Source organism: Xyrauchen texanus, chromosome 36 (genome assembly GCF_025860055.1).
Source record: "Xyrauchen texanus isolate HMW12.3.18 chromosome 36, RBS_HiC_50CHRs, whole genome shotgun sequence".
NCBI lineage: Eukaryota > Metazoa > Chordata > Actinopteri > Cypriniformes > Catostomidae > Xyrauchen > Xyrauchen texanus.
Genome location: NC_068311.1, coordinates 34,365,640 through 34,504,644, shown reverse-complemented (window position 1 = coordinate 34,504,644; position 139,005 = coordinate 34,365,640). Strand labels below are relative to the sequence as shown.

Genomic DNA, 139,005 nt, shown 5'->3' with positions numbered 1-139,005 from the left:
ATTTAAATCATTTTTAAATCTCCAATCATGAATTCCATTGCTAGATGCTCAGAAGAGGATATTTTAGGAAACAAAACTGCAATATCTGAGGGTTGTCCCCCCTAAAATATCATTAAAATATGTGTATTGTAAATAATATAATGATATATTCTTAAAATAATTGTTTAAGAAATAAAATAATACAAATGCAAAAGGGGCAACAACAAAAAAAAACGTTTTAAACATTTTGAGTCCCCCCTCCTTTGCCTCACAGTGCTTTGGTCCACTGCCTCCGCCCCTTTTACCTCACCACCGACACATACACACACATTTCGGTGGCGGGTGAGAAGAACAAAGTTTTTGAGTAGTTGTGGAACTCCAGTAAGTCAATGTTATTTTATTCACTTTAAACATCGGATGAAGTGATTATTTTCTCTTTAATATAGATGATGCTGAGTCATTAATAAATCATGTCAAAAAACAAATATATGATTGTGTACTTGTGTACCAATGTACTTTTGTCACTGATGCAGTCTGCTATGTTAGCGATTATAACATTTAAAGTTTCCCTTGTTTAATACAGTCTATACGTTTATCTAGCTTGTTTAATACAGTAGTATATCCCCACTCACACACACACCCATAGAGCGTACGCATACACTACGTGATGTAACGTTAGTCTTGTAGATTAGACTAGGCTAGTATAAATAATAAATTAATTATAATACCAATTCAAGCTTTAAACACTTATTTATTTAGCATTTACACCTACTCTGTTACAATATGTCCACCCTGTTACTGTGCAAAACAGTAACAGGGTGGACAGTAACAGGAGGGACATTTTATGCTAAAGTTAGCCATAAGATGACCACAACCTTTAAACAAGAGGTCCGTCCAGCTAGAGAAGACAGTGTGGGATTTCATAGAAAAACACCTGGGATGCTGGTTTGTTCAGTAGTTTACTTTTGCTATTACTGTTATCTGTAAACATATGAACTTCAAAAAAGTGTGAATTTTAAGTTATCTAAAAAATGTTTAAGTTTGAATGTTGATGTGGACATGTGTCTTTCTTCATCAGGGGGTGCCAGGGTAAATGAGTTGATGACATTTATTGTTGTTCAGTGGTGTGATGTCCACCCTGTTACCCCTCTGTCCACCCTGTTACCTCTGTGTTGGTTTAAGTTAATAAAATAAGTTCAACAAATGTTATGCATATTTTTGTGGTTAATTTTAGGGAATGAAATGGCAAAATGAAATTATTTAAAAATGGGGCAAAATTCCATTGAAATTTCTTTTTATTCTAAAAGAAATGTGTTAAAATTACCACTGTGCCTTAAAATACAACAACTTTTTTCAAGATAATGCTTGTTAATGAATACTAAGTTAAAATACATTTGCAGGGTAAAGTGAGGGACATGTTAGCTCTTAGAAAATGTAAATATTACAATAATTGTGAATTCAAAACATTTATTAATTGAGATGAGAATGTCCGGTAACAGGGTGGACATTTGGCCTTTGCATGTGTGAAGAATTTGGTCAAAATTATTAAAGAGTCATATCCTGAGCTGGACCAATATATTTTTCTTGTAGTGTAACAAGCCATTCTTCAGATAAAATTATTAAATCATGGAAATTTTTACTTTTTTGATAGAAATTTACCAAGCTGAATAGTAGGAATGACCCATGTGTTTTGTTGATTAGAGTACTTGATGGGCAGAAAATAAAATAACTGAGGGTGTTGGGGGGGCCCGAACCAATCGCGGGGCCCTATACAAATGTTTAGTTTGTTTATTGGGTCGGGCCGGCCCTGGATACCAGGAAAAATACATTTGGTACTTTTGTTTAGTGCCTGTCCTGTCATGGAAGTTTGATTTAAATTACAGCTATTTTTTATTATTAATATAGAGCAGTGACTATAGCATAATATTTGTTACAAAATCATTTTATTTCTTTTATATGGGGACACTTCGTCTATACTGATCTCAATATACAGTTGTGTGAGGGTATATGTCTAAGAGTGTACTCATGCCTTCATTTGCTAGGCATGGTAAATGTTTTTATGTATGTTTTAATTATAACTGTGAAGCAACAACGTTGCTATTAAATGTGACATATAAATAAATAAAAGTTGAAGTTAAGTTCAAATTCCATTGTATTTTGGTGGCTTGATTGTGTAAACAACTTATTTACAAAAACAAATTAATGGTTTTGAAGAATTTTTGGGTCAATTTAGTCAGCTTTTTCATTAAACCAGAAAGAAACTTTGAGAAGAAGGATAATGGAACGGTCTACATGCTACACTAATAACAGTGGTAAGGCTTTCCTCGGTGTACACGTATCCTTGCAAGTACAGTTTTGCCTGTATTATTGGTGTCCCCTTCAAAAATTGCTCTTGAGAATTGTTATGTTTATTGTCCCAAACATTTTGATGAAATTTTTTCCCCTGCTGTCACTAGAGGTGTCGCCTAGCAACCCAATTCTGAAACAATCTGCAATGCTAGCATTTGTGCCAGAGGTGTACAATTATCAAAAGGGAGTATAATTTACCATGTTTTGAACACCTGCTACTCTGCTTACGTTTGTTAAACACATTTTAATATCATGGAATGTAGGAATAACTAAATGTTATTTAATACAAGTGAATGTTTATCACTTATTTTTTTATATCTTCCTCGGTGCCGACATGATTGTATGACGTCACACACACCTGCATCTTGGTGAAATCGTGATTAAAATTTCCGCACGACTTTCCATGTTGGAATTGCACTTTTCCCAGTAGGAAGTTGGAAAATCTGACTTTCTGAGTTGAATGGAATGCAGCATTAGCCCAGACCTCTGTAGACATGTAAGTGTTATTTATATGAAATAGACCTAAACTAAACTATAATGGAACTATAGTTTAGTTCCATTATCCGAGGAAGCTGGGCGCCGCCTTTGTTTCTTTTTTTTTCTTTTTTATCGGGGCTCTTTTATAGATCTTGAAGGGATTTTGCAAGGGATTTTGCAAGCCGCTGGCACCCCTCATGATATAATATTGGGAGGAGAAGATGGTTGGTGCTGAAATGTATCCCTGTTGCAAACTCCTGAATTCCAACATATATTAAAGGCTGAAATCAATGTTTATATGGAGACCAACTGGTCCTCAGTATCCTCTGTGGGCATGGCTTGGGAGGCACTTAAGGCAGTTCTTAGGGGTCGAATCAGTATGGCTCATTCATCAAAAAATCCAAAGCATGAGAACTCATGGAGTTGGAAGAGGATATTAAAAATGCTGAGCCAGAGCTGAAGCGCCGAATGGCACCTGATGGCCTCAGAGAATTGGCCTGACTGAAATACAGATATAATACTATTTTGTTGTGGAAGGTAGAGTTTTGGCTATTCAGGGCAAGACATTCATACTTTGAGCTGGAGGAAAAAGCAGGGAATCGTTTGGCTAGATATATAAATCAGAGAGAGTCTTTTTCTACCATTCTCTCAGTGAAATCTGCTGGTGGGAAAATATTTACCACAAGACTGATTCTTAATAAGGACAAAGATGCAAGTGAGTGTAAGAGTTTCTGTCCAATTTCCCTGATCCAGCTAGACATAAAAATATTTCAAGCAATTTGATAGCACAGACAGCCTTCATTTGGAATGGTAAGAGTCCCATATTACATAGGCTGATTGACAAAGGTGGGCTAGGGCTACCCAAGATTTGGCTCATTGGTCACGTCCACCAGAGAGCCCCTCCCTGGTTCTGTTTTGAACAGGACGCTCTTACCCATATTTTGCCATTGCAAAGCCTTTCTATCAAACTAATCAGAGAAGTTAAATTATACTGTGAGAGATCAACCAGGTTTGATTCCACCCTCCACTCAACGATCACTCTCACCGGATTACTAATCACACACACCTGTTCACAATTAACAAACTCACCAACTTGCACTATAAAGCACTCACCGAAACCCCAGTTCAACGTCAAGCCTCCAACAGGAACAAACCCTCACCATGATCTTCTGAACCTCTGAAACTTCCCGATTGCTGACAAGTAACGTTGAAACTTACCTGAATGCTTCTAACTTCTGTGTCCACATTCTGTTGTCTCCAGGACTCCTGTTACATTTCCTATCGCCAGTGCCCTTGTATCCCTCTGATCTGCCAGTGAGTCTTCTGATCCCGTTTCCAAGTATCTGCTTCTTAAAAGAGAGGATTTGCATCACTGTCCTGTGATTACTTGATTCCCACATTCCCGAAGTGGTTGTGCTTACCTGTTGCCTGTCCGGCATCAAGTGATCTTCACCGTGTCTGCACTTGAACTGCCAAATTACTCACCCTCACTCTTGCCACCTAAAATAAAGCTGTGTTTGGATTCACTTACCTCTGCCTCTGTGTGTATATCCTGACATATACCCTGTTATCTCACATTTGCACTTGGTATGGAGTGTTTAATTCTGACATTTATTTAAATGTTGCATCGAGCATATGGCAGAATCCAAAATTATGTATTAATAAGTCCCCTTTCTGCTTGTCAGAGTGGATTGTGAGGGGGGTTACTACACTCTGTGACCTATATGAGAGTGGAGTGTTGAGATCTTTTGAAAATTTGGTTCAACATTTTGGGATTCCCCGCGACCCTGTACACAGGATAAGCGGTTGACGATGGATGGATGGATGGATGGATTTTGGGATTCCCAGATCTCAGTACAGTGCAGGTGGTGCAGCTGTAAATACCTATAAAACTATTTTGGGGAGTTGTATACACCGCACTAAAGCAGCAGATTCTCTGGAAGCAGTGATTACTATGTTTGGAAAAGGCCATGAGTCATCAGTGTATTACTCCCTGCTAATTCAGAGTCTGGGGGATGGACCTTCAATCTTGCTCTAGAGATTATGGGAGGAAGATCTAAACTTGGTATTGGTGAAGGGAGTGTGGGCTAGGATTCTAAAAAACAAAAGTCTACATCTAGAGATACAAGGGTGCACCATATGCAATTTAAGATTAGATTGGACCCCCTCTAGATTGCATTGGCTTGGTCTTAAAGACACGCCCACCTGCTGGCGTTGTCAATCAGAAGATGGGGACACAGCTCATGATTTTTGGTGGTGTGTTAAGATACAAGAATTCTGGTTGAGGGTCCAGAGTTTTATGGGTGACATATCAGGTACTCATCTCATTTTGCCCCATACTCTCTATTTTAGGTGATGGGGCATTCATTGATGTTGGGGATAAGTACATGAAGAATTGGATCCTGGATAGTGTTATGATAGGCAGACAGATTATCTTGGAAGTTAATAGGATGGAAGTTGGCTGGAGTGCCCCCGTTTCGTGAGTGGACTAGGAGATGGGGAGGATTGCAGCATTGAAAGAGTTGTCATATAGAAGTAACATTAGGTAACTAGAAGTAAAACTAGGTAACATGGATTTGTTCATCAGGAGGTGGGGTGGCTATTTGGCCTTTTTTGAGTGCTCTCGGGGAGTGGCAGTGGAGGGAGACTTTTATGTTTTAAAATATTTTCTGCTGTTTTATTGTCTATTTGTGTCTTTGCCAGTTGGCTTTTGAACACTGGAGTGCTTGTTTATGCCAGGTAGGTGTGGGGTGGTAAATTTGTTTTTTTGGGGGGGGGTTATGATTCCACGTGGATTGATTTAGCTTTTTCATTGTATTATTTCGATTTGATTTGCGGCATAGAATCAATAAAAAATTGTTAATAACAAAAAACAATGCAATGTTATGTCTAAGACATCCAGAGAAATATATGCAGTCCAGCAGAAAAAGCATGATCAACATATTGCCAAAATATGTTTTAAGATGTGAAATATTTTACATCAGCACAAAGGTGAGTGCCCAGCTGCATAAGAGTGCCACCTGCATTTTGATCTGTATTTTGTAATAGCAGGTTATAGACTTTTTTTTACTTTTCACTTGCTGTCATCTAGTGGAATGAACTAACATTTTAAGCAGCATAGAGCAAACAGGGCATGAACCACAGGCTTTCAAAGACATGATAAAATAAAAATCATAAGATTGTAAACATATACAATATTATTTATAATTTATTGGAATCTGGGGATTTTTCTGCTAAATTCGATAATTTTTTTGCAATTAGTCCAATGTATGTGTGTAAGGTCAGCTTTTCAATTTGGGTGTGAAAATACAGGTGGCAACCAAAATATGCATCAGAGCTGAAGGAGTTAATATTAAAATATATTTATATTTTAGCATCAACTTGATACTGGTACTTTCGACATCTCTACAAGATGATAAATACCTTTTGGGTCCTTTCTAAAAACATTTGGGGCTTAAGCCCCAGCAGCTGCCCGAGTTACCAACTTTGGCTTATAGTCAATGTATTAGTAAGTTTCTTTAATCTATTAATGTATTATTATTATATTTGCATTATTAGAGGGTTATTTAAACTTTAAACAAACATCTGTGTCTTATGTGAATTGTAAATAACTTAAAGGTGCAGTGTGTGATTTCTTCAACACTAGCTGCACTAAATGAAAATGCAAAAATAAGGACTTGTTAAAAACTTGATTTCAAACAAGTTTGCTAAACACTCCCCATCTTTCATTTTTGGGACAAACAGTTAGTCCCACCCCAAACTTACAACACTGGTTGATCTAGAACAGGGGTCTCAAACTCAGATTGGCTTGGGGCCACTACTGGTATTGTCATCTAATAGGAGGGCCACTTCAACGTTCAAGTACTACAAGAAAACTCAATACTTATGAAAATTTACTTTTTTATTTCCATTACTAACATATTTTCGTCATACTTAACAAAAAAAATGCAAACAGCAGTTTCTATACATTTCTACATACATTAGTTTTTAACAGTTAGTACAAATCTTTTTCATAGATGTCTCCGCAGTTGGCCGCCTTGGTTTGGAGCTCATCATTTCTTTTGCAGTTTTTGTTTGTTTGTTCTGTTTTTAGTAATTCATTTCCCATCAGTTTTACCAGAGACAAGCTGCTGAATAATCAGCAGCACACTCCAGAAAGTATTTTACCGGATTTTGATTACTCGGACGTTCTGTTGGTCATTTTAGTAGGCAGCAGCTAGTGAGAATAGGGAAATTCACCTCCAACCATGTACAATCAACACTGGCACCACACAGGGATGTGTACTCTTCCCACTACACAAAGGACTGCAATGCCAAGGACCCCTCTGTTAAGCTCCTGAAGTTTGCAGATGACACATCGTCATCTTGGATGAGGCTAATGACCGTAGAGTCTGTATACAAAAGGGAGGTTGAAGAGCTGGGTGTCTGGTGCAGTCAAAACAACCTGGAGCTGAACATGCTAAAAACAGTGGAGATAATAGTGGACTTTAGATGTCAGGAATTGTGAAAAAATTAGTTTGAATGTAATTGGCTAAGGTGTATGTAAAGTTCTGACTTCAACTGTATGTATGTATATATGGTTGCATTTTCTTTGCACTGGAGGCTTCTGTCACCATAATAATTTCCTTGTGTGTGTAAGCATACTTGGCAATAAAGTTAATTCTGATTCAGATTTTTTTTATATAACTTATTGAATCTTGCACTGAACTAAGAAATACAATCCCTGAATACATTTGTACTTTGTTCTATTTCTTGCCAGACACCTGGCAGCGCTTCTGCTCACACAGCTGAGCCACATTTGCCCTTATGGAGGTCACAGTTGAAACCCTGAGTACAGCTTCAAGATGGGCATCACTAAGCCTGGACTTGTACTTGCATTTATTAAAGTTCATAGTCAAGAACATTTCTCACACAGAGATGTGCTTCCAAAATGACACATTACCCGACTGAATCCTTTGGACTGCTCTGGGATGGATGGAGGTAATTGTCTAGTCATGTCTGCTTTTCCCTGTGCCTATCTGAATTTAGTTTTTAGTTCACTATTGCACAGCAAGTCAATAAGTTCCATTTGCTACTCACTTGGGACACTTTCACATCAGCTGAGAAGGGGTCTGCAAACAGCTGGAAAGTGTCACAGTGTGCCTTGAAGTCAGCAAAATGCTGATCAAATTCCTGCAGTAGGTTTTCAAAGGGAGAGTCACCACTGAATGCTGTGCCCTCTTTCACAAGAGATCTGCGTGCTGTGAAATGACTGAGGTTTTCTGCAGAAAGCCTAGTTTTCCACAGTCTTAGTTTTGTGGAAAAGTCTTTCACACTTTCATGAGCTGCGGTGATGAGCTGACCAGGGTCCTGGAGCTTCAGGTTAAGGATGGTCAGCTCCTGTGTTATGTCTAATAGGATTGCAAGGTCCATGACCCATTTTGGATCATCAAATTCAGGAACATCAATTCTGCCATCTTCCATGAATCTCTTCACCTCTGCTCTTAACTCAAAAATATATCTTCAGGACATTTCCCCTGCTGATCCAGCACAACAAATCACCATATGTTGACTCAATTTCTTCTAAAAAAGGCCCGGAACTGGTGGTGCTGTAAACTCCTGGACCTGATGCAATTGATTCAGTAGTTTACATGTTAATGCAATCTTGTTTTGAAGCAGTAAACGTATTTGGCTTGCTGTCCATATACTGGAGGGCTTGGAGCTCGAGACTCGACTCGAGTCCTGATTACGTCTGTGAAAAGTTGGATGTCTTCAGGGAATGAGAGGCAGTCCTCATAGAAAAAGGTAAGCCTGTTCCATTGATTTAGGAATTTTAACCAGAGCTGGAGGTCGGCGCGACAATATTGGTTTAGGGTTATTGTGACGTTTAGCGCAACAATGGATGAAGTGAGGGAGAGGAGGTGCAAGATAAAGGGTTGGCCTTGGGGAATGATGCGCATAGTGAAATTGAGATGCCCGAGGAGGGAGAGGAGCATGCGTTTAGAGCAGCTTTGTTTAGGTAGGAGGTGGGACATAATTATGATTATCCTGTTGATTTTTTTTTTCTTTTGGCAGGGAGACTTGGAAGACATCTGTATTGAGAATAATTCATAGGAATTGGATATATGAGGAGAGGCCAGCTGTTTTCTCCTGGGAAATTTTAATTCCTAAATCTGTGAAAAGTTTCTGGACAGTATGGAGGTGGGCAGTGTGGGTAGCATCAGGGGGCGAGATGAAGAGGAAATCATCTAGTAGATGAATGAGGTGGGGAATGGATTGGTTATTTAACAAGATCCAGCAGATGGCTTCAGACAGGAAGTCAAATATCTTAGGGCTGCTTTTGCAGCCGAAAGTTAGGTGAACAGCAAAATAATATTTCTCATGCCAGCGAACTCCAAAGAGATGCCAGAAATCAGGGTGGATAGGCATTGTTTTAAACAATGATGTGATATCAACTTTGCCAACATTTTTTTCATTTGGATAGCTTGGTCGATGTTGTGGTAGTACAGATAGAATTCTTCGAGAGGAATTAGTTTGTTAATACTTGGGTATTGGGATTCTTGCGGGGCAGAAAGTTCGATGTTGATGTGTTTTTTGCTTGAGAATTTTGTAGGTGCTATCCCGATAGGGCTGATGTGGAAGGTTTTGAAAGGGGGGGCTTCGAAGGGGCCGATCATGAAACCTGACTTTAGTTCTTTATTGATTAGATTGTCTACCACTTCGGGTTCAACCAGCGCAGATTGCAATTTATTGCAAATAATGCTAGTAGAGGGCAAGCTTTCTAGCCCAGGTTTGAAGCCACATTTGAGGCCATTAGGCAGAGTAGTGCAGAAAGGTCTATGTCTGCACCTGATAAAATCTGTGTCTGGAGATTATTGGACACTTGTGGAGGCTCTGTGGCTATGGCATTTGGGGGAATAGCTGTACGGAGGTTGAAAGTAGGAGGGCAGGCTAGTTGAGGCCAATCGGGAAGGAGTGGGGGCAGAGCTGGCGCTGAAGGTAGAGGCATCCTCATGTCGGGGCGGCTCCGAGAGCAGGATAGAATGAGGGGCAGGGGATGAAAAAGGTAAACATTGGGCTTCTAGCATATATCATTAGCGGAGATGGCCTTTCGCTCGATTCCACTTCAGCAGCCCAGGGATAAGACGGATGGAAAGAGCTAGGGAAGGCTGGTTGAGGAGATTGATTTGGGGCCTCTGAGATCGGGGATACGACGAGCAGTGGTGGCGGGAAGGCTACTGTGTCAGGGTTCCCGGTGGTTGGGTGAGCAGTAAACAGGGAATGAAATGAGAGAGAAAGGAGAGATGGTGGCTTGCTAGGCTTTTGGCCTGGCGCAGACATGGCGCTGGCTGAAGGCCTTTTACAGGATGGTAGTTTGGTGAGGGAGACGGGGTTTGTTCCTGGAATTCCAGAGGGTTGAAAGCAGTCGGGGTGTTTATGAGTTGAAGCAGTGCATTTAAATGAACAGGTAGAAGGAATAGCTTGGGCTTTAGCGATTCCTGGGGTTTTTGAGGTAGAGGGAATGTCCTGTTGGGTAGAGACATACAAGTCATGGAGTTGGATTTTACTTAGCCTGTGTGAAAAGTGAAATTTGGAAGAGGCTAATGTGTGTACAGTCCATTCATAGTCCATTTTGAAACATCCGGTATAGTTGAGAGGGTAGCAGGAGGTGAAGATCTGGGTGATTTCTGCATCTTGGCATGCAGGTTGCTGAGGGAGAAGCATCCAGATTGGTGACGGTGTTGGACGGAGGAGTGTCTATGCCAGGTTCGGATGGCTGTGATGGAGTGTGGAGGGGGAGTTGAGGAATTCCTCGTCGGAAGGAAAGAGCTCCAGTTCAGACATCTTGCTAACTTGAGGGTGGGGCCAAATGTCAGGAGAATTGTCACAATAAGCAGGTAAGCTGTAGCTTATATCTGTCCTGGGGCCACTCCTATTTACTATTTATTTTAATGGGGTAATTTGTCAGAATGTGAAAAAGCCATTTAATTTATTTTTCAGTAGTTTGTACTTGTATAGAAGAGGTAAGCTTATTTGGCTTGCTCTCCATATACTGGAGGACTTGGAGCTCGAGACTCGACTCGAGTCCTGATTACCTCCCTGTACTTTACATATTTAGATAAATGATGAGTCTAGAGGACAGGAGGAGATGGGGTGGAGGAGGGATGTCAGGAGAGTTGTCACAAGAAGCAGGTTGTTATGAATACCCTGTCTTGTTTCACTGTTGCCCTTTTGTTTACCATTGTTGTCACTTTTGCATTTCTTAGTTTTCACTTTAGTCCCTTATGTAACTCCATAGTCTCTTTGTTAGCGTTCGTGTTTCCTCTGTTCATTGTTTTCACCTGTCCTCATTAGTTTGCCTTTTACTTCTGTTAATCACCTTGTTATCTTGTTTGAGTTCTGTTTGTTCATTGGTCCCTTTTTCCCTTGTTTATGTATTTATACCCTGTGTCTTTGTTCAGTCTTCGTCTATCGTTGTTTGGTGTTAACCCGGTGTGTGTTTCCTCCTCGAGTCCCCTGTTTTGCTCACGTCGTGTGTAGTTTACTATTTTATGTTTATTTCCCCATCGTGGGTTGTTCCTTTGTGTTTTCCTGTTTTGGTTCGCTCAATAAAGTTCAAGCTGCATTTGGATCCGCATTTCCTCGTCTGCCTCGTTACTCAAGCATAACAGAACGATAGAACACCCATGGATCCAGCAGTCCAAAGAGCGAACTACGAACTGCTCTGCCTGAAGCAAGGGGACCGACCGATAGAAGACCACATCCACGACTTTCTTGTCCTGGCAAACGTTTCAGACTTCCCTAATTCCTCCCTTGTGGTCTTCTTCCGAGGCAATCTGAGTGACGGGCTGAAGGAGCGGTTGCCACCGCCAACGCGCGACTGGACGCTCCGCACGTTCGTAGAGGAGACCCTACAGGCCTGCGGTTCTCCTCTAACAGTGGACGTCATCGAGGAGAACCCCGTAGCGCCCCCCACAGTATTGACCCTCCATTCGCCCGTGGTTCGTCCTTTCACGCCTGTCAGCGAGCCAGCGCGGCCTCTTCGTCTGCCCGGAGGAGGAGGAGAGACAGGCTTCCGCCTCCCGGCCCACGCCTGCCCCGGTCTGCGAGCCAGAGCCCACGCCTGCCCCGGTCTGCGAGCCAGAGCCCACGCCTGCCCCGGTGAGCGAGCCAGCGGCCACGCATGTCACAGTGAGCGAGCCAGCGGCCACGCATGTCACAGTGAGCGAACCAGCACCTACGGCCTCTACCGTCAGCAAGCCTGAGCCCTCGTCAACCACGGTCAGCGAGCCTGAGCTCTTGCCAGCCACGGTCAGCAAACCTGAAGCCACGCTGACCAGGAACAACATCCCAGCTTCGCCAGTCGCATCAGCCCGGAGGAAGAGGAGAAAGGGAGAGGTCTCTGCACTCCAGCCTCCGCCTGCCACAGCCCCATGCTCTGAACCCCCCTTGGCTCTGCCCTCAGCGCCCAGCGAACCCAAGCCGGCGCTTACCACGGTAACCCAGCCAGAGCCCGTAGCCTCAGACGTCAGTGAGCCAGTGCCAATAGCCTCAAACGTCAGTGAGCCAGTGCTTGTAGCCTCGGACATCAGTGAGCCAGCGCCTGTAGCCTCAAACGTCAGTGAGCCAGCGCCTGTAGCCTCGACCGTCCCTGAGCCAGCGCCTGTAGCCTCGACCGTCCCTGAGCCAGCGCCTGTAGCCTCGACCGTCCCTGAGCCAGCGCCTGCGGCCTCGACCGTCCAAGAGCCAGTGCCAGTAGCCGTGACCGTCCAAGAGCCAGTGCCAGTAGCCGTGACCGTCCAAGAGCCAGTGCCAGTAGCCGTGACCATCCAAGAGCCAGTGCCAGTAGCCGTGACCGTCCAAGAGCCAGTACCAGAAGCCTCGATCGTCCAAGAGCCAGTGCCAGTAACCGTGACCTTCCAAGAGCCAGCGCCAGTGGTCGTGCCCATCCTAGAGTCAGCACCTCCCGAGCCTTCCAGGGCTCCCCCTCTCGAGCCTACCAGGGCTCCGCCTCTCAAGTCTCTCGAGTCTTCCAGGGCTCCTACTCCCGAGCTTTCCAGAGCTCCGCCATCCGAGTTTCCCGAGCTTTCCAGAGCTCCGCCATCCGAGTTTCCCGAGCTTTCCAGAGCTCCGCCCTCCGAGCTTCCCAGAGCTACACCTCTCAAGCCTCTCGAGCCTTCTAGGGCTCCGCCTTCCAAGTTTCCCGAGCTTTCCAGAGCTCCGCCATCCGAGTTTCCCGAGCTTTCCAGAGCTCCGCCATCCGAGCTTCCCAGAGCTCCACCTCTCAAGCCCCTCGAGCCTTCTAGGGCTCCGCCTCCCAAGCCCCTCGAGCCTACCAGGGCTCCGCCCCTCAAGCCCCTCGAGCCTTCCAGGGCTCCGCCTCTCAAGCCTCCCAAGCTTTCCAGAGCTCCGCCCTCCGATCCTACCAAGGCTCCGCCCCTCAAGCCCCTCGAGCCTTCCAGGGCTCCGTCTCTCAAGTCTTCCAGGGCTCCGTCTCTCAAGCCTCCCAAGCTTTCCAGAACTCCGCCCTCTGAGCCTCCCCGAGCTCCGCCTCTCAAGCCTCTCGAGTCTGCCAGGGCTCCGCCTCTCGAGCCTGCCAGGGCTCCGCCCCTCAAGCCTCTCGAGCCTGCCAGGGCTCCGCCTCTCGAGCCTCCCACGGCTCCGTCTCTCAAGCCTCTCGAGCCTTCCAGGGCTTCGCCTTCCAGGCCTCTCGAGCCACCCAGGGCTCCGCCTCTCGAGCCTTCCAGGGCTCCGTCCCCAGAGCCTCTTGAGTCTCCTACGGCTCCGCCCCCAGGGCCTCCTACGGCTCCGTCTCCCGATCCACTCAAGCCTTCGACAGCTCTGCCCCCAGAGCCTCTCGAGCCTCCTGCAGCTCCGCCTCTCGAGCCTCCTGCAGCTCCGCCCCCGGGGCCTCCTGCAGCTCCGCCTCCAGAGCCTCCTATGTCTCCGCCTCTCGATCCACTCAAGCCTTCGACGGCACCGCCCGCCGAGCCTCCCGAGCCTCCAACGGCTCCGCCGATCGAGCCACTCAAGCCTTCGACGGCTCCGCCCTCAGAGCCCCCCGAGCCTCCTATGGCTCCACCTCCCGAGCTTCCTCCGGCCCCGCCTCTCGAGCCACTCAAGCCTTCGACGGCTTCACCCTCAGAGCCTCCTACGTCTCTGCCCCCAGAGCCTCCAGAGTCTTCCTGGTCTCTGCTCCTAAAGCCTCCCACGGTGCCGCCTACCTCGGCTCCGCCTCCTGAGCCTCTTTCAGCTCCACCTCCTGAACCTCCTTCAATTCCACCTCCGGAGCCTCCCGAGCCTCTCCCGGCTCCGCCTCCGAAGCCTCCATTGGCTCCGTCTTCAGAGCCTTCTACACCATCGCCTCCCGCCTCCTGACCTGCCCAAGGCCTTACCGCCTGAGTCTGCCACGGCCCTGCCTAAGCCTCCTTTGGCACCGCCTCCCAAGTCTTCTACGGCTCCGCCTCCGAAGTCCTCCTTGGCTCCACCTCACACGGTTCTGCCAGCCTCTGTCCTGTGGCCTCTTCCCAGACCTCCTGACCCAGTCCCAGTCCCGTGGCCTCTTCCCAGGCCCCCTGACCCAGTCCCTGTCCGGTGGCCTCCACCCAGGCCTCCTGACCCTGTTCCCGTCCTGAGGCCTCCCCCCAGGCCTCCTGACCCAGTCCCTGTCCAGTGGCCTCCTCCCAGGTCCCCCAAACCTATCCTTGCCCTGTGGCCAGCTCCCAGGCCTCCTGCACCTACCCTTGCCCGGTGGCCAGCTCCCAGACCATCGAAACCTGTCCCTGCCCGGTCGATACCACCCCGGCCTCCTAAACCTGTCCCTTTGTGCCCCCATGGACTGCCTAATTGTCCCTTGTGCCCCCGTGGACTGTCTCATCTCCCTTTGTTCCCCCCGTGGACTGTCTCATTTCCCCTCGTGGCCCCCCCGGACTTCCTGCCTGCCCTCTGTGCCCCTTGGACTGCCTCCTTGTTCTTGTGCCCCTCCTGGTCTGCCTGTCTGCCCCCGGTGCCATCATTTTGTTCTCTGTGGGTTTTTTGTCTTTTGTCTTTGTCTTCTAGGATCGTCTGGAAGCCGGTCCTTTGAGGGGGGGCTCTGTTATGAATACCCTGTCTTGTTTCACTGTTGCCCTTTTGTTTACCATTGTTGTCACTTTTGCATTTCTTAGTTTTCACTTTAGTCCCTTATGTAACTCCATAGTCTCTTTGTTAGCGTTCGTGTTTCCTCTGTTCATTGTTTTCACCTGTCCTCATTAGTTTGCCTTTTACTTCTGTTAATCACCTTGTTATCTTGTTTGAGTTCTGTTTGTTCATTGGTCCCTTTTTCCCTTGTTTATGTATTTATACCCTGTGTCTTTGTTCAGTCTTCGTCTATCGTTGTTTGGTGTTAACCCGGTGTGTGTTTCCTCCTCGAGTCCCCTGTTTTGCTCACGTCGTGTGTAGTTTACTATTTTATGTTTATTTCCCCATCGTGGGTTGTTCCTTTGTGTTTTCCTGTTTTGGTTCGCTCAATAAAGTTCAAGCTGCGTTTGGATCCGCATTTCCTCGTCTGCCTCGTTACTCAAGCATAACACAGGTAAGCAGTGGCTTATATACTCCTCGCGGGCCGTGATTTGTCAGATTAAAATTAACATGCTCCTCTCGAACCTCTGTTAATTAACATTTATAAGCACTTCAACTAAATATATACAGTAAAGTAGACCTACTTATAAAAGAACGTAATAAAAAACTATTAATAAACAGCAAAAAGATAAAGGGTAAAATATATAGCCAACACTGTAATTAATTGTATAAAATTACAACAATTTCAATTTATGTATCTTAACCCGTTCTCATTCCAAGTCATAATAATAGTACAGATGGCACTACTTAAAAAAATCGTATGAGTTGCCTCGTTTATAAGATTACAACTTTTACTCTCATTGAGAAAAATGTACATACCAACATACACATGTTATTACGATTAGTCCTAAATTTAACCCCAACCCAATATAAACCGCTGTGATTGGTCGAGAGGATCAGTAGCAGTGACTGTTGGGTAATAGTCCACTGTGGAGGCCACACTGATGAGGGCTCAGCCGGAGGGTGCATTGAGGGTGCAAAGGTGATGCTCACGTCAAGCCCCAGAGCACTAAATTGTCAAATGGGACACCCTACATTTATTGCCCAGGTTAAAAGTTTTCTTTTGATTATATGGTTTGTTACAGGAATTAACTTTCAAAAATAAACCTATCCTGAGAAATATACGCTGGAGTAAAAAGTGTGACTTCAGCAAGCCCCTTCTCCACTTAATGTAGTAAAAATGCTTACATTAATATCTAAGATGAATATATATATATATATGTATTTATTGTATAAGCTATATAAAAAACAGTAGTGGTAATATTAGTTAGTGAACATTCCCTTTTAAGCTTTACTGCTTTCCTATAACTGACTTTTTCTCTCACTATTCCTTTTATTCTGATTGTTGATTAGCCAACCAATCAGCTACTTGGCTAAACATAAAAGGTATTTTCATTGAACTTCAACCGTGGCCCTGAGGTCATCATCTCTGTAGATTAATTGAATTTTCTGTGATGTTTGCTGTAAGCTGTGTGTTTGTGGCCTGAATCAGAGTTCGTCCTCCAGCAGAGCTGACTGGAATACAGGCTTGTTTTTACAAGATTGTTATTTTCCTGCATCTTTCGTGAGCACCAGCGGACACTGCTAATCTCAGTCTGTGCGGGCATACACTCTTCAGCCACTGCCTAAACTACTTAAACCTGAACAAGACTTGATTTAAGAATATTGCATTTGGAGAACCATTGACGTATATCTCATATCATGTTTCATAGTAATTCATACCATCTTGGTGGGATGTTTTTCTGCATAATGTGTAAATTGTGTGCATTATGTTGTGTATGTAATAGTTTGTTGCTACATTGTTGGTAGTAAGCATGTACCCAAGATTTTAAATTATTACTAGACTTGTTGACTTGCTTTCTTGCAACAAGATGATGACTATTCGTACTAATTCGTACAACTTTTAGAACAACCAATTATATACAATTACCATGTCTCCTTTTAAACACTGATATTTCCTTTCTTCCTTTGTCTGCAAAAAAACAAAACATATTGTACAATTAAAAACATGGCCAGGCCATCCACGTTATGGATGGGGTTAGGTATAAGGTTGGCGGTTAATATTAAGAAAAATCTCACTGGAAGTTTCTCTAAACCTAATGAATGGACATTCAAAATCTGAAAATGTTGTTTCAAAACAGGGCTGCATTTCCCAAAAGCATAGCAAACTTAGGTTGATCATCGAGACCATTGGTGCCACTATCTGATGGCGGGACTAGCTGACTGTTTGAACAACAGCAGACGGAGGAAGTATTCGAAAAGCTGTTTTGAAAAGATTTTTGCAATTCCATTCGGTGGCGCTTGTGTCGCAGAAATTACATACATACATAACTGAAATCTAAATGTTACGTTTGCAAGGCTTAACAAGCCTACATTGACAACATCAACAAATATGTGTAATATGTATTGACCGAACGGGCCATTGGCAGTTCCTTCAACTGGCCGAAACTCTTTACATACCCTAATATATACACTGTATATGTAAAATGGACATATTCATGCCAAAAAGCAGTTACCAAAGCAGTGAGTAGTTAGCAGCCTTAATTTTACAGATCAGAGCTGCTAGCAAAAAGGCTGGAAGTCTGATCTCAAGCTTTCAAAAGAGCTTAGAGTGAGCAAATAACCAGATTTAATTCTCGATCCAGCTCTACCACCCTGGTACTCTTTGGACAAGGGCTTTAACCTCACGATTCTCCAGGGGGCTTTCTTTATCCCCTAAGTTCTTTAAAAGAACCCGAAGCATTCTTTAAAATGTAACTAGATTAAAAAACAGACATTGTGACTCGGAAAGACATTCCCTGGGATCATTCTAAATTCCTAATGTTACCTTACTCTCACAGTGGCTTCCATGACACCAGAAGTTGGCAAGTCAATCTTTTTGAGAGGAGTATTAAAGACAAAACCTTGACGTGACCTAAACACATTGATATTGAAATTAGAAAACTGCATTCAGATCAGCTGTAATTGCTGACATGTTATTTTTTAACCTTGTAGTTTTGTTAGAAGTGCGTAGTCCTGTACAGACACATACATGTCACTCTCTCTTACTCAATCGCTCACTTAATCAATCACATTTGAGAAAGTGCTGTGCTTTTACTGTTGACTTTGTTTTCAGTGTGAGTTTGTGGACAAAGTCTGAGAGACGAAAGACCGAAGGGATATAGATGGATAGAAACTAGCATTAGTGACACAGTCTGTTGTTGCGAGACATGTTAACACATCAGTTGTGTATAACAGGGTGCAACAATAAGGATTGTTTCCCCCTGCTGGCCCAGTTGAACTATTGTTTCAATTTTACTATTTTTATTATTTTCACTAACCCCACCACAAATAATTATAAATTTTGTCTTTAACAGCATATTTTGAGGTGTCAGGAAAAATGTATAAACTATTGCAGGAACAGTGCATGATATGATGCAAAATGATTGTACTGCGCAAAAGTTTTAGGCACTTGTGATAAATGTTCTGTTTCAAAAATAATGACATAAATAGTTTTCATTTATCACTTAATTTCATACAAAGTGAACATTGAAAAGCTAAATCAATATTCAGTGTGACCACCTTTGCCTTTAAACAGCACCAATTCTCCTAGGTACACCTGGACACAATTGTTCTGGGTTGTTGGCAGATCGGATGTTCAAGCTTCTTGGAGAATTTGTCACAGATCTTTCTATCTGTTTCAATTGCTTCTGTCTCTTTATGTAATCTCAGACTGACTCGATGTTCTGCGGGGGGCTTTGTGGGGGCAATGCCATCTCTTGCAGAGTGCCCTGCTCTTCTATTCTAATCTTTCCTATTTGCTAAATTAATATTTGGGAGTCTAAAATGTATATTTCCTATTGACGCACTAAAGCCAAAGATATAACTAACCATCTTAAGACAAATGTTTTTGTGATACATCTTAAGTGCCTAAAACTTTTGCACAGTACTGTACATCTGACTGGTTTATAACCCATTTTCAACTCAGTCAACCAATGCAGTGACACTTTATATGAATGTTTCCTTTGTTAAGGGCTTATAAATGGGTTTATTAATGACTAATAAGTAATTTAAATATACATTATAAATAATTTATATTCATTACAAACTGTAATAAATGCTTAATTAATACACTTATTCATATTCGTATTAATCAAAAACATAAAATGCCCTAAATTTATGATTTAATAATCTATATTTGCTGCATTGTGACATAAAGTGAGATTAAAAGGGTAATTATATCATTTTACTGCAGTCTGTAATGTCTTCACTTTATGAACATTTTCAAATGTTGAATGAGTGTTATAAAGCATTTATAACATGAGGACAAAATGGCTCACTAATAGGCAAGTACTGAATGCAAGTAAGCCTTTGTAAACTGCATATTAATGATTTCCAATGTATTTATAAATGAGTTATTAGTCATAATAATTTTAGGTATGCTGGAGCAGACCCAGTGACTTTTCTGTATGCCAGCATCAGAGCCTTGAAATTAATTAATGAACAGTGTTGTTAAAATTTTTCCTAAACTTTACCATAAAATCATGATTTAAATAGGCCATGATTTTAATAGAAAATCTCTGTTGTCTACCATTGAGAAATACAAAATGTGGTTTGTAATGCATAAATATGGAATGAGTGAACAAATTTGTTCACAGAAGTTCCCTATCAATTCAGTCAGAATGCTGTGCCATAGCTAACGCAATGCTGTTATCCCCGCAGGCATTGCCGAACTTTGAAACTTTTTCAAATCTTGCCAGTTTTAATTGGCAGATAGCACTTTGTGCTCCGCCTCCCTTGTGCACGTAGCAGGTGTATATAACATCTCTTCAGAATGTTCTCCTTCAGGGTGCCGATAACCTCTCACATACTCTGCATACTCTCACGAACTCAAGCTTACTTCCACATTACACATCCAGGCATTTAAGTGTGATGAAAATATACAAAATCATACGAAATAGGCAACACGTAAAATATTCACAGAGAGGTCTAGATTTAACTTGATTTAAATACTTCAGATTATGAATTACAAGAAGTACACAGCATTTGAGTTGTTCCTCAGGCTTTTATTCGGTTTTGTGGTAAATCTCTGTAACTGATTTCCAATGAAATGATTGACATCGTATCTGACTTGAGGTAGACCAGGTCTTACCTGTTTGGCAAGTTTAGTGTGGCAGTTCAATGAGCTCCTAGTTCTTTCTTTCTAGTTAACCTTAACCTAACCCTCCCCTATTACACTCTCTGTCTCCCCAAACAAAGTCCTCTTATTCTCTTAATTTTTGCATTTTTCCCCTACTCATTCTTTTGAGACTCAGTTTGATACTTTCTGCCTCCTTTTTCTCCCCATCTCTCTCTCTCTCTCTCTCTCTCTCTCTGTATCTATATGCTGTGTGAGCTCGATTCCTTGGTTTCTTTTGAAAAGCGAGGACACAATGGGGTCTTTCTCAGATGGGTTCAGTCTCCATTAAAGACCCTGGGAACACTGTACGGTCCCCTAAACCTCCTCTTAAAGGGCCAGTGAGCTCTACGTCCCCAGCAACCTGAAAGCACAACAACAGTCCCTGTGCTTTCGTGGGAAAAGAGGGAATCAATTATTCATGAAGGGTGCGTGAATCCCGCCTCCCACCCATCTTGCATTCTCTCTCCCGTCACCCAAACCAACTTCACTCATGTTTATCTGTCCTCAGTCCTGTATGAACTTGCTGGGCTATCTCACCCGCAGACATGGCCATGAGAACGACATAACCAAGAAAATACGAGTAATGAGAATATGCTTTTGTGTTTGTGTTTCATTTCCTTTGTGTGTTTAAGTGTTTCAATTTGTTTACCTTTTTTTAAGTTTCTACCAAGAATTAGTTTGTATTTGTTCTTGTGACAAACATATCAAGTAAAACAAACAGGGTTAGAGCTTTCATGAGTATTTGTATACTTTTGAGTTTAAATTTGTTTATCTGAGCAAAGATTTTCACATGGAGAGATTGCAAAACCTATTTGAGATTGAAGTGACTTAGGTGAATTACCTTTAATTGTTACAAAGTCGATTTTAAACCATTATAAATACATTTGTTGAGAATACGCTCATTCGTAAAATTGTGCCAATTTTTTACGGTTTTCCAGCTAATGTGTGTAACATTTTCAGTATTTCAATACTTTCTCCTATCCCATCTCAATATGCATAGACAACTATAAGTAAGCCATTCTTAAGAACATTTTCTCGAATTCTGTAAACACTGTGTCTCTGTGGCCATATAAAAATGCCTCTCTGTTTTAAGCGACTCATTGTTAGCCAACTATGGTCGCAAGTTCCATCGTTACCAACGTAGGTCAAAGATTTGGTTTTTCCTGAAACCGTAGTTCCAACGAACAAAGTTGGCTGATTGGAACAGCTCTTTACCTGTAGTTAGTTGAGTCATTTTTATTTGTATAGCGCTTTTCACAATGCACATCGTTTCAAAGCAGCTTTACAGAAATCATGCTGTAATATCTGTAATGTAAATGTTAGAAGCATAGTTTCTTGTTTGTTTGCTGTGTGGGCATCATTTCACTTCGCTGAGGCTTCTACATCTTTTATTCCATATATACCTATCATTCTGTCAAGACTTAGACCACATTTACATTCATTTAAGAAATTATTTATTCTGTGGTTTTGCTGAAAGTGGCCTTCTGAAACATCAAGTAAACACAAATGCAGCCGTTTAAAGTTTAAGGGTTTTAAGGCTGTTAAGAGAAAGCTCTTTATCACATTTATGTGTTACAGCATAACTGCCGTTAATACGTTTTTGAAGAGTTCGCATTTGCATATGCTCAAGTGTGTCAGGGGAACAACGAAATCGAATATATGGGCAGTGGTGGCTCAGTGGTTGAGGCTCAGGGTTACTGACCAGAAGGTTGAGAGTTCAAGCCCCAGCACCACCAAGATGCCACTGTTGGGCCCTTGAGCAAGGCACTTAACTCCAGGTTGCTCCGGGGGGATTGTACCTGTAATAAGTGCACTGTAAGTTGCTTTGGATAAAAGCATCTGCCAAATGCATAAATGTAAATGTAAATGAATATAGAGGGAAACATCTGTTGCATTACAAAGCGCCCGCCGCATTTCTTCAGCAGCTTTCTCGTATTAAACGGCTTTCTGGTGTACATGTAAATTAGCTATTATAATTTTATATTTGCGAAAGTTACTTCTCCACCCCCTGAGTAAAATCTTTGACGACAGCTCAAACAACGTGGTTTGAACGATGGATGTACAACATAAATACTATTGTTTCTGGAAAGAGTCTAGGTAGTTAATTTCTATAACGATGCATCGTACTATGATGGTTACGCAGTGAGTTACAACGTTGTACGGGAAACGCACCCCAGCCCGACACAACAACATTGACTCAACCAATGGCATGCGTTGAGGGCGGGACTATGTGTTTGTTTGATCAACAGCAGACAGGGTATAATAAGAATTTTTTAAAAATTTTTGTCATTCTTTCTGGTGACGCTAGTGCCGCAGAAATTACCAATATAGTCTTGTGACAGTTCACAATAATTCATGCGAGATGGCAAAATCGTAAGATAAAATGTATGACTTTTAGGCCAATCACACTTATCAAAGTTCTAATTTGTCTTTGGTGGTACAAAAAAGAAATTAAAATGATTATCCTATTAAATGATTATAAGTATTAAAATCATGGTAAGGGGTTCGACTTTATGGTTAGGTTTAGGTTTGGGGTTTGGGTTAGGGGTTATGTTACGCTTGGTGTGGAAGCAGGACAAGACAGACGAGAGGTGCGGATCCAAACGCGGTTTTATTGTACAAAAATAAACATAAACAGATAGGCACAAATGAAAACATCCACGGGGGGACAAAACCGAAACCAAAACACGAACACCACGGAACTAGGGAAACACGGAAAACGGGCACGGAGCAAACATAGAAACATAAACATGCATCGGGAAGAGTAGGCGACATGAACATGAAACGTCAACGAACGACAAAGGGAAGGGGAGAAAGCGGGGTTTAAATAAACAGACAAGGTAATGACAAAATAACAGACAGGTGCGGACAATAACACAGTGATCAGGGCTGGGAGTGTGATCCGGGAATTGTGGGAAGTGCAGTTTCACACACGGACAGTGAGACTCAGGACGGACAATAGGGAAAACGTGACATGGAACGGGATCGGTGACGGGTGAGACAGAGAGCACAGGGCAGACAACAAGGGATCGTAACATTAGCCCCCCCTCAAAAGGACCGGATTCCAGACGGTCCTAAAGAACGAAATAGTAACAAAAATGACAAAACAACAACAAAAATTTTCACAGAGAGAGGGGCTAGAGCAGGGGGAGAACCGACAGACAAAAGGGGGCACAAGGGACACAGAGACAGTCCAAGGAGGCACAAGGGGCAATTAGGCAGTCCACGGAGGCACCAGGGGCAATTAGGCAGTCCACGGAGGCATAAGGGGCAGACAGGTAGACCAGGGAGGCCGAGAGGGCAGGCGGGCAGTCTATGGGGGTGTGAGACGGAGACCGGGTCAGGTGGCCTGGGAGGCGTCAACCGGGCAGGGACAGGTTTAGGTGGTCTGGGAGGCGGCCACAATTTGGGGACAGGTTTAGGTGGCCTGGGAGCTGGCCACAAGGCAAGGGCCGGTTCTGGGGGCCTGGGAGGTGGCCACAGGACTGAGGCCGGTTTAGATGACCCGGGAGCTGGCCATAGGGGACCTGGGAGGTGGCCACAGGACAGAGGCCGGTTTAGGTGGTCTAGGAGGTGGCCGTAGGACAGGAGGAGGAGTGGCCACTGGGGGAGCCAAGGAGGACTTCTGAGGAGGAGCAGTCGAAGACTTGGGTGGCGACGCCGAAGGAGGCGTAGGCAGGGCCGCAGAAGACCCTGGGAGCGGAGCAGAGGCAGGCAGAGCCGTGAGGTACACTGTGGGCGGAGCAGAGGCAGGCGGAGCCGTGGCGGACTCTGAGGGCGGAGCAGAGGCAGGCAGAGCCGCGGCAGACTCAGGTGGTAAGGCCTTGGGTGGGTCAGGAGGCGGAACCGTGGTGGGCTCTGGAGACGGAGGTGGCTCAAGAGACGGAGCCGTGGTAGGCGGAGCCAAGGAGGACTTCGGAGGTGGAGCTGTAGAAGGCTGGGGAGGCGTCGCCGAGGGAGGTGATGGCATAGAAGGCTCAGAAGGCGGACCTGAGGGAGCCACTGGAGGCGGAGTCGAGGGAGGCTCAGGAGGTGGATCTGTGGGAGGCCCAGGAGGCAGAGTAGAGGGGGACTCAGGAGGCAGAGCCAAGGGAGGCAGAACCATGGAAAGCCCTCAGGCCTCAGGAGGCGGAGCCGTGGGAGGCTCAGGAGACGGAGCCGAGGGAGATGGCGCCGTAGGAGGTTTCAGAGGCGGAGACCTGGAAGGCTCTGAAGGCTTAGCAGTGGCTCGGGAGGCTCCGGGGGCGGAGCCGTAGGAGGCTTGGGAGGCGGAGCCGTGGGAGGCTCGGGAGTCTCTGGGAGAAGAGCCGTAGGAGGCTCGGGAGGCGGAGCCGTGGAAGGCTCGGGAGGCTCCGGGGGCGGAGCCGTAGGAGGCTCGGGAGTCTCTGGGAGAGCCGTAGGAGGCTCTGGGGGCGGAGCCCTGGGTGGCTCGAGAGACTTGAGAGGCGGAGCACTGGGTGGCTCGAGAGGCTCGAGAGGCGGAGCACTGGGTGGCTCGAGAGGCTCGAGAGGCGGAGCCCTGGAAGGCTCGAGAGACTTGAGAGGCGGAGCCCAGGGAGGCTCGGGAGGCAGAGCCCTTGAAGGCTCGAGAGACTTGAGAGGCGGAGCCCTGGGAGGCTCAAGAGGTGGAGCCCTGGAAGGCTCGAGAAGCCCGTCTTCTCTTCCTCCTCTGGGCAGACGAAGAGGAATGCGCTGGCTCGTGGGGGGCGACTGGCGTGGGGATGGGCTTGCTGACAGGTGGGGCTGGTGCGACAGGAAGCGCCATGGACGACTGGGGAGTCACCAATGTGGGAGGAGAGGTGGGATCCTCCTCAGCGACACCCATGGTGTACGGCGAGCCGCAGACCAGTAAGGTCGCCTCCAGGAAGTCGCGGAGAGTCCAACCGTGCATCGCCGGCGGCAAACGCTCCCTGAAAGCGAACTGTGTAGGGTGTCCCTGAAGAATACCACCTGGGCAGAGTCCGGGAAGTCCGAGATCTTCGCCAGCGTGAGGAAGTCCTGGATGTGGAACGGGATCGGTGACGGGTGAGACGGAAAACACGAAGCAGACAACAAGGAAACGTGACATAAACGTGACTAGTGAGACAGAGAGCACAGGGCAGACAACAAGGGATCGTAACAGGTTAAACTTAGGGAAGACTGTAATAATATCGTTCGTGGCTTCATTTTTCTTTTTCTATGGCAGTAAAATTTGGACGCTTTTATATAAGGCAACTTGAACGATTTCGCCATCTTGTACTATTCTTGTACCCCCCAAAATGACACATTTTAGCTTTAAACAGACATATTAGATTGTACTGATTCTTTTGGTATAAAAATTGTTTACATTTCTTTTTTTAAAGGCAACTTCAAACTACTATATTGTTTTATTTAATGGCATTCTAATGTACAGAGTTTTACACATACACAGTCAAACGTCTGGACATATTTGACAGGATTTATGTTTCTAATAATCTTAAAAATCTAAACCTTTAAAAAGTCTTAATCTTCAGTGCTTGAAAACTTTTTTTTTTTTGTAGACAAATATACATTTTTCCTACATAGGAAGTTTATTTATATATCTATTAAAAAATTAAATAATTGATGTATGAAATAAATGAATAAATACATGTATCTTTTATCTACAGGATGAAATACATTTGCAGCGTAGTGTACTAGACAAATATAAAATATTTGAGTCACTACATAGTTCCCATACATCCATTTGTGTTATTTATAAGTTTTCATGACATGACTACTATTAATAAATAATGAGTATGTCTTTTCAAGCTTTTGTCTAGTAGGAATATGTTTGATTCTTTTGACAGGGAAGCTGTCCTAACAAACTTTATTTTTAAAAACGACTATTTCAGTAAGAATGAAACTAAGCATTTGTTGGGCGTATTCCTTGGCCTGTATCTATGGTTACTTTTAATGTGTCTGAAGTTTTCAGAAGTCCTTCTCGTCTTCATGTAGTGGTGAAGGCGGTCGTTGTGTGTTGGAGTGATGAGAGGGAGGGCGCACAGGAGAGACTGAAGAAGGGGGAGGAGAGAGTGAGACAGAATGGACAAAAGTTGAGTGGAGGAATGTGAGTTCTCTGAAGGGGGAGTGAAGGCGTCCTGATGGGAGAAGAGTTTTGGAGGCAAAGGGAAATTCAGAAATAAAAATAACAACATTCGGGTTGGAAAATTCTGGTGCGCGTTTTGGGTTTTGCTTCAAGCGTTTTGAGATTTTTTTTTTTTTGAAGGATTACTAAAAGTTTATCGAGGTTAAAAAGCAAGAAAACAAGAGAAACAACAAAAAAAGAAGAAAGAAAGAAAACAAGAATAAATTGCTTACTTTTTCACATTGGATCTTGGGGACACCTAGACAGCTGACATTTTAAAACTTTTACTCTTTGGATTTTCTGGATTTTATTTTTTTTTTTTCCTTGTCGGATTTCTATTTGTTCTTCTATTTTTTCTTCTCTTGAAGATTACTAAGAAAGCCGACTTCTTCCAAGAAGAAACGCTCATCTGTGGAAAGTTCTAGCGCAGTCAGAGCTCTTCACTGGAGCGATGAGATGATGAGATCTGATTCACGGAACCGGAGCGGACCGAAACCCGACAAAACAATGATCGGATCAAACCTATTCACTCTGATGCTCATGACACTGATGCGCTTCTGCACTGCGGAACATGTATCAGGTACGAGATTATGAATTATGAAACTCGACAGACAGGTCATTTGCATATATTCCGAAAGGCATTGAATGTTTGAAATGGATCTTCCAGACTCCAGTGGTCACGACAGATCGTTCACCCTGGTCGAGTTGGAGATAAAACAAAAAAGTATTTGGGCACTTGTTTCCCACATTTAATAACTTCCCCAAATATAATTATTGTTCAAAGTCCATATGTAATGTGATGATACACCTGCGGTTATTCCCCTGCCTAGGACCTCTGTGTGAAGTGAACTGATTTCAAACATCTACTAAAAATCACCTTGACATCTGTTGATAAAAAGTCACTGCATTAGGAAAGTCCTTGAATCGTTTGTCTGTTCATTATATTTTGTAGTTCCTACAATATGATGCAATGAAATGTAGGCCTATACATTTTAAGTGTCCAAATAATTTTGGGAGCCTTTGTACATTGAGTACAGCTCCCTTTAAGTCCGTAATAAACAGAATACTGACAACATGTGTGGTTCACACACACACACACACACACACACACACACACACACACACACACACACACACACACACACACTAAACTAATGTCGGTCCTGTCTGTAGACAACTGAACATTCTTTGATTTATTATTTTTTTTAATATATAAAGGGGGTGTGATACCCTCAAGGGGGCCTTTTTTGAAACTCTAGTGAAAAACATAACTTCTTTTGCGTACATAATTGCACAATAAGGACCTATTAAATACATTTATAGATGTTGCTCCTTAAGTCAAAAAGGTACTTTTATGTACCCAAAACGAAGGTATCAGACCAGTACCTGTGTAGAAAGAAGTAGATTGAATACTTTACATTAAAGCTTACATTGATAAGGGTTTATAAAAGGGATAATTAAAGACTAATAACTCATTTACAAATGCTTTATAAATCATTGATATGCGGTTATAACAACATGCATAAAAAGGTTACATGCATAAATGCAATACCTGCCAAATAGTGAGCCATTTTACCCTATATGTTATAAATGCTTAATAACACTTATTCTACATTACTAACCTACGAAAATGTAACTTAATGTAAAGTGGACACATGTGAAGCATTTCCTAAAGGGATAGTTCACCCAAAAATTACAAATCAGTCATTGTTTACTCACCCCTGTGTTGTTATAACCCTAAATGACTTCTGAAATCGAATGTATTATTTAGTGAAAATGTCCACTGAACGTTGATCTCCTGTTCGCGTTCATGATAGGGCACGAGAGCAGCAGTTCACGCAGCTTCCTCACAACATTGGGGAGTTCAAGTGAAAACTCATTTTATTTATCTAAAAGCAGGTCCTCCACAGCGATATAACAGAACACTACACAGCTGTGCACAAAACAGAGAACAGAACTTATTAAACATGTCTGAAGAGTTTGTAGTTGAAGAATTGATGCATTTCTATGCCCAGCCTTATTTTACTCAGAAATCAAACAGAAACATAGAGGCTACAGCCAGCCACAGACACACTGTGTCTTAACTTGATGGCAAACAACAAGTGATAAAAGGTATATTTTTTTTAATGGTAATTAGCGTTTTTGCTATGTGGTTGTTAAGGGGTTCTGGGTGTTTTAAATTCCATTCCGCAAAATGTCCCGGAATATGAACATTTTCTTTATGCGTTAACCAATATGAGCACTTGTTTATATGCACACTTTAAACAGGCTCCCCTAAACTGCACTCTCATATGAATCATTAGAACGTCTGATTAATTTTAGTGAATCGGTTCATTGGGATGATTCTGGTGTATGAAGCTCTCATAAACCGTCCTCTCCTATGAAGCATTAAGGATTCTGATTCATTTTAGTGAATCATTTTAATTTCAATACATTTATTTACATAACAGTGTATACTGTATGTTCAAATGGTGTTTAATGCTAATAGTTAGATATTTATTATTATCATTTTTTTTTATCCCCGCTTCTCCCAATTTGGCTCGTTGTGCATGACACCGTGGAGACTCGCAGCATGTGGAGACTCATACTACTCTCCGTGATCCACGTACAACTTACCACACGCCCCATTGAGAGCAAGAACCACTAATTGTGACCACAAGGAGGTTACCCCATGTGACTCTATCCTCCCTAGCAACTGGGCCAATTTGGTTGCTTAGGAGACCTGGCTGGAGTCACTCAACACACCCTGGATTCGAACTCGTTGAGCTACCCAGCCCCCCAATATTTAGATATTTAAAAGAAAAATAAGGCTTCAGTGTTGTCAGGCCCAAAAGTTAAAAGCTTGAAGTAGATAGCTAATTCATTTATTTATTTTAAAGAAATGGTAGCTTAAAAAAATTGCTCTGGGACAAAAAAAAGTAACTATATGATTGATGTTATTGTTTAAATGAATTATATGCTGTTTTGGGGTTTTTCCATATGAAACAAGGAGTAAAATGCAGCAGTTGGCCAAAGTGGCAACCCTATTGTAAAGTAAACGTTACATAATAATGTATAATATTTAATAATAAGACACATATGTTCAATTATGCAAAGAGCAATCTGTGATAGCGGCCACTATTTATTGCATATATAAATGTATATATTGCTGAGTAAGCCCCTCAAATAACAGTAATTCAATATATGATTAAATAATTAGAAATGTTTATATTTAAATTATTATAAACTACATATTTATATTTAACGTAGTTTGAAACTTAAAAACACACGTCTTGAGATCCCTGCGTTTGTCATTGCCCTACATTAAGCTGTGTTTAAATGCAAGAATGTGTTTGTTCTCTTTATAAGCTGCGCGCTGCCTATAGCTGGAGTTTTGATTACTGCCCCCTGGAGAAAACAGGTGGTAATTCAAGATTGAATTACCGGGGACATGATGTTTTATAACATATTTGTTTGTTATTCTGTTATTTTCATTTACATAAACGTTTGAGTTATGCATAAGATGTCTGGTTAAATTAGTTTAACCAGACAACAGTTTGCAAGTGACTCTTACTTGTGCTGTCAAGTAAGCAAAGCATCATATTGCTGATGTTTGTCTGATATGAGATGCGATGTGAGACTGTCTGATATTTGGACCCTTTGGTGTATCTGCTTATCTGACTCTCACATCTCTCATCACATTTGCTAAACAGACTGTGCAGCCAAAACATGCAGTGTGTCTGTGTGTATGAGTATGTGTTGTGAGGGGACGAGTGTGGGGGCTGATGGAGGGATAGAAAGAGAATGCATGAGATTTTAAGTCAGGGGCCCTGCTGAATCAGACATAGGAAATGATGGATTGAGTTTGGGGCAAAGGGATGTATTTGAAAGAATGGAGAGCTAGAGGAGACTGAGATGGGCGGAGAAGAGAAATCATAAAGGAAAAAAGAATCAGTTTTGTGTTAGACTGTGGTGATAACCCCAGTAATGGAGAAGGATGTTTGGGCAGCCTTTTCTAAGTTTGAGCAATTGTCTTTGACATACAACGTGAGGTTTTTATCACTGAGAGAAAGACTAAGAAGGGAGAGGAAGTGCAACTAGAAAAAGCAGAAGAAGGATGACCATTATTGAAGTTTATTTCTCTGTGCCTTTAAAGTCCAAATGAAATCAAAATTGAACCCATTAACTTCTAAGACGTCATAAAATGGCTTGACAAGCACAGTGTTCTTTCCTGTTTCTTTTGATGTATTTTCTAATGAATCAGCATGCTGGGGAAGGGCATACTCTATTGAAGGGCTCATCGTTTAAAACGTCTTTAAAAATAATCGGATTATTTCATCAACATGTATCTAATGATCCCTCTGTCTCTGAAGCAACTTTCCTTTTTAGCTGACATCATCAAACCACTTATCATATAGACCACCTTTCACCATCCAATCAAATCCTGACAATTCGTTTTTTCCTTTTTGAATAACATGTTTCACTTGGAAATGTCACATTATGGAAGTAAAATGGTTGCAAACAGTGTTTCATGTTTCATGTAATCACTCATATTCAATAGGAAGCTACACACAAAGACATTTCATGTTCAACCGATCCTTCAGAGTTGACTGCCTATTTGCAAGCCATCATAAAAGGAGAGATGGTTAAAGGAATCAGTGAAGCTAAAAGCTGTAATAGTCATAGAAAGAAGAAACTACCCATGACAGGAGGATTTAGTGGGCCTCGTTTTAAACATCAACCTGGGACTCGTACGTCTGCTGAATGTGTGCGCGTTCTCCTAAACTGTCTCCAAAAGATTGACCGTGTCCACATGTTCACCTCATTCCCATTTGGATGCAGTCCAGGGGTGCGTTTCCCAAACGCAGCCAACTATGGTGGCAGATTTCCATCGTTTCCAACAAAGTTCAACAATTTGGTGTTTCCCGAAACCTTCCAATTAAGTTCCAATGAACATTCGCATTAATGACCACTCAACCAATGTGGTTCGAACGATGGATGTGCAACATAGTTACTACTGTTTCAGGAAACAGCCGTGAACAGCTAGTTACTTACTACAACAATGCAGTGTACTATGGTGGTTACGCTGTGAGTTACGTCTTTGAACAGGAATCAAATCAAATCACTTTATTGTCACACTACTGTGTACACAAGTGCAACAGTAGGTGAAATTCTTGTGTGCAGTTCCGAATAACATAGCAGTACCAATTACAATAAACAAGATATTTACACAACACAATTTACATAACAAATGTACACATACTTATACAACACAATATACAATGTACAGTAAACAATACACACAATATAGAATACACATACAATAAAAATAAAAAATAATGGTAAGGGTATATAAAGTATATATACAGTAGTTGAATTGGGGAGAATATATTTGACAGTCCAGTGGAGTCCAGTTCATTCCAAACTTCCTCAGCCGTCTCAGGAAGAAGAGGCGCTGGTGAGCCTTCTTCACAACGGCCTCAGTGTGAACGGACCATGTGAGTTCCTCAGTAATGTGGACACCGAGGAACTTGAAACTGCTGACTCTCTCCACCGGTGCTCCATTAATGGTGATGGGGCTGTGTTCTTTATCTTTCCTCCTGAAGTCCACCACAAGATCCTTGGTCTTACTGACGTTGAGGGATAGGTTGTGCTCCTGACACCAGTGTGTCAGAGTGTGCACCTCCTCTCTGTAGGCTGTTTCATCATTGTCAGTGATCAGACCTACCACCGTCGTATCGTCAGCAAACTTAATGATGGCATTGGAGCTATGTGGCATTGGAGCTATGTGTTGCCACACAGTCATGTGTGTATAGGGAATACAGGAGTGGGCTGAGCACACAGCCCTGCGGGGCTCCAGTGTTGAGGGTCAGTGATGAGGAGGTGTTGCTGCCCATTCTAACCACCTGATGTCTGCCTGACAGGAAATCCAGGATCCAGCTGCACAGCCAGCTGTTTAAGCGCAGAGCCCGGAGTTTCTCATCAAGTTTGGAGGGCATTATGGTGTTGAATGCTGAGCTGTAGTCTACAAACAGCATTCTCACATATGTGTTCCTTTTTTCCAGGTGGGAGAGAGCAGTGCGTATTGTAGATGCAATGGCATCATCAGTGGAGCGGTTGTTGTGGTAGGCAAACTGCAATGGGTCCAAAGAGGTGGGCAGATCAGAGCAGATGTAATCTCTGATTAACCTCTCAAAGCATTTGCTGATGATGGGGGTCAGAGCAACAGGATGCCAGTCATTTAAGCAAGTGATTTTGGCTTGCTTCGGTACAGGAACAATGGTTGATGTTTTAAAGCTTGTGGGGACTACAGACAGGGAGAGGTACAGGTTGAAAATGTCCGTAAAAACACCAGCCAGTTGGTTGGTGCACGATCTGATGACGCGGCTCGGAATTCTGTCTGGACCCGGGGCTTTACGGATGTTCACCCGTCGGAAGGAACGGGTTACATCCGCAACAGAGACGGAGAGTGAACCATCCTCTGTAGCGTCGGCCGCGAATACTCTCTCCACGAGGGTGGTGTTATTGTCCTCAAAACGAGCATAAAATGTATTAAGCTCATCCGGGAGAGAGGCAGCAGTGTTTTTATTCTGTTTATAGTCCGTGATGATGTTAATTCCCTGCCACATACTTCTAGAGTCTGAACTTGTTGAACTGCCCTTCAATTTTGTGCCTATAATGGCGTTTGGCTGCTCTGATAGAGTTACGGAGGGCATAACTGGTTTGTTTACGCTCCTCCGCGTTCCCGGAATTAAAAGCGGATGTCCGTGCACTAAGTGCCACGCGAACATCGTCGTTAACCCATGGTTTCTGGTTGGGGTAGATCCGTATTGTTTTGGTTGGCACAATGTTCTCTACGCACTTCCCGATCTTGTTTACTCAAACATCCCAGGCGCGTACCGGGCGGAGCCCCCGCCCCCACCTCGGCTACTCAGACCTCAGACATCTCTGTTATGTTAATTCCAGCATACAGACCGCTCGTCAGACGCACAAAACCGCTTCAGAAGCAGGTGAAAACCTGGCCAGCAGGAGCCATCTCTGCTCTTCAGGACTGTTTTGAGTGTACTGACTGGCACATGTTCAGGGAGGCTGCAACATATGGCGATTCTACCAACTTGGAGGAATACACAGCATCAGTGACCAGCTACATCAGCAAGTGCATTGATGATGTCACTTTCTCCAAGACCATCACCACACGCTCCAACCAGAAGCCGTGGATGACTGCGGAGATGCGCACGCTGCTGAGGTCCCGAGACTCCGCCTTCAGAGCAGGCGATAAGTCAGCCCTAAGAACAGCTAGGGCCAAACTGTCACGGGCAATCAGAGAGGCAAAGCGCGCACACACCCAGAGAATCCACAGTCACTTCCAGGACAGCGGTGACACGCGGCGCATGTGGCAGGGCATCCAGGCCATCACCAACTACAGGACAACATCAGTTGCCTGTGACAAAGATGCCTCCCTTCCAGATGCGCTGAACGACTTCTACGCTCGGTTTGAAGTGCAGAACGACGTGATGGCGAGGAAGTCCACCCCTCCTCCCAACGACCAGGTGCTCTGTCTTACCACGGCAGATGTGAGGAAAACTCTACGTAGAGTCAACCCACGGAAGGCTGCTGGACCAGACAACATTCCTGGCAGAGTGCTCAGAGGATGTGCAGACCAGCTAGCAGATGTTCTTACCGACATCTTCAACATCTCTCTGAGCAGCGCCGTCGTTCCAACGTGCTTCAAGGCCACCACCATCATCCCCATGCCAAAGAAGTCTTCAGTGTCCTGCCTCAACGACTACCGTCCCGTCGCACTTACACCCATCATCATGAAGTGCTTCGAGAGGCTCGTCATGAGGCAGATTAAGACCCAGCTGCCCCCCTCACTAGACCCACTGGAGTTTGCGTATCATTCAAACCGTTCAACGGACGATGCCATCACCACAACCCTCCATCTGGCCCTCACCCACCTAGACAATAAGGACTCATACGTTCGAATGCTGTTCATAGATTTCAGCTCAGCATTCAACACAATCATTCCCCAGCACCTGATTGGAAAGCTGAACCTGCTGGGCCTGGACACTTCCCTCTGCAACTGGATCCTGGAGTTCCTGACTGGGAGACCTCAGTCAGTCCGGATCGGGAACAGCATCTCCACCACCACCACACTGAGCACTGGGGCCCCCCCAGGGCTGTGTGCTCAGTCCACTGCTGTTCACTCTGCTGACTCACGACTGTGCAGCAATGCACAGCTCGAATCACATCATCAAGTTCGCCGATGACACGACCGTGGTGGGTCTCATCAGCAAGAACAACGAGTCAGCATACAGAGAGGAGGTGCAGTGGCTGACGAACTGGTGTAGAGCCAACAATCTGTCCCTGAATGTCGACAAAACAAAAGAGATGGTTGTTGACTTTAGGAGAGCACAAGGTGAACACACTCCGCTGAACATCGACGGCTCCTCTGTGGAGATCGTCAAAAGCACCAAATTCCTTGGTGTTCACTTGGCGGAGAACCTCACCTGGTCCCTCAACACCAGCTCTATCACCAAGAAAGCCCAGCAGCGTCTCTAATTTCTTCGAAGGCTGAGGAAAGCACATCTCCCACCCCCCATCCTCACTACATTCTATAGAGGGACTATTGAGAGCATCCTGAGCAGCTGCATCACTGCCTGGTTTGGGACTTGCACCGTTTCGGACCGCAAAGCCCTGCAGAGGATAGTGAGGACAGCTGAGAAGATCATTGGGGTCTCTCTTCCCTCCATCAAAGACATTTACAAAAAACACTGTATCTGCAAAGCAACCAGCATTGTGGATGACCCCACACACCCCTCACACAAACTCTTTACCCTCCTCCCGTCTGGCAAGAGGTACCGAAGCATTCGGGCCCTCACGGCCAGACTGTGTAACAGCTTCTTCCCCAAGCCATCAGACTCCTCAATACTCAGAGACTGGTTTGACACACACGTGTCCTGAGTTGCACTTTAATTACTGTCACTTTATAACTGTCTGCTACCTCAATAAGTGCTATGTGCATAGAACATTATCTCATAGTATGTTATGTTTACATTTTTAGAAACTGTCATCTTTTTGCACTACTGAGTACTGGTCGGCGCTGCACTGTCTATTGTCCTGTTCATTGTCAGTAATTTGTTGTACTGTCCTGTACTTTTTGCACATGTTTGCACGTGCACTTTATATAGGTATATGTAAGTTTTTTTTATATAGGTATTTTATTTCGTTGTGTTGTCTCATGTGGTCCTATGTTGGTCCTTTGTAGTTTTTATGTAGCACCATGGTCCTGGAGGAACGTTGTCTCATTTTGCTGTGTACTGTACTAACTGTATATGGTTGAAACGACAATAAAAACCACTTGACACTTGACACACTTGACACATAGGAAAGGAAAGCGGATAGTCACAGTGTACCGTTAGATTACTATTGTAGGATGAGAATTTAAGAGATTTAATGCCCATTGCAATGAATACTAAACCCATCTTTATACAGTAAAGGTGGCACAGAAGCTGCATCTGATGTGGCAATTAGCTGTATTCTCACAGAGCAGGAATAAATGCATGTACACAGAAGATGCAAATGCATAAATAATGTTATGAGATAAATATTTTAAATGTAAAATTATGAACAAAAAAATATGAAATGAATGAAAATATGAATGAATACTCAACCTATGGGAGTAATTCTTTCAATTAGTCAACCTCCCAAGTTATACTTTGGCAAACATTTAATGTTACTTGAATTGGTGATATTTTAGTGCATTTCTGTCTTTATACTGTGGAAGGCTTTGATTGGAAAATGTTAATAAAGGATTATATTTTATAATTTTGCATTTTTCATTTCATGCATTTGGACAAGTATAGATGGTGTGAACTTTCAGCATTTTTTTTAAAATCTCGATTAATCGTGATTAACTAAAAAAAGAAGAAGTGATTAATCGTGATTAAAAATGGTAATCGACTGACAGCCCTACTTTACAGTAAAAAAAATGGTGGTAGCCAGAAATTCACCATAAAAAAATGGGTGATACAGTGATATTTCAGGCATTATGGGATGTTATTTTGGTGCATGTATACTGTATAGTTCAATACTAAAAGTGTAGTGCTTCCAGGAGCAATGGGCAATAAATATATAGTGCACAGTGTCACCTAAACAAAAACAAAACAACATCAGGGTAACATACATGACATTAAAATAAAGCAATAAAGAAAAAATCAACTAAACAACATAAAATGTAACATGAAACACCCCAAAATCAAAAATATTAAAAATAAGAAGAAACATAACTATTCCAATTAAATATAATCAAATGTGATATTTGGGAATGACAAATTATTGTTTTTCACTGCAATTTTAACTATACACTACCATAAATTACATTACCGTACATGTATTAATGTCAACTATAAGGTAAACCATACTTTTTAATTTACCCTTTACTCTTTTTTTTCTTTTCTTTTTACAGTATTGTAAAATTATATGAATTGTCTTGTTAAATAAACCAAACATTTCACCAAGCGATTACTCGCAGATTTTGAATGTGCTGAAATTTTACTCTAATATATACTTTTTTGTCTATCAAAATTCATTTTTTCCATCTTAGAAAAGAAAACAATATGTAACAATATAATGCTTTATTAATATTTTTCAAACAAATCCTTCCTCAGTATAAGGATAGAAATGCACTAAAATATCACCAATTCAAGTAACATGAAACATTTCCCAAAGTGTGAGTTTGATTAACTGAAAGAACTAGCCCCCACATAGGTTGCATATTCATTGCAATGGGCATTAAATCTCTTAAACTCTCATCCTCCACAATATTAATCTGCCGGTAGACTGTGGCTATCTGCCTTGTTACAGCAATCATGAAGCTGCGTCCATGACTTGTGTCAGAGCATCAACACCAGTATCAAGTGCCACTTTGAACTCACATGAAAAGCGCTTGCAGACAAAAATGTCTCATTCTGCGTTTTGGTGATAGTTTAGATTGGCATGCTTCTGTGGAAATTAAAATGCACCTTACTTAGGCTGAAAAATATGTAACCTTTGTCACAAGTCCCATCTTGGCTTGTGATGAACAGCAAATAGTGTGAAGAGTTCCTTTCTCCATCATTTGTTCACTGACATGTCTGTTGCGTGTGTGTGTGGCGTGTGTGTCAGTGTAATGACTCCGGGCGGACACATCACAAAGGTTCCGCCCTTCACTCCAGTGTTTATGCTGTATTAACGGTAAATTTGTTAATCGTGATTAAGAAAAATGTATGTGTTAAAATGTTTAAATTAATTGCATGCATTAATGCATTAATTATGACAGCTCTATTAACAACCAATTAACTGTTTTTTTTACGGTAGCATTTTTCCATTTTTGCCATTAAACTGACAAATATTTTTACTGTGTATCACAAATAAATTATTTAATGAAAGTATTTTTAAAGCGCTTTAACAAAAATAAACTGCACATTTCTGTTTTTCTGGAACACTGGCCCCATAGACTTCCATTGTAAGTTAATTATTGTATTATTAATTATTTATTTTTTTTATTGACCGGTTAAGTGCTTTTGGAAAAGATGTGTTTTTAGCTGTTTTTTGAAGATCGAGAGTGAGTCAGCTTCCCGAATTGAGTTGGGAAAGTCATTCCACCACCGTGGTATGATGAAACTGAAAGTCCGGAAAAGTGTTTTGGTGCCTTTCTGTTTTGGTACGACAAGGCAACGTTCCTTAGCCGACCGCAGGCTTCTGGTGGGAACGTAGCTCTGCATAAATGTTTTTAGGTATGCTGGAGCAGACCCAGTGACTGTTTTGTATGCCAGCATCAGGGCCTTGAAATTAGTACGTGCATGATCCGGCAGCCAGTGGAGAGAGACAAAGAGTGGTGTAACATGTGCTCTCTTAGGTTCATTAAAGACCAGACGTGCTGCTGCATTCTGGATCATTTGGAGAGGTCTAATAGCACATGCAGGAAGGTCTGCAATGAGAGCGTTACAGTAATCCAGTCTAGTTATGACAAGGGACTGAACGAGCAGAAAGTTCTTATCTTCCTGATATTGTAGTGTAAATCTACATGATCTTGCAGTCTTTGAAATGTGGTCTGTGAAATTTAGCTCATCATCAATGGTTACCCCTAGATTTCTGACCGTTTTTGAAGGTGAAACTGTAGTTGGACCCAGCTGCACGGTGAAGTTGTGTTCAACAGCAGGGTTGGCTGGAAAGACAAGGAGTTCGGTCTTGGCTGGGTTGAGTTGAAGGTGGTGTTCCTTCATACATATAAAATGACACAAATGACAATAAAATGCAAAGTAATCTCTTCAGTAATCAAAATACCTTTTGAATGTAACTGTATTCTAATTACCAATTATTTAAACTGTAACTGTAGTGGAATACAGTTACTTATATTTTGTATTTGAAATACGTAATCCATTACATGTATTCTGTTACTCCCCAACCCTGTCCGCCTCTGAAATGATTATTAAGTCCTCTTAATTTTCAGCCCCTCGCCTCCAACCACAATCTATTTTACTTTGAAACTTGCCACATTACGGAAGTAATATGGTTGTGAATGCTGTTTAATGTTAACTTGGAATAATGGTGTGTTTGAGACTTTTCCCAAAGTCTGCCTTGTTACTCATTCTTGGAAAAGTCAGCCCACGACGAGGGATGTTGAGTATTTGTAAATGTTTTAGATACAATTGTTCACACTTGGTGAAGAAATCTTCATAGGGTCAGAGGTTAGGGGTCAGGGCCGTGTCTCACTGCTTTGAGAAAATCTTGAGTTATTAAACAGGAAGTAATCTGGAATGAATCCAAAGCTAAACTACACAAATGTTCTCTAATACTGGATTACACGCCTCTGGTATCTCAATGGCCATAGCAGCAGAGCTTGTTATCAGGTCCATGCCAACACAGGAGTGTCAAACATTTCAATTCTTCAGACAGATGGAAATGTGTTGAGCCAATTTAAAGTGATTCACCAAGCTAATGTTTGACAGAGAGCAGATTTGCAGGCCTGCAGTCTTATTCACATCCTAAAAATTCATGCCAAGAAGGGCTGGTGGTTTTTATGAAAGCCTCCCTAAAAATATCATATCATAAAGTTTCTCCACCCTACTGGCTTTGTGAAGGATGGTTGTCTGATCATTTCGAATTATGTTTAGGGATGGGAATCATAAGGAATTTAACCATTCGGGTTCCTTGATGTTTCCATCAATGATTCTTTTAGTACTTTTGAGGAAGAAATGTTTGAAATAAGAAATGCAATTGCATTTAAAATAGTGAATGGCTCTTATTGACCAGTTCTTTTGAATCTTTCAAGGTAAATATCACTTGTGAGCTGAATATTTTCATTGGCTGTAATTTTGCCAAATTAAGCATAAAGTGTGAAAATATAATTTAATCGTGTGTATTTAGGATGCATAACATTTTAGCTATGAAATGAGTTTTTGCAAGAAAGGAGTCTACCATTGTATTTAAAAAAACGTAAAAAAAAATATCATGTCCATCAGCATCAGTTCCACCACATAATTCTATTAAACACAATACAGATAGAGGTAAACTTACCGATTAATCGGTGCCGATAGTTGCTTTTTTTAACTATCGGTTAGCGGCAAAAATATATGCCAATCGTTGCCGATATTTTTTTTATTTTTTTTTAAATGTATCCCTCAATGTTCCTCTGATAATTCCGTTTAAATTGAAGAGAGGGTATGCAAAGAAAACATTTACTATATGGAAACTTCCCTCGTCAGCACATACATTGCGTCTCAAACTTCATATATTGTGAATAATAATAATATATAGGCTATAAAAGGCTTAATTTGGTAAATATTAAATATAAAGAGCAATAGAATGGAGCCAAGTCACTGTCATTTCAAAATAAGAGTCCCCGGTGTGTTTCAGGCTTGTTTAGTGTTAAAAGTCCCAAACCCAATCTTTATTTTTTTCTTCGGCCACTATTTCTGTGAAAATGTTGTCACAATCTATGAATCAATTTTAAAAACTGTTATCCGATTAGTCTTTTTCACCATCTTAGTTAATGGTATGGTCTAAATCCACCATTGGTCGACATGTTAATACAGAATTTGAGGTGTACTGGGAAAATGACACTATTGACATGTTCAAGCACTACTGAACATTGTTAGTAGACAAATTAAATACAAATATTGAGAGTTTGAAAAACGTAATAACAAGATTTTACTTTCTAGAAAGCCACAGCTCTAAAAGAGCTCAAAGTTGAAGAAACACTAATGTATGGAAACTGATGTGATGGACTTCACTGTAGAGCTAATGGCTTTTCCATGATGTTTCTGTGCCGTGCAGGGCTGCACTTTGTGGAGAGCCCTGAGAACGTAACTTCCTCTCTGGGTAAGCCGGTTGTGGTGCAGTGCATTCTGCGGGGGGACGGGGTGGACCAGGAGCCCCTGGACGTACACTGGCTGAGGGAGGGACAGCTGCTGGACTTAGCTGACACTAACCAGATGCAGGTGCCCGTGGATGAGGACAGCTGGCTGGTGACCAGCAAACTCAAGTAAGATTATTATCTTTCTTTGACTTGTGTGTCTGTCCTTGTCTGTCATCAGCCACTTTCATCAGCCATGTTGAATTTATGTTGTCACAAAGAGCACAGTGAGAACAGTCATGTACATGACAATTAGTCCAAATAAACCAGCCATTGATGTTTATATGTAATCAAAATCTCTCTGAGGCAAGTCACTTAGCGATAAACAAAAACTGTTTGGTACAAAATTGAGGCAATAGGGAATACCCACAATGCCTTTTGCTTGAATTATTTAATTATGTTTCCTTGGTCAAAGGGGCATATAAATAGTTGTTCTTAACAATTCAAATATGTTTTCGCTCTTTTGTAGTATTATCCATGTTGTTTTGTTGCCAATAGCTGATTTGTGATGTCCCCATTAAGGTGATCTGTGTCCCTTTGGTCGAGTTAGACCCTGTTAACATTTTCTCAGATCGTACATGTGTCTATGCATTTCTGTGAAGACAATGTTTATTTATTGATTGACCTAGAATAAGTTATAATCTTCATTATTTAAGCTTTGCCATTATGTGACCTAAATTTGAGACCATACAATTGAAATGATTAAGTTGAAACAACAACATTTTAATAGCAAATCTGAGTTAAGTTTACTTTAATCTCGTTACCTTAAATAGTAAAGTTCCTTCTATATGAACACCAAGTAAGGTGAACTTAATTACATGAGTTTTGGATACGCCATTACTCAATTCAATTTTGAATTGAGTAAGTCAACTTATTAAGGTTTTCAGTGAATATAGGGCCTTAAAATAAAGATACAAAAAAAGTTTTTTCTGGACCAAAATCTAAAAGGACATTAAGATATTGTATCTTTAATTCTTCTGGAGTTACAGGCGCTCCAACTTTGACAAACAACACAAATTATTACTATTATTATTTATTTTGGACTCACACCGTTGTCATAAAATGCAAGAAGGGTTCTAAAGTCAACTGATTTTAGTAATTGAACTACATATATCTGTATATCATATAAATTAAATAAAAAAGTAATTTAGTTAATTATTTGAAGTTAATTTAAGTTAGATGTTATTCTGCTTTACTCATTGTTACTTCCAAAAATATCACATAATACATGTTAACATATAACTTGTAACACATTACCCTCAACATGGATTATACACCTATGAGCCAAAACATCAAGACAACTCACAGGTGATGTGAATAATGTTGATAATCTTCTAAAAATGTCAAGGTCTGTGTAGATTAGATAGTAAGCGAACAATCAGTTCTCGTAGTCAACATATTCAATGCAGGAGAAATGGGCAGGAGTTAAGACCTGAGCGACTTTGACAAGGGCCAAAGCATCTCTGAAATGACAAGGCTTGTGGGGTGCTCCCGGTCACCAGTGGTGAGTACCTACTGACAGTGGTCTGAGGAGGGACAAACCACGGCAACAACTTGTTAGGCACCCAAGGCTCATCAATGCATGAGGGCAACAAAGGCTATCTATCTGTCTAGTCCGAACCAACAGTAGGTCTACTGTGGCACAGAACATTTTAATGATGGTTATGGATGTAATGTGTCACAACACACAGTGCATCACACCCTGCTGTGTATGGGGCTGAGTAGCTGCAGACTGGTCAGAGTGCCCATGATAACCCCTGTCCACCATCGAATGTGCCTAAAATGGGCACGTGAGCGTCGGAACTGGGTCTTGGAGAAGTGGAAGAAGGTCACCAGGTATGATGAGTCCTGTTTTCTTTGACATCACATGGACGGCCTGTACATGTCCACTGTTTATCTGGGGAAGTGTTGGCACCAGGATGCACTGTGGGAAGATGACAAGCCGGTGGAGGGAGTGTGATGCTCTGGGCAATGTTCTGCTGGGAAACCCTGGGTCTGGCCATTCATTTGGACATCAATTTGACACGTTCCACCTACCTAAACATTGTTGCAGACCAGGTACACCCCTTCATGACAATGGTACTCACTGATGCAGTGGCCTCTTTCTGCAAGATAATGCACCCTGCCACACTGTGCATATTGTTCGGAATGGTTTGAGGAACATGATGAAGAGTTCAAGGTGTTGACTTGGCATCCAAATTCCCTAGATCTCAATCCGATTTGTGGGATGTGCTGGACCAACAAGTCTGACCCATGATGAATCCACCTCACAAATTTACAGGACTTGATGGATCTGCTGCTAATGTCTTGGTGCCAGATACCACAGGACACCTTCAGGGGTCTTGTAGACTCCATGCCTTGGCAGTTCTGCGCTGGTTGGTGGCAGGTAGAGGACCAACAGCATATTAGGAAGCTGGTCATAATGTTTTGGCTCATCAGTGTATTAAAATACCAACATTCTAACATAAAAATGGTAACAAATGAAATGAGAAATTATCTTTAGTTTTTGCTAAAGTAATATAGGACCTCACCTAACTACCTCAACCAATAGAGCATAGTGCTAACAACACAAAGGTTATGGGTTCAGGTACGTGCCAAAATATGTAAATGTATCTATAATTACACATGAATAATTTCCCTGACTCTTTTTACAGGATTGAGGAGGTAAAGCTCTCAGATATGGGCGCCTATCAATGTGTGGTTTACTCTGATTTAGAGGAGACTTTATCCATTGAAGGACACATACAGCTGGAAGGTATGTTTCATGTTTAGTGTGTCTTTATAGATTGACCATCATTCAGTTCAACTTCACATAGGATTAATGATGGGAATAAATGCATAAAAGTGTTAAAATTAGAATCAAACAGATTTATCTCTCACCTCATCAGAATGGTCATCACACTGGTTTGAGTTAAAAACAGCAGACCGCACTGTTATGGAAACTCCACTGCAGTACAGTAATGATACACTCATAGACTCTGTCTGTTCCCACTCCTCCAGGTCTCCCTCATTTCTCAGTGGAGCCGCATCATATGTCAGTGGTGGCTAATGTTGGGCTCCATTTGAGTTGTGTGGCTCACGGTCCTCCTGATCCGGTTCGGGTCATCTGGCTGCAGGACGGGGCTCAACTCAATAATCTAGATGACCCAATATCCCTCTCACCCTCAACACTCAACATCTCAGGTACTAACCTTAACTATACACAGCTCTGCACGGTTACAACTCACAACACTTGCCAATACTAGTGGTGTTTGATGAGGAACGCAAAGTTCTTCTTCGTTCTATGCTCAGAGCTAGAAAGGTTGAAACAGTCGAGCAACGGTGTCATATTTGCAAACAAAGACATCGGCAACGTCGCTGGGGGAGGAATTTTGAGGAGCATCTCAATATGAGACACACAAGACTACATGGAAAACACAAACTAATGTGACATTAAAATGTGTTATTGACTGTATGCCTTATTCTATAAATAGAGTTCACATGAGAGCAGTAAGAGATGCTGTTTTAACCACTCGATGCCAAGTGGGCCAGGTGGAAAAAATCTCCGGGGGCATGCGGGCCAAGCCAGAACATTTTGTTAACGAAAAGCTTCTATCAGATATTTTGTTATTGTAGGCCTATAATATTTGTTCACTACATTAATTCAACAAAGAGAAAAACATTCCAGCATTTTTGGATATTCCAGATCCAAAAATCAACCAAAAAGTGCTTTCAAATCGGTCCATAGCTAAGGAAGTAAATCAGATTTATACAAAAAATGGTATTGAACAATAAAGTGAAGTTTGTTATAGATGCAACGACGATTCAAACTCAAACGTTTTCTCCACCAGATTAATGAATAGAACTTTTCTGTTTCTCTGGACTCACACTTATTAGTTGTCCTTGATTTGAGCCATTTACTCTTTCTATTTTGTCAAAATTACGGATAAGTATTATTTGTAGCACAACCTCTGAAAGGATCTATAAATGCGGCGCTCCTGCATGGGACACTGTAAAAACATTGAGACCTGCAACTTCTGTCTAGAATATGTTTACATAGGTGAACAATTGAAACAGCACGATAAGACACAAAACACGTTTAGTGTGAACAGCCCCTAAGATAAATGACAAGCTAATGCGGGCCACTAAAAATTTCAAATGGGCCGCATTTGGCCCACGGGCTGGCATAGATAATGTGTAATTTGTCAGTTTACATTCTGCGTTCATGGTGCTAATGCGCTAACATGCTATATGCTACCAAAATATGCTTTGGTTACCCTCAGTTATTGTGTTTTGTAATGACACTGATACTACTGCAAAGTTTCCTGAAAGATCGCACTGGCTAGCTGTTTCGAACCACCTCAACAAACTCAAAAACACCTTTTTGGAAAGATTTTTGTTTGAAATTACATCACACCTGTTCGTTCTACGATTTCGCTAGAAGTATATTAGCGAATTTAGGGTTAGTTATTTAAAAACTCTAACCTTTAACTTCAGTGTGTAACTTTGTCCCACATGGTTTGTGTTACAGACAGGAATTATACCTCAAATCATTCAGCTTTTTGAGGAAGAGTGTGATATTATTTCTCTAAGCAATCATGCTTATAATTTCCACCTGGTGGATGGTACAAATTGTAACATATTTGAGCAAATCACCTAGCAACACCCCAACAACCTCACATACTGTAACACCCAAGAAAGATATTTATATTAGGGTTGTTGATTTAATGCGTCAAGTTAGTGTGATAAAAAAAAATTAGGGTAAAAAAGAAAAGTCATGTTAATCATGTCCCAGGACCGTAATAAGAACATATGAGCAATTCAAACTTGGAGTACCACATGCTTTCTCCAGGGGGCAGTAAGTGAAACTCGCTGTATAGGCAACACGCAGCTCAAGCAGACAAAGAACAAACGACATTCACGAGAGCAGACAGCACAAGATGAGAACATGTTCTTGTGCTCAAACACAGCTTGATGGAGCGCAAATCTGAAGGCAGGGATCTCAAGACGTATTTTTCTAAGTTTCAAAATTAGTTTCATTGACACAGCGACCTGATTGACAACGTTTTTAATATTATGTTATAATCTAGCTGAGGAAATGCATGTGAGTGACGAGCGTCCCTGCGCCAGAGTGTGCATCAGCCGGGTCAAGATTCAGTCTCTTCCCCGGTCAATTCACGCAACTCATGACTGCACAGAGAAATGCCAGTTTCAGAGTTTATTTTCATAACCCGCTTCCTTATTATTTGAACTTTAATAGAGGGTGCTTTAAAGATATAACACCGGGGTGTTTTATTGCGAAACAGAATGTGGCACAATAATCACTTCATCTCGATTGTCTTGTTTTCATAATCGTGTAAGCCAAAATCGTAATTTAAAATAAAATTAGATTAATCGCCCATCCCTATGTGATGCATGTACACACTATTGGACACTGTTAAAAAATATACATATTGAGTATAAACATTTGTTTTTAATGTGACTGCTTTCTAGAAATTAATGAAACACTCATATACTATGTACAGTAGAGTAACTTTTATTTCGACAAACTTAAAATAGCATCAATTAAGAATGTCATTGCATTAGATAACAAAATATAAGTGACAGAACCTTACTGTTAATTACAGTAATTTCATTGCAGAGGAAAGTGCTTTATCATGCAGTGACCTTCATTCAATGTTTAATTAGATGTCAGAAATGCTTTGAGTTGAGCATGACTTTACACTGATAGAGGAACACAGTGTGCTTGATGTTTGTGGTGAATCTGTGCTGATGATTTTAGGGAAGAAAACAGAGATGAAACTGAAATGTGGCTTGATTTGAACTCTCTCTCTCTCTCTCTCTCTCTCTCTCTCTTACACTCACTCACTCTCTCTCTCTCTCACACACACACACACACACACACAAAGTCTCTGTCCATCAGAATGTGATCTGGTGACCTCTGATTTTGAACTGCTGTGGTCTTTCAACAATGGAGGCATGTGTTCCACTATAACTTACTTTTCACTGAAAGTGTGAAGAATGCGGGAGTGTGTGTGTATTGTTGTGCGAGACAGAGGTGACAAGACGTACCCATTTTCCGGGGACAGTCCTGGTTTCTGACGGTATGTCCTCGATTGGAGCTGTCCCCAGAAATATTCCCGTTTTTACAGCATGTTCAAAACAGTCCGCAAATTGAAAATACATGGCAACAAGGTTAATCGTGTGCTGTTTATTTTGACCAACAGAGGGAGCTGCTCGCTATAGCAGCTTTAATTCATTCGTCTTCCTTTACTGATTACTCGTTCGTGCCAGTTTTGCCAGAGAGCATCTTCATCGTTATCAGCTTCGAGGTGAGGCACTAGCTATGTTATAAACTAGTTACATCGTTATGTATTATATAAAATGAATGCATTTAAAATAAGACTAAGACATTAATAACATGGAAAAATAAAAGAAATGTAGAATAAAGGATCTGCAAAGAACAACAATAAATGTAAGTCAGCACATTACAGCATAGATTACATTGTGCCTTGCTGGGAAACAAGTGACTGAAAAGAAGTATCATAATGCATAATAGTTGATCAAAGATACAATTAAGAAAAACAGGTCCATAGGATATTTCATATGAGATTACTGATAGAAACAGTTGGGTGAAATAGTGTAATAATATGAGGCATCTAAGAGGGGCAATCCCCCTTTCAGAAATGAATTTCAGGCCCTGATGTTGTCCATAGTGTAAGTGTTTCATATGATTTCAGTTGTAGTTCTGAGGGAAACAGTAGTCAGCTCCAAGTGAGCTCATTTCTTTTTGAAGAAAGTTAGCATTTTGTCGGTCCCCATGAGGAAAACAACTTATAAATCATATTAAATTATGTTTTTTGAAAATGTAAAAATGCAGAAAGTTTTCTGTGAGGATTAGGTTTAGGGGTAGGGTTAGTGGATAGAATATATAGTTTGTACAAAAGTCAGTGGTGGCTAATAATTAAAGTCCCCATAAAACATGGAAACACGTGTGTGTGTGCATGCTCGTGTGTGTGTGTGCATGCATGTGTGTGTGTGTGTTGTTAAATGTTTACCCAAAAGCAGAAGTAGTTCTTTTCAAATCAGCTCTTTTTAAAACTCCACATTTGATTCTCTAAATTCACGTGCATTCTTATTAGGCTGTTAAAAACCACTAACACGTTCTGTTATGGAAGGGTTCATTACGAGTTAAGTTTCATTTGTCCAAAACGCACTGTTTTGAAAGTAGCAACAAGATATTGACCCTGACTGCCACCCCTGGAATCGCAAGTTTGAATCAAGGGTGTGCTGAGTGACTCCAGTCAGGTCTCCTAAGCAACCAAATTGGCCCGGTTGCTAGGGAGGGTAGAGTCTCATTGGGGTAACCTCCTGGTGGTCGTGATTAGTGGTTCTTGCTCTCAATGGGGCGTGTGGTGAGTTGTGTGTGTATCGCAGAGAGTAGCATCAGCCTCCACATGCTGCGAGTCTCCGCGGTGTCATGCACAACGAGTCACGTGATAAGATGCGCGGATTGATGGTTTCAGAAGCTGAGGAGACTTGTCCTTCACCACCCGGATTGAGGAGAGTAACTATGCCACCACGAGGACCTACTACGAAGTGGGAATTAGGCATTCCAAATTGGAAGAAAATTGGGATCAAATGAAAAAAAAAAAAAAACAGTAGATGAGGAAATAATTTTAGCTGCGAGTTTCTTTTTACCTTCACTCTCCCAGAGGATTAAGTGCAACATTAAAAAGAGGCTTCTTGACTATACGTTTTTTGCCGGCTTCACACGCGCTCAACATCTGCCCACGCCGCCTTTGTCCATTTATTTTCGCTGTGCAAAGGTAAATGTGACTGTGCCTTCAAAGTGCAGAAGATGTTCCTCGTTCTTCGTTCAGGGGTAAAAAGAAGTTCTAAACAGTATGTTTGCGAACATTCAGACACCCGCAACACCGCTGTGGGAGGCATTTAAATATGATGATGCTACATGTAAACCTAAACTAATGTGACATTAAAATGTTTTATCAGACTCTCTTTCTATGAGTAGAATTGACCTGACGTCAGTAAAAGAAGCTGTTTTAACCACTCGATGATGATTTAAATGTATATTTATACACTATAAAATGTTTAATTGTCTTGTTTACATTCTGAATTCTTGATGCTAATGTGCTAACATGCTACATGCAGCCATAATATGCACAGATTACACTCTGTTATTGTAATTTATGATGACACTGATACTACTGCAAAGATGGGTGTGAGTGTTAATATTCAGCAAACAGACAAAAGAATGATGAGGCATATCTTACTTTGGACAGATGTGTGAATGGATTTCGCTGCAGATGGCACATGAGTAAATGGGCACTTGAGAGTATTTGAGTAGATTTTGATTCCTTTTGTAGATGAATTAAATCAAAATAAAACGCATGTCACGTTCTTGGACGCCTGTTTGTTTAAGTTGAATACTGACTGAAAAACGTGAACAAAGTAGTAGGTGGAGCTTCAGGTCACACCTAGCGATGGCGTGGTCCAATGGTATAAAGAAGATTTTTAGCAGCCGGTTAGACGTTTTCCTAAAAGTTCGCCCAGGCGAGCTGTTACAAACCACCAAAACGAACACAAAAACACCTTATTTAGTTTGAAGTATATCTGGGCATTTACTGTAACTATTGTTTTTCTATGGTGATCAACACAAATACTGTTGGTGGACATTAGCTATAATGAATCCCAAAATATCCTTTCAACACAACCCAAACCTCAAAAACAGACGCTTGCTGTTTTCGTTAAATTTTCTGACGTTTTTCTGATGTTTTTTCTCTCCTCGGCAGGTTTGAATAAAACCAGCTCTTTCTCCTGTGAGGCTCACAATCGTAAAGGTGTGGCGTCGTCTGGGACAGGTGTTGTGACAGGTAAGTGCCACATCCTGAGGAGAGACTTGTGTGTAATTTCGCGTCTTGTCTTCCTTTCTTTAGGTAGTGTGTGGACACAAACTTTCACCCCAAAAGGAAAATTCGGTCATTATTTACGGACTCATTTCAAACCCGTATGATATTCTTTCATCCGTAAAACACAAATGGAGATATTTTGAAGAATTTTTGAGCCGCTGTCTTCATACAGTGAAAGCGTACGGTGACCAGAGGCCTCGAGTGCTATCCTAAAGTCATACAATAGCTGTGTTTGACCAACAAACCAAAATAATTTCACTATTCACTGAAAATCATCTTCTCCACCAAAGTTTTCAAATCTCATTTTGCGTATGGATTTTGCGTATTTAAACTAGAAAAGTAGTGATTGCCAACAAGTGACATTTGGTGTCACTGCTGCTAAGCCGAACACATCTCGATGTGCCAAGTTTGAAAATGTAATGCATGAATGAGATTTGAGTGCTGCGGCGGAAGGCGAGATTTTCAGTTAAGGATAACTTTTAGTGCACAAGTCATATGGACTACATTTATGATGCTTTCAATGTGCTTTTTGGAGCTTGGAAGGAAATGGTTACCAGTATTTGGTAGTTACCTTAAAGTAGCGATGTTACCAACTTTTTAGTAGCGTGACAATAGTTCAGCTCTTTTCTCATTAATGCAGCTTTTCCAGTAATGAGCTGCATTTTCAAGCAAGTAGCGGTGTAGCATTACAAAACTCTACATTTGTCACATTATACTGCGAATGCAGCAATTAGTGGTGGTGATTATGATTCATTTGAGTGACTCGATTCTTTAGATTCCGTTCACCAAAAAGATTTGTTCATATTCGTTCATTGATTCGTCCCTATAGTATTTTTTTTTTTTTTTTTGCTGATGCAATTAACATGGATAATGTAGAATCCATAGTAACCATGGTTAAACTGTGGTTACTCTAGTAAAACAATGGTTCATTTTCGTAAGGGAATGTCACACTTCTTATTGAATCCAGTCAGGACTGACTGCAGAATGAAATAATATCATACTGTTGTGATATATACACTCACCTAAAGGATTATTAGGAACACCATACTAATACTGTGTTTGACCCCTTTCACCTTCAGAACTGCCTTAATTCTACGTGGCATTGATTCAACAAGGTGCTGAAAGCATTCTTTAGAAATGTTGGCCCATATTGATAGGATAGCATCTTGCAGTTGATGGAGATTTGTGGGATGCACATCCAGGGCACGAAGCTCCCATTCCACCACATCCCAAAGATGCTCTATTGGGTTGAGATCTGGTGACTGTGGGGGCCATTTTAGTACAGTGAACTCATTGTCATGTTCAAGAAACCAATTTGAAATGATTCGAGCTTTGTGACATGGTGCATTATCCTGCTGGAAGGAGCCATCAGAGGATGGGTACATGGTGGCCATAAAGGGATGGACATGGTCAGAAACAATGCTCAGGTAGGCCGTGGCATTTAAACGATGCCCAATTGGCACTAAGGGGCCTAAAGTTTGCCACGAAAACATCCCCCACACCATTACACCACCACCACCAGCCTGCACGGTGGTAACAAGGCATGATGGATCCATGTTCTCATTCTGTTTACGCCAAATTCTGACTCTACCATCTGAATGTCTTAACAGAAATCGAGACTCATCAGACCAGGCAACATTTTTCCAGTCTTCAACTGTCCAATTTTGGTGAGCTCTTGCAAATTGTAGCCTCTTTTTCCTATTTGTAGTGGAGATGAGTGGTACCCGGTGGGGTCTTCTGCTGTTGTAGCCCATCCGCCTCAAGGTTGTGCGTGTTGTGGCTTCACAAATGCTTTGCTGCATACCTCGGTTGTAACAAGTGGTTATTTCAGGCAAAGTTGCTCTTCTATCAGCTTGAATCAGTCGGCCCATTCTCCTCTGACCTCTAGCATCAACAAGGCATTTTCAGCCCACAGGACTGCCGCATACTGGATGTTTTTCCTTTTCACACCATTCTTTGTAAACCCTAGAAATGGTTGTGTGTGAAAATCCCAGTAACTGAGCAGATTGTGAAATACTCAGACCGGCCCGTCTGGCACCAACAACCATGCCACGCTCAAAATTGCTTAAATCACCTTTCTTTACCATTCTGACATTCAGTTTGGAGTTCAGGAGATTGTCTTGACCAGGACCACACCCCTAAATGCATTGAAGCAACTGCCATGTGATTGGTTGATTAGATAATTGCATTAATGAGAAATTGAACAGCTGTTCCTAATAATCCTTTAGGTGAGTGTATATATATATATAGTATATTTGTTATTAAAATAGTTGTACTGTAGCGAACTACTTCTTTAAGAGAGAAGCTTGACTATTTAACTTATGATTAACTGTGTACTTTATGATTATTTTGTATCTTGGGAATCTACAGTTTCAAAGCAGCCTTCCCAAAATTGATAGTTATTAGTACATGATTTCATTGTATGGTAAAGAGAAGTATTTTCTTCCAAATTTCTTCTTCAAAAATAATTGTATTGTGTTCAATGGAAGAAAGTCTTTGGAGTAACAGTAGTAGAGAGTGAGAAAATAACGCTCTCATTTTGGGGAGAACTATACCATAAATATGTTTAATGAACTATTTTTGTCTGTCCAGTCCTCCCCGCTGAGCCCCATGACATTAAAGCTGAAGACATCACGAATTCAAGCATCCATCTGTCCTGGCAGACAGGCTTTGGAGGAATCTATTCCATCAACCACTGCACTGTTGAGGTACCTTCCAAAATAATCTTTCAATACATTCACAAGAGTATCTGTTAGTTTCAAATGGTTTCATCGTTTGGAGATCCATCACTTAACTTTGCAACACCAGTGACACATTTACTTTGTCCCCCAAATTTGAGTCAGAACACTTTTACCGGCATACAAGTGGCGTTTAATCATTCTGTCGAGTATCACATTTCACACTTCGAGAGAGGCCCCGTAGGCCTCACATTTGAGGCCCCGTTTCCCCCATGATCTGGGACCCTGATAAGATGTGAGCCTGTGTGTGTGTGTGTGTGTGTGTGTGTGTGTGTGTGTGTGTGTGTATATGTCACACACTTGCCTGTGCACCACCCCAAATAGTCTGTTTCTAATAAAAACAGCTCTCGTGCCCGAGCTCTCACCCCTCCTCTGGTTCCTCAAACTCTAGAGAAGGGAAAATACAGATCCAAATAACCCAGAAACACACATGCCTGGAGGAACAAAGAGAGAACTAGAAAATATGAACAGAACTGAAAGATGGGAGATGGGAGGCACAAGAACCAATGAAATGACAAAAAGATTATGAAATGTTTGACCATATTACACCCATTAAAGGGGTCATGAATTGGAAAATCAAACTTACCATGTGTAAAGTGAACAATGGAAAGGAGGCGAGAACTGGCTTGGCAATATAAATAATATTTTAATATAAAACTAAACAAAAAGACACAAACACACACATTGGACGGACAGCTGCCCGTTAAAGTTCTCTATCTGTCACACCACCGTCCGCAGTCAGCCTTTATCCCTCTCGGAGGCTTGATTAGACTGATATGGTACCGGGTGTGTAGAATCACGACCCGGTCCTGCCCTCCGCCCTGTCACACCATGATATCTTGCCATATAAGAGTAGCACTATAAAAACATACAGTAAATTTCAGAACCAAAAAAAGGCTTTATTGAAACCAAGGTGCCAAAACGACTTGTTCTCTACTTCCTCCTCACGTCATAGTGAGGTTTTACATCAGCACAGGCCAGTGTTTGTGGAGGGGTTAATTTGGGATCAGACTTCCTCCGGTTGTCATTTTTGTTACCTTCCGAAGTTTTCAAACAACCCCACACTTGCGTAATGGCGAGGGTGATTACGCTTATTCCACATGCAAAGATGTTACCCAATCACAACAGAGGACGTTCACACTGAGGTCTTCAAGAACACACGCCCCAAAATATAGAGCATTTGAAACAGAAGCACAAAAACGGGATAGAAAATGAACAATTATTCCTAAATTAACTTAAAAAAGAAAATCACACTAACATTATAAGTGGACCGCAAGGAACATTATAAATAAAATAAAAAATCAATTCATGACACGGGAAGCAATAGATGATGAAAACCCTGTCATTATTTACTTACCTTAATGTTGTTTCCAACCTACTTTTATGACTTTCTTCCTTCCGTGAAATAAACAAAGATGAGCAGAAATGTATTTAAGTCATTATTGACTATCAAATCATTTATGAAATGTATTAAATCAAATATGGTGGCTACATTGATAACTACGTCATTGGTTCTCATTAGCTGCTATCGGGCCAGTGTGAGTCAGGGCTATTAACTGGCCAAGACTGTCTGAGCTCGAGCCCCAGGACCAAAATCAATCTGCGTTCCCACCATCAGGCCAATGGCCCACGCAGCGTTGCCCTAAAACCCACCCTTAACTCTGCCCTGGTGCCAACGTCCCACACTCCGCCTATTTCACAAGCTAAATGGAAGCTCAAACTGAGGTATTATTTTATTTAGTTATCTAGAATATCAAGTTTATATCAAATGGAAACATTAACTAGCTAGCAATATAGGTTAGTGTTGATAATTCACTCTCTGTAACTGCCATAGTCTCTCCACTAACAGCACACCATGATTCATCATCGTGAACCATGGAAAGTTCTTTCTTTGGGCACCACTTTGTCCATTGTGCGTTTTAACGGATTTGTACTGTACCAGCAATTTTTCCCGAACCAGCACAACGGTTCACTAGATAAACAGCTTAGCAATTTCAGCGAAACTCTGCATTTTACATTGACATTGGCTCAATCCCCAATTAGCCTTTTTGGCCCCAGGGCAATTGGTGGGCCAAAGGCCACTGACTGTTGGCCCCAAGGAGGCACGATAAAGCCCCGGAAGTGACATTGAGAGTACAACTGGCCCTGGCATACACTAGCATGCCCTCATTTGGACCGATTGTGGAAACGTGGCTATTGAATCATGTAACCAAACGCCATGATGTCATGTCTGAAGAGCCAAAGATGTTCAATATTGTGCAGTGTCGAATCGATGACATTTACTGTGGTTCAATGGTGGGGTTTGTTCTTTTTTTTGGAGCTTTACAAACCAGAGTTTTGTTTTTTTTTTGCCAAAAAAATTATGTTTCATTACACGTATAGATGCAGTTCCGAGGTTAAACTCTGGGGTGCTAAAAGAGAGTTATCCCCTTAAAGGAATAGTTCACCCAAATATTTAAAAACTTTACATCTGCTTTTTCTAAATAATTAGTCATTTTTTACCTGTCTGTGAGCTTGCATGGCTGAATAATCTAATGTTATATCTTAGATGTCCAGAACAAAATATGCCATCCAGCAGAAAAACATGCTAAACAAATCATCAGAAAAGTACGTTTTGACTTTTGATGATAAAATGTTTTATATCATTACAATGGGGAGGATCCCAACTTTCTAAGACACCAAGATTGAGCTTTTATTCCACTCAGAGGCCGAAATATTCGATGAAATAACGAGGGTGGTACTTGAACTGAAAATTAGACTGAATGTCAATGGACGAGCACATCTTTAAGAAGTTAAAATGCATTAGAGCACCCCTACATTTCAGAGCTGTATATTGTGATGGAATGTGATGGAGAGAAAAAAAATTCTAGTGCTTTCTGCCAAATAGTGGGATGAAATTAGACTTTTCAAAGTGAGGCAGTGAACAGAACCAGAATTACATGTTTACAAAGTTAGGACAACAATATACAGTCAGGTTCATAAATATTGGGACATCGACACAATTCTAATCTTTTTGGCTCTATACACCACCACAATGGATTTGAAATGAAACGAACAAGATGTGCTTTAACTGCAGACTTTCAGCTTTAATTTGAGGGTATTTACATCCAAATCAGGTGAACAGTGTAGGAATTACAACAGTTTGTATATGTGCCTCCCACTTTTTAAGGGACCACTGAGCTACCCAAGCCCCCACCTTCATGCTACTTGTCCACTTTTAAATGTCCCTACATCCTTGAATTGAAGTATGTAAATAGAGACATCTGTTACATCAAATCAAAAATACTTCATGGCATTGAAAGTAATGGTCTGAGGTCTTAAAGGGAAGACCGGAATAAAACAGGTTGATAAACTGACCCACCATAGTGGAATTCGGTGGTTGTGAGTCAGTAAGCAGCTGCAGACTTCAGTTAACTCTGTTTATTGACTTGACTCTGAATCACTGCATGGTGACTCACAAATGACTCCTCACTTCAGAGCAAAGCCCTTTACTATAATCAGAAAGAACCGCTTCTTCATTGAGCTATGAGTGTTATGACACACATACCGCAGTGCTGACCCATTCAGAAATTCATTCTTTCATTCAGTTATCACTCCATCACACTGTTTTTCAATAAACAGTCACATTATGCAGCATTAACTGAGCATTGATATTGCAATGCTTTTTACTCCACTGACAGTTAGGTTTGGGGTTGAGATAATAAATATGCATTCCTCTTCATTGTATTCCCTTTCAGCCCCAAATATGACATTCATTGGCAGTTTTTGTGATCCTCAGCCTCTATGTACTTTCTTAGTTTAACTTTAGTTATATTTCTGGCATGCACCTGTATGCAAGCACTTTTGCAGTTGACATTATTGTGTATATATAATCATTTACAGTCATGCCAATAAAGCTTGGTTCAGACAGAGAGAGATCAGCACCTCTTCCAAACTTCATACTCTCATTTCTAAACAGCCGAGAACCATTCAAAGCTGTACAACTTTGTGAAGTTTTCTGCTGGCGTTTGATGTTTTTGGCTGTTTATTGTGCGTCTTTGCATCGACAGCATGTTCCTCCTGCTGAGTTCTGTGTGCGTAAGCTGCTTTCGTGCGTCTTGCTGTGCTGAGAGCGTGTCTCCAGGTGGACATGAATGCTAATGACTTTGTAAAACACAAATACAGTGTGTGAGGTTAAGAGTGTGCCAACACATGCTGCATTACTGCGTTAAAGCACACACTTATTTTAAACCGATCTAATCACTTATTTTTGTTTCATCTACAACACTTGTGCAGAAATCTGTGGAAAGCAGAAGTGGAAGAGATTGCTTCTTTGTCCTAAATAGAAAGTAAAACTACTAACATTTCTCCAGTTATTTGTGACCTGTGTGTGTGTGTGTGTGTGTGTGTGTGTGTGTGTGTGTGTGTGTGTGTGTGTGTGTGTGTGTGTGTGTGTGTGTGTGTGTGTCGGTAGGTTTAAGTTGTTTACAAGGACATTTCTTCAGGTTACAAACTGGTAATTGCAAGGGTATTATGCTATAAATGTGGCTTGAGGACATTTGTACTGTCCCCATAATTCAAAATGCTTAAAACATACTAAACAATGTTTTATTTTAATTGTAAAAATTATGAAAGTTTTTGTGAGGATTAACTTTAAGGTTAGGAGATAAAATCTATAGTTCATACAGTATAAAAATCATTATGTCTATGGAGAGTCCTCATAAGGATAGATGCACTGTGTGTGTGTGTGTGTGTGGGTTAGGGTTAGTGTGTGTTCAAACACTACTTCAGTTTGTTGTCTGATGTTGCAGGATGTCCATTCAGTACAGAAAATGTGTAGAGTGAGATTTAGACTATATCGTTTAAGTGTAAATCATGTTTTGTGAAGCTGCTACTTCATATTTTCATGCAATAATTGGATGTGAAATTGTTCTTCCAACTTATGTTTGTGCACATTTTTCACCTAACCACAGCCACAACTATTTGCAAGCTTGAATTCCATTGTTTACTTGCAAATCACTGCAAGGAAACAAGTCTGGGTAACAATTTAAATTGTCCAATTAATCACAATCTTTATTTATTTGACCTGATATTGAGTCTTAAAATCTCAAGATCTTTTAAATTTACTTTAAAGTTGAATTAAACCAAGAGCTTGTAAAGTGGATTCAAATTGGGAAATCTAAAAATACTAAAAATACAGTTAACAAGTTGCATTAATTAACAAAACATTATGACCACCTGCCTAATATGCTGTCGGTTCTCCGTGTGCCGCCAAAACGGCTCCATACCACCGAGACATGGACTCTACAAGACCCCTGAAAGTGTCCTGTGGTATCTGGCTCCCAAGACATTAGCAGCAGATCCTTCAACTGTAGCGAGGTGAACCTGCCTTGGATCGGAATTGTTGGTCCAGCACATCCCACAGATGATCAGTCAGATTGAGATCTGGGGAATTTGGAGGACAAAGAAACACCTTGAACTATTCGTCATGTTCCTCAAACCATTCCCAAACAATGTGTGCAGTGTGGCAGGAGCGTTATCCTGCTGAAAAAGGCCACTGCCATCAGGGAATACCATTGCCATGAAGGGGTGTACCTGGTCTGCAACAATGTTTAGGTAGGTGGAACGTGTCAAATTGATGTCCACATGAATGGCCAGACCCAGGGTTTCCCAGCAGAACATTGCCCAGAGCATCACACTCCCTCCACTGGCTTGTCGTCTTCCCACAGTGCATCTTGATGCCAACACTTGTCCAGGTAATTGTCGCACATGTACACGGCCGTCTACGGAATGTAAAAGAAAATGGGACTCAACGGACCAGGCGACCTTCTTCCACTGCTCCTAGGTCCAGTTCTGACGCTCACCTGCCCATTGTAGGTGCTTTTAACGGTGGACAGGAGTCATCATGGGCACTCTGACCGGTCTGCAGCTACACAGCCCCATATGCAGAAGTGTGTTGTGACACATTCCTCCCGTAACCATCTTGAACATTTTCTGTGACTTGTGCCACAGTAGACCTTCTGTTGGTTCGGACCAGACGGGATAGCCTTCGTTGCCATAGCACATTGATGAGCCTTGGACACCCAACACCCTGTCGCCGGTTTGTGGTTTGTCCCTCCTCGGATCACTGTCGGTAGGTACTCACCACTGCTGACCGGGAGCACCCCACAAACCTTGCCGTTTCGGAGATGCTCTGACCCAGTCATCTGGCCATAATAACATGGCCCTTGTCAAAGTCGCTCAGGTCTTAACTCCTGCCCATTTCTCATGCATTGAATATGTTGACTACGAGAACTGATTGTTCGCTTACTATCTAATCCAGTGGATCCAAACCCTATTCCTGGAGGCCCCCCAAAACTGCACATTTTATATATCTCCCTTTTCTTGCACACCCATTTCAGGTCTTTGAGTCTCCACTAATGAGCAGATGAGTTGAATCAGGTGTGTTTGATTAGGGAGATATCCAAAACGTATAGTGATGGGGGGCCTCCGGGAACAGGGTTGGTAACCACTGATCAAATCTACCCAGACCTTGACATGTGGCCTTGTTAGGAGATGTTCTTTCGTTATTCGCTGCACTTGTGAGTGGTCATAATGTTTTGGCTCATTACTGTATTTACACTAGCAAAAGTCTTTCTAGTGAAAAATGTGCCAAAGTGTTTATTGTTAATGTTTATTTTTTACACATACAGATCTATTCTATGTTGACACCCTTTACTTGCAGAACACTTCTCACAAGTTTGTTAATATGTTTGGTAGTGGTTAGGCAATAAAACAATTGTGCAAATAGTGTATATATATGCAAAACTGTCAACTCAAATTTATTTGTGGGAAATATGGAGTAACGCGTTCAAAACACATAAATTAAACTTATGTAAATCATTAAAATACAGAAAATGTTACAAAACCTTACACTTACAACTTGATTTACAACTTATTTTCCATTATTTTGTACTCACTTCCAAATATATATATATAATTATTTTTTGCATAAAGAAAATGAAGCCTACATTTTTGCATTATTTTCAGTTCACTTAAGCACATTTTACCCCCAATTCTAATTTTGAGAGAATCACCTTTTTAGGCCAATATATATGAATACAAAAGACAGTGGAATGCTACATATGATCTAAGTGTTATGTTATTATGATCATCTTTTAGGTTAAACCTTCTGGCGAAGACTCCGTCGTGAATGCTGATCACATGATCAACAACCAGAATGTTAATGGACCAATCACCAGCCGCCTGGTCTCAGACCTGGAACCTTTCAGCCAATACGATTTTAGAGTGGCCTGCGAGAACAGCCAGGGTGTCTCTGATTGGACGGCATGGGTAACCATTAGTACCAATGAAGGCGGTAAGAACTTCTCCACTGAACAGAAGCACAAAACTGTATGAAAGTGATAACCACTGAAAGGTTTATCTTGAATTCACAAATATTGTCTGTGCTGTGGTTAGAATAGAATAAAATAAAACAGACCAGAATCTTTAATAGCACAAGGTTGTAGGTACAGCTATATAGGACAACGTAAATGTTCAAAAATGAAACTTATGTCTAAATAATATCCTGGCCACTTTTTTTTCCATATAATGAATGTGGGTGAGTGGCAAGGTTATTCTTCTGTAAATTCACCCTTTTTGTTCTATGGAAGAAAGTCAACTTTCTTGAGGGTGAGGGTGAGTAAATCTCGACAGAGTTTTCATTTTTGGTGTAACTATTCCTTAAAATGAAATTTAACTGAGAACCCTTTAACCTCTTCAACTCTGCATACCTCTGCGGATGGGGCGAAGTTTATGTTTATAATTTAAAAGCTCCTGTATATGTCTTAGAATCAGAATTTTTCACAGAACTCCATCCCGTTTCCATTTAAAAACTCAGCATTGCAAATGAGCGCCACCCTGTCGTAACGCTATAAAAAAAACTAAGTGAATTATGATCTCTGTAAGACAACAAAGACAAACATCTCATGTCTGCTCCGATCACTGCTTCGGTGAGTCCCAAGTAGCCACCAAATCTATATCTGCTCTTACCTTAGGTTGTTTTCTTCGAAATGAGCAATTTTCTACTTGTCTGTGAGTTTGCTTGGGTAAATAATCAAATGTTATTTCTCAGATGTCTTGAACAAAATATGCAGTTCAGTAGAAATCTCATGATAAACATATAATTGGCAAAATATGTTTGCAACTACTGATGATGGAATATTATGCATCAAATTACAAAGAGGATGATCTCTGCTTTCCAATGATATCTAGATTTAGATTCTAGTCCACTCAGAGGCCGAAATTTTCAACAAAAGAGTGGGAAAAGTGCATGGGATCACAAAACAGACTGAGAACCCCATTTTAAGAGTTTTATATCTTAAGTGCAGTACTATGTGATAAACCACATGTGCAAAGTCAAAGTTTTTTTTCTTTTCGTGCAAGTATGCAATAAGTCTGAGGGGCCTAGTTAGCTCAGCAAGTAAAGACGCTGACTACCACATGTGGAGTCGCAAGTTCTAAGAGTGACTCCAATCAGGCTTCCTAAGCAACCAATTGGCCTGGTTACTAGGGTGGATAGAGTCACATTGGGTTAACCTCGTCATGGTGGTCTCGCTCTGCCACAGAGAATAGCGTGAAGCCTCCACACGTGCTATGTTACCGCAGTATGCACTCAAGCCAGGTGATAATATGAGCGGATTGACAGTCTCTGACACTGAGGCACCTGAGATTCGTCCTCCACCACCAGGATTGAGGCAAGTCACTATGCCACCACGAGGACTTAGAGCACATTGGTTATTGGACATTCCAAATTAGGAAGAAAGTATGCAATAAGTCTAGGTGCAAGTGGGTTGTCGAAATCCAAAGTGTGCTTGCAAAGTGCTGAGGGGTTTAATGTTTTATGTTTAAGTTTTGTACAGCATCCTTGAGCTTGAAGTCACTATACAAAATGAATTTATTATTATTATTATTGATCTACTGATGCACAAATCATGGCTAGCATTAAAAGTGGTCCATAGCTCTTTGATATCATCTGCTGGTGGAATCCTCAAACCTCATTTTGATGCCGATATTAGATGTGCTTTCCAAAAATGTTCTCGAAATCTCCAATTTCTCAGGAAAATTGCACAAAAAACCTCAACATTAACATGCAATGCACCCACAGATTGCACAAACATTCCCACACACAGCCACTTGCACTGGAATGACAATTGCACTTAGAATTAGCGCTCTCATAAAAATGGATAAGAAATAGCACACGTCGTTGTGCTAAGTGCTACGCCTTGCACAGTCATGAAAATACATCCCTGAATGTCTATGGATGACCACATGGCCAGTGCTAATCTGCGTTCGAGCGCTACCTGCATTTCAGAGCTGTATATTGGGATGAAAGTTGAAAGAGGAAGGCCCTTTTTTTCCTAACACTTGCTTTAATTTAGTGGAATAAACTAACACTTTTGCAGGGACATAGAGCAAACAGAGCCTTGTATCACAGGCTTTTAAAGAGAGGGCAAAAAGTATGTGCATCATAAAATTGTAAACATATACAATGTTATATATCTTTTTATGTTATTATTTGGGAGGTTTTCTGTGAAATGAAACCAATACTTTGCAATTAGTCCACTGTATGTGTGTAAGGTAAGCTTTTACATTTGGGAGTGAATAATGCAGGCTGTAAGAGCTGCTAAAGAGCAAACTCAAAGCAAATGTTTTATATTCTTGCAATCTAGTCTATTTCTCCATTCCTTTCCCTCCTACTGTCTCTATCCGGAGTTCTGCTCCAAGATGTTTGTTTATAAGAGACATTTCGTAATGCCAGTTTATGGAAAGTACCAAACACCCACATGCCCACCTCTCACTCTCTCTTTCTCCAAACACTGCTTCATCGATGAGCTGGCATGGAAAAACTTACTACAGCTCAAGTATAGTTCTGCTTTAAAGACGCTTTGTGCTGATGTGTAGTGGAGAGGGAACTCAGCCAGACCAAGACCTTCTACAGATCTTACTCGCATACCAAACCCTAAAGAAGAACTTAAATGCTTCTGCTGGCACACTAAAACACACAGAGAACAATGTAGTTTATCAACAGGACTTCAGGATAAAATGTACACTGACATTCACACTTCTTCAGTCATGCCTTTCCCGTTCTGGTCTTTCTGTCCTGGTACTTTCCATCTTAAACAGTGTTCAGTGTTTATCACTGCAGCTCTTTTGACCCCAGACTACACTGTAACTGTTATAGAGTAATATCATCTGTGTATGGATCATCACCTCCTTGTGTTACTTGTGCAAGAAAAAAAAATATATACATATATATCATATATCTATATCATTGTGTTTATTATTAGGTCTGGGTGCATTACATTTTTAATACATTTTACAGAATGTCACTTCATGTCACATATCGCCATTGCATTATGGCAATCGCAGATTGAGAAAAGAGAGAGAGATGAGAAACTGTCTCTTTCTCTCTAGTTCTCTTGTTTTCTGTGTCATATTTTCCAGGAGTGTGGTTTAGTCTTGCTGGACAGTGACAGAGTTTTTGGCCGTGCTGGTATGTTTGTAGGTGTGGTGTTTGGTTGGAGTGTCACTAGTGTATTAAGTGTGTTAAATGTATTAGGCCAGGGGAGAATCCTGACTCTAAACTCTTTTAGCACTCCCTTGTACTTCAGCACATTTTTATTCACTCTATTCTGGCTTTCTTACATACTTTCTTATGTATAATGTTTATGCAGTGCAAAGGCAGAAAATGTGTCAACTGCTATATTGTTTATACAGCAGTAGATGTATTTGCATGGCTATCAATGGGCTGTACTGTCGTACAGTATGCTCATTCAAGGAAAAAACAAAATTCAGATTGGGATGTGTTCCAAACAAGTCAAAGAAGAACTTATAAAGGGGTGTTGTTAGGCATGTGAAACAGAGTTTAAGTGTGTCACCACTTTTGATATTGAATTTAACTGATGTGCAATCACAGTTGTGGTTCGACTTCGAGTGTGGCTCATCCTAGGGGAATTTAGAGTCAGAAACTTGGTTCTTTAAATTCCTGACTTTTTTTTTTCATTTATTTTGAATAATCTCATGTTCCGAATGAACAAAGAAAACAACAGAGTGTAATGGTTAAAACACTTTGAATTCTTTGTTGAATATCTCTGGTGGAAGACAAGGTCATGTGCCTTTACGCAGCAAAATTCCCAGAGCGTCTTTTCCGCCCAAAGAATTTCGACAAGCAAAGATAAATGTGACCGTGACTTAACTATTTCCTTTGGTAATAAATAAACACATTCAATGCCTCCAAGTATTTATTGATGATTTTGAATCAATTATTAAAGTTATGTTATGCATTTGTGCCAAACAGCCCCATGCCAGCTTGTGGGGTAGGTTGGTGAAAGGGGGCGCCAAAGCGAGTTGTGGAGCGAGTTGTTTTCAGGGTGTAATACGGTGAACAGGAATGCATATTTTATAAACTGTAGCCCCCCAACCACACCCAAACCTAACCATCAGTGGAGTGAGAATGTAAAGTTAGAGTAGAATAAAGCTATCTCCAAATCACGCTCGTAACTGATTATGCAAATGCGATTACTTTTCAGTTACAATTAGGGCTGTGTATCGAGTTTGATACATTTTTGGCACAGAACGAATTGCCTCTAAAAATCGAGTATCGAAAATGTCTTGTCCTTCGGTACCAAATTTCGATACCTAAGGGTTTAATCTCGTCAACGTCAGTGATGATGCTCATGCTGTAGCATGCTAGATGTGCCCAAATCTAAAAGTACCGGTGATTGGCTGTGTTTAGGCATGAAGGAAAAACACTAGTTTACGCCGGTTACACCCAGAGACCCGGCTCACACGTGAGGCTGTAGTGTGTTTGCGTCTCAACCCCATAGATGTGAAAGAGGTGGAAAATATCAAAAGTGTGGCTACATTTCACCAGGCTCGATGCCAACAGTGTGTGATGCAATATTTGCGACAAGATAATTGCTGCCAAGACCGGCAACACGACAAATCTGATGAAGCACTTGATAGTGCATGGAATAAACTTAAGAGCTGAAAGTTTCTCCGTCTTCAACTGCAAGAAGACCGAGCTGGTGCAGTCATTCTCTCAGCGTCCTGCCACAGAGCTTCATTTAACATGCCCACCACACGAGTCCTCCTCCAACGTGCCCACCATACGAGTCCTCCTTCAACATGCCCACCACATGAGGTCCTCCTCTAAAACTACTGATGAATGCAGCGGCACTATGACTGGGACACCGACAGGTAAGGTTAACTTTTAGCAAACAAACCAACAAACAAAATCGGTTAACTTGTAGTGGTACATGCTTGTGTACATGTTAAATTAACGTTTCTGTGTGCGGTGACATAGTCCTATAAACTGGGACGTTAGATGTTGTTTGGATGTATGGATATAGATAGCTAGCTAAATCGATGCTAAAAATACTTTTAAGCTTGACCGAAACTGATCAAGTTTAATGTACATTAATCTAGTTATCTTGTTAAACCGTGCTTATCCTTAAGGTTGGCTGAATTAACAGTTTAGCTTTCTTGTTTTTTTTACCTCTTCACATTAATGTTATAGCCTCTGCCCCTGCCGACCCTGGCATGAGGAGACCAGAAGGCTCAGGAGATGAGTCTTTTAGTCAGTAAAAATAGTCAACAAACTGAAAAAATAAAAGCAAATTTTTTTTGAGGTAATGTGTAATGTTTGTAATCTTGTTAAAACGGATTTCATAAAATTGGTATTGATTTAGGATCCGGGTGTCGGTATCGATATCGACATTTTTTGAAGGATACCCAGCCCTGGTTACATTTACATTTATGCATTTGGCAGACACTTTTATCCAAAGCGACTTACAGTGCACTTATTACAGGCACAATCCCCCCGGAGCAACCTGGAGTTAAGTGCCTTGCTCAAGGACACAATGGTGGTCGCTGTGGGGTTAGAACCAACGACCTTCTGATTAACAGCCCTGTGCTTTAGCCACTGCTCAGATCTAGCTACACTCAGTTGTTTCTCCAAAACAACAATGATGTTAACTGAAGAGCAAAATAAGACATTTGCTTAATGGAATATTCCGGGTTCAATACAAGTTAAGCTCAGTAGACAGCCTTTGCGACATAATATTGATTACAATAATTACAATAATTTCCACTCGGCCGTCCTGTTCTATAAAAAAAGCAAAATCGAAGGCACAGTGAGGCACTTATAATGGAAGTGAATGGGGCCATGTGTTGAACGTTCAAACACTCACTATTTTTTCAAAAGAATAGCCAAAAGATGTAAACACTATATGTGTTAACTTGATTTTAGTTTGAGAAAATTGCTTAATAACTGTCAATTTTACATGAGGATGTAATAATGTCAACAAACACTCAAATCTTAAAATGACTGGAAAAATGACAATTTCAACAACTTTACTGCTCAGATAATTGTGTTTTAACAGAATTATTAATGGAAGTGCTTTTATAAAAGTATAAGCTTCACATTTCTGCCTTTAAACCTCCAAACATTGTCCCCATTCACTTCCACTTTAAGTGCCTCCTGGTAAACTCCAATTTAGATTTTGCTTTTAAAGAGAAGGATGAACGAGTTGAAATTATTTTTGCTTTAATCAACATTATGCAACACATTGTATTGAACCTGGAATATTCCTTTGAGTCTCGCTTATGAAGTTGCACTGTAAAAAGTGTTAACCTGCGATTGTTATCTAATGGAGTTATTTCAACCTGATCTAGCCCTTAAAAATTCATTTGAATGTTGTCGCTGCAACCGATGTATTCTGGTTGTTTTGGTCCTTTGACTTGAATAAAACCAGTTTATATGTAACCACATGAAGAATATTTTTAGGCTAACTTTTTTTAGTGTGCGCTCAGATTTGCCAAGATGTCATTAAAAGTCAGAGATCTCAATAGGAACTCAAACATTTCTTATAGCATTCTCCCAAGACTAAATGATCTGAGCTGTCCACATGAATTGCTCCCTACTATTTTAATTTCTCATCTAAGAAAAAGTCAATACTTTCATTCCTTGATATCCTTTACATGACAGCATCGTCTGCGCAATGCAATTCCTCTTGATATCTCTCCATGGACTAATCCTACAAATTCTGTTCAAGAATGCTTTTCCGGCATTCCCAAACATGCTATGCTTGTTGTTTCTCTCCCTGCCCCCTTTCATGCAGCGCCCCCGTCTTCCCTGCCCTGACCCCAGATGACCTTTGATTTGTCCTTGCCAGAAAAAGATGAAATACAGGCATGCTCTTACTGTGGGAAAAGTGAATGAGGCAGAGAACGACAAATATATGTGTGATGGATAGAACAGGAAAAAAGAGGAGGGGGCTTGTGAAAAAGGAGAAAAAACATGATCTTTGCTAGTTTCCCAGAGTCCCACATTGCCCAAGGGATGAGAGAAAATACCAAAGCTGCTGCTGGTATCGCAATGAAATTGGTTTGGCATTTTCTTTTTGAATGGATTAAAACAGTTTGAACAATTTACATAATCATAATCACATATCTACTTTGACTCTCCGACCACACCACTATCCTGTAAACACAGCCCACCTCCAGCATACACACTGCAAAAAAGTTTTTTTTTTTTTTTTTTGAGTTTTTGGTCTCATTTTCTATAAAAAAAATATCTAAACATACTTAAAACAAGAAAACATGACTTGAGAAGCAGAATGGCATCAGATTAAGTCTTGTTTTCAGAGAAAACCCTATTGGCAAATAGTTTATCATTTTGTTTATAAGCATAATTGTTATTATTGTTATTAGAACTTTATTAATCCCCATGGGGCAGTTAATATAGGGGTAAATATTACTAAATGTTGTTGGTTTTATCTGAAAACAAGACAAAATATTGTGCTTTTCTTTTTCTTTAATGCAGTGCAAAACTAATAAGAAGCGAAATGAATAAACATAGTGTACATTTATGCTAAAAGACTTTTGAAACTAGCAAAATATGTCATAACTAAAACAATTATGGATCTTCAAACTAGACAAAAATGCTTAAAGGAAGACATGTTTAATTTTTTCAGAAGCATGGAAAATTAAGCAATTTATTGCAGCTTTGTAATCACTTGAAACAATTCTCACATCAAATAAATCGTTTTTCAAATGAGCTCAAAATAGGGCTGGGATAAACTATTATTTTTTAAACGATTAATCTAGCGATTATTTTTTCGGTGCATCGATTAATCTAACGATTCATTTTTCCAGTCCGATTCGATTATCTCCCCATTAATTGACTAATAGCAATTTATACATGTTGATTTACATATCTCAATGAAAAAAAAAATTAATTCCTTAACATATGTTTATTGCTCTTAAAATTCCAAAATAAAAGACTATACAAGTGCAAAGTAATGCATTCTTAGTCAGAGGTAGCATTCAATAAAACCTTGAAGCCTTGAAAACACATAGGCCTAGCTTACTGAAAACGTGCATCTTGTAATTCTTCTTTCAGATTAAAATAACAACAACTTGATGTCTAGCATTCAATAAAAAAATTAAAAGGTCACCCAAAATACTTGTTTAGAGCAATTGAAAGAATACAGTAATCAATGTAAACTTGAGGGCTTTAAGCTAATACAGAAGTGCTTTTCCAACAATAAATAAATAAAAATGAACAGCGACAGTGTGAGCCAGCAGCCTGTCATGGCGTCCTTCCTGAACCAACAGAATTGAACATTTATGTTGAAAACACATAGTTCTAGCTTACTGAAAAAAGTGCATCTTTTAATTCTTCATTCACATAAAAATAACAACAACATATAGTAGTAATACACTCTGCCACTCACCTTTTTCTTAAACTCAAAAATAAAATTCAAGTAAAAGTGTACAAGAGCAAAATAATGCATTCTGATGTCTAGCATTCAATAAAAAAATAAAAAGGTCACCCAGCCACCCTTTCTTAGAGCTATTGAAAGAATACAGTAACTATTGTAAACTTGGAGGCTTCAAGCTAATACAGAAAGTGCTTTTCCAACAAAAAATTAATAATGAAAATAAATATTCAGAATTCAACATTTATGTTGAACATACTGAAAAAAAGCATCTTCATTCATTTTCCCTTTGCTTGATTAAAAACAGGCTAATTATTTATAAAGTCATTTACAAATCCATTATAAAGCATTAATAAGCAGTTATAACATGCAAAAAGAGCAACTTATATCTGCCAAATAATGAGCCATTTTACCTTACATGTTAGAAATGCTTAAAAACACTTATTAAACATTAGTAACCTAGGAAAATGTACCTTAATGTAAAGTAGACATTCTGCAAGAAACATTCAGCCATGGTGACAAGAGGTTGGGGAAAGAAATACATATTCTATTAATATACTGGTAACATTACAGCAATGTTCCCTTTGTTAAGGGTTTATAAAGAAGGATGTTAATGACTACTAAGTAATTTACAAATGAATTATAAATATTGATATGCTGTTATAAGGAACATGCATAAAAAGGGTGTGTCGTGCAATACCCGTGAAACAGTGAGCCATTGTGACTTGTAATAAATGCTTAATAACATTTATTAACATCAGTAACCTTTAAAAATGTACTTTATTGTAAAGTGGACACATGAAGAATTTATTAAGCAGTTGCCAACTTGTTATAAATGCTTAATAACAATTATTCAACATTAACTACCTATGAAAATGTGCTATATTGTAAAGTGGACACATGAAGCATTTATTAAGCATTTACCAACTTGTTATAAATGCTTAATAACACTTATTCAACATTAGTAACCTATGAAAATGCGCTATATTGTAAAGTGGACACATGAAGCATTTATTAAGCATTTGCAAACTTGTTATAAATGCTTAATAACACTTATTCAACATTAACCTATGAAAATATGCTATATTGTAAAGTGGACACATATGAAGCATTTATTAAGCATTTGCCAACTTGTTATAAATGCTTAATAACACTTATTCAACATTAGTAACCTATGAAAATTTACTTTTAATTTAAAGTGGACACATATTGAATAATTTATTAAGAGGTTGCCATCATTTGAAACATGTACATTAAGTTCAGTATGGTTTAATGTTCATAAGGCTTTATTATATGATATATGATGTGAATGAGCAAGGAAACCATAAAAGTGTTATTGTAGAGGACTTTAGGAAACTGGGACTAGGTACATTATTCTTTTGACATCAACGTGACAAGGAAAGTGACAACACAAGTGAGATAAGACATTACAGTAATTAATACTTCAGCAAAAGGGCATAATCCCACCTTTTAATGTCATCATAATAGTCTATTTTTTGCTGCATTGTGACATAAATAATGACCTAAAGCATTTTATATTTTTTATTTAAAGTATGAATATGTGTTTATTAAGTATTTATAACACATGAGAATGCTCACTATTTAGCAAGTATTGAATGAAGGTTGCCCTTTTTATGCATGTTACAGTAAATGCATATAAATGATTAATAAAACATTTGTAAATGACTTATTAGACATTAATGAAAACAAAGGGAAAATTAATGTAAAGAGTTTCCATAATAAGATATGGACATTTTGCTTCTCAGGTAAATTGCCTTGATGATATTAAACGTTTATAGATTTTTACTGAAAAACAATTGATTGTTAGCAGTGACACATCAGTCAAAGCAAACCTTTGTAACAGTGCATTTTACACCGCTTGCGACCGCATACAGTAAACAACATAATTAGCAACTAATTGCTTTAAGACTGAGGTTCAGGCCTTGTAAAGCAGCACATTAAAAGAATCGCTCGGCTCATTTTACAGTTAAACAGTTTAAAATGCTGACTGAGGTTAATAGTTGTTTTACCCTCGAGTAGCATGACTCCTCCTTGCCTCGGCAACATGCAACAGAACGGCAGTGTTTAGGTTGTTACGAATGCACCACTGTGTGTTTTTGACTAATATGTGCGAGCTGTACTTGTGTTGGAATTGGAGGAACTCTGAGGCTGTTTTTCCGTACTGTCTAATGCATTTCCGTGCTGTCTATTATTCAGACAAACACAATAAACACACGGACATAATGGAGTTCTGCAAAAGGAATGTATTGGGATTTTGAACTAAAAACATTTTTGAACACAGTTCCCAATAGGAGTTTAATGATTCTCAATATGATAAATTCCATCAGAAGGAATTAAACTCCTCTATCTACCATTGTGTTTTCCTGTCACTGTCCAATAGCATGGCATTATGCCAATGCAAGTACAATTCTCAAAAATATTACACAATATCCGAGAGAGTTCAAAAGCAGGGTTCCAGAAGTAAATAACCCATTACTTTACTTCACAGAGAGATAGATTAAGATTGATAGATGCTAGCGTATATAACTTTCAAAACAGACATAGCAAATGGTCTGAGGGAGTCAAGCGATCATAAATGCTTCTGTAGAACCCACAATTTGGTGTGATTTGAACTTCATTTTTAAAAAGTGGTGTTTAATAGCCAGTCTTAGCTGAAGACCTACCCATAATCCTGAAGTTAGATCCACCAATCAGAGAAGTCAACCCTTTAAACTTAATGGACTTGCCAGCGAGTCCAAATGGGGGTGCTATATCACGAAAAAGAATTACGCTTAAAACGTTAACGTTTCCATATAGATAAGTCAGGCATATGAGAAATCTTTTAAAAGATTAGAATCTGAACTTTTAAGAGACAGCCATCACTTCTGTATTTATGTTACTTAAAATAGCAAAATAAGGCCTCAAAACATTTGCATTGAAAACAAGTGTGTATGGGGTAGAAATATTTATATGAAAATTCCTTCATATAGCACATAAATAGACAAATCATATATCAAATGAAAGCTCTCATTCTCAGAAATAATCCCAAAGTGAAATATGATTTCTGTAAGTCTTCAAATACAAATGTCTCTTTTATGCTCATATAACTGCTGATGTAAGCCACAAATAGCTAAAAACTTTATATCTGCTTTTACCTTACAAAGTTCTCGAAAAAATGTGCCATAGTTTACTTGTCGTGAGCTTGCTTGTCTGAATAATCAAACGTTATATCTTAGATATCTACAATAAATTATGCCATCCAGAAGGAAAATCATGTTAAACAAATAATCAGAATATATTTTTTCTACTATTGATAATGGAAAGTTTACAAAGGGGAGGATCTCAGCTTTCTAATGACACTAAGATTGTGCTTCTAGTCCACTCAGAGGCCGAGATATTCTGTGAAACAATAAGGGTGGTGCTTAAACAGAAAATTAGACCGAATGTCTATGGACACGCACATCTGTGAGGGCTAAACTGTGTTAGAGCGCCACCTACATTTCAGATCTGGATATTGTGATGGAATGAGATGGAGAATTCTTTTTTTTTTTTCTAGTGTTTTCTGCCACCTAGTGGAATAAAATTAGACTTTTCAAAGTGAGGTAGAGTGAACAGAGCCAAAATTACATGTATACAAATTTAGGATTTTTTTTATTTTTTATAATTTTTATTAATTTTTTCAAAAATGTTTTTGTGTATCATAAGATTATAAATGAATACAGTATTATTTTTGAATAATTGGAGTCTTTTTATTTTTCCTTTGGGCTGTTCTCTGAAAAATTAGACCAATTTTTTACAATTAGTCCAGAGTATGTGTGAATGGGGAGCTTTTACATTTCAATGTGAAAAATGTCAGACGGCAGCCCAAAAATCCACCGGAGTATAGAACAATTCCAAATTAAATAATAACGTTTCCTTACTCTCAAACTACTTAGATAATTGTATATATCTGAATATTTTGAAGTAAATTAAAAGATATTAATTTTATACTTAATTTAACTAATAACAGTTTCATTGTTTCATATGCTGAAGTTGTTGTTCATTCACATTAAAATAAAATTCTATTTTTATGTATTTTTGCTTTGAATCAAATGTTGCAGTGTGATACATCTCAGAGACGTTTGGGAAAATGAATGGGAAAAACAAGAATCAAATGGGCGGTCACTGTTGCACTCTAATATCTACTCTGAGAATCAAAATCAGGCAATTTCAGTTAATCTAGTGGGATTTTACTTGACTCTAATTTGATCCCGTTAGGTTTCCAAATTTGTACATAAATTAAAATAGGAATCTTGTACACATTACATTAGGATATTAAGCCCTGGGATTCCAAAATGTTTCACTAACATTCAAATGAAAAGCACAAACGTGCTTTGATTTCTTTTGTGGCATCATTCTCCTGTTTTTAGTCTCGACGACTTTTATTTTTCTGTTTTTCCTGTGTCCTCTTGTTTTTCTGATCTCTTATTGGAACATTATTGAATGAGGGAAAGAATACAAAGAACCAAAGTGAGGTGGCAGAGGAAGGCTGGGAGTTTTTAGCGAAATGGTATTTTCACAGCCAACAGCCAGAGACACATATGGAAATAATCAGATGTGAAACGCCTCTTGATAACATCACCAGCCATGCCATGTTCCTTTACGTCTCAAACTCAACTGTGTATTTGCCAGATGAAATTAGACACAATAAGTCTTGTATCGCACTTGCGATGGAAAATGGAAGAAAGTTTGTTTCATTCTCTAGTTTGAGAGAATAATTTTCTGGGACGTTGGCAAACACACAGACTCTCTCACGCAGCTATTTCCAGACCATAACTTCAACCGTTTCCAAAGTGTGTTGTTATTTCTGCTGCCCTGGATTGGAAACAGAGACGGCGGGAGAGAAACGCGTTTAAGACAAAGAGAGAAAGAAACTGAAAAAAGACACTCTACAGCACGTCTGACATAGGGCAACAGTGAAGTTCAGAATAGCATATTACCATACTCATTCTATTTCTGCAGTATGTGTACTTTGCACAGTATACCCAGATGGCATGCTACATTTGCACATTTGAGGAGTGGACAAAAGAGAACATCCCATAATGAAATGTGCTGAACTTGACCTCCCATTTCCAGTGTGACCAACAATATCAACTGCACATTTTAAACAGCTTTTTCATTACTTAATGGGACTGTGATAAAACATGTTTTACACTAAATGGATATGACATACATGTGAACTGTAGGCTAATGATAGGCTCATACGCAATAATATCCAAATAAACAATTTATTGGATTCCAAAGCCACTTTTTGTTTAGTCTTTTTTTAATGCTTTACTTATGTGCTAAAATAATGTAATACATTTTAATTATCTGTATTATTATTATTTTATAATATATATATATATATATATATATATATATATATATATACAATTTTAATATAACTATATTTATTTAATCATTATATACTGAATTATTGTGATTTGAGGGTCATTCTCAGCAAATATTTAGTATGTATGCTTTTCATTTGATTAATTAATTATATACCATGTCATTAATTTTCTTAAAAATCTTAATCGATTGACATCCCTTGTGTTTTGCATTGTTTTCATAAAATAGGTGGTTCTCTTACGAGAGGTTCTCTCGTATTGCGTAAGCTAGCTTACGCTACGGGAAAGATTAATCTTTTCTGAGATATTGAAGCCAAAAAATGATCCTTAATTTTTGTATCCATTGTCAACGCAGTGCGGCAGCTGCAGACCTTGAGCGGGCTAGCTAGCGAGCTCATAGGTTGCTCTGCGGCAACTGCTGCAGCCTATAGACGAGCTTGGGCAAACTCGCATCCAGTGAGAGGCGTCCGCGCGCTCACTGCATCAAAGCCTGCCAAAATGGGCGTGACTAGAGTGCATATAAGCGTAGTTCGTAGGCTGGAACCCTGATTTTCATCTCTTCAGCGAAGCTCTTCGCATCTCTGAACTGGAAGCCGCGTCGCCGTTCGAGGGGCATCAAGCAAGCGTGGACAGCGCTCGAAGAAGCCGGCCGTCTTCGCCACCTTCAGCCGTTCTGCGAGCTACGCCATCCGGCGACGTATCCTTTTTAAAGCAAGCTAGTTCTTACGAACTTCACAAAAGAGTACGAGCGTCTTTTTAAAGATGCCTTGCTCCACTTGCGCCTCATGCTGCGCCCCTCTCAGCACCGGAGACTGCCACGTCATCTGCGCTCTCTGCCTGGGACTGGGGCATGCAGAGCTCGCCCTCGCTGAAGGCGGATGCGATCTCTGCGAGGAGCTTCCGATGTCGACCCTGCGGGCTCGACTCGAAGCGCTGAGGACCGAAGCCACCGCGCCGCCTTCCATTCAGCCGCGCAGAAAAAAGCGCCGCTCTCAAAGGCTGCCGGAACCAGTGGTAGAAGCGATTGCCTCGCCGGAGCCCCTCCCTCGAGCATCGCCTTCACCCTCCCCGCCCACCCTGGATGCGCAGTTGCCGCCGAGCGGCTACTCTGCTGCCATCTCGGACGAAGAAGCGGAGGATAAGGGCTGTTCCATCATGGCTTCAGACAGCGAGGAGTGGTCAGGCTCACACGCCTCCTCCTCGGCCCAGGAATCCAGCAGGACCCGCGCCGGAGTCGAAGGGGAACTAACGCGCCTCCTCACACAGGCCGTCGACCGCCTCGGGCTCGAGTGGTCACCGCCCCCTGAGCAGGCTCCCAACAGACTCCACGCCGCACCTTTGCCTGCCCTCCGCGAGATGGCGGTCTAAACTGGTGCTCCCGTCTAAGGCCTGCAGAACTACTTCCGCCTGTGTTGGCCGCGCCTATATCGCCGCCGGCCAAGCCGCATCTGCTCTGCATTCCATGGCCGTCTTACAGACAGTGGCTGTTTCAGATCTGACTAGCCGACATGGGAGAAGCTGAACGCACTACGCGCCGCTCTCTCTGTCCGGTCTCTTCGGTTCCGCGGTGAGTGGCATTGTTGACAGTTTCTCGAAGCCCAAGCTATGAATCTCTTTCTGCCTCGTCACGCTAGCTCCTCTGCAGGCCGCCCACGTGACCAGCCTCCTGCACGAGCCTCTTCACAGCGCCCAGCTCAACAAGCCAGACTTCTCAGCGTCGACAGGGCGGCCGCCCTCGATCGCGCTCAGACAGCCGCCGCAGACCGCCGCCCCCCTGCGGGCCTCGGCCTAAGATTGTACTGAAACCTGAGCAACCGAAGTCCTCCTAGCGTTGTTGAGAAAACGACGGCTCAGTCCCGCCACGGCCGGACCACCGTCAAAGCTTCGCCCCCTGTCAGTCCCCTTCTCTCAGGCTACTGCAGTGGTGGATTCAGCAGCCAACAAGCCGGTGATACTACCCGTTTGCCTGCACTCAAACGCCGTTTTCACGGCGACCCAAAGAAATCTTGTAAAGAGTAAACATGCCTTGTGTAGAAAATGTGCCCACAATCCAGTGCTCACCCCTACACACAAGAATAACACATCCCGTGTCCCTATCAGAGCACAGTCACATAAGCGGTTACGACCCGCTCGAGTGTTATAGTTAATAAACGCGCCCATGAGCCCGTGCGCGCGCCCCTCCTCTGCCCGCTCTGTCACACGGCCAGCTGTATGTAAGTCCCGTACGCCCCCTGTCAGTCCCCTTCTCTCAGGCTACTGCAGTGGTGGATTCAGCAGCCAACAAGCCGGTGATATTACCCGCTTGCCTGCACTCAAACACCGTTTCCACGGCGACCCAAAATAAAGCCTTATGTGTAGAAAATGTGCCCACAATCCAGTGTTCACCCCTACACACAAGCATTACACGTCCCGTGTCCCTATCAGAGCATACTCACATAAAGCGGTTACGACCCGCTCGAGTGTTAGGGTTAATAAGCGCGCCCATTCTCTGGCCGCTCTGTCACACGACCAGCCTTATGTGTAGAAAATGTGCCCACAATCCAGTGTTCACCTCTACACACAAGCATTACACGTTCCGTGTCCCCATCAGAGCACACTCAAAAGCGGTTACGAACCACTCGAGTGTTAGAGTCAATAAATGCGCTCACGAATACGTGCGCGCGCCCATTCTCTGCCCGCTCTGTCACACGGCCAGCAAACGCTTCTCTGTATGTAAGTCCCGTGCCCGTGGCTATGACTGCGCATCACTTAACAGACGTGACTCTTTCCCCATTCACCTCAATCGGGAAGTCACTCACAGAACAGCCTGTCCATGCTGTCTGCGAGCAGTCCAGCATAAGCACAGTAAGCGCGCTCACACATTCTGTTCAGCGTGCTGTGTGCGGCAATCAGAGCGATTTGGCCATTCACCCTCTAACATTACGCTTCAAAGCGTGGGAAGATATTCCAGGGATATCCGAATGGGTGTTAAGCACAATAAAACAGGGCTATTTGCTACAGTTCGATCGCGTCCTCCTTGCTTCAGAGCGCGGCTCGAAACTACTTTGAACACGGAAGCAGCGTGCATGCTTCGTTCAGAAATAGCAAACCTTCTGTGCAAAAGGGCCATAGAGAGAGTGCCGCCTCCCCTGAGCGAGTCGGGGTTTTACAGCCGTTATTTTCTTGTCCCCAAGAAAGACGACGGCCTCAGACCAATATTAGATCTCAGGGTTTTGAACAAAGCGCTTGCAAAAAGACCGTTCAAAATGCTTACAACCAGCAAACTCCTCGCGCATGTGCGCCAGGGGGACTGGTTTATTTCTCTCGATCTGAAAAATGCATACTTTCAGATTCAGATAAATCCCCGTCACAGGCCATTCTTGAGATTCGCCTTCGACGGCCAGGTTTATCAATACACCGTCCTTCCGTTCGGCCTGTCCTTAGCACCCCGTACTTTCACGAAGTGCATGGACGCGGCGCTCGCACCCCTGCGGAGTCAGGGTTTGCGAATTCTGAACTATTTGGACGATTGGCTGATTTTGGCACAATCACATACGGAGCTTCTGTCTCACAGGACAGTTCTCCTCAGTCATCTGAACAGTTTGGGCCTTGCAGTCAATTGGACCAAGAGCTCACTACAGCCCAGTCAGGCAATTTCCTTCCTTGGAATAGAACTAGACTCAGTGGCAATGACGGCTCGCTTATCTACACAGCGCGCGCGCCGTGTGCAGCGACTAGCCGCGTCATTTCAGATGAACAGCCTCACACCTCTGAAGAAATTTCAGAGAGTGCTAGGCTACATGGCCTCAGCCGCAGTACTTCAGCTGGGTTTACTGCACATGCGCCCGCTTCAGCATTGACTAAACACCCGCGCGTCTCGCCGGGCTTGGGCCACAGGCCGCCAGCCCATCAAGGTGACTCAGACCTGTATTTCAGCTCTGCAGCCCTGGATAGTGGCCGAATGGTATCAGCGGGGAGTGACAATGGGAGCTGTATCTCGCCGAAAAGTCATCTCGACAGACACGTTCAACACGGGTTGGGGCGCGGTCTGCGAGGGCTCTCCGGTTTTCGGCTATGGTCAGTTCAGGAAAAGCTCCTTCACATAAATTGTCTGGAAATGATAGCGGTCGAGTACGCGCTCATGCGCTTTCTCCCGGTCATTCAGGGTCACCACGTCCTGGTCCGTTCGGACAACAGATCTGTGGTATCCTACCTAAACCGTCAGGGCGGTGTCAGATCCAGGAACCTCTTCCATCTGACGAAACGCATACTGAGTTGGTCCCAGTGCCACCGGCGCTCGCTGAGGGCGACGCACGTGCCAGGCCACCTGAACGACGGCCCGGACAGACTGTCCAGAGACAATATTCCCCCAGGGGAATGGTCCCTGCACGCTCAAACAGTCCAGACGTTATGGCACCTATTCGGCAGAGCAGAGATAGACCTCTTTGCGTCCAAAGAGAACTCTCACTGCCCAATATTTTTTCGAAAAGCGAGGACGCGCTGGCCCAGGACTGGCCCAGACGCCCGCTTTACGCCTTCCCTCCCTTCTCGCTATTGCCACAGGTAATGCAGAGGATCAGGGAAACGTGTCACTCGGTGCTCCTCATAGCCCCGCGTTGGGAGAATCAGACATGGTTCCCGGAGCTTACGCAGCTGTCACTGACAGCGCCGTGGCCCATCCCAGTGAGAGCAGATCTCCTCTCTCAAGCTCGCGGCACAATCTGGCATCCCCACCCAGAGCGCTGGGCGCTGCATGCGTGGGTGATCAACGACTACCCATCGCTCTGCCAGAAGGAGTAATAAACACCATCATACATGCTAGAGCCCCTTCCACGAGAAGACTCTATGCGTCAAAATGGTCTGTGTTCTCAAAATGGTGCACCGACAGAGACCTGGACCCGCGGACATGTGGGGTGTCGTCGCTGCTCGTATTTCTACAAGAGCTGCTGGATAAGGGCAGATCCCCATCCACGCTCAAAGTGTATGTGGCGGCCGTTGCGGCGTTCGCTGAACCCCTGCACGGCCAGTCATGGGGTAAAAACGAGCTGGTCATCCGCTTCCTCAGGGGAGCTAGAAGGATGAACCCCCCGTGCCCCCCATCGGTTCCTATCTGGGATCTTTCTATAGTTCTCGAAACTATGAAAGCCTCCCCCTTTCGAACCACTTCAATCCATGGATTTGAAATACCTTTCACTCAAAACCATTTTTCTGACTGCCCTGTCATCAGTCAAACGTGTGGGAGACCTGTCTGTCAGCGCTGCGTGTCTTGAGTTTGGACCAAGTGACTCCAAGGTCATTTTAAAGCCTAGACACGGCTATGTTCCCAAGGTGATCGGTACTCCTTTCAGAGCACAGGTCATTTCCCTATCGGCGCTGCCAGCACCCGATAGCGAACGCGACGCCAAACTCCTTTGCCCGGTCAGAGCACTGAGATTGTATACTGCACGCTCCGCCGCTTTCAGACGCTCTGAGCAGCTTTTCATTTCGTTCAGAGGGCGCACCAAAGGTCTCGCCGCCTCGAAACAGACACTATCTAGATGGATAGTGGACGCTATTGCTGCTGCATACGCGTCAAGAGACCTGCCATGCCCGTAGGGCATTAGGGCTCACTCCACTAGAAGCATGGCATCCTCGTGGGCATGGTCCAGCGGGATTTCCATTCACGACATATGTGTGGCAGCGGGATGGACTTCCCCCTCCACCTTTGTCAGATTTTACAATATGGAAGTGCCCGCTCTGCAGGCAAAACTACTAGCGGTTTAATACGCTACAGCTCCCCTGGTGAGCTGCACTGATGGGACACATTCCACACAGACCGGCACCGGCGCTCTGTCGTTCCCTTCCCACTATGTGCTTATGTATTACACAATCAATGACCCGCATTCTTGCCGGCCAAATATTATTTCCCCACTCATAAGGGCTCCCCCGGGTCCCCCCTTAATTCCCTGGGGCTCATACAGTGGATGCTTGGCGCGCACTTCGTTGACAATGGGTTCCCGTAGCGTAAGCTAGCTTACGCAATACGAGAGAACCTCTCGTAAGAGAACGTATCGGTTACCTAACGTAACCTCGGTTCTCTCTAGATGAGGGAACGAGTATTGCGTAGCCGGCCGTGCTTTTCGCTTCAGTCAATGAAAACCAGGGTTCCAGCCTACGAACTACGCTTATATGCACTCTAGTCACGCCCATTTTGGCGGGCTTTGATGCAGTGAGCGCGTGGACGCCTCTCATTGGATGCGAGTTCGCCCAAGCTCGTCTATAGGCTGCAGCAGTTGCCGCAGAGCAACCTATGAGCTCGCTAGCTAGCCCGCTCAAGGTCTGCAGCTGCCGCACTGCGTTGACAATGGATACAAAAATTAAAGATAATTTTTTGGCTTCAATATCTCAGAAAAGATGAATCTTTCCCGTAGCGTAAGCTAGCTTACGCAATACTCGTTCCCTCATCTAGAGAGAACCGAGGTTACGTTAGGTAACCGATACGTTTATTATGTTTTGAATATTTCATGTTTTTGAGTTTATAAATGAATATAAAGTATGAAAAAATACTAAGAAATACATAAAATAGACCTTTGGTTCTCTGGAGGAGGAGGGTTTCAGAGAAATAAAATAATTGTAGCACGCTGCAGTAAAACCAGCTTATCTGCAACCAACTGAGGAAATTCAAATTTTAGAAAAGAGAAATTAAGCAAGTTCATTGGCTAACCGGAGACATGTTCATAAAACCTATCTGCTTTTAATTTTTTATGCTCACATGAACCCACTTATTTCACACTTGAAACAACTTTTTCACACCCACATGATTTACACTGTAAATGAATGAATAAATTAATGTCAAAACAGGGGTCTCAGACTTATACTACCCAGGGGTCACTAGTCAGGTGGTGTTCTCCATTGGGGGTCAGTTAAACAACTGTAACAAATATAAGAGTTGTAATTATATGTATATAGTTACTGGTGCAGTTATGCAGTTTGAATACAACTTGGCACATAATTATACCTAAAAATAGTTTTGGCAGATGTGAGCACAGGTGTTTTTTGACATCAACTAGGCTGCAAATATGCATTTACATTTGTGTTCTAGGCCTGTAATAAGGCATGTGAAAAAAAGATCACTTCAAACAAATGAGAGGGCCAAATTTGGCCAATGGGCTGTTAGTTTAAGGCCTCTGGTATAGATACCATTTTTTTCTTCGTTTTCATCCCTGAGGAAGTGAATTCCTGTCCATAAACATAAAAAAACACTGTTTCAAAAGTATAGCCAAAACATGATTTTTGGATGCATCACAATTATGTTTCATGCTAATCGACATTATGCCACAAATGCTGTCGATGGAGCACTACTTGTGTTGAACCTGGAACATTTATTTAAGAATGAAGCTTTATGTTGATGTTTTACAGTGAGAATGTGGATGTTGGTTGGTTTGTTGGTAAAAAAGTAGCTTTAACCATGTCACACACAGTCCGAATGTTAATGCGTGTTGTTTTATTTGTGTTTTAGTTCCGGATTCATCACCAGAGAATGTCACTGCTGTGGTGAACGGGACAGAAGTTCTGCTGAGATGGTCGGAACCTTCTGGAAAGATAAATGGGCAGCTGCAGGGATACATGATGGAGTACTGTGCTCCTCATATGCAACAGGTTAACATACAACACACACTCATACTTAGCCCAGTCTCTGTGATTTACATGTGATGTCAGTTCCAGACATTTATCGAGTCAGCATTGCTCATGCTCTTTGTGGAGCTTTGAGTTGAGCTGTGACTGCTGTGATTAGCACCTAACAGGCTTTGACATGGTTGCAATGTAGGAGTCATTCACCTCATCCTGTGAATCACTGAACGTGGTCATACCGTGGTATTCTTTGAAGTACTTTGGAATACCATTTTTACCATTTCATTATTAACAATAGCTTATAAACTTTTAAAGACAGACCTACTGTGAGCTCTGGAGTTGTTAATCAATGGTATATGCTGCTTTTGAAGACATCATTCCATTTTATTTCAATATTTATTGTTTATTAAAACCGTGATTAATAATGGAATTCTAAAGAGAAAGATCCACCAATCAGAGAATCGCAGCCAGTAAAGCGTACCAAAAGAGCTCTGCAGTGACAGCCTATTTCCAAGACACACTATGATGACGCAATCGAGACCATCTCACTACACTCTCAAACTACTTGCATATTTGAAAATATCAGAGCATTTTGCAATGTAGTTTTTATTAGGACTGTTGATTTAACATGTTTACTCAGTGTGATTAAGTATATTAAAAATACTGTGTTAAAAAATTAACTTGAGTAATCATGTCCCCAGACTGAAATAAGGAAGATTCCGGAGTAATTTAAGTTTGTAGTACCACTTATATTCTCCAGGGGGCAGTAAGCGAAACTCCAGCTCTATAGGCAACACACAGCTTGTTCAGAGAACAAACCAACCCTTTAGCAGACAGAACAATACTTCCATGGTACAATCACAGTATTGTTTTATAAAGGAAGTCAAGTGTGTTCCTTACAGTTTGTTTAGGATTTATCTGTGCATGTTATTCCAAAGAAACTTTCCAAAAACTTTACACTACTTTTTTTACTGACCAGTTCACTTTCGTCTGTTTCTGTAGGTTGTGGTGGACATGGGTTTGGACACAGAACTGTTTCTCAATCTGTCTGCCCCCCAATCCAATGTGTCCTTCAGAGTGTGTGCGTACACTGGTGCGGGACAGGGGCCCTGGACACCCCTCCAAACCATCACACTTACATCTTCAGGTGAGACAACAGGCAGCCAATAAACATGTAGATGATGCGTAATGTGTCTCTGGAGGTTACAATTTTTGGTTAAAATATATATGAATGTATAAGTGAATACCTGTTATTGTTATTGGAGATTATTTATTTTAAGTTTCACCACTTCGAATCTGAAGCGCAAATATCACATGCCATTGTGGCACGCATTATAACAATAATAGATTTGGCAAAATGCAGCTTGAAAGAGTTTTAGATGGAACTCGTCACATTGCAGGACAAAAATATTAAATGTCAACTACCCAAACACATACGTATATTATATATTGTTAATGGTCTTTTCTCTCAATATTTTGCAGAAATGCTGCTTCCCTCTAGAGGTGAGTCTGTCTCTCTCTCTCTCTCTCTCACACACACACACACACACACACACACACACACACACACACACACACACACACACACAAAGAAAAGTTATTATATTTTATATTATTATATTATACATCATATTATTATTTTATATTATATATTAGATTATATTTTGGATTATAATATATATTATTAATTTATATTATTATATTATGTTGTTTATTATTGTTTTATATTATATTTTATATTATAATATTATGTATTATTATTTTATATGATATTATTATATTATATTTTATATTATATTTTATATTATTATATTATGTATTATTATATTATATATTATATGCTATATCATATATTAATATATTATATAATTATTTTATTGCTTATTATTATTTTATATTATGTATTATTATTTTATAAGATATTATATTTTATATTGTTATATTATATTTTATATTATATTATTATTTTATATGATATTATTATATTATATATTATGTATTATGTATTATTTTATATTATATTATATTTTATATTATTATATTATTTATGTATTATTATTTTATATGATATTATTATATTTTCTATTATGTATTATTATTTTATATTATATTATATTTAAAATTATTATATTATATTATGGTTCCTGTTGTCTTTTGTTTTTGTGCTTTTATGTTGGAATTCTTGTTTAGTTTCCTGTGTTAGTTTTGTAGTCCTTGTAGTTTTATTCCTTGATTGATTCTCCCTGATTGTTTCCCCTGTTTTTTTGCATGTTTTGTCATTGCTCTGTGCTAGGTTATCTGTATTTTTCTTTTCCTTTTATTCTGAGTTAGCTTGTCTATTTTTCAGTTTAATAAATCTGCGTGTAGATCCTCATTCCTTGCCTGCCACGTCACACCTGTAGCGCAACACCAAGATCATGGGTTTGATTCCCATTGAACACACAAACTGATTTAAAAAAAAAAAAATAATTGTCTGCCAAATGCATAAATGTATTATATTATATTTAATTCGATTATAATTTTTAATTGAATTAATTACATGGTGTGCTGATGAATTAATCAATTAGTTGCAATTAATCACATAAATAAATATAGATTCTCCTGACAAACAATAATCAAAATTTTCAATGAATCAATTATAAGTTATGAGCCAATACGTATTTGGTAGTTCAATGCACATTGAATGAGATTTCAGGTTGTACTATCCTTGTAGGGACATTTGTTTGCAAAGATAGTAAAACCTGAGCCACACTAGATGTGGAAGTGGTCTTTTCCTTGTAATTCCCAAAGTTATTCCCCTTTTGAAATGTTGGTTTCTTCTGTCTGCTATTGCACATCTCAGAAAAGAGGAGGAACAGGCCAAAATAAGGAAAGCGAGCAAAGGAAATTGGTGACAGGCAGAATCTATGAGGAGGTTTGTTGTGTGGGAGTCATGTGGAAAGAGAAATCGAAAGAGTCATTAACTAGAAGCAGCATGCCCTGTCATAAACCTTGCACTGAGGTCATTTTTAAGGGCTAATCCAACCATTGACCAGCTGTACAATACACACATCCACCCCCAGACACACAAACTCTGTATCCTTTTATCTTTTTGAATCTCATGGCTAATGCGTCTAGTGTTCATAGTTTATTCTGTGATCTTGTCTACAGATTTAAGCCCCAAGCGAGAGCATTCCTTCCTCCACTCACTCCATCCATGTGTCAATCGCATATTAGCTCTGTTTCAAAACCTAGTGATCTACCTTGCCGTCCACTGCCTACATAGTCAGCTGAGGCTATTTAAACAAATGTTCCTGGTTTAATATTTGTGGCACAATGCTGATTACCACAAGGCACCTTTAATGGAAGTGAATAGGGTAAGACCATAAACACTAAATTACAAATCGTTTCAAAAGTGTAGCCACAAGATGTAAACATTCTACTTGTTCACATGATTTTAGTGTGATAAATCACTTTTTGTGGTAATAAACATTATGCTACAAATGCTGTTAATTTAGCATAACTTGTATTGAATGTACTGAATGTTCCTTTAATTTTATACAAAAGAAAACAAGGCTGTGAGGAGTGAATGGCCCTCAAGAAGCATAAAATACATGGCACACACAAACTAAGAATATTTATTGTCCACATTACGATTTTTACGGCATCTTGGATGATTTTTTTCACTGAGCTCATTGCAGTCTATTCTAACATTGGGCCTCATTCATGAAACTTTAGTAGAAATATGAGTATATTTGTACTCAAATGTAAAAGGTATCATGTCGTTGGTGGCCTGGATAGCTCAGCGAGTAAAGATGCTGACTATCACACCTGGAGTCGTGAGTTTGAATCCAGGGCATGCTGAGTGACTCCAGCCAGGTCTCCTAAGCAACCAAATTGTCCCGGTTGCTAGGGAGGGTAGGGTCACATGGGGCAACCTCCTAATGGTTGCTATAATGTGGTTCTCGCTCTCTGTGGGGTGCATGGCGAGTTGTGCATGGATGCCGTAGAGAATAGCGTGAAGCCTCCACACGTGCTATATCTCCGCGGTAACGCCCTCAACACGCCACGTGATAAAATGCGTGGATTGACGGTATCAGACAAGGAGGCAACTGAGATTCGTCCTCCGCCACCCAGATTGAGGCGAGTCACTACGCCACCTTGAGGACTCAGTGCACGTTGGGAATTAGGCATTCCAAATTGGGGAGGAATTCATGTCATTTTGCCTGAAAGTACACAACACGTTCGGATGTCTTATGCAAGATTTACACATGTCAAGAGCAGGTGTACATTTTGTTCCACCTAACATTTTGAAAATACACAATTTTTAATGAATCCAAGAATTTACATCAGAACGGCTTTATGAACGATTTACATAAAAATTAATTCTGCTCTTATTTCTTGAATAAGGCCCAATGAGCACATCAGGAGCTCATTTATGATACCTAAAAATTAAGAAGCATGCTTAGGAACATATCAATACTTTCACACCTTTGCTCCTTTTAATCCAGTTTTAAATGTACTCTCTGTCTGTGTGTAAAGGTCTGTCGAGTCATCCAGCATTCTCATGGCACTGGTGGTATGTGGTGATGGCCATCGCTTTTGCCATCGCTCTCGCGGTGCTCTTGGCAGTGTACGTGACTAGGCTAAGGCGGAAGGAGACGCGCTTCGGGTAGGTAGTGATGATAAGGTGGGCTCTGTCCTTCTCCATTCTACGGCCACAAACATTTCTCCCATTATTGAATGATTCTGACACTGTGGATGTCAGCTTATACTGCAGACATCAACGAATTAGTTGACAAAAAAATTACAGGAAACAGATTAATTTTAAGTGCAGTCATGAAAATCTACATCCCAGATAACACATGTAAATCTCTGAGATGTCAGTTTTAGATCTTTTCATCTGGAAAGCATCACAATCAAATGCACATCTTCTTAACATCTTAAAAAGATCCGATTTTCAAACATTCCAAATCATAAACGTTTCAAAGACATCTGCTGTGTATTTTTTTGGCATCCGCAGGGAAACGTCTTGGACGTGTTCCAGATGAGTAAACAACCTACTAAATATGTCTTTCAGATGTAAACACACACAACAAATAGACGTTTCGGTGATATATGTGTGCTATCAGGGATGGCACAAGCTGATAGGTCATTTAAACATGTAATTTGTTAACCAATCATCTCATTTACTTCATGGCCCGTACTGATATGTCCTTTGACATGTAATCTGTAAAGCCAATCAACTACTCTCTATTTGTCTAGCATTTAAATTGCAGTTCCACTGCAGCACGCTACAAGAGTTTTCTCACTAAAACCCTCCTCCTCCCCAGCACCACAGGTCTAGATATGTGTCAGCTTTAGTTTATCACAGCCCTGCAAACAATGACTGGCTACTTGCTAATGCTAGTTAGAGGCAGGTGGTATTATGGAAGGGGCATTTTTATTCCAGAGAGCATTTTATTGGACAAAACATTTGTTTACAGCCCTGAGCAGGAGATGATGTCATTGTAACCATCAATGGTCAGTTTTTTTATGGAAGAGAAAGACTATACATTTTAAATGTGTATATGTGTTTAAAGTTTAGATTGTTTAGTTGATTTTTAAGAGCACACTAGCAAATAGGGGTGTTTCTTCATCTTCTGCCACTTTTTATAGCACTCTGGACTTCAAGAAAGGAAGGTTACAAATTTTTCACACTCTCCGATAAAAATACTCACAAGGGATATTTACGTAGGTTTTTTCATACATCACTTCTCATATCTCAGCTCACTTTTGATGATTTGGCTAACAAGCCCACTAACTTTTGAAAAACTCTACTAGGGCAAAATTGTTTGGTATGTTGGGAATTGTTTTGTTTTTTTTATTCTTTTTTTTTTAGTTGCCAAAATGTATTATTTCATTGACATTTTTCACACAATAAATAATAAAACAGTTTAGGTTTATGTCACTGTTTGTTAAGATAATCATAGTTATAAACATGGAGTTATTTATATTTTTGTAATAGATTTTCATAGTTTAATATTGAAAATCTGGTTCTGGGACGAGGTTAAAACAGGAAAATCTATACATAAATGCATTTCAAAAGTAGCAAAAATAAATGATGTAGACTTTGTAAAATGTTTCCAATTACATTTTAATGTGACCTTCATATTAGAAATATTAAAATCTGTTTATTTAATAAAAATCAACTGCTGGGAAATGAAAGTGAACAAATGTTGATTTTTTTGGGGGGAGATTTATAATTTTGTAGTAAAATATAACATTTTGCTTTGGAGTATGGAGAAATATGTGTTAAATTGATATATTAAGTAATTTAGAAGTTTATTTTAGCTTGACAATAAATTAGAGGTCCCTATTAACAAAGGTGTTGGGAAATGCCGATAACCGATTAATCGGCCGATAGTTTTTTAAAGCGCTTAATAGAATGTAAAAAAAATCTTATTCTTTCCGTACTTTGACGTGCACAGACAGAGTGCAAAATTACTAAAATCCCAGATTCAGTTTACTATTCAACCACAATCCCAATAATAACCAGCAACCAATCAGATTTGGTTTTGCAGGACTTTTAAGTTAAACAAGGCTGAAGGATTTATTTTGATATCTGCAACTATCAGCATAGACTTTTACAGATAACCGATTAATCGGTAAAACCGCTATATCGGTCTATCTCTACAAGATATTACTGAAACATACACTGTATTACTTCAGTCTGACAAATATGTATGTATCATGTATATTTGTGTTTTTACAGCGAGGCGTTTGAGCCCATGATGGAGAGTGGTGAACTTGTTGTTCGATATCGAGCTCGCCGAACGTACAGTCGACGCACAACTGAAGCCACATGTGAGTTCAGCAACATACTAAACCGACACCTTTCATACACGTTTGTGCATTTCACTGTACCTAGATCAGTCACACCTGACCAAGAACCAATCAATGCAACTTTGATCTGATAAGGGCTCTTACTGCCACATAACTCAACATGTGATGATATGAAGTCATTTTATATGCAGTTGAAAGCATTTAAGAGTGTATTTTATAACAAATGATCTGCCAACACCTATTCTGAGTACTCTTGAGTGGTTTTCACTGTTGTGTAGCAGAGTTTGAGGGAAATGAGCATGCAATTATACCCTGGCATCACATTTCACCCCTAAAGTAGCTGCTCTAGGTCTGACGGGACAGTACACGCTGACGTGTCTTAACATGTAGGAAAAAACTAAATCAGAGAGAGAGAGAGAGAGAGAGAGAGAGAGAGAGAAATACCAAGGAACAGTGTAGAACAGATGAAGAATTGGGTGTTGATTTGAAACCTGCCACACAAACATGTCCTGTGAAACCTGCTGGAGGAGATCATTATGATCTCCATGTAAATTAGCTATGACATCCATTTATTTAATCTCTGCACAAATTATTTACTCCACCCCCTGCGTAACGTCATTAACTACAGCTCGATATTGTTGAACTAATGTGGTGCGACATACACTCACTGTCCACTTTATTAGGTTCACTTGTACACACCTACTTATTCATGCAATCATCTAATCAGCCAATCGTGTGGCAGCAGTATAACGCTTTCCCGGTCCGACGTGCCGCACTCGACCCACGGTGTGTTTCAGAGGTTTATGTTTTTGAAAGATAAAACTCCAAAAAAAAAAAAAGTAAACATAATACATATATTTGGAAAGCTGAGATACTCGTGATTCGAACGATGTAAACCTTTTTAAGATACAATCACAACAGCAGGTACAATCTATATCTTTGTCAGACCACCAACATATAAACAACCAAAAACAAAATTTAGGCAACTCACCTATGAAGCCTCATAGTAGTCCACTGAGCCATAACTTCCCGACAAAAACGGTGTTGTTTCATTGTCAAATGTCCAAACGATCAAATCAAGTAAAATGTTTAGTCCAAATCACAGTATTACATCAATAAATATCCACAGACTCTTGTTGCATCATTTCAAAGCACCTGGCAGCTGTGCCTAATCTTTCACATATTATCGGTAATAACTTCAGTTCAGATGTAAACATTTCCTATATCCGGTATCAAAATGGAAGCACGCACTCTGACCTTTCGATTGACACCTCATTTGACCCAATAGGAGCTTCCATGTCCTATCCAAAGCCTTCAATACCCAACCACAGTCTGTGTCGAATGTAAGGGCATACCCACATTCCTTTGTTTACTGATCAAACCAATTACATCGAAGAGTGGAAATGACTGACGCATCGTATAGCCAATGAAATTCTGAAAACAGTGATATGCGGCTTTAGTTGAACCATTAGAGCATGGTTCTCTTATGCGTGTGCGTAAGCAGCCTCGAGTTTACGACAGTTTTACGCCTCACGCATAAAGCCATTGGAGAACTGTTTTGGAACTGTTTACACATTTGGCGATTTAAATATGGTGAAACGGACGCTGAAAAACAGGATTTTCACCCCAGGATGTGATATAAGAAGGCATTCATTGTCAAAATTCTGAGTTTGGAGATGAAATTTCTGAAAACAATACGGATGATTTGGAGGCAGAGGAAATATGGAGAGATGAGACATGGCTCTGGACAAGTAAGTGTTTTCTTGTGTTTTATAACATATATTACTGTATATTCCGCATAAATAAGCTTTAGTTTGAATAATGAACACATTTTGTAATTACCCTTTGTCGTGTGTTTCCTCAGTGAGTGTTTGAACCGTTTGTGCGTGTTTTTTGTATTTGTATGTGCGTGTGTGAGGTTTTAGTTCATTGTTTGTTTCAGATCTATTGACATGCTATATAGATGTTTTGTATATTTACTGTAAATTATATATAAATGGACGCTGAATATATATATATATATATATATATATATATATATATATATACAGTGAGGAAAATAAGTATTTGAACACCCTGCTATTTTGCAAGTTCTCCCACTTAGAAATCATGGAGGGGTCTGAAATTGTCATCGTAGGTGCATGTCCACTGTGAGAGACATAATCTAAAAAAAAATCCAGAAATCACAATGTATGATTTTTTAACTATTTATTTGTATGATACAGCTGCAAATAAGTATTTGAACACCTGAGAAAATCAATGTTAATATTTGGTACAGTAGCCTTTGTTTGCAATTAAACGTTTCCTGTAGTTTTTCACCAGGTTTGCACACACTGCAAGAGGGATTTTGGCCCACTCCTCCACACAGATCTTCTCTAGATCAGTCAGGTTTCTGGGCTGTCGCTGAGAAACACGGAGTTTGAGCTTCCTCCAAAGATTCTCTATTGGGTTTAGGTCTGGAGACTGGCTAGGCCACGCCAGAACCTTGGTATGCTTCTTACAGAGCCACTCCTTGGTTATCCTGGCTGTGTGCTTCGGGTCATTGTCATGTTGGAAGACCCAGCCTCGACCCATCTTCAATGCTCTAACTGAGGGATGGAGATTGTTCCCCAAAATCTCGCAATACATGGCCCCGGTCATCCTCTCCTTAATACAGTGCAGTCGCCCTGTCCCATGTGCAGAAAAACACCCCCAAAGCATGATGCTACCACCCCCATGCTTCACAGTAGGGATGGTGTTCTTGGGATGGTACTCATCATTCTTCTTCCTCCAAACACGGTTAGTGGAATTATGACCAAAAAGTTATATTTTGGTCTCATCTGACCACATGACTTTCTCCCATGACTCCTCTGGATCATCCAAATGGTCATTGGCAAACTTAAGACGGGCCTTGACATGTGCTGGTTTAAGCAGGGGAAACTTCCGTGCCATGCATGATTTCAAACCATGACGTCTTAGTGTATTACCAACAGTAACCTTGGAAACGGTGGTCCCAGCTCTTTTCAGGTCATTGACCAGCTCCTCCCGTGTAGTTCTGGGCTGATTTCTCACCTTTCTTAGGATCAATGAGACCCCACGAGGTGAGATCTTGCATGGAGCCCCAGTCCGAGGGAGATTGACAGTCATGTTTAGCTTCTTCCATTTTCTAATGATTGCTCCAACAGTGGACCTTTTTTCACCAAGCTGCTTGGCAATTTCCCGTAGCACTTTCCAGCCTTGTGGAGGTGTACAATTTTGTCTCTAGTGTCTTTGGACAGCTCTTTGGTCTTGGCCATGTTAGTAGTTGGATTCTTACTGATTGTATGGGGTGGACAGGTGTCTTTATGCACCTAACAACCTCAAACAGGTGCATCTAATTTAGGATAATAAATGGAGTGGAGGTGGACATTTTAAAGGCAGACTAACAGGTCTTTGAGGGTCAGAATTCTAGCTGATAGACAGGTGTTCAAATACTTATTTGCAGCTGTATCATACAAATAAATAGTTAAAAAATCATACATTGTGATTTCTGGATTTTTTTTTTTAGATTATGTCTCTCACAGTGGACATGCACCTACGATGACAATTTCAGACCCCTCCATGATTTCCAAGTGGGAGAACTTGCAAAATAGCAGGGTGTTCAAATACTTATTTTCCTCACTGTATATATATATATAAATAAATAAATATAAGTTGAAAATAAGAATATATGTTGTGTTTGAGAGTCTATTTGTTACAATGCGGGGAGGTGGGGGAGGTGTAGGCCCATATATTTGTTACAATGCTGAATTGATGGGGGGAGGTGTAGGCCCATCTCTTTGTTCCATAGTACATTGGCAAAGTATACAGTATTTACAGTAAATATACATACAATAATGCATATTTACACACTCGAAAAGAAAAACTATATATATATATATATATATATATATATATATATATAATACAGAAAAGATGGAAAAGTTGTGTCTAGCTTTGTAAATTACATTTATTTATTCTCCCCACTCAGCAAGCGGCCACATAAAGTGGAGCAGCAGGACAGCACCTCATCAAGAGAGGAGGGCTTTCAGAGAGACCCTTGCTGAGGAGCTGGCAGAGTTGGGGTCTCACTCCACAGCCAGACCCGTATCTCCTGCTCCACGAAGAGCAGATCACAGGCTGTTGCACATCACCAAATCTTGCACCGCTGGTCGTCTGAAGTGCAGGCAGTGTCATGCAAAGACACCAGTGAAGTACTCTTCCTGTGTTCTGCCTTTGTGCTTTGTACCCAAATGTGACTGCTACAATGACTGGCATGTTGCTAGAAACATGTACAATTTTATAATGGTTTGTAAATACTTTGTGTAAAAATTCATGTAAATAGTTTGTTGTGTATTTTTTATATAAACAAATTGTCCACCATAGCACTAGTTTTGACTCTTTTATATGCACAACATTTCGTTTCAAGAAGGGAAAAGGCACTCTAATGTGTTTATGCATCAGTTACTCTGTGTCAGCAAAACTAATAGTGGATCTGGATATGGAATATGATAGCTCTAAGTGTCATCTTTCATTAGAGCCCAAAATTATGACTGTACGTTGAAGCGTTCAAAAGTAGGAGCCTTTTTGTCCTAGGTTACCAAAGGGTCCTTTTGGAGTATCCAAAAGGCACTTTTGTAAAACGCCTGGGTGTACCCTTAGAAAAACATGTGTAAAATATTCATTTTTTATGGTATTGTTCTAAAATTTGAACTTGGACTAGGTAAGGCTTCATGCTGTGATCCCATTGTGTTCTCAAGCTAATAGCTACAAGTTATAGTCATCTGCAGGCATCTGTATGCAAAAAAAATTTCAGGCGGAAAAAAAAAACTTCTATTTCATTGTGTTCAAACTTCTATTACTCAGAATCAGTAGCACTTACAGTAATTCTGACTGCTGGGGAAAAACTGAGTGTCCCCTTTCAAATGTGACCAAAACCATGCATGTACTCCAAACGGTTCAAGAACAGCTTTAAATTTACTTTGGGTATGCCTTGATTAGGCGTTTTAGGCTAATTTTACAGGATTGGGAAGAGGATAATGTATAAAGTCATACAGATATGGGTCAGGAGCTTCAGATAATGTTCACATCAACTATCAGAATGGGGAAAGATGTGATCTCAGTGATTTGGACTGTGGCATGATTGTTGGTGTCAGACGGGCTGGTTTGAGTATTTCTGGGATTTTCACAAACAACAGTCTCTAGAATTTACTCTGAATGGTGCCAAAAACAAAAAACATCCAGTGAGGGGCAGTTTTGTGGACAGAAAGCCTTGTTGATGAGAGAGGTCAAGAGAGAATGGCCAGACTGGTTTGAACTGACAGAAAGTCTACGGTAACTCAGATAACCGCTCTGTACAATTGTGGTGAGAAGAATGTAATCTGAGAATGCACAACATGTCAAAAATTGAGGTGGATGGGCTACAACAGCAGAAGACCATGTTGGGTTCCACTTCTGTCAGCCAAGATATCTCAAAAGTCACTGATATCATATTTTTTTCTCCATTCTGATGGTTGATGTGAACCGTAACTGAAGCTTCTGGCCCATATCTGCATGATTTTATGCACTTTACTGCTGCCACGTGATTGGCTGATAATCGCATGAATATGTAGGTGTTCCAAAGTGGTTGTTGAGTGTAGTTACTAGGGTTTTAGTATACAGCGGTGACTAGTTAATTTCTTGATGCATCATTGTACGGCAAATGCATTCCTGGTTGGGACAAATGCACATCGGCACCCAGAACCCAATATGTTGATGACCTGCTGGTGTTTTCAACAGTGGCGGCTTAAACAGAGGCTACAATCACACATAAACGGTTTCATTTTGAAAGCGCCGTTCCGGTGTGGTTTTAAGGGGTAAACTCATTTCAATCAAGGCATTTTCAAACAAAAAGGTAATGGAAATGATTTCATGGAAAATGAGAGATATTATTGTTGGCACTGATGTCAGTAAGACATATTCAATGCTAAACATGTATTTCCAAATATTGACTATAACTCACATGCTTATCTGACTGTTGTCATGAGCTGAATTGCTGAAACAAAAGCTCAGTGTTACTCTAGAGATGAAATACTGTATTAAAGGTTTCCATTTGATCCAGAACAGCATGACATCATGTGTTGTTAGATTGTGATAAAGGAAGGAAATGATAATATTCATATGAATGTGAGCTTGTTTTGAGCACTTGTAAAGGGTTTAGGTCATGATCTGGACAAATTCCATAAAATTCTCTTTTTTCTTTTTTCTTTACTCTCTCTCGGTACATTTGGAGTGCAGAAAGCATTTGTGACATTTTTGGCTTCTCAATAACATATAAAGTTCAGCTTGCATTCAGTGTTGACAGATCTCAGCCCTAACTCTGATTCAGACAGGCTGTTTTGGTTTGCAGTGTGTAACTTGATGATTAAATTAGGAGACACTGAGGAACTAGGTGAATCTCACCAAACCTGTCAAGATCATTGAAGAAAAAAAAAAAACATTGCACTGGAAAAAATCTACTAATAAGGGTATCTTTGTCTTGTTTTCCAGTAAAATTATCGAATCATCCTTATTTTAAAACTAAAATATACTTGATATGCTATTTCCTAAAGCCTGTGTGTCATTAACATAAACATTTTGCAGAGAATCCTGTTGTCTTCAGTGTAATAGATGTCTGATACCACCTGGTGGACGTTTCCAGGCATTTCTTATTGGAAAAATATGTTTTACAAATTTTCCAAAAACATCCACTTTTGTATTACATGCACACGCTTTTTTTTATGTGAAATCTGCTAATTTTATAAAGGAAAAGTGACAGTAATGATTTATATTATTACTGATATTTTAAAATGAGAATTTGCTGAAAATAAGCAACTTGTGCTTGGTTAAAATTGTGTATATTATTTTATTGAAAATTCCCTTTGAAATACATATAAAAAAACTGTTTAATGTAAAATAAAATTGAATTTTCTGACAATTCTTTCAAATGTACTAACACATTAATTCAGTGCGATTAATTTGACAAAAAATAACGTGTAAAAAAAATTTACTCAATTAATTGCACCATAATAAGGAAGATTCCTGAGAAATGCAAGCTTGTAGTACCACCTGTTTACTCCAGAGGGCAGTAAGTGAAATTTCAGCTGTATGAGCAACACACAGTTCGATTGCCAGCCCTAATATATATATACATATTACAGTAATAGAGAGAATGTAGGCTTTCTTTCTCCTTATACTTTTTTTTCCTCTTTTCATTTGATTTTGGGGTGAAATGGGACCTGGACATGTTTTCGTGAGATTCACCCAACCAGTGGACATCAATACAAAAGCCGAGTTCCCTTCCGAGGGAACTCGCACTGCGTCGTTGAAAACGACTCTTTGGGGAACGCTCCTTAGCGTGCGCCTCTGAAGTATGAATGAAACTATTCCAATCTTGATTGGTGTTGCGTCATGACGTAACATGTGACGGCATAACCGGATGCATAAAAGTGAAGCCGGCACACATACACATTAGCTTTCGCTCTTCAGCAAGCGCTCTATGTATATTGTTTGTCTTATTTGGTGTTGTTTGTCCTATTTAAACGAATTATGGCCACCGAGCAGTTCAAGAAGTGCGTGCACCCCTGCCCTCGTTTTATTACGGGTAGGGACACGCACGATTTGTGTGTGAACTGTTTGGGAGCGCAGCACGCACAGGCAGCTCTCGAGGGATCTGCCTGTGTAAGTTGTGAAGCACTACCCATGAGAGTGCTGCGCTCCCGGTTGGCGTGCTTTGATGAGCACGGTCAGGCTCGCGTTCCCCACGGTTCTGGTCCCGCGTCTGTTGAGGCAGCCGGCGATTGAGATCGTGGGGTTCGCAGCGGATCTTGCAGATGAGAATGAGACTGCTGCGGCACATTCTCATTCTTCATTTGAGGATCCCGAGCCTACTGTGAGTGGTGCAGAAGCCCGCGTCGCGCTTCTTCTGCCCACGATCAGGTCCCAATGCTCGAGCTCTCTGCTTCCGAGGAAGTGGAAATGCTCAGCATTGATGCGGATCGACCGTGAGCAGCCAAGCACGCCGGTTTTCGGCCAGGCTTTTGAGGAGCTGATTCAGGTTGTGACGCGTGCTGTGGCCAGACTTAACATTAGCTGGCCACAAAATGAGCAGGGAACGCACGTCGGAAGCAAATTAGACGAGCGTTTCCTGCAGCACGCGTCACAACCCCAGCGCCGGGTTTGCCGTTTTCCCCGATCTCCACAAAGAGATCTCGAGATCGTGGGATAAACCACATTCGTCCCGTGTCTCCACCCCCAGTGTGGTCGATTACAGCGATGTTTTAGGGGCACGGGATATGGGCTATGGGAAGATGCCTGGTGTGGAGGAGGCTTTAGCCGGTTACCTCTCTCCTGAGTCGGCATCTTCCCTTAAAACCTCGGCGCTGCCTAGTAAGCCCTGCAGAGATACATCTGCATTAATAAGCAGGGCTTACATGGCGGCAGGTCGGGCTGGTTCGTGCCTGCACTCAATGGCGATTTTGCAGGCGTACCAGGCTGATCTCCTGAAAGATTTAGACGAGGGGAGGGCCAACTCCGAAGATATCGCGGAGTTAGCGAGAGCCGCAGATCTGTCTCTCCGGGCAACTAAAGAGACGGCCCACGCTATTGGCCGCTCTATGGCAGCTATGGTGACCACGGAGAGGCATCTGTGGCTAAATTTATCGGGAATAAAAGAAAAAGACAGAGCTTTTTTGCTTGATGCCCCGCTCTCGCCCTCTGGCCTGTTCGGCGACGCCGTTACATCGGTCGTCGACAGGTTTCAGGAGGCGAGGAAACAATCTGCGGCGTTCAAGCAGTTTCTCCCCGTAAATCCAAGTCTAAGTCAAGTAGGGTGGGGCAAACACATCAGCCCCAGCCTTCAGTCAGCTCCTCGCACCGCGCAGAGCAAAAGGAGAGCGTTTCCTCTAGAGCCCCTCCTCCAGGAGCTTGGCAACAGAGGAAACGCTCCCAGCTGAAGCCCTCCAGCTAGGGGGCCGACCTGAGGGACGTCCTTAAGGCTAGGAGGGTTTCGGGAAGAGGTCCTAACCGGGTGTTAGAACCTCGGAGGGCTGCCCCCGCTGCAGAGCAACCGAGGTGGTTCTCGCAGCGGAGTCCTCAGGAAATCGGTGTTGGTTTCCGCCATCTCTGACGCTCGGGCCACACCAATCTCCAGCTAAAGCACACCGTGCCGTTCGCGTCAAAAAATAAAAAACACACATCAATTGTGGTCACAAGCACTCTATCGACCAAATCCTGCCGGTATCCCGCTTCAGGAAGTCGAGAACAGTGCTCGAAAAACACCGAGACCAGCCTCGAGAGGCTGGTTCCCTTAGTAGATTTTGTAGAGGCATGGAATCATCTTCCCAACATATCTGCATGGGTCCTGCATATAATAAATTCAGGGTACAGACTGCAGTTCGGGCACCGCCCCCAAATTCTCTGGGGTGGTGCAGACTACAGTGGTTCCGAGCAGGCTCAGGTGATGGAACAAGAAGTGCAATCTCTGCTGCTGAAGGAGGCCATAGAACGTGTTCATCATTCAGACAGGGAGTCCGGTCTTTACAGCCGGTACTTTATAGTTCCAAAAAGGATGGGGGTTGAGGCCGATTTTAGATCTCAGAGTTTTGAACCGGTCTCTGAGGAGGTTCAGGTTCAAAATGCTTACTATTCCTGTCATCGTGAGTCAGATCAGATCCGAGGACTGGTTTGTCACGATAGATCTAAAAGACGCCTATTTTCATGTATCCATCCTTCCATGTCACAGGAGGTTCCTGAGGTTCGCTTCGGGGCGAAGCTTACCAATATCGGGTTCTTCCATTCGGCCTAGCACTATCTCCCCGCACATTCACCAAATGTATGGATGCAGCTCTTGCTCCACTGAGACTTCAGGGCATCCGTATACTGAATTATATCGACGACTGGCTCATTCTGGCCCAGTCTCGAGAAATGGCGGTTCGGCATCGAGATGTCGTTCTTGGCCACATTCGAAGTTTGGGGTTGAGACTCAACACAAAAAGAGTGTGTTACAACCATCCCAGTGCACAAAGTTTCTGGGCGTTGTGTGGAACTCTGTTACGATGCAGGCACGCATGTCTCCTGCACGTATCGAGTCCCTTATGGCGATGGTGTCCGGGTTAAAGCTAGGCCAGGCCATCACTGTAAAGCAATTTCAAAGACTGCTGGGCCTCATAGCAGCGGCATCCAACATTGTACCGTTGGGCCTTCTACACATGAGGCCCCTCCAGTGGTGGCTGAAAGCCAAGGGGTTTTCCCCCAGCGGGAATCCATTTCGTATAATCAGAGTAACGCGCAGGTGCCTTCGTTCTCTGCTAATATGGAAGAAACCTTGGTTCCTGTCCCAAGGGCCAGTGTTGGGAGCGTCATGTCGCCGGAAAACCGTTTCGACAGACGCCTCCCTCACTGGCTGGGGCGCGGTCATGGACGGCCGCTTTGCCAGGGGTCTGTGGCAGGACCATCATCATTCTTGGCACATAAACTGTCTAGAGATGTTGGCTGTGTTCAGGGCTCTGAGGAGCTTCCTTCCAGACATCAAGGGTTACCATGTCCTAGTACGTTCGGACAATACATCAGTGGTAGCTTATCTGAACCGACAAGTAGGACTCAGATCGCGCCCTCTGTGCAGACTGGCGCATCAGATAATTCTTTGGTCCCAAGGGAAAATACTGTCTATCAGAGCAATGTATATTCCGGGGGTTCAGAATCAGGGAGCAGACATCCTGTCGAGGCAGGGGCTGAGGCCCGGGGAATGGAGACTTCATCCAGAGGTGGTGAAGTTGATATGGGACAAATATGGACCATCAGAAGTGGATCTGTTCGCGTCTCGAGAGACATCCCACTGTCCACTTTGGTTCTCCCTCTCACATCCAGCCCCACTGGGGTTGGACGCCATGGTACAGGCTTGGCCGAGGCTTCGCCTGTACGCATTTCCCCGATCGCTCTGCTCCCGGGAGTCCTGGAAAGGGTCCGCCAAGAGGGCATCAGTCTACTTCTGGTTGCCCCCATGTGGCCGGCCCGAGTATGGTTCTCAGACATGATTTCACTCCTATAGCTCCGCCATGGCAGATTCCTCTGAGGAGGGATCTGTTGTCTCAGGCGGGGGCACAGTCTTCCACCCTCGTCCAGAGCTGTGGAAACTGTGGGTCTGGCCCCTGAGGGGGTTCAGTACCTAAATGCTGGTCTATCAGCGGGGTGGTTGAAACCATACTTAGCTCTAGGGCTCCGTCTACTAGGAGATTATATGGCCTCAAGTGGAATGTGTTCTCCACTTGGTGTAGAGAACATGAAGTAGATCCAGTTAACTGCCCGGTGGCTTCAGTTCTGGAGTTTCTTCAAGATCGTTTCTCTGCTGGTCTCTCCCTTCCACACTCAAGGTGTACGTGGCTGCCATTTCGGCGTTCCATGCACCACTGAGTGATGGGCCTCTGGGGAGGCACCAGCTGGTCATTCGTTTTCTCCGTGGTACATGGAGGATGAGACCGACAACCAGGTCCAGGGTTCCTGCCTGGGACCTGGCGGTGGTTCTCGAAGGGTTATCCCTGGCCCCTTCGAACCCCTTCAGTCGGCTTCGCCCAAGGACCTGACGTTCAAGATGGCTTTTCTCTTAGCTATTACCTCTCTAAAGAGGGTGGGTGATCTTCAAGCCCTGGCAGTGACGCCAGCTTGCTTGGAGTTTGCCCCTGGCGGAGTTAAAGCCATTTTACACCCGAGACCTGGCTATGTGCCTAAGGTGCCGTCTAACACGGCACGGTCTCACGGTCCTGCAGGCTTTTCATCCTCCACCTCATGTGTCGGCAGAAGAAGAGAGGCTCCATTTGCTCTGCCCTGTCAGAGCTTTGAGCTGTTACCTCGAGAGGTCCTCTTCTTGGAGGAGGTCGGACCAACTGTTAGTGTGTTTTGGGTCACCTAAGAAGGGGCTCCCTGCCTCGAAACAAACCATTAGTAATTGGATTGTTCAGGCTATTATCTCGGCCTACAAGGTGCGTAATTTGCCTTCACCTTTGGCCGTGAGGGCTCATTCAACTAGAGGCATGGCGTCCTCTAGGGCTCTCTTATCGGGAGTACCCCTCCAGGAGATCTGTGAGGCAGCCGGTTGGGCTACCCCGCACACTTTCATCAGGTTTTACAGTCTGCACCTCCCTAGTACGCCTGGCGACGCGTGTGCTCTCGTCCTAGCTGAGTGCCTGAGTTCAGTTTCACCCTAGGGCAGGCCTTTTTTCGGTGCGTGGCCTAGTGGGCATTCGTTCCCCAAAGAGTCGTTTTCAACGACGCAGTGCGAAGTTCCCTCGGAAGGGAACGTCTCGGGTTATGACTATAACCCTTGTTCCCTGAGAAGGAACGAGACACTGCATCGTCCTGCCACGCCCCTCAAGGCCTGAGAGCGGCTTGCTTCATCGCTAGGCTAATGTGTATGTGTGCCGGCGTCACTTTTATGCATCCGGTTATGCCGTCACATGTTACGTCATGACGCAACACCAATCAAGATTGGAATAGTTTCATTCATACTTCAGAGGCGCACGCTAAGGAGCGTTCCCCAAAGAGTCGTTTTCAACGACGCAGTGTCTCGTTCCCTTCTCAGGGAACAAGGGTTATAGTCATAACCCGAGACGTTTCTCTCTAAAGAATATTGTTTTTTGATGATGATGATAATGAAACTTTAAGCTTTGAAAACTGATGCTAATGTCTCGTATGGCTTGTTCTTTTCTCAGTAAACTCTCTGGGGATCAGCGACGAGCTCAAACAAAAGTTACAGGACGTGATGGTGGACAGACACAAACTAACGCTGGGAAAAACACTGGGAGAAGGTGAGACTTACATAACTGCTGTTGAGATCTGCATCTTGTTTCAATTCGCAGTCAGATTGTAAATGTGTGTGTGTGTGTGTGTGTGTGTGTGTGTGTGTGTGTGTGTAGGTGAGTTTGGCTCTGTTATGGAGGGTTTGCTAACTCAAGAGGACTCTGTGCTCAAAGTGGCTGTGAAGACCATGAAAAGTAAGTTTAAAGCAAGAGCATAATCTCTAAAAACATGTGCAATCATTTTCATTGTGCTAACTTCATTCCGTTACTGTTTTGTCATCAGTTGCTATCTGCACTCGCACTGAAATGGAAGATTTTCTGCGAGAGGCGGCCTGCATGAAAGAGTTTGACCATCAGAACGTCATGAGGCTTCTGGGTAAGAATGAAACACGGAAGAGTCGGTCAATGCCTCTGTTACTTTTTCAGTAAATTAGGAAATCAGACCCTGAATACTCCACTTGAGGAGGCTTTCCTGTTGTTAGTAAATTAGACTAGTGAGATATTTTAGGAAATGCACGCTTACCAAACGGGTTTCATGTACAGTTAGCCATGAAGTCATTTATCGAAAAATAAAACATTAACACTGATCAAGATCTCAACCCGAAGCAGCGGACTGTACATTATGGCTATTTAATGAATAAATATTTTGTATAAATGGACATGAAATATTGATTTGAGTGAAAATGATTTCATCGCACAGCTATGGATGAGTGCAACAGTGGCCGTTCTGTCAAATAAAAAAGTGTTTGACAATCACATAAAAGACAAAGGGACAAGACTGTGTACTTAACGACTCTATTTTCACGTCTTATCCTATCTTATATATTTTCGTGAGAGCGCTCATTCTAAGCGCAGTGGGTGGGAGTGCTTGCGCTATCTCTGGGTGTATGAGCGCAAACTGTGGGTATATTGTATGTTAATTAAGTGGTGCAAAGCACAGTTTGCTATTTTCCTGAGAAGTATGGTCAATGCGGTAAGATCCCTGATAACCCCATCTGTTTTCGGCACAAAGTATAAACTCAGATCCTACATATGCTGTTTGGGGATTCCACCAGCAGGTGGTAATAAAGTTCATGTCCAAACTCAAAAAACACGGTGGAACACTGTTAATTCTAGCCATGGTTTTGTGTCAGTAGATCAATATGATTCATTATATTTACATTATCTTTAATTTAACGGAGCCTGCATTAATCAGTCATATAATGAGCGTGTCTTTGTCATAGAAGTATGCCTTCGACATTCAACATTAATGCAGTTAATGCGTAACAGAACGTACAGTCCATTTACACAACCAACTGCCTATGAGTGTTAGCAAAGCTTGAAAGGGAATTGAATATATAATAGGACACAAACGGCAGACTCGTTTGTGTCATTCACAGTGTGTCGTGGGAGTGGCCGGTCACTGCAGAGCTCTTTTGCTGCGGTTTGATGTGATTTCTCTGATTGGTGGATTTTCCCCTTCAGGATCCTGGGTAGTGTAGTTCTTAAGTCACAAATTCTGCTTTTGAACACTATTTGAAAAAAGGAAGCTTAAATAACATCGTCTGAAGGCCCCCCAAACGTCCACTGGTCATTTTTTTGTTGCTCATGATTTACTAAAAGTCATAGAAGTATGCCAAAAATTTTGCAAATGCCTTTATGCAGTTTTAAGATATGAGCAATTAAACATAGTGGCCCCTTTTTTTGGGGCCACCCTATAATTCTCGAACCACATTATTATTAATTTTCCTTTAGCCTTGGTTACATCAGCAACAGAGAAAAGTAATTTCAAAGGCAGTTATTATATTATAGTAATTAACTAAATGACTAATTACTGTTTGTGTGTTAGGTGTGTGTCTGCAGACAGTGGAAAGTGAAGGTTATCCATCTCCTGTTGTTATTTTGCCCTACATGAAGCATGGAGACCTGCACAGCTACCTGCTGTACTCCAGACTGGGCGACTCACCTGTGGTCAGTTCAACACACAGACACACACACATACACACTCACACACACCCTGCTCTGTCACTTACTGCTTATATAACACTTTCATTTAGAATTAACTATTCATTTAAATGGATAAAACAACAACAACAACAACAAATAAATATTCTGTATTTTATGCCCATTAAGTCACACTAAACAGTGCCACATACATATGTGGTAGTTTATGCTATCTGGCGCTAATGCAACTCTCTGAAAGCACTTTTATCTCACTCTCTTTCTCTCTCTCACACACACACACATGCACACACACAAATTTCTCAATACACACACACACACACAAAACACACTCTGACATCCAAATCAACACACCCAAACAATTTTAGCTGCATCATTTATTCAGTTGTCCTGAAATGCTCTATAATACAGCAAACAGAAAATAGGGGAAAAGGATGTATTTGCTCCATAGGCTAAACATGAGAAAAATGGCGCCATCTGGTGGAAAATATAAAAAATTATAATTTTGAAGCCAGGGCTCCGGAATGAAAGCATATCATTGAATTCAAGATTTTACGCTTTAATGGCACTGGGATCAAATATTACAGTTTAATGGGTTTCAATGGGGACATTTTTGTCCTGAAGGTCCCGAGTCTAACTATCTTGTGTACACAGTGTATTATAGATATATTATAGGAACTGATGATGAAATATCAAAATTTATGCCGTTGGCATGATTGAAAACAAAACAAAAATGTCCTGAAGGTCGCACAAGGGTTAATTACTCATGAATGCCAAACATAGTGATGGAAACCAAGGCCAATCTTTCTGATGCAATCACAGTGAGGGATTTTCTGGTCAACCACTCTCTCAAGAAGTTTGTTTTGAGGCTAGAATGCTCATGGTTAAAGTTGTGAAACTCCAGTGTAATCATAAATTAAGTTTCTCACAAGAGCAGACATCAGGCAAATGTTCAGAAAACACAAAACACTCCCACAGGAACATTTAGTACCGCAAAAATGTTCATACAGCCCACTGGTCTGCAGTGTTTGTTATTGTCAATGGACATGTGTGTATGGTCAGAGCAGAATCTAGGAGAAGGACTCTGGCACCACCTAACTGTCACAAGAAGAATACAAAAAAAGGACATCTAACATCAAATGTTACATTAGATTTGATGATACATCAACCTGATACTGCTTTTTAAATGTCCATAATGTCTTTGTCTCTTTTGTGTAGTTCCTGCCCTCTCAGATGCTGGTGAAGTTCATGGCAGATATTGCTAGAGGTATGGAGTATCTGAGCAACAAAAACTTCATTCATAGGGACCTGGCGGCTCGAAACTGCATGTGAGTATAAACATACATAACAACTCATGCCTACTCACACATGTTTGAAGTTGAGAACTCATCCTATTTTACTTCCGTTATGAAATCAGAAATTCATCAAAAATAGACAGGACTTTATTTTATCCATCGGAAACTGATTGAATGGTAAAAACGTGGCCTCTATATGACAGGTGGTTTGTATGTTGTTTACAAGCTTATAAACCCCTAGTTGAATTTTTGAAGATCACTTTGCATATATTTGAGATAACTGTAGTATTTGGGTTCCTGTAGCTCAGCTGGTAGCGATTGGCAAGATCATGGGTTCGGGGGCCTGGGTAGCTCAGAGAGGACTGATGCTGACTACCAATCCTGGAGTCGCGAGTTCAAATCCAGGGTGTGCTGAGTGACTCCAGCCTGGTCTCCTGGTAGAGTCACATGGGGTAACCTCCTCGTGGTCGTAATTAGTAGGTCTCGCTCTCAATGGGGCGTGTGGTGAGTTGTGTGTGGATCGCGGAGAGTAGCATGAGCCTCCACAGGCTGTGAGTCTCCGCGGTGTCATGCACAACGAGTCACGTGATAAGATGCGTGGATTGAAGGTCTCAGAAGCAGAGGCAACTGAGAATTGTCCTCCGCCACACAGATTGAGATGAGTCACCATGTATGTATCTTGTTGTAGATTCACAAGAACAGTCTCGTTAGTGTTATTCAATCAGAAATCAGACTACACCAGTCGTGCTGTGTTTTTCACGCTGTCGATTCGAAAGAACCAACACATTAGAGTCATTCTTTCGGGAATCAGACTCTACTGCTCATGCTATATGTTTTCGATTAACTAATAAGTATAGGCTCAAAAGAGTCATTTGTTCTTGTATTGGACTATTCTGGTGGCAAGTATGTTTTGCACTGTAGATCCAAAAGAACCGGCTCTTTCGAGTATTCATTTTGGAATGAATACTCAAATCACTGGTCACCGTCGGTCCAATTCACACAACATTTAGCATGTATCATCTAGAGACCCTCATGGCAAAAAGTTCTAAATCAAACGTTTAGAAGAAATAAGTGAATGAGTGAACTTTGGCTGTTTCCCAAATCACTTATCATGCTATATCTTCTGAACTGTTTGACGAGTCAAAATTCTTTTGATTACTTTTTGTCATGAGGGTCTCTAGATGATATATAAATATTTTGTGAATTTGAACAAATTTTTTTTTACTATTTTAGAAAGACGGAAATTAAATATTAGATTTATATTTTGTTTCACTTAACTCAGGGATGACACTTTGCTACAATATAATGTAGTTAGTGTACAGCTTGTATAACAGTGTAAATTTGCTGTCCCCTCAAAATAACTCAACACACAGCCATTAATGTCTAAAAATATTCAGATTTTAACCCATACATTTGCAAAAATATTGGCAGGGGTGTTTGAGACTATCCTGCCAAATTTTGTGTCTCAACTATCGATAATAGTGTAGTACTCTGTAGCTACAGTATCTCACAAAAGTGAGTACACCTCTCACATTTTTGTAAATATTTGATTATATCTTTTCATGTGACAACACTGAAGAAATGACACTTTGCTACAATGTAATGTAGTTAGTGTACAGCTTGTATAACAGTGTAAATTTGCTGTCCCCTCAAAATAACTCAACACACAGCCATTAATGTCTAAACCTCTGGCAACAAAAGTGAGTACACCCCTAAGTGAAAATGTCCAAATTGGTCCCAATTAGCCATTTTCCCTCCCCGGTGTCATGTGTCTCGTTAGTGTTATAAGGTCTCAGGTGTGAATGGGGAACAGGTATGTTAAATTTGGTGTCATTGCTCTCACACTCCCTCAAACTGGTCACTGGAAGTTCAACATGGCACCTCATGGCAAAGAACTCTCTGAGGATCTGAAAAGAAGAATTGTTGCTCTACATAAAGATGGCCTAGGCTATAAGAAGATTGCCAAGACCCTGACACTGATCTGCAGTTTAACAGGACAGGTTCCACTCAGAACAGGCCTCGCCATGGTCAACCAAAGAAGTTGAGTGCACGTGCTCAGCGTCATATCCAGAGGTTTTCTTTTGGAAATAGAAGGGTCGCAGGCTAACCTGATGACGTTACAAATCAACATCTTACATACACTGATTGATGCTGGCATTTACAATCTTTTTAAATCAGATATGTGTTTTGTGATTGTTTTTGGTGTTGTCATTGTGCCAGTTGGTTTTGTGTTCTGGGTTTTCTTTTCTTTTCAGTACAATCAAGGTACATATTCAAATAAGGCCACAACACTTCATCAAATGTCATTTAGCTTTATTTCATATAACATTTCCACAATCATCCTGCCTGCTGCTCATTTTCTGGTTCACATGCTGTATAGCCAAACAGTTCTTCTTCTTCTTCTTTCTTTTAATGGCGGTTGGCAAACAACTTTTAAGTGTGCATTACCGCCACCTTCTGATATGGAGTGTGGATCACAATAGCCTTTCCTCACTACCCTTAAAATAAATATATAAATACCTACATACATCCATAATAAAACCAATAAATAACTTCATAAATATCTAATAACATTATTAATATTCATACATTTTCATCATTAATAAATACAATTTTCTAAGGAAACTAAACTCATATCCTTCTACTAAGCCCCGTATTACTCAAAAACACAAATATCGCTCTATACCCTACATGCCCTGAATTCATTTGTAATAGTTCCTTCATTTCAAATCTATTTTTTTCTTTTCTAAACCAGTCTTTCAGCCTCATCCTTTCCTCCTTATACTTATGACAATTAATAATTACATGTTCTACTGTTTCGTTAATATTACAGACCTCACACATCCCAGTCTCATGCTTCCCTATTAATTTAAGCGTACTATTCAATCCAGTATGCCCAAATCTCATTCTTGAAATAATGTCCTCTTCCCTTTTATTCCTACTATTTTCTCTCATACCTCCTACCCTCTTCTGGATACTGTAGTACATTCTTGCTTTTGTTTCTATATCCCACTCCACTTGCCACTTCTTTCTCATTTCTTCTTTGATTATGCTTTTAACTTCCGCCTTACTATAACTTATTTCCATATCTATCTCTGTTTTTTTTGTTGCATTATTGGCATATTTGTCTGCCATTTCATTTCCTTCTACTCCTATATGGGCTGGAATCCAGATGAATTTTACTACTACTCCTACTCTATTAATTCTATAAACAGCTTGGGCTATTTCCAACAAAATATCCTGTCTTACTTCTGATTTCATGTTCTTAATACTGGTTAACGCACTACTTGAATCTGACCCTATTAACACTTCCCTTGACCTACTATTTTCAACCCACTCAAGGGCTAAGAGAATGGCCAGCATTTCTCCTGTATGCACTGACATTTTATCATTTACTCTCTTATTTAACATAACATTCACTTCTGGTATAATGAACGCAGCTCCTACTCTATTAACTTCTGTTTTTGATGCATCTGTATATATCTTAACAAACATAGAATACTTCTCTATGTATCTACTAACCTGACTCCTATCAATACTATTCTCTTTTTTCCACTCTAAAAGGTGCAAATCTACCTCTAACTCCCCTAATATCCAAGATGGAACATTAGATAATGGCACAGTTGGCCTTACCGTCATATCTCCTATCCCCATCTCATCGACTGCATACCTTATTATCCATCCAAAGCTCTTAATCTGTCGTCTTTCCCTTTCTTGACATGGTTGTAACACCTTCTGAGTCAGGTGTCTTTCCTTATGCCCTTTTAAATTTGCCCAGTAAGTTAATGCTATCTGATTTCTTCTAATCTCCAATGGCATCTCATTCATTTCTACTTGTAATGCCGCTACTGGGGTTGTTTTAAAAGCACCACAACAGAGTCTCAACGCCTGACTTTGAATAACATCCAACTTTTTTAGTAAAGTTCTTGAAGCAGACTGGTAAACTGTACATCCATAATCAATAACTGCCCTAATTAATCCAATATAAACTATTTTCAATGAGGTCCTATTTGCTCCCCACTCTCTACCTCTCAGACATCTTATTACATTCAATATTCTTTTACATTTTTCAACAACTTTCTCAATATGTATTTTCCAGTTAAGTTTTTTGTCAAACCATATCCCGAGATATTTAAAACATTCCACTCTCTCTAGATTTTTGTCATAAAGTTTAAGTTGAATCTGTTCTTGATTTTTCCTTTGAGAAAAACAGATTACTTTGGTCTTTGCCACTGAAAACCTAAAACCCCATTCCATTCCCCAACTCTCTACCTTCCCAATTGCCTCTTGCATCTTCCTCACTATATATTCTATATTTCTTCCCTTTTCCACATAACACTGTCATCTGCAAATAAAGCAACACTTATAGATCTATCAACTCTACTAAACACTTCATTTATCATAATTAAAAACAAAACTGGACTAACTATACTCCCTTGAGGAGTTCCATTTTCCACTAAATACTTTGTACTCAATTCTGTCCCTACTCTTATTGCGATCCACCTATCAGTTAAAAAGTTTTTGATCCAACTATACATTCTCCCTCTTATTCCCAATTTATAAATCTTAATCATAAGTCCTTGTTTCCACAACATATCGTACGCCTTCTCAACATCAAAAAATACAGATAATCAAATCAAATCACTTTATTGTCACACTACCATATACACAAGTGCAACAGTAGGTGAAATTCTTGTGTGCAGTTCCGAGCAACATAGCAGTCATGACAGTGACGAGACATATACCAATTACAGTAAACAACATACTTACACAACACAATTTACAAATCAAATGTACACATAATTACACAACACGATAATTATATACAATACACACAATATAGAGTTAATATACTTTATTAATTTGAGCTTTTCTAATTTCACTTTCTAAACATATAGCCGGATCTATTGTGCTTCATCCCTTTCTAAACCCACTCTGGTAATCCTTTATCAATTCCTTTGTCTCCAAATAATACTTTAATCTTTCATTTATCATTTTTTCCATAATTTTCCCTACATGTGACGTTAAAGCAATCAGTCTATAACTTTCTGCCAAACTCGGATCCTTACCTGGTTTACATATAGGGACAATAATTGATTCTTTCCACTTTTTTGGCAAACATCCCACTTCCCATACCTTATTATATAACTTTAATAACATTTCTTTACTCTCATCATTTAAATTTTTTATCATAAAATAACTTATTTGATCATTCCCTGGCGTTGTTTTTCCCGATTTTCTTAAGACATTATTCAACTCACCCATTGTAAACATCACATTTATGGTACTTTCATTATCCCCACCATCCTGTATTACTTCAACACTATCTCTTATTGTTTTCTCCCTCTGCGTCTTTTCCTCATTACTCAAATTACTATTACTATGTATTTTAACAAATGTCCTTGCCAGCAACTCTGCTTTACCTTTGCTCTCTATTATTACTTTCTCTCCTTCTTTCATTATAGGATAACCATACTCTTTTTTTATTTCCTGACATTCGCCAAACAGTTCTCTTCTTCTTCTTCAATTTTTTAAATGGCGGTTGACAACTATTTGTTGCATTACCGCCACCGCTGGAGTGGAGTGTATAACAGGAGTTATCTATTTTCTATAAAATTAAATTCTTTTCAAAAGGCCTGTATTCTTTAAAAACAAAAACAAAAAATGCAAAATCTTTCCATCCTTTCTTTGTAAAATATTCCTGTATTCAAATACACTTTCATTGGCTTCTACTTAAGCAATAAACCTCTGCCTATCTTGATAATATTTTTGACAATGAATTAATACATGCTCTACTGTTTCATGGCTACACCTGATACAATACCCACAGTTTCCATCAACATGCTTTTTCATTAGAAATAAGGTACTATTAAGTCTGGTATGCCCAATTCTCAACCTGGACAATACCACTTCCTCATGTCTAGTTCTGATCGAAACTGCAAACTTTTTAACTTTAGGCTGTATACTAAAAGATGTCTCCCACCGGGTTCATTATCCCAATAGACTTGCCATTTTTCATAAGATTTTGTTTTAATAATACTCTTAACCTCTGCTTTGCTGTATTTTATGTCCACATCAATGTTGACTTTTCCTGCTGCTTTCTTGGCATATATATCAGCCAGCTCATTCCCCTCCACCCCTATATGGGCTGGAACCCATAAGAAGGAAAATTTTAAACCCGCCTTTTGCAATCCACTCGCTAACTGTAAAATATCCAGAAGAATGTCTTTCCTAGACCCTGAGTGGGAATTCTGGAGACTTAAAAGAGCAGAACTAGAGTCAGATGCTATAACTACTTTTCTATTACCCCCATTACTTTCTACCCATAACAGGGCAAACCATAAAGCTACAAGCTCTGCCGTATATACAGCCAAATCATCATTTAGCCTTTTACCTACAGCCAACCCCAATTCAGGCACCACATGCATCACTCCCACCCTCTTATCAGTTCTTTTCGAAGCATCTGTAAATATGATCATATCCTGCCTGTAATGTTCTGCTATATATCTACTAACTCTCCATTTGTCCACTTCATTCTCCTGCTTTTCTTCAAGTAGCCCTAGATCCACTTTTAGTTCCTCAAAAGTCCAAGGGGGAACTGTAGAGTATGGTACTGTAGTACAGATATTAAGTTCACTTAACCCCATATTCTCAACTTTTTGTTTGATATACCACCCAAAGCTTTTAACTCCCTCATTCAGTCGCTCTTGACAGTTTCTTAATACTGGCTGTGCAATGTGATCATCATTATGTCCCATAAGATTAGCCCAGTACACTAGAGCAAGCTGATCTCTTCTCAAATACAATGGCATCTCCCCCACCTCCACTTGGATGGTTGCCACTGGAGAGGTTTTGACTGCTCCACTACATATTCTCAAGACTTGGTTTTGCATTACATCAAGTTTATATAATAATGACTTGGAGGCTGACCCATATGCTACACACCCATAATCAAACACTGATCTCATTAGCCCAGTGTAAATTGTTCTCAATGCTGACCCAGATGCACCCCACTCAACCCCACACAAGCATCTCATAACATTTAGAATTTTCTTACACTTATCCACCATCTTCTGTATATGAAATACCCATGTCAACTTCCTATCAAACCATACTCCCAAATACTTAAATACCTCAACTCTTTCCATCTCTCTACCTGACAGGTAACCAAACAGTTCTCCTGGTTTGATCCAGTTTTAAAGCATTGGCCACACCCATCCAATTGGGCTATACCATTAATTATTATTTTCAGAGGGGGAACTTTTATAACAGCAGGTTTTGTGTTTGTTTTGCTGTTTATTTCCCTTCTGTTATCAATTGTTGTGTGGACTAGTTGCATATTGGGTGGCCTGATATTCTAGGCCCCATTTTGTTTGCTTATACATGAAATTGATGTTTATTTTTCCCCCACATTAGTTCATTCTAAGGGAGGAGCTACATCCTATAAAAAGGGTACTGATAGAGCTCAGGTTTTTTTTTTTTTTTTTTTCTTTTCTTTTCGTTTCTTTTTTGAGAAGAGGTTAATGGAACAGTGTTGTGGACATGGGCCATTTGTTGGTTTAGCCATTTTTGCACATTGATGCAATTTTCTTTTGTGTAGCTATTGTTTATACTTATGTAAATATTTTCACTGTTAATACTTTTGCACCGTAATAAACACTTCTTGGGATCCACCAGCACATCATTTTTACTCTGACCGTTAGACCCCTTAACAAGACGTATGAGTACTGCCAGCATTGCTTCAGAGGTTGAAGGGGTGGGGGGTCAGCCTGTCAGTGCTCAGACCATACGCAGCACACTGCATCAAATTGGTCTGCATGGCTGTCGTCCCAGAAGGAAGCCTCTTCTAAAGATGATGCACAAGAAAGCCCGAAAACAGTTTGCTGAAGACAAGCAGACTAAGGACATGGATTACTGGAACCATGTCCTGTGGTCTGATGAGACCAAGATAAACTTATTTGGTTCAGATGGTGTCAAGCGTGTGTGGCGGCAACCAGGTGAGGAGTACAAAGACAAGTGTGTCTTGCCTACAGTCAAGCATGGTGGTGGGAGTGTCATGGTCTGGGGCTGCATGAGTGCTGCCGGCACTGGGGAGCTACAGTTCATTGAGGGAACCATGAATGCCAGCATGTACTGTGACATACTGAAGCAGAGCATGATCCCCTCCCTTTGGAGACGGGCCGCAGGGCAGTATTCCAGCACGATAACAACCCCAAACACACCTCCAAGAGGACCACCTGACCTACTAAAGAAGCTGAGGGTGAAGGGGATGGACTGGCCAAGCATGTCTCCAGATCTAAACCCTATTGAGCATCTGTGGGGCATCCTCAAACGGAAGGTGAAGGAGCACAAGGTCTCTAACATCCACCAGCTCCGTGATGTCATGGAGAAGTGGAAGAGGACTCCAGTGGCCACCTGTGAAGCTCTGGTGAACTCCATGCCCAAGAGGGTTAAAGCAGTGCTGGAAAATAATGGTGGCCACACAAAATATTGACACTTTGGTCTAATTTGGACATTTTCACTTAGGGGTGTACTCACTTTTGTTGCTAGAGGTTTAGACATTAATGGCTGTGTGTTGAGTTATTTTGAGGGGACAGCAAATTTACACTGTTATACAAGCTGTACACTAACTACATTACATTGTAGCAAAGTGTCATTTCTTCAGTGTTGTCACATGAAAAGATATAATCAAATATTTACAAAAATGTGAGGGGTGTACTCACTTTTGTGAGATACTGTACATTTAATGCATTCCATAGAATTCCTCATATTTCCATCAAAATCAGTACAGAATTGTGGAAATGTATACAGATTGCATCTGGTCCTTAGATGTCTGATGAATGTTGTTTTTACAGTTCTCAATAGATTTTGGTTGTGCTCTAAAAAGGCACATTGTGATTTATTTTTTTTCTGCTTACAAGGTTAAACGAGAACATGAACGTGTGTGTGGCTGACTTTGGCCTGTCGAAGAAGATCTATAATGGAGATTATTACAGACAGGGCCGCATCTCTAAGATGCCTGTAAAGTGGATCGCAATTGAGAGCCTGGCAGACAGAGTGTACACCACCAAGAGTGATGTGGTAAGACGTCTCAGCATATTTTCATAAGGGCTCCCTTAAAGACTTAAGATTCAATTCCAGAAAATGAACAATATAAAGTGGCCTAAAGAACTACTGATTTGTGTGTCTTACAGTGGTCATTTGGAGTGACAATGTGGGAGATAGCGACTCGTGGTCAGACGCCGTACCCTGGTGTGGAGAACAGTGAAATCTATGATTATCTGAGACAGGGCAACCGACTCAAACAACCTCCAGACTGTCTGGACAGCATGTAAGTGTGCTTTTCAAAGAACCTTTGAGCATCTAATGATGTGATCCATGTGTGTTACTGTAGTAAAAGAAAAAGCTGCCTGTTATTGATATATGATGGGTTTTTAATTATTGCATTGTCGAACCACTTGTGGCAGGAAAATGAATATGAAATGCAAAGGTTTATAGATCGCATTATGGAGTTATTCATTCGGGGATCGGACTACACTGGTCACGCTGTATAGTTTGTGATGTGGATTCAAAAGAACCGGCTCGTTAGAGTCAATCATTCGGGAAACGGACTGCACTAGTAATGCTGTGTGTTTCATCCTGTTGATTCAAAAGAACCGGCTCATTAAAATCATTCATTTGGGAATTGGACTACTAAAGTAGTCGGGCTGTGTGTTTCATGCTGTTGATTCAAAAGAACTGGCTCATTAGAGTTGTTCACTCAGGAATTGGACTACACTGGTGACGCTGTATATTTTGTGATGCAGATTCTAAAGAACCAGCTCATTAGAGTCATTCATTTGGGAATTGGACTACTACAGTAGTCGTGCTGTGGTATGTTTCATGCTGTGGATTCAAAAGAATCAAGAATCTGTCTACACTGGTCATGCTGTAGGATTTTGATTCTCTAAACAGCTAATTGGAGTCAATAATTCGGGAATTGGACTACACTGGTCGCACTGTATATTTCTTGTTGTAGTTTCAAAAGAATTGGCTCATTAGAATTGTTCGCTTAAAAATTGGACTACACTGGTCGCACTGTTTATTTTGTGATGTAGATTCAAAAGAACTGGCAATTAGAGTCATTCAAGGTTGTATCTAGGCATAGGTGAACTAGGCAGTGAGGGGCACCAGTGATGCAATCGTCACGCCAATACACCGTCGCGTCCACCACCTCATGTGTTCCATCCACATCAGTGGAAAATTGCATGGTTGGGAACTGTTAGTGGAAACAACAGTCATGACAATCATACGGTTCTGGTGTTCATTTTTTTTGTTTGTTTTTTAAATGGAACCAATTATTAACAAGAACCAATTTTCGGTTCCCAACCGTACTAATGTTTGACGTCACTGACATCTATGTGTCGCTGTTTGTTCTTTACAGTTATTCCCTGATGTTCTCCTGCTGGTTATTGAGCCCAAAGGACCGGCCAAGATTTGAGATCTTGCGCTGTGAGCTTGAAAAGGTCCTGGAAGATCTGCCGAGCCAAGACCCAGATGAGATACTCTATGTCAATATGGAGGAGTCTTCCGGCGAGCTGGGGGCCATGGGGGGCCGTGACCCCATAATGGGGCTCCCTTGTGCACTCGGGGCCCTGAAGGGCTCAGGCACAGTGGCCACTGTGGAAGTCCACCACCCCAGCCGGTACGTGATTTGCCCTCAGCACGAGAACCAGCGGCTGTTCAACACCGACTCCATGGAGAGTCTCAACCTTATGGGGTCTACACCCACTCTGGCGCTCCAACCTTCGTCCTGTTCCACTCCAGTGCCGCCCTTTGAAACTCAAGCCCCTGAGGAGAGAGATGGCCCAGGTAGCAAGAAAGTGCCCTGGCATTGATGCCACAGTGACTGACATTGACTTATACTGCCTCTTGTGGAGAGCTGAGTTACTGCTCCTATCCCAATTTTGCACAAACATTCCACAAAAGTTTTTCCTTTGCTTTTCAAATGATCTTTACTGTTTAGTGTAGATTATGAGAGGTGTATGGATCATGAATTATATTTTCCAACCAGGTGTGATGCGAAAAGTTTCCATTATGCAAAGTCAAAAAACTTTGCATACTATCACAAGCATGTGTGTATACAGGATATGCAGGATAATTCAAATGATCTTTTTATATGATTAATTAGGTTTTTACTATTAAAAACTGTTGAAATTCCTACGTAATAGTAAAGATTATTATGAATATGAAATTAATTCTTGATATCAGTAATTACATTGTTGATATCGCAATGCTCATTTGCACTAGTAACAATTAAAACTAGTAAAAATGCTAATTTGTTACATCTCTAATTTGGTTTTCACTAGTGACAAAGTTAATGTCAGATATTTTTAGTGCTATTATAACTAGTAAGAAAGCCTGTTAAGATACTGTATCTTTAATTACTCTTACATTTATCGATAATCCATTTCCAGATATTTGAAACACCAAATCTTAAAAAGTTGAAATAAATGTACAAATAACAATAATTAGCATTTTTACTAGTTGTAATTGAACAGTCGGTATCGGAATGGGCATTCGCACTAGTAGCAATGTAGTTATTGATATCAAAAATGTCTATCGTATTCATATTTTTTTAATAATGATTCTGTCACATCCAGATTTTCCAGAAAAGCTCAGATATATATACAGCACACTTACCATAGCCTTATGAGATTCATATCAGTATATAATAAACTAATGTAATGAGGACAGTTTTGTTTTTAAAACTCAGTTACTTCATATAGATGCTGCTGATATTGACCATTCACCATTAACAGTAAACTCAGGAGATGCTTGCATCTACAATGACCAATAATACAAAGGTTAGATTGACCAAATGCCACAAACTAGCATGAAACTGCCACTGTCTAGAATGAAATGGAACTGGTCCAATATTTAAAGGAATAGTTCACCCAAAATGGAAAATTCTATCATTTAGATTTATTTTTTTTTTTTTTAAAGAATCATTTCACAGCACTTTCCATACAACAGCGGTTCATAGTGACCATGTCTGTCAAGCTCCACAAAGGACAAAATATCAAAAACGGAGTAGGTTGACATTTCTTTAGCTAAAATCAGTCTGGGCTTACCAAATTGCAAAACACTGCCCCCAGTGGCCAGTGCGGATGGGCGTATAGGCATTGGGTGAAATGTCCACAGAGGGGCGCCAAAAGAGATTTGTGAAGCGAGTTGCTTTCAGCTGTAAAGGCTGTAATACAGTGAAGTGGAATTCATATATTATAAGCTGATCCCCCCAAACACACCCCAAACATAAACCTAACCATCAGTGGAGTGAAAATGTAATGTTATTGGGAAAAATGCATCCTTCAAATCGCACCCATCACTAATTATGCAAACGCAATTACATCCTGGCGTCAACCTCATCTGAACCCAGGTCTCTAACGCAACACACTTCCGGTCATGCCACATAGGAAGGTAAACACGTTGGAGCTGATGCAAAAAAGTCTGAAAGGAGATGCCGCTTGTTGGTGAGCCAGCATAATGTTGTAGACCCAGAATACCGGAATTATCAGAAACATCATGCCGACTTCCTGTGTGATCATGATGAAAATTAGTTCATACGACTTATGTGTTATATTAAAAGATTTCTGAAGTCATATGACAGCTTTGTGTAACGTGCTACTGAAATTTTTTAGAAATATATTTTTTTGACTGTTTTATCAGTGGAACGGTCCAAAAACACTTTTAAATAGGTTGAACAGTTTTTTTTAGAGACCGTACATCTGTCCCTCACAGACTCATTGTCATTCCCATCAAAAATCAAAGATGGTGCTGCTGTGAATAACATCTATAGTTTTGCATTTTCTATCAAATATGATACTCAATGATTGATGGCTCCTTTTTAAAACTCTATTTAAGCTGATGAGCCAAACGACCTGTGGTATGTAAGTTTCACATGTTTATGGCACCATCTAGTGGTTATTTGTGAAAAAAGCGGTTTCAATGTTTATATCGATCTATTTAAAATGGCGACGGACTTGAGCGTAACGTGACATGTCACACATTGTTACTTATATTTTAAAATGAGTATTTCCTGAATATAAGCAACTTGTGCTTGGTTAAAATTTGGTATATTATTTTATTGAAAATCCCCTTTGAAATCCATGTATCAAATATGATACAACAGGCTTTTGAGGAATATCTCTCAATCATCATTACATTACATTTATGCCCACCACAAAACAAATCTGAGATTTGACAATTCTGACATTTTATAAGATATTTTTACAATGTGAACTAATATTTCTGTGTATTTTCATATATGCAGCATGCTCTGTCATTAGAAAGATCTCATTATTTTACTTTACAAGCTATTATGATGTCATCTCACCATAAGTTCCTGAGACCCAGCGAAAAAAAATCCCTTTTTTAAATGTTAATATAGGGTTTTGTGCAAAAAATACATATAATAAAAATAGTTTGAGAAAATAATATTTTATTCTTATTGTATTTGATGCGCTGAATTGAACTGTGATACATTTCAATTCATATTTATAGAAGGAGAGGAAGTTGTCATGACCAAACTCTGAAAAGACCTAATAATATCCCAAGATTTACCACTGTAGAAAAACCTCAATAACAAATGTCTTTCACAAAAATGAATTGCTGGGCCTCAGGAGGATAATGACCTTTATTAGCCTAATGTATCAAATATGATACATAAAGAATATTTATTTTTTTATAGTTCGTCTAATGGTACTAAAAACTGAATTTCCTGACAATTCTCTCAGTTTTGTGGCCTTCAAAATAGTTTGCAAAAGCAATAAAACTAATTATGCTTCTGTCTGTAGATTTTACTGTTGTAAACCCCTAGTTCATTTTTGAAAGGGATGGATGAAAGGTATTGCTATGGAACCTAAAATAATTGTGAGGGAACGTGGGAACTTTTTCAGAAAATAAATTCTTCGGTGCTCCGAAATGTTTTAATCTGTACTCACAAATGCAGTTGAAGATGATCAGTGAATAATGACTTAAATCAGTTAATTACACAAGCTGTTGTTTGACTTCAGAAGAACTGGAATATAGCGCACAAGACATATGGACATCTTTTGTGGCATGTTTTGGAGATTGACAGATGTGGTATGAATTGTCGTTGTTGCGTGCATACCGATTCTTCCACAGCAAAGTAAAAAAGACTGCATACAGGTTTGGAACAACATGAGAGTGAATAAATGATTACAGAGTTTTTTATTTGGGGCAGACTATTCTTTTAATTTGTTCCTGTCCTCTATGACATTTTACATGAAGTGTCTCAAGCCTCCTTCTGACGAGCATCCTTTTCCAAAGAAACACAATTCTAATCCACAGCTGTCAAAGCAAACCAAATCGCCAGTGATGATGTCATATCAGCTCAACAGTGTAAACAGTCTTGCTAACTTCAAGTTGTATACATGTTTTTTAAACTCTGTTTCTGAGGTTTATGGAATCAACAAAGTTGATAAATTTGTATAATTTTTACTCTGATATGAAACCAGTTTTGTGCTTCTGGTCCTGTTATTGTAAACTGATTTGAAGAGTAGAAAAGGGCAGTAGACTGAACCGTTAGACCACACAAATGCCACGTCTTTCTTATCGGAGGCCCTGCCCCACACTCAAGCACAGTTTTAGACTTTTTGTTTGTTTCTTGATGTTCTTGGTAAATTTGATATTTTGCACTAATCATTTTTATAAGTGTTTTATTTGTGTCTTTGTTTATTATGTTTTGTTTTGTATCTGTCATCAAATTTACACCATGATATTATAATCTTATCAAAATATTATAATATTACAAAAAGTCGATCATACAATTTTTACAATCATTTTTTATATACATTTTAATTTTTTTTTATTTTAGATGCATTGTAATGTGTTTATTATACATGAATTAAAAAAGAATTCAAATCTGAAATATAAGTAAAAGTGAATCAGACATTCTCAAACGAATCCTTTCACAGGTGCATCACAGAACCTGTGTGAGAACTCAGATGTAATGTGGTACTTTATTATTTCCACCCCTTCACTTATATCAGTGAACCACAATGCTTTAAATGTTGCATCAGATGACAAACCATAGCGGTGCTGTCTATGTAAATAATGATACTGTTCGTGTGTGACATGTATGATAAACATGTTTGTTGTCTAAAAGCCGTTTAGAGTGTATGACCCCTAGAATCTGTTGTTTTAGACATCTAGTGTGTATATGTCACATGCTCGTCATTTTGATCAATTTTGTCACTGGCACCAGACTTTCGTATGGATTTGAAGGCCTTTTAGAATTTCAGCTGACTGCAAATGGTGACAGAAGTCAAACTCAATATTCATAGAAGCACATGTTTCAAAGTGCCTTTGACAGACAGTACTTTGCCTTAAAATGGCTCAGTAGTTGATACACAAAAGTTTAGCTTTACTCTAGGTGTATATTCTGTCTAATATTGTGATTTTGATACACTTTTTTTATTAAATACTGCCTGCATAATTGATGATTTTTTTGTGATGTGTGTGTGTACAATTAATATTAATATAATTTTTTTTTAATGATAATATAAGCAATTGAACATCTATATTCAGTTTAAATTTATTTAGAATAACGATAATTAAAGTAAGAAAGTCAAGTTTAATTAAAAATACATTAGGCTTATTTGACAAGTAGATTTATGTGAACTGTACCTCTTAAGTTGACACAACAAACACACTTTTTTAAGTTGAAACAACAAGATTTTTTTACAGTGATCGCTCAAAATCAAATGTTAAATTATAAAGAGGCTAAATATAATCCGTTATATTTCCATGTGCATACTTTGTGCATTAGGTTTATTAAAACTGTTCACAGGCAGTGGCCAAGTCGACAATATTATGTATTAAAACTAGTGCTGTCGGTCGATTCAAATGTTTAATCACAATTAACTACAAAAAAATTATGCGATTAATCGCATATTTTGAAAGTGCTGCAATTTGACACTGTATATACAGTACTTATTTTCTTATCAAAATTAATTTATTTTCATCTTAGGAAAGAAAACAAAACAATATGTAGAAATATAATGCTTTATCAACATTTTCCAAACAAAGCGTTCCGCGATATAAAGACAATTCACTAAAATATCACCAATTAAAGTTACATTAAACGTTTCTCAAAGTGGGAGTTTGACTAACTGAAAGAACTAGTCCCCACATAGGTCGCATTTTCATTGCAATGGCATTAAATCTCTTAAACTCTCATCCTCCACAATTTTTATCTGCCAGTAGAATCTGCTTTCCCAGAAGCAATCGTGAAGCTGCGTTCATGATTCACGTCAGAGCGCCAACGGCAGCGTCAAGCTTTGAACTCACCATGAAAAGCGTTGGCAAACAAAAACATCTCATTCTGTGTCTTGGTGATGGTTAAGATTTGACTTGCTTCTGTGGTAATTAAAATGCCACAAAAGCTCTTAGCACTGTATGATTTACAAAACAAGCAAGGATGGGACTTTTATCACTGACAGGGAAGCAATGTCAGAAAGTATTTTATATACTGAGATATCAACCTCCAGGGCTTCATCATATGAGATTATTATGACAGTACCGCCCACAGAATGTCAATGGGTCACGTTATGCTATCATATGCTAAACTTGTAGGCTTGTCCTGTTGGAAGGGCTCTGGCGCTGTTGTGTGTGTTTGTGGTGTGTGCATCAGTGTAATGACTCCGAACGGACACATTACAAATGTTCCGCCCTTCACACCAGTGTTAATGCTGTAGTAACGGTAAATGCGTTAATTGCATTTTAGAAAAATGTTTAAAGCATTAAAACATTTAAATTAATCACATGCGTTAACGTGTTAATTCAGACAGCTCTAATAAATACATATAATATAATATAATTAATCAAATATATTAATATGAAGTTGACAAAATAAACCCTCCTTTGGTATTTGGTCAGGGTTAGGTTTTGACCAAAATACATTTTCCTCATTTAATAAAAATGGTTTCTTTTATCTGAGCAGTACAAGACTTGGTGACCTTTCCTCCATTTGCCATATGAAAAAAAGAAATAAGTCTAAGTGATCGTAAAAACAAAAGAGTTTGGTATTTGCGGTCAAAATTGACCGACCATTGAAAATTAATGAGAAATACCAAAAAATAGAGCATGTTTGAAATATAATCTTGGTTGTGTCACGGAGCGCTCTGCTACGCCTCCCGCTGGTTTCATCCGCTCCCTCTCCCCAGACTTTTAAGAACTACACTTCCCATCTTCCCCTCTGTCATTATCTAGCTCCATCCCTGCCTGGTTTACCTGATTATCCTCATCACTGTCACCTGTTCATCATTATCTCCCCTATATCTGGACTGCCCCATTCATTGTTACTTTGCGAAGTGTTGTTCTGCTCTGCTGACATTACCAAGCGTTATTCCCTGATCCCCATTATTCTCTGGACCTTAGATCTCTGCCTGGACTCTAGACCCTGTGATTCTTTGCTGCCTGCCCTGACCCTTGCCTGTGTCTGACTACGAGTACTGGATTGCCCCTTTATCTGTGCCTGCCCTTGTTTATGTCTGCTTCTCTCTGTTTGATCATATGTGTGAATAAACTACTGCAAATGGATCCAAACGCCTCTGCCTCCATATTACAGAACACTTCGCCCGCTACAGGATCCAGCAGATTTGTTCCGCCTAGCCCACGAGGTTTCTCTACAAGCATCAGAGTTGGTTACACACCGCCAGCAGCTGGTTAAATTGACTACCCTCACTGAGGAACTGGTGAAATCCATACAAGCACTCACCCCAGCGATCACGGCCGCTAATCAGGCTCCACCATCCGCCGCACCTGCGCCTTCTCCGCCTGTTGTGAGTACCTCTTCCAGCAATCCCAAGCTGTCATTCCCCGAAAAATTCACTGGGTCATCCAGCTCTTGTAAAGGTTTTCTGATGCAATGTGAGAACTATTTTAACCAGACACGGGAGCATGCCACCGACGACAGCCGTATCTCCTTTGTGTGTTCGCTCCTCACTGGAAAGGCGCTGGAATGGGCAACAGCGATGTGGACAGGAGGTCAGCTCTCTACGCTCTCTTATGATTTGTTTGTTACTCACTTCAGAGAGGTGTTCGAACACCCAGCGGGCGGAAAGGATCCGGGGGAACTCCTTCTTTCGTTACGCCAGGGAAGCTCTACAGCGGCTGATTACACTCTCGCCTTTCGAACGCTCGCTGCACAGACGGGCTGGGCTGAGGACCCGCTCAAGCTCTTATACCGTAAGGGTTTCATCTCTGAGCTTCAGGGAGAGCTAGCCTGCCGCGATGATGGAAAAACTTTAAATCAGATTATGGAGCTCGCCATTCGCCTCGAACATCTCATCCGGGCCCGCCGCTCATCGTACAAAACTAACTACTTTGTTAATCCCCCAGTAGGCACGGAACCAGAGCCTATGCAGATCGGCTTCACCCATATCTCTACGGCCGAGCATGAGAGGAGAAGGAGGCATAATCTGTGCATGTATTGCGCCCAACCTGGTCATCTGAGAGCTGCCTGTCCAGTGAGACCTCCTGGGAGACCCACACCCCCAGATTCGATCGCGGTGAGTCCCCATGTTTCATCTCTAAACTCACTCATTTTGGAGATTTCGTTAAGTTCTAATGAGGAGTGTGTCAAAACTAAAGCTTTGGTTGACTCAGGAGCGGCAGGGTGTTTTGTTGATCTTGCTTTTGCCAAAACTCATCGTCTTCCTCTCGTCTCTTGCGATCCCCGGATGGCAGTCGCAGCGCTGGATGGGCGCCCCCTGGGGACCAGGAGGGTACAGTATATCACACAACCCCTCACGCTTAACATCGGCTCTCAGTACACTGAAATTATACGTCTGTTTACCATTAATTCACCTCTTCATCCGGTAATACTAGGATTTCCCTGGTTGAAGGATCATAACCCCCAGATTTCCTGGTCAGAGAGGAGGATTTCCCAGTGGTCTCCCCGTTGTCAGAGAGTCTGCGCACCCACTGTCCAAGGTCCTGAAGCACGCACACCCTCTGTCCAAGGTCCTGAAGCATGCCGCGTTTCATCTACGGAGTTGGATCTTCATAAGGTACCGGCAGTTTATCACGATTTAAGCAGGGCATTCAGCGAGAAAGAGGCTGATCAACTACCGCCACATCGAGCGGGCGATTGTGCCATTGAACTCCTACCTGGGGCTGTACCACCTCGCGGGAGAGTTTACCCATTGTCTCAGCCTGAGACTGAGGCCATGCAAGCGTACATCGACGAGCAATTATCCAAGGGCTTCATCACTACCTCTACATCCCCTGCTTCAGCTGGATTCTTTTTCGTGAGGAAGAGGGACGCTGGCCTCCGGCCGTGCATTGACTTCCGGGGTCTGAATGAGGTGACCGTAAAATATCAATATCCCCTGCCGTAAGTTCCTGCTGCCTTGGAGATGCTTCGCACAGCCCGGTACTTCACCAAGCTTGATCTACGGAATGCTTATAACCTGATACGCATAGGGATGTGCGAGCCGTCCTGAAACGCTTGATTGACAATCAGCTATACGCCAAGATTCAGAAATGTGAGTTCCATCAGACCCGAATCTCTTTTCTGGGCTACATCATCAGCGCCGAGGGGGTCCTTATGGACAATAGCAAGGTCCAAGCTGTGGTTAACTGGCCCCAACCCTCTTCTGTGAAGGAGTTGCAACGCTTTCTGGGGTTCGCCAACTTTTACCGCAGATTTATACGGAATTTCAGCATTATCGTGGCTCCCCTCACATCCCTTCTCCAGGGAGGGGGGAAGAAGTTCAGATGGTCTCCCGAGTGCACTTCTGCGTTTGAGCGGCTGAAAGAGAGGTTCACCACAGCTCCCATTCTTCACCACCCTAATCCAGAGAGTGAGTTTATCGTGGAGGTGGATGCTTCTAACACAGGAGTAGGTGCGATTCTTTCACAACGACATGGCAACCCGGCCAAGATGTTCCCCTGTGTGTTTCATTCTCGCAAACTCAACTCAGCAGAACGTAATTATGATGTGGGCGATCGCGAACTCCTGGCGATGAAGGCAGCCTTTGAAGAGTGGAGGCACTGGTTGGAGGGCGCGCGCCAGCCTTTCACTGTCCTCACGGACCACAGGAATCTGGAGTACATCAGATCCGCCAAGTGTTTGAATGCGCGTCAAGCTCGCTGGTCCTTGTTCTTCTCCAGATTCAACTTCAAAATCACTTACAGACCGGGGTCTAAGAACGGGAAGGCTGACACCCTCTCTCGCCTGTTTGATAGTCCCCATGAACCATCCAAGCCCGAGTCTATTCTTCCCTCCACACTAATTGTGGCACCCGTGCAATGGGATATAATCGCTGAGGTAACTGCTTCACAGCAAGATCACGCTGCCCCGCCAGAATGCCCTGCAGATCGCCTCTATGTTCCCCTCGAGCTTCGCCATCGTGTCCTCCAATGGGTTCACTGCACTCCCAGTGCGGGCCATCCTGGTATCACGGCTACCACTCAGCTCGTCTCTAACCAGTTCTGGTGGCCCACTTTGCAAGCCGACGTCATCACTCTCATCCACCAATGCGTAATTTGCAACACCGTCAAATCCTCTCATCTCAAACCTGCTGGTCTGTTACAACCTCTGCCCGTCCCTCAGCGCCCCTGGTCCCACATTGCCGTGGACTTCCTCACCGATCTGCCCCGGTCCCAGGGGTTCACTACCATTCTGTCAGTGGTTGACGCTTTTCCAAGTCATGCCGCTTCGTTCCTATGGCTGGATTGCCTACCGCCCTTCAAACAGCTGAGGCCCTCGTGAATCATGTGTTTCGTCTCTTTGGACTTCCTGATGACATTGTGTCTGACCGCGGCCCCCAGTTCACATCTAGAGTCTGGAGAGAGCTCTGCACCAAACTAAACATCAACGTAAGCCTCACGTCGGGTTACCACCCTCAGGCCAACGGTCAAGTGGAGCGGCTCAACCAGGACCTCATCCGTTTTCTGCGCACCTATTGCCATCAGAATCAACACGACTGGAGTCGCTTCTTGGTCTGGGCAGAGTACGCCCAGAATTCTCTGGTGAAACCAGCTACAGGATTAACCCCATTTCAATGTGTTCTAGGCTTTCAACCCCCGCTCTTCCCATGGGCTGGTGAGCCATCCGATCTCCCCGCAGTGGACGCATGGCTACGGCACAGCGAGGCTACCTGGAACTCCGCCCACGTCCACTTACAGCGCGCTATCCGCCACTATCAGCAGCACGCAGATCGGAGAAGGCGCAGCGGACCTCAATACAGGCCTGGCCAGTGGGTGTGGCTCTCCACCAGGGATCTCCGTCTTAAGCTTCCCTGCAGAAAACTCTCCCCCCGGTTCATCGGGCCATTCGAAATTCTCCGCCAAATCACTCCTGTCTCTTTTCGTTTGGCTCTACCTGCTCATTACCGCATCTCACCCACCTTTCATGTGTCTCTTTTCAGACCCGCTACTACTCCCAGGAGAGAGGTGGTCCAGGAGGAGGTCACTCCAGTGCAGGCTCCCCCCATTGAGGTCGGCGGCGCAGTGGCATACCGGGTGCGAATGGTCCTGGATTCCAGACGCTGCGGCGGGGTACTACAATATCTCATTGACTGGGAGGGATACGGTCCCGAAGAACGATCCTGGGTGAGGTCTCAGGATATTCTAGACCCCTCGTTACTCTCCACTTTCCATCAAGACCACCCAAATCGACCCGCACCAAGACCCCGTGGAAGACCCAGTCGTCGGCCAGGTCCTCGCTTCCGGAGCCGCTCGCAGGGGGGCTCTGTCACGGAGCGCTCTGCTACGCCTCCCGCTGGTTTCATCCGCTCCCTCTCCCCAGACTTTTAAGAACTACACTTCCCATCTTCCCCTCTGTCATTATCTAGCTCCATCCCTGCCTGGTTTACCTGATTATCCTCATCACTGTCACCTGTTCATCATTATCTCCCCTATATCTGGACTGCCCCATTCATTGTTACTTTGCGAAGTGTTGTTCTGCTCTGCTGACATTACCAAGCGTTATTCCCTGATCCCCATTATTCTCTGGACCTTAGATCTCTGCCTGGACTCTAGACCCTGTGATTCTTTGCTGCCTGCCCTGACCCTTGCCTGTGTCTGACTACGAGTACTGGATTGCCCCTTTATGTGTGCCTGCCCTTGTTTATGTCTGCTTCTCTCTGTTTGATCATATGTGTGAATAAACTACTGCAAATGGATCCAAACGCCTCTGCCTCCATATTACAGGTTGAGTAATGCTTATTTGAAGAATGTTTATAACCAAACAGTTGTGGGGCACCATTGACTTCCATAGTATTTTATTTTTCATACTATGGAAGTCAATGGTTGTCTCATGGCAGCCCATACCCATATACCGATAGTTAAACTATGGTATTTGCATATTAAAATCTTGATACCCACAAAATTTTAATTTTTACTACCATAGTTTTCATTTTACTGTATTATGACTATGGTTAAAATATGGTTACTGTAGTTAAACCATGGTAAATTTGTTTGCGAGGGAATGCAATTTATTTCAGAAAAATTATTCCCGCCCCATCAAATTCTAAAATATTTTTTAAAAACAATATTGAGTCAAACCATTTCATATTATTTCCTATTATTATTCATAATAGTGGCAAAATTGTTGATCTTGGTGGAAATAACTGTGGGAAAAAAAGGCTATGTGTATTTATGTATGTAGAGTGATAATGGGTAAATTGGGACACTTTTTATTAAGATCCAAATTCTAAATCACCTGACATTATACTTTTATAGAAAGCTTAGAATATCTCCGACCCAAGCAAAAATTAAGAAATGCTAAATACTACAAAGAAAAACCGCCGAATGCCATCTTTTGACCAAATCCCAGATTTTTTTACAGGCAGTGGGGGACACTGTTTATTCCCTTTTAAACAAACTAGATGGTGACTAGAACTTACATGTAATATTTCAAGTATTATTTTTTTCAGCATAGGTTTATTTAAAAAGTAAAACATTCACTTGCTAAATCCATTGGTAACACTTTAAAATTAGGTTCCATTTGTTACCATTAGTTAATGCATTACATATCATGAACTAACAATGAACAATACATGTTTACAGCATATATTAATCTTTGTTAATGTTAGTTAATACGAATACAATTGTTCAATGTTAGTTCATAGAGCATTAACTAATGTTAATTAATATAACTTTTGATTTAAAACAAAAACTATATGTTAAAATGTACAACATTTATTAATTTTGGTTCATATTTAAGTATTGTTCATTGTTAATTCATGTTAACTAATGTTGTAAACTTATGTTAACAAATGGAACCTGTTTGTAAAGTGTTTCCAATCCACTTAAAATATCAATTAAGATGAACAATTAGTAATGCTTTTAAATATTGGTGCAAAACTTTCAGTAATCACTGAAAAAAACAAAACATTATCACAGTTCAGTATATGAATATATTATAATTTTGTCCACATCAGTGCATAGGGAATCTCTTTCACACATGAAATTATTAAATGGCTTATTTATTTAAATATATAATTTACTTGTGTTTCATTTGCCAATATTTGTTTAGATTATCATATATTTAAATAATAATAATAATGGTGACCTGTCTTTAGAACGCCAGCGAAAACGCGGTGACTTATTCTTATGACCTCATAATGCTCGCGTTCTGTAGCGCAGCAGGTCCTATATAAAGCGCACACTCGCCAGATCGCTCTCGTTTACTGAATACAATTCTACAGAGCGCAAAAGCATCTACAGAAGAGTTTAAACACAGTGTATCTAGATCGGACATCATGTCCACACACTCGTTGTCCATGTCTTTGTCCACATCCCTGGAAAGATTTGATCTGTTCAGCCTCAGCAGTGACGTTCACTCTCACTCCGACATCTGGCCCGTGGATCTCCCAGGGTCTTCAGAGACCGTTAGCCTGGTACTGGACAATCAGAGTGGCAGGATGGCGCCTTCTCCAGTCAACATGGAGAACAGCCTATCATCAGGTGCGATGGAAATGAAAGTGGACACTGAGGGGTTTAGAATGATATACAACAGAAGTAGTCATTGTCTTCTGGGGTCTGCTGGCAATGATCTCTTACTGAAATAAGTTTTCAGAGGTCAATACACTGATATGTACATAACATAATGCTGATATATCCTTCACAACACAAATGCATATGAGATGAGATTGCTGAGATTAAATGAACACATTGTAGTTAGGTTGTATTTGTTTACATTATATAACTACAGTAGTTCAACTGAATTATGACAACTTTTGCTTTTCATTTTCATTGTTAATTGATTCAATTCAGATCAGATTTCATCCATGAAACCAGTTGGTAAACCATTTTTAGCATCTTGACATTATTTTTATCATAAAGCACAACTTGACTTTATTTTATTAATTAACTCTTGTGCGACCTTTGGGACACTTTGGTGTTAATGCCAACGGCATAAATTGTGCCAAAGGTGTGTATTTTTGGGGGAATTTTGATATTTCAACCTCAGTTCCTATAATACATCTATAATACACTGTGTACACAAAATAATTACACATGACCTTAATGACAAAAATGTCCCAATTTAAACCAATTAAAACAGCACAATTTGATCCCAGTGCCATTAAAGCTTAAAATCATGAATTCTATGTTATTGTCCTTTCATTCAGGAGCCCTGGCTTCACATTAAACATTTTCCACCAGATGGCGCCATTTTACTCATGTTTAGCCTATGGAGCAAATACATGCTTTTCCCCTATTTTCTGTTTGCTGTATTATAGAGCACTGCAGGACAACTGAATAAATGATGCAGCTAAAATTATGTGGGTGTGTTGATATGGATATTAGAGTGTGTTTTGTGTGTGTGTGCGTATTGAGAAATTTGTGTGTGTAAAAAAACAACAGTGGCATTATTTAAACAAACTGGCATTTAAAGGGTTAAAATCCTGAAAATGAATGAATATTTGGTAAACAACTGAAAGTGGAAAATAATATTAATATATAAAATTATTATGGCAGTGTGATATTTTTGTCCTCTGAGGACCTCTGGGTATCTTTTTTTAAATTGAAGCACAAGGGTTAATTTTGGGTTGTAACCACTGATCTATATATATATATAGATCAGTGGTTGTAACACCAGCGATGAGTGATACATTCTCTTAAAATACTAGATAGAGTCAATAGCATCACAAAACATCTACCACTGATCAGACTAAATTCAATTATTCATACCATGAAATGGTTTTTAAAAATACAAATCTTTCACATGAACATTTAACAAAGTAACACAAATTACATTCAAATGAACCATGTGCAAAAATTACTGTAAAAATGTAAATTAATAACTTTTTCAACATGGCACATTTGAGCAGCTGCTTCTTCCTATGAACTTTGACCTGGGAAGTTCTATTGTCAAAACACAAGTTTGTAACATTGATAACATCAATGACATGAAATCAAATATTCTTTATTAAATGATTAATGTTGATTTCAGTATATATTCATACATTTTTACTAGGGTTGGGTAAAAAATATTGATTTCCTGATGTATCGCGCAGTTCATTTGAACGATCTCAATATCGATTCTTAAATGTCAAGATCGATCTTTTATACTATGCGCAACCCTCCACTATGATGAGAGGAAATCACCCACATATGCAACCAATTTTACGTTATGCTAAACATATTGGGTAACTGGCTTGAAAATGTTTCAATTTCACGGATGATATAAAGCTGTTCGAGTCTCTCTCCTTAACATGCTCTAATTTATGAACGATGTTCACAGAAATGCGGATTTTCTTAAAGAGACAGTACCCGTTTTAACGCGTTTAACAAATCAATGAAAATACTTGTAAATAGCACAAATTATGCATTGATTTGTTCATTTTTAAAAAGCTAAAATGTGACCAAAATTATGATTTTGGTCACAAGATAATACAATTATAATTTTTATATTTTACCTAGTTAGAAGGTCCCCTGTATAATTCACAGCATTAACTGGGAGAATTTATTTCATATGTAAGAAAAAGGGACATTATAACTGAAATATTCCCATATGAATCGATATCAAATCGAATCATTCATTTGTGAATCGGAATCGAATCAGGAAATCTGTATCAATACCCAGCCCTAATATTTACATTAGTAAAATGGTTATTGCATACCATTTTACTAATGGAAAATGTAACTAATTACAATTATTAAACTAGTTAATGCATTCTGAACTAACAATGACATTTCTTTTTTATATAAATAAACATTAACAATGATTAATAGATAATAAATAAATGGCATTAAAAATACTGTTTATTGTTAGTTAATAATACCTAATGCATTCACTAATGTTATCAAACAGAACCTTATTGTCAAGTGTTACCCATATTTTACACCGTATTTTCTCAAAATTCAGTAAGAAAATTGAAATGATCCTGTTGGTAGAATTTGATTTTAACTGTGCACTGTGCTAACTTCTGTGGCTATTTTCATGGTGATATCCTGGTTAAAATGTAATAATTAATGTAAAATACAATATAGAAATGTGACATTTCATTTATGTGTTTTACATGTATTTTCATATGTTCATAAAAGATTTTCACTGTTTAAAAAAGTTACACATACTTGTGCACATGGAACAAATACATATTTTAACACTAGTGCAATTTGAATTTGTACAAATTTATACTCATGAGCTATAATTTTAAATATGTTCATAGATAGAACATGTCAGATTTATTTATGGGACAAATAAAAACCTATATGAGATGTTTAAAAAACATTTTTAAATAAAACCCCTTAAACTGATTTTGGACTGTCTTAAAAGCAGAATAAATCCATTTTCTTACAGGACTAAAAAACAGTCCAATAAAATATATTTGACTGATAGTGATCTACAGTAGGCTGTACAGTAGATAAGTTCACAAAGGGGAACAACTTCTGTGTATTGATTAATTAAAGTTTAAAATATTCTTTTAATAATTGTCACACAATAAGTGCAAATCAGAACATTTTGCATCTTCCATGAACTTTTTTATATAATAAATGAAACGAAGTATCCTTTTAGATAACATTAGACACTTTATTTAAAGAGTTTTTAAATGGAATCTGATTTGTGAAATAGAAATATTAGCATTATTTTGAATTTATAACATTAAAATTAAGAATGTTACCTTCCATCATTTTTCTAATGTATGTAGTATACTGTTTATGTGCATATATATATATATATTAGTGAAGTGAAGCGTCCAAGTGCTGATGGTGTCAGACCATCAGTGCTCATGGAACATCTCTCGTCCAATCAGATTCGAGAACTGGAACTAACTGTTGTATGTATACATATATATATATATATACATACACACACACACAATTCACTTCTGTTAAGTGACTGCCACAGTGCTCAGAGACAAATAATTGACTACAACCCTTGTCAACAAGTTGTATTGATTAATTGTTGCAACTCTAATGATCATTCACGTTTAATCTTTGTCATTCTGTGGTCAAAGATTTTTATTTGAGTTTAATATTTATTTTTCTTCATTTTAGATGAACTAATAAATGTAAAGAAGAGGAACAGAATCTGCGCTTTCTTCCAGAGAGCATGGAAGGCCATAAAGAGCCCCTTCCTCCGCTGCCGCCGGAACAGAGTGGAGCCAGCTACCTCTGATTTCCTGCAGAATTACGGTGAGTCGTCTGTTATGGTTTATTTTAGCTCAGCCCCATTTTTATTTGGGATGGGGCTGGCATTAGTGCCCCTTCAAAAAAAGGTGTTAATAAAAATATATAGTTATAGTTATAGTTATAGTTATAGTTAATAAAAGACTATCAAATCAAAGGAGCAACCTAATGTATTAGCATGTTCTGTTTGTGTGTATGTTTTTCAGAATCAGTGAAGTCCTGCTATATATTGGGAGATTTGCTGGGAGGGGGAAGCTTTGGCATGGTGTTTGAGGGAATCCGTAAATCCGATGGCAAATTGGTACTGCACACTCACTGAATTCAAGACATTGATTATTACGTAGAGATCTGTGTCCAATGTCTTGAACAAAACGTGTATGTTTACAGCAATTTACAACTTGTAGTTGTGATATACTTCATCATCTCATATGTTCAGGATCAGGTGTTCAATAATAACTGTTTTTTAAACATTTTGCAGATTGCCATCAAACACACTGAAAAATTGGTAGATGAGCATTATCTTGTCATTGTAAGTTGGCAAAACATGCTGAATATATATCATTATATATAGTTGTATGTGCTGATTTCTAAAAATTAAATAATTTTAATGTAATTAGACTTACTTTAAATTAAAAACTTAAAAATTCAATTCATGTTTTTGTCACTTTTCTCTAGCCGGGGTGTTCCAAACCACTGTTTGCAGAAGTGGGATTGATGCTTATGGTGAAACAGCCTCCCACAAGCCCTCATATCATTGAGCTGTACGAGTGGTTTGACAAGCCCAGCAGAGTCACCTTGATTATGGAGTACCCTCAACCGTGTGAGAGCTTGAAGCATTTCATCTCAGATTGTGGACAAGTAACTGAACCAGCAGCACGTGTCTTAATGTGTCAGGCAGTCCTTGCAGCCCAACACTGCATTGACCACGGCGTCTTTCATCGGGACATGCATTCAAGAAACTTCCTGGTGAACAAAAACACCTTGAAGCTCAAGTTGATTGACTTTGGGTGTGGAGAGATGGTCATTAATGATGGCTACCACAGCAGGAAATACAGGGGTGAGTGCTAGAGGTCGATCGATAGGGGATTTTGCCGATACTGATAACCAAGGTGGTGGAAAAGGCAGATAACAATTTTGTATGTACAATTTATACAAAAGTTTGGAATAATGTACAGATTTTGCTCTTATGGAAAGAGATTGGTACTTTTATTCACCAAAGTGGCATTCAACTGATCACAATGTATAGTTAGGACATTAATAATGTGAAAAATTACTATTACAATTTGAAAAAATTTGTTCAGAACTTCTTAAATTACTTCAAAGAGTTCTCATCAAAAAATCCTCCACGTGCAGCAATGACAGTTTTGCAGATCCTTGGCATTCTAGCTGTCAGTTTGTCCAGAGACTCAGGTGACCTTTCACCCCACACTTCCTGTAGCAGTTGCCAGAGATGTGACTGGCTCTTCTCACGCACCTTACAGTCTAACTGATCCCACAAAGGCTCAATGGGGTTTAGATCCATAACACTCTTTTCCAATTATCTGTTGTCCAATGTCTGTGTTTCTTTGCCCACTCTAACATTTCTTTTTGTTTTTCTGTTTCAAAAGGGTCTTTTTCTTTGCAATTCTTCCCATAAGAGTCTTCTCTTTACTGTTGTACATGAAACTGGTGTTTAGCGGGTAGAATTCAATGAAGCTGTCAGCGGAGGACATGTGAGACGTCTATTTCTCAAACTAGAGACTCTGATGTACTTATCCTCTTGTTTAGTTGTACATCTGGTCTTCCACATCTCTTTCTGTCCTTGTTAGAGCCAGTTGTCCTTTGTCTTTGAAGACTGTAGTGTGCACCTTTGGATGAAATCTTCAGTTTTTTGGCAGTTTAAAGCATTGTATAGCCTTCATTCCTCAAAACAATGACTGACTGACAAGTTTTTACCTTAAGACATGTCAGTCTATTGCATACTGTGTAAAGTCAGTGATTACAATTTGAGTAATATACCAAACACTGGATATATCGTCATTATATAAAAGGGTGATGTGATCAAACAGACACTGGATGCAATTTTCCTAACTCCGCTACTACACTCACTAGAGGAAGACTGATATATCAGTTTTACAGATTACGGATTCACAGCCTCAGACGTGAAGGCAACTGAGATTCGTCCTCCGCCACCCGAACTTTTGGGCTTTTAAATTTTTATATTCATATGATTTTCTCATGGTCATAAAATATGAAAAAAATGCCAGTAAAAAAGAAAAATAAACAATAATATTACAAACTATATTAGTTTTAGCTGTTTGAGCTAATGCATGGGTCTGGTGCTTCTGCCATTTTACAGGGCATTCCTTGTCAAAAGCGCATGCAAATTTCTCTTGAATACTCAAATCTACTTGATATGTGTTCATCTAACAATCTAATGAAAGAAGTCACAAAATAAATTGTTAGGGTACTGATCAATCATGCGCTCACTGACGTCACTAACGTAAACCGATCATGAATTACTGTATCCTTGAAAACAAGTTGGTGCTTTGATCTAAATTGATTGACAGCTTCGACTGTTAATCACCAATTGAGGATAGACAGGCCTAATTATTTTCAGGACATCCTACAGAAAACAAGAGACCTTGAGTTTGTTCGCTGGAATAGGCATAGATATCCATATTTTATTAAAAACGGACACGATTGATTAAAAATCAATGTGTAACACTGATGTAACCAATGGAAGTAAAGTTTTTTTGGGCTATTATGTTTTGATTTAAAAAACGGTCTGTACAGATTCATTTGTGAGGCTTTAAGCCAGGGGTGCTCACATAACAATGGCATGAGATCCACTTTTTCATAATACCAAAGATGCAGTAGTCGGCACATGTGTACCAGATTCCCAAACTAATACAACAATTTATTAATTAGGTAAATATTGTTCTTGTTTTATTAATGTTGTATCCTTGTCCTGAATAATTATTTCAGAACTTAAAAACAAAGAAACCAATTAATTGCCTACATTTTCTAACAGCAGTATCAACCAGAACAAATTCCTGTACCTGACATGCATTGGTGAATAAAAGTGTTTCTGATGCTTATTTTAAATGACTAAGCATCCACTTTTTTTTTTCTTTTTTTTACAGGAGCACCAGGTTACTGCCCACCTGAAGTCCACACGGAGCCCAAGTACCATGCTGTCCCAGCAACTGTCTGGTCTCTGGGTATTTTGCTTTTTGAAATGCTGACCGGACATATTCCCTTCAAACATACGCATGAAATATTGTTTGCCGATCCAAAGTATCCCAGCCTCTACTTATCCAAAGGTGAAGACAATGACAGAAACACTGATAAACACAACACCTCTGCACAATCTCAGACACAAACAGATCAACATTATTAGATGATCTGTGACCATCATTTTGAGTCGCTTTCAGAAATACAGTACATATTGAGATATGCACAAAAGTTTTAGCTTCCAAACATATAATACACAGGTTTTCAGTATGCTGTATAATCATTTAAATGCTGGCTGTCTTCAACCCTTGTTATATGAGAAGATGGACTCATGTGTATTTGTTGGTTTTTGTACTCATGATGCAACAGATGGAGCGTTTTGGTGCGTTTCATTGTGGTTGCATTTCACTGGTGGAGTCTCGTGCTGTAAATGTTGCATTTTTAGGACTGAAACTTTGAAAAAGCCATCTCGACAAAACAGCACATTTCCTGTATAGCTCGAGCTGTGCTTACAACCCCTTGATGACTGCCCTTACATAAACATTTTTAAACTAGCCGAATACTTGCCTCAAATTTGCCGCTAGATATTTTCACATGCAAATGAGCATTTGTTTCAGCACAAATGTTTGCAGATCTTTGCCAGTAGTGGTGAACCTCCAGCAAACCTTTGGCAAGCACTTCATTAAGAACACTTTGGACCTAATAAAGTGTCTGACGTGGTCTTCTGCTGTTGTAGCCCATCCACTTTAAGGTTGGACATGTTGTACATTCTGAGAGGCTATTCTGCTCACTACAATTGTACAGAGTGGTTATCTGAGTTACTGTACCCTAGTGTGCTGATAAACACACTAGGGTACACTAGGATAACTGAATCAATGTCATGAAATCAGCCAGTTAGGAAGTATTAGCTGGCAGCCCTACTGTCATGGAAATCGGCAATGAGGCTCAGTAGCCACTAGCTGTCTGGCAAGAGATCACTGAAAATGATGTACAGCTATTGACTGAACACAACAACTTTAACATTAATACCATTGTTGTTTATTTATATACTATTTAGTTAAACATTTTGACATGATCCATAGCGCTGTCACAGGGAAAATCCAGTTGAAAGTGATCATCCCTATGCCCTACTGGCGAAAGATATAACTCTTGATTTGGGCACTCTGAAGGGAGCATGGCATTAAAGTTTAAATGTATCCTTCACTAAAAGTTTTCTGAAAAGTTTTCTATGTTTGGAACGACACTTCGAGTGGCATCCTCTTGGCTGCTAGTGATGGGTCGTTCATTTTGAACGAATCTTTTATGTGACTCAGAAGAACGAGTAGTCTCAGAGAGTGATCCGTTAATTTTGTGTTGGCCGTGCATGCGCAACCTCTGTTTGTTTGTTACGTGAAAACCGCATAGGTGCTGTACTGGAAACAGAAATTAATAGTTCACATCTGGAATCTTCTATATGGCTGTCACGTGACAAAAGAATGAACTCCAAAGGTGAACTAATCATTTCTGTTTCCTGTGTGAGCAATGCATAGCGTATATGATATGGATGTCACGTGACAAAAGAATGAACGACTTGGATGAGAAGACTCAAGAGGTGAACTAATCTTTCCTTTTCTCATAATTTGTCCCTGGCTGCATTATAATTTTTTTACTCAAAGATCCAAGTCAGTGAAATGATCCAATCTTCACATCACTATTGGCTGCAAAAATGCAGTTTGGAAAATGCCCACAGGCAAGAAAGTGTTTCTTCTTCTTGTGATGTTTGTTGGCGGTTGGCAATCTAACTTATGGTGCATTACTGCCACCTACTGAGCTGGAGTGTGGAGCATCACAAGAAACTTTCAGTGGAGTCAAACATCAGCTGAAGTGTTACAAAAATTCCTTATTACAGAATCAGGGTGCATGAATAATTTTTAACATTTAATTTATATATATATAATGAATCGTGTTACCATCCACATCCATTATAAGGACCTACTGAGCTGAGATATTTTTCTACAAGTGTGTTCTGCTGAAGAAAGTAAGCTATAAACATCTGGGATGGCATGAGGGTGAGTAAATGAGAGGAAAATTGTCATTTTTGGGTGAACTAACCTTGAAACAATTAAATAGACAGCCTTAATAATTATACAGTTTAGTGAGCCATGACAATTCATATAGTAAATTCTCCACAAACGCAATGCATTTCATTAAACAATATGTACCTTACTTGAAGGAAAATAGCTTCTGAAATATGTGATTCATGTCAACACTTGTGTGTCACTATAACTAACCAGCTCTCTCCTGAAAATCTATACAGCATGCAAGGATTTGATTGGCCAGTGCCTGACACGTGATCCAGCGAAACGGCCAACGTTAGAGCAGCTTCTACAGCATGAATGGTTTCAAACAACATAAATCTGAGCTGTAGGAAAGCAGGGGATTTGCTTCATCTGTGTTAGAGGTAATGTAACAGAAAGGGTAGAAAACCACATTTACAATCATTATTTTTAGAGCCTAAGCAGTTCTGTCATCCATCTTTGATTTTATGTGTGGTGACATTTTAAAATATGCATTGAAACATAACAGCTGTTGAACAGTATTGAAGTTAATAAAGGTCATTTGAATGTTCTGGTTAACTGACTGTCAGGGGCGAATTCGCAAAACAGTTGTGTCAAGAATCAAACCTGTGCAAATTGTGTTGAGCAAAGACGAAGTAGACGAGAGAAGCCAGTCAATGTTAAGAATTCTACTGCTGTTTCTTCCCAAAGGTTGGACACATACATACCATCCAGTCTGAAGACAACTGAAGACTCAACACATGATTGTTATGGATGGATGAAGTCTGGTATAAAAGAGAGCAACGACTGGATGTAAATCTCCACTCCAGTGGATTTAAAAAAGACATGGATGGAACATATGCAGCCTATAAAAAAGAGGTGCATTTATAAAAAGAGGTGTACTGTATATACATCCAGTCTGATGACCATTGAACACTGAAGATTCTACACTGAAGGGCCATAGATGGATGAAGTGCAGTATAAAAAAAAGACCATTGAATGGATGTCCTACAAATCATTGGTGCAGTGCATTTAAAAAACAAAAAAGCATCAAATGGGATTCCTACACATCCTTGGAGCAGTGCATTTAAAAACAAGATAATGATGGATGATATGCCTCCTAGGTGTAGTTCATTACAAAGAGCATAATGGGTGCTCTTTAAAACAACAGATCCAGAGACCAAGAACAGCTCTACAGCTTCACAGTATCACTCATGAGGAGAAGAGCTATTGAATGAGTCTCAGAGTGATCCCTCCATCACTCGGTTGCATGCAATCGTCTTTCCATTATTGTGGAAGGACTGGACTGGTCAAGAAGGCACTGACAACAGTCCAGATGACCCATACAAACAACAAAATCAAACTTTGGGGTTGTGTTTCAGTAAATAAAGAAAAAAACTGAAAAATTCATTACATGATTTTTTTTTTATTAGGGTGATAATTTCCACGTTTGTGGTGCCATTAAGGCTTTTCAAGTCATTTTGTTTTTCTTAACAGAGCCCAGAAGCCCAGTTCTATCCAAATTTGTATAGCATTTAATTATAGTTAAAAATGGACCAAATGTGATTTAAAACCAGGAGTGATTTATTTTTCATTTTGTGATAAAACAATTAATTAACAGGGTTAAATGCCTGATTGAAAAAACATGATTGAATATTGGCTAACAGGATTGAACCTAATGTAAGTCTTCGTCTCTTTTTACTCAATTACTGTGTTTGTTACTCTTTTCACACTCTCCATCTTGTGCCAAACTAGAAATCCTTATCAAGATTTGTTTTTACTGTTACTCAACCCTGTTACTCTTGAATGAGTACTGGTAACAGTTTGTGGAATATTCCAAGTGTTTAACAGGTGTTCAGGTAACAGGATTGAGCCAGTAAGTTTTTTCTCACTAATAATAACTTATTCATGACCAAATGTGTTTTATGCGTATTACAAATGATGGAGCTACAAAATAATTCAGAAAGGAAAAAATAAATAATTAAAATAATAATTTTTGTACTTCAATGTTTATTTTGTCTGTTCTAATTCAAAACTGATTTGATCTCTTCAAAAGACATGGATTAAATCACTGGAGTCTTATGGATTACCTTTATGCTGCTTTTAGGAGCTTGTAATATTGGTCACCATTCACTTGCATTATATAGACAAACAGACATCATATCTCAATTAAAATATCTTCGTTTGTGTTTTGTGGAAGAAAGAAAGTCACACGAATTGACATGAGTGTGAGTAAATGATGAGATAATTCTATTCCTTTTACTTTGGGATAAAATAACTCTTGAATTGAACATTAGTGTTTCATTGTTTACACTCAGCATTTTTTGACTGTCCATGCCTTTACCAGGAGTCCATTATGGTAGTTGACCAGGAAGCAAGT

The 139,005-nt window shown here is 40.6% G+C and overlaps 1 protein-coding gene across 1 annotated transcript; it reads left to right on the top strand.

The window, feature by feature from the left end:
* The first annotated feature begins 26,154 nt into the window (after nt 1–26,154).
* LOC127629665 (tyrosine-protein kinase receptor UFO) lies at nt 26,155–119,214 on the top strand. Its single transcript, XM_052106868.1, has 20 exons — nt 26,155–26,727; nt 40,446–40,653; nt 43,179–43,279; nt 43,525–43,707; nt 49,317–49,397; nt 52,026–52,141; nt 59,312–59,507; nt 80,764–80,903; nt 81,879–82,023; nt 82,359–82,379; nt 85,398–85,527; nt 87,610–87,701; nt 100,400–100,495; nt 100,604–100,681; nt 100,770–100,862; nt 102,315–102,436; nt 103,646–103,755; nt 112,644–112,803; nt 112,917–113,053; nt 114,146–119,214. Exons 1-20 carry the CDS (start codon nt 26,604–26,606, stop codon nt 114,597–114,599), a joined length of 2,787 nt encoding a protein of 928 aa, XP_051962828.1. The 5' UTR covers nt 26,155–26,603; the 3' UTR covers nt 114,600–119,214.
* Nucleotides 119,215–139,005: the final 19,791 nt, after the last annotated feature.

What these genes read in the sequence shown, in the direction of transcription:
- LOC127629665 (XM_052106868.1), top strand. Translation starts at nt 26,604, where the DNA reads ATGATGAGATCTGATTCACGGAACCGGAGCGGACCGAAACCCGACAAA. An exon ending in AGGACACATACAGCTGGAAG is followed by an intron (nt 43,280 to 43,524) that starts GTATGTTTCATG and finishes CCACTCCTCCAG; the next exon opens with GTCTCCCTCATTTCTCAGTG. An exon ending in GTGCTCCTCATATGCAACAG is followed by an intron (nt 80,904 to 81,878) that starts GTTAACATACAA and finishes CTGTTTCTGTAG; the next exon opens with GTTGTGGTGGACATGGGTTT.